Source organism: Sceloporus occidentalis, unplaced genomic scaffold (assembly GCF_023333645.1).
Source record: "Sceloporus occidentalis isolate IW3139 unplaced genomic scaffold, rSceOcc1.0.p SCAF_5, whole genome shotgun sequence".
NCBI lineage: Eukaryota > Metazoa > Chordata > Lepidosauria > Squamata > Phrynosomatidae > Sceloporus > Sceloporus occidentalis.
The window spans coordinates 80,670,565-80,814,743 of record NW_028316985.1 but is presented as its reverse complement, the minus strand read 5'-3'; the positions used below and the strand labels follow the sequence as shown (position 1 = coordinate 80,814,743).

Here is a 144,179-nt window from a genome sequence, read left to right as displayed (position 1 = left end):
CAAAGGGCCACAGGGACAATCCCTACCCAAGGAGTTTAGTAGACAAGATTTACACAGAATGTGATGGGTTAGTAAATAGACAAAGGAGAGACAGACAGATGGGCCAGGATCCTGGGCAAAGTCCATACATAAAGCCACCTACCACGGAAAGGTATTTCTAGGTAAAGGCAGGCTACAAGCCTAGCATTTGAAATGGATATCAAAGCATTATAGTGAAAGTGTGGGCTGTATATACAACACAGCAGAAGCTGGCAGCTGGCAGCTGATGTTATCAACAGGCATAGTATATCTGGCTCCCTGTAAAATTTATTTCTAGGTATAGTAAAGAATAAACTAAAGTTGGCTCCAAATACTCAGTGAGGTTGCAACCCTGCACATATTTTGATGGGAGTAAAAATACCATTCACTACATTAGCACTTATATCTCTTTTATTTCTGTTGCTGCTGTTATGTAAATAATAATAATAATAATGTTAAATCACTAATGCAACTATAGGTCTAAATCCAATGTTTAATCTAAAAACAGATTGTTGAATCAATGAAATTTACATAAGTAATGACTTATCAAATCTAACAATTGGAATGCCATCCCCTTACAAAAACACACACAACCTCATTTGTTCTAACTGTTATTGTTGTTGTTGTATAGTTTCAAGTCATTTTCGACTTATGGCAATCCTAAGGCAAACCTATTATGGGGTTTTCTTGGCAAGATTTGTTCAGAGGAAGTTTGCCACTGCCTTCCCTTGAGGCTGAGAGCATGTGACTTGCCAAAGGTCACTGAGAGGGTTTCAGGGCCGAGCTGAAAATCGAACCCTGGTCTCCAGAATCTGTAGCTACTGGATTGTATACTACATCCCCACAATGCAAGCATCATACTGTCTATTGATGTGGATTTTGAAAATAATTGAGATATTTCGAGCCATATTTCATACAGATACTTCATCTTTGAATTACTCTTTAACTATGAGACTCCTTAAATATAAGAACATTTGTCCCTTTCCAATGCCAAAGCAGAAGAATGCAATCAGAGGATGCCACAAATTAGCACTGTAGAGGGAAATATCTTCTCATGTAGGCAAACATTCAAAATGTGCTTAGCTTACTGAAAATGTCCAGAATTCCCCAACCATTTTAAAAATCAAACTGTGCAGAGGGTGGGGATGAAGAATGATGATGTGTTGATGTTTATGTATAAGAAGGGGTATTGTGAAAACCTCCACGTGTTGAGTAATATAACCCTCAAGGCAACTTTTAGGTTATGTGACTGCCAGGACATGCTGAATGGTATGGCTTGGTAGCACAGTTAGCTTTCTTGTGGAGAAAAGCTGAAATGAGGGGAACTCTTGTGGCCAGCAATTAAAACTGTAAAGAGAGTGATCATCTGGTAGTCACTGTTATTGGCATGGCATGGGACTTGTAGGTGAAACTGGAATGGAGGATATGACTTAGTTTTAGTCCATTTGTTCCCCATCATTTGTCTAAGCCATACAAACTCTGTGGGATTCTTTCCTCAGTTTGTCTTCAGAACACCTTGGCCTCATTCCCACTACCTTTTAAATTGGATCGTGAATCGATTTGAACTGGTTCAAACAACCCTGGTTCCCACTTAATCTGAACTGCTGAAGCGATTCCGAGAGGGAGGCCATGCGCTAGACCCATTTAACCTGTGTCTTTTTGATACTGATTTTTTTCCACTTCTTCTTTGATAAATCAATTCTGTGCAAGTGTGAACCAGATATGGATCGGAAATGATTTAAATTTGCCCCTCGTCTGGTTGGAGCAGGTCCATTTTGAATCAATTCATGCCTGAATGTGAACCACAAGTGGATTATTTTGGAAGGAAAAATGCGATCGGGACAAATGTAGTGGGAAAAAATGCGATCGGGGCAAACGTAGTGAGAATCACACTCCACTGTCAAATCGATCCATCGATTCGGATTGCACACCAGTTTATCTGCAAGTGGGAATAGGGCCATAATTTGTAAAACTGGAAAATAGTGGGAGCAGTTTAGTCATGAAGACAGGTGGTATCTGCAAAAAGAATAAAAATGTCATGAAGACAGGTGAACCAATACAATACAGGGCAAGACTTAAATCCTAGGTTTTAAATGGGGGCAGGAAACAACAGGAAGACAATGGAGCTGTTTCAGGATTGATACATTGTCTTTGGCTCACCACTTGCCAATACTCTGACAGAAAAAGAGCAACATTTTGAAACCAGAATGGATGACTAAGGGACTTTCAACTGAGCTAACTTTTAAATGGAACATGTATCAGAAATGGAAAAATGGGGAAATCACCAAAGGTGAATTCAAACAAATAGCTAGCTTGTGTAAGGGTAAAGTCAGAAAAGCTAAAGTGCAGAATGAACCCTGGCATGCTAGAGAGGTTAAGAACAACAAAAAGGGCTTTTATGGATATGTCCGCAGCAAAAGGATGAAGAAGGAAATGGTAGGGCCACTGTGTGGAGAAGATGGCAAAATGCTAACAGGCAGAGAAAAGGCAGAATGACTCAACACCTTCTTTGCCTCAGTCTTCTCAGAAAAAGCAAAGGGTGTTCAATATGAGCGTAAAGGAGCAGAGGACAGAATAGGGGAATTTCAGCCTAGAATAAGCAAAGAGATAGTACAGGAATATCTGGTTAATCTAAATGAATATAAGTCTCAAGGACCAGATGAACTACATCCAAGGGTATTAAAAGAACTGACAAATGTAATATTGGAGTCATTGGCAATAATCTTTGAGAACTCGTGGAGAACAGGAGAAGTCCCACCAGACTGGAGGAGGACAAATGTCTCCATCTTCAAAAAGGGAAAAAAAGAGGATCCCACAAGTATAGTGTCTAGATCAAGGGAAGTAATAGTGCCACTCTATTCTGCTTTGGTCAGGCCTCACCTGGAATACTGTGTCTAGTTCTGGACACCATATTCAAAAAGGATGATGAAAAACTGGAGTGTATCCAAAGGAGGGCGACTAAAATGGTGAAGGGCCTGGAAACCATGCCCTATGAGGAATGACTTAGGGAGCTGGGGGTGTTTAGCCTGGAGAAGAGAAGGCTAAGAGGTGATATGATAGCCTTGTTTAGTCTTCAGTTCTGGACCATGTGGCAATGCCCTATGGAAGCCTGGGATTGGCAGTTCAGGGAGGGACATTCAGGATTCTCAGCCAGAGAGCTCCTCTAGTGCCTCACCAGAGTACAAATCCCAGGATTCCATGCCACACTGCCATGGCAGTCATAGTGAAATCATAGGGCTACAACTGTGTAGTGTGAAAGGGCCCTTAGTCTAGAACTTTAAAGGAGCTACCCAAGGTTCTGGATCTAGTTGGGGGTAGTGTTTGACATCTCATATAGCTCCTTTAAAGTTCAAACAAAAATCCACAGTAGATGCATCACTTTATTGATAAGTCAGTGGATTCTCTACTGTATTGAAATGGAAGCCGCCAGTCACAACTTTTGGGAAACCCCATGTAAATTATATGATGGTGATACTGACTACTTGTTCCACCTGCATCCAGAGCAGCACTGAGTCCAAGAGCCTATCAGAGATGAAAAGTGGATACTTCAGGGGCGATGCGACCTAGTAGGAACAATATTTTCCAACAAAATTATTTTCGCTGGGTTAAGATGTGCATGCGTCAGAGCACATTATGTGCATTGATGTATGCATGCAAGCTCACAGAGGGTGTGAGTCATCTTATGCTGCATGGAGAGGGCAAAGCACCATGCTAATTTTGGCACCCTTTTAAATTATGGATGAAGTTGTGGCCTCTGGCCACTTCCTGCGAAAAATAAGAGAACTGCAGTGCGGCATTTTAAAATGATATTTAACAATATTACAGAAATATCCAAGGGTTTAATCTGAAGTGTGGTGCTGCTAAAAATAATGATAAATACATTACAATTCAAAGGTAACAGCCATTTTGTAATCCTTATTTCAGAAGCTATTTTGAACATATTTTTGTTTACCTCTTATTTCAAAAAATTATCTAGAAATTAATGGAAACAACCAAGTCTTTGTTGGATCACTGTTAATTTTCTCCAGCCTTTAACGATAGGTTTGCATTTTCTAACACCACCGACATTTTTCTAACACCACTGACATGTACAAGCAGCATCACACACCTTTTCCCTTTTAAAGCATGTAGTTAATATTTGGCTGCCATCTACAACTTTACAACCAGGTGTGATGTAACTCCCCATAAAAGTGAACCCTGAGGTGATAACTGCATGGCATGCTACTTTAGAGGGGTGTTCTGACTTCTCTTGTCCATTGATAAAATTGTTTCTCAAGAGCTTAAATAATGTGTTCCATTTTTGCTCTTATGTCACTTTGGAGTCTCCCCCCCCCCCCCACAACTAAGGACAGAGGTTTAATCGGCAATGCAGAAAAAATGCATTTTGACACCTCTTTTACTGCCGTGACTCAATGCTAGGGAATTCTGGGGTTTGTAATGCATTGTGGCATCAGAGCTCTCTGACAGTGAAGGCTAAATATCTCACAAAACTGCAAATCCCAGTTTTCTGCAGCATTCAGCCTTGGCAGTTAAAGTGCTGTCCAACTGCATTATTTCCGCAGTGCAGATTAGACCAGAGGCATTTTAAACATTAGCTTCTTTCCCCTGAGTGCCCTTTTAAGTTGTCTTCTTTGCAACAACCACATAACAAGAAGAATCAGTGAACTATATCACGGGCATCTTCTTGCAGTGCATCATTTTAAAAAGCATGCAAGGGATAAATAATGAAGAAAACTTGGGCATCCCTGTGGAAGAAATAAAGAAGCAGGAGCTGCACTGAGAATCAAAAATACAAAAATAAAACAACAAAGCAAAAACAAACAATGCTCCCATGAATAAGTGACAACTTCAGTACTAAACAATTCCTCACTTTTAGCAATCACTGTTAAGACTCTGCTCCTTTTTATTAATGCTTGTAGCTTTGCACTGTTTATCTGCAAAAAATGTGTGTTGTGTGAAATGGCAGAGTGGTTGATATAAAAGAGAGAGATGTAACAGAGACATATGTGAAAGACATGTCCTAAGGTATGTGGATCCCTCAGGGTAGTCCTGTTACCTCAACCAGATGTCTGCTCTACCAGAAATAGCAATGACCAGCAAGATTACTATAGCCACATCAGTCCCCAGCAATTTCCAAACAAACACAATCCAACAGGGCAATTTAAGTTGTCACTTTTGCACAGCTAGACAAGAAAAGGAGGTTGACAAATTGGAGCGTGTCCAGCAGAAGGCAACCAAAATGGTGAAGGGTTTGAAAACCATTCCTTATGAGGAGAGACTTAGAGACCTGGGTATATTTAGCTTGGAGAAGAGACAGTTAAGAGGTGATATGATATCCCTGTATAAGTATTTGAAGGAGTGTTGTATTGAGGATGGAGCAAACTTTTTTTTTTTTTTTGCATCTCCAGAGAATAGAACCCAGAGCAATGGGTGCAAGCTATAGGAAAAGAGATTCCACCTCAACATTAGGAGGAACTTCCTGACAGTAAGAACTCTTTGACAGTGGAACATACTGTCTCCTTCCTTGAAGGTCTTTAAACAGAGGCTGGATCTGTCAGGAGTGCTTTGACTGTGCAATTCTGCATGGCAGAACAGGGCTGGACTGGATGACCCTTGTGGTCTCTTCCTACACTATGCTTCTATGATTTTATAACCCATGTCAAAAAGGGTTCAGACATATGCTCCTAATTTCTCTGCTACCAAGGCTGCTCCACCAATTAGGCAGAGGAAGGTATTTGCCTCAGGGGAATGACAGCAAAGATGTTGGTAGGAGAGAGCTATGTGCCATATTGTTTCCCCCCCTTTCTCCCCTAACCTAGTTTGATGCCTTTGAGTATGGTGGCCAATACTGTATCCTCACCAGGTGGATGGATTTCCTGATGATTCAAACTGTGAGACAAAGGCCCCATTCTCACTTACAGATAAATCGTTGAGCGATCCGAATCGATGGATCAATTTGACAGTGGGGCATGATTCCCACTACATTTGCCCCGATCGCATTTTCCCCCACATTTGCCCTGATCACATTTCCAAAATAATCCACTTGTGGTTCCCATTGACAAATGAATCGAATCAAAATGGACCTGCTCCAGGCAGACGAAGGGGAAATTGGAATAGATTTCGATTCACACATGGTTCACACTTGCACAAAATTGATTTATCGAAAAATCAGCGGGAAAAAATCAGTATCAAAAAGACACAAGTTAAATGGGTCTAGTGCATAGCCCCCCTCTTGGAATTGCTTCAGTGATTTGGATTAAGTGGGAACCAGGGTCATTTGAACCAGTTCAAACTGATTCACGATGCAATTTAAAACGTAGTGGGAATGAGGCCAAAATAAGTTTATGACAAAGTTATGTTGTGGAACACACTGATTTTCAGGTTTGAGCAAACACAGAGATTTGTCTATAATGGTCTGAATGGAAAGAACCAAATTGCACTTAAATGCAACAGGAAAACAGATGCATCTTTTAATTTTAATTGGTTGTTACTGATCAGCAACTTTTTACATCACATGAATCAGTCATACTAGTCATCATGGGATGATTCACCACAACTCTTTTAGAGGTGAACACCATAAAACCAGTATTTATAGTTCACAATGGAAGACAATTTTTTTCAAGTTGTCAGAGTTTAAATAGTTAACCCTTTTCTTTTATCAGGCACACTTGGGCAGCTAATTACATTAGAATTTGTTTATCTGGGAAGATTCTTGTGCAATTCCTGGGATTAAATTTATTACTGGTATGTTTGGCAGCTCATTTAGGTTTGATGACTGATGTTAGAAGATCACCAGCATGTCCATGCATGGTTTGCATTTGTTTTCTTTCTGTTACAGATTTAAGGCAGAGAGGAGGAACTTGTGGCCAAAAATTGGGGGATCAAAAATTTCCTGCAAATCTAGAAGTGGGACATCTCCCCAAACTTCTGATGGTTCGACTGACTATTTGGCTGTGTTTGTGGGCTTTTTGCACCCCTCATATATTTAGGACCAGAAATGTGGATTTTTTTTCCAAAACAGAAGTTACTGATAAAAATCTGATTATACTACACTATAAATATTTTAAAATTTTGCCACTTGCATATTGCACATAGAGGTTCTCCTTTTACAGCTGCACACTGCTTCGTACAGCTACTTGCATTTTATAGGCTTCTGATAAAAGCATCTGAGGATTTGATCTACATTTATTTACCAGTAAAACTCATATATAGAGATACAATTATGGATACCATCCTTGGTATGTAAACAGTGTGAGTGAAACTGATTAATCTGATCTATTTTGTGTTGATTGATTGGGCAGTTTTTTAAAGACATAGGAGGAAGAACTGTGCTTGGTTCATTTCAGCTGATGAAATCCACGATACTTTGTGTATCTGCTTATGATAATGGAGCTATAGCATGTGAATCTAAGCAGTTTTATTTTAAAAAAGGTACAGTATAAAGGTGGAGGCCTAAGGAATAAATATTTGTAAAGTGCCGTGAGATCTTTGAACAGTAAGTGTTATGTAAGCTGTACAGAGTGAAAACATTAACTCTGGCTACAATCCTAAAGGCACTTGTTCCAGCGAACCCTTAATAAATGCATTTAGGAGCTTAAAGTGTTTCCTTAAGAACATTATAATACATTGTGTTTGGAAAGAATGTATACCATTATATAACAGCATTTCTGCATAAACAGCTGGCATATGAAAGAGAAATTATTGAAGTTTAAGGACTCTTTTACAGAAACTCTTGGTAGCCTTGCCTAATGAGCTTAATGACTGCCTCTTACTTCTTAATCTTCACCCCACCTCCAGTTAGCAATCTCAAAATACTGAATGAGTTAAAAGCTGGGTTGAAACAATGCTTCTTTTGACCAACAGCTACTGCAATAGGGAATGGAAATGGGAATATGACACTGGGGCAGGGGGAGTCCTAACTCTTTCTTCCACCATTGGTTTCCCCAAAGTCCCCTCCCAAAGTTGCTGCAGTGGGAAAAACGAACAGCTATCTATCTATCTATCTATCTATCTATCTATCTATCTATCTATCTATCTATCTGAACTGTACGTTTTACTCTGGGGGCAAAGAGCAGATTTGAATCAGGAAAATGGCACTGTGGAAAGATATTAAACATAACAGTCTTAATCAGATGTTGATCCTCATAGGACTGCTATTTTTTTTTAACGACAGACAATTACAATTAATCTAACACCAAAACTTCTAACAGTTTGCCCTGATTTATTGCATTTAGCTGTTTTATACTATGTCATTATATTGGACAGAATGCCAATTTCTTGGCTTTTCTTTTTTGTAGCAGGTAACTAGCCTTACATGAACAAATCTTTTAATTTGCACCATACTTTCCCCAATGCAGATATTTTAAACCAATGCATTTTTGGCTGCTTGGGCTTCTTTGCCCTGAGCAGTCTGTATATTAAAAAAAAGACCAGGGGGATGGGGGTGAAAGCAGGCTAGTTTATTCCTGTGAAGGAAGATGAGAACCTTTTTCTATGGAGATTACAACTGTGTCCTCATCCCTCACCTTCAGTCCATATCAGGACTCTTATCTGTGATAAGAAAAATACTGTACTGCCATAGCTCCTGGTGTTTATTAAAAGGAGTGTGTATTTTGGCTCTAAAATCTCACTGCAATGCAGTTTTGAATGTAACAAATGTGACTAACAGCCTCTGGCTCCAAGACACTAATGCAGATGATGGACATTACATCCAGGCCTATTGTAAGCTATCATCTCTCCATAATTTAATTTATTATGCATTTTTATTAGAGCTGGTTTCAACTATGACTCAAGACCAGGGCTTGAATCCCCACTTGGCCATGGAAATCCATTGGATGATCCTGGGCAAGTCATACTCTCTCAGCCTCAGAGGATGGCAAAAGCAAATCCCCTCTGAACAAATCTTGCCAAGAAAACCTGTTCATAGGTTCATATTAGGGTCGCTGTAAGTTGGAAATGACTTGAAAGTATACAACAGTTAGAGCTGGCCTTTTAAAATGGGTGATGCTTTAACAGGGAAGGGAATATAATTATAACTGAAAGCCAGATTTCAGCCTTTGTACATGTTGTGCATTACCTATTAGTTATTATGCTTATCTTAAAGCACCTTATGGTAATCTTCTGTCCAGCATTATCCATTACACAGAGTTGTTTAACTGTGGAATAGGTGAGTGGCCAGGGCCTCATGCACCATCTGGTGTGGAGGATGGTGAATTTTATAACAGGAGGAATTGGTGATGACCACAGATAATGCTAACTACATGAAGAGATAAAGAGGTCATTGACGATTCTCTGGTATTAGTGCTAGGGATTTCTGGAGACACCTGTGAAAATATCCAAGACTGGCAGTCCTATGGCAACCAGTGTAAGTGTGTCACAACATGCAGTGGGACTTACATTTGAATATATCTGTGCAGAATAAAGCTAAAGTTACTGCATCTGATGGAAGTAGGTTCTTGCCTATTAATACTCATGCCACATTACATTTGTTACACTGTAAAATGCCCTAAGGTTCTTTATGTTCTTGCTGCAGGTGTAGATTCTTTGGCACTTTTTCATTGTTACTATAGATAAAAATGAGGTTCCACCAAAGAAGAGGCAGTGGATTAAACATACTGCTTAGTGCCAATATGAAAATAGAAAATTCTCTTTGGCTCTTATTGCCTTTTATATTTTTAACTCCTTCCCTCTCTTGAACACCTGACAGGGTGAACTGCATCCCTATATTCCTTCAAATCCATTAAAAAAATTCCACATTTCTTGGCAGCCATCAGCCTAACCCCATCCAGACCTGAAATTTTGGACTGGATGGCCCTTGTGGTCTCTTCCAACTCTATGGTCTGTTACAGACTGCCAAAATAAAGCTGCTTCGGGTCTCTTTGGAGGTATGCTGTTTAAATGATGCGTGCATCCTAAGAATCCGGAAGCTGCACCAAAGCTGCCCTCCAGTGCTTAGGAATGGAGTGTGGCTTTGGCGCGACCTCCGGACTCTTAGGACCCATGCATCATTTCAATAGCATACCTCCAAAGAGACCCGAAGCAGCTTTATTTTGGCAGTCTGTAACAGGCCCAAGATTCTATGAATACAGGGTCATGTCTACTCACATTCACCCTTTTAAACCTTTGCTTTTATCTGTGAAGCAACCAAGGAAGTGATGCAGGCAGGACACTCCATTCCTCCAAATATGACTGCATTTGACAGATAGCATCAGCCTTACCCTTTTTCAGGACAAAGTAGACTGACTCAGGAAATAGTGTTGATAACAAAATGTCCCTTTTTTAGTCCACAATAATGCTTTCAAGGACATCAGATTTTCTGTATTAAGTATCCAAGTGTTTTATTTATTTCATCTAGTATCTCGTTTATTATTTATTTATTTAACATTTAATTTGTTTATTTATTATTTGTATAACATTTAATGATGGTCTCCAAACCTACCTGGGCCTCCAAAGTAATTTTAAGCAGGGCTGTGATGCCAGGTAACTAGGGATGTAAAATCTTTACTTATTTCATTTTCACATGCAAACATTAATAATTTCAAAGGTTTTCTCCTTACTGGGGAAGACTGTGATAGTATTTGTGCATTTTTAAAATGGTGTCTTACATCTTGGGACCTTTTGTGGAAAAACTGTTTTTGCAAAAATAAAGTTTTTTAAAAAAACAAAACAAAAAGGTTACGTGTAGAATATAGTATATTTTGCACAGAATGACTGGTTTTTTTGTGCAAAAATATTGTTTTCTGTATAAAACCAGTGTGGGGGTTTCTGCGAATTATTATTTGCAAAGCATCCTAATATGTGACATATCTTGCAATGGCTGACCATTTTCTTGATGGGGATATCCTGATGTTTTGCTATGTTGTGCTGAGGCACTCTTTTAAATCAAGGATAAGAACATTTCTGGCTATTCTTTACACCACTTCTTCTTCTTCTTCTTCTTCTTCTTCTTCTTCTTCTTCTTCTTCTTCTTCTTCTTCTTCTTCTTAGCGGCCCTCAAGTCAACCTGAGCTCATGGCAACCCTCTGGATGAGATATTTCCAAGCCTCACTATCCTCCAGTGCTCTGCTCAGGTCTTACAGACTTAGGCCAGTGACCTCCCTGCTTGAGCCTAGCCATCTGGCTTGCAGTCTTCCTTTCTTTTTATTGCCTTATAACTTTCCTAGCATTATTGTTTTTTCTAATAAGACATGCCTTCTCATGATGTGTTCAAAGTACAACAACCTCAGTTTGATTATCTTGACTTCCAGGGAGAATTCAGGCTTGATCTGTTCCAGAACTCATTTATTTGTCTTTTTGGCTGTCTATAGTATCCTCAGCACTCTTCTCCAGCACATCTCAAATAAGCTGATTTTTCTTCCTATCTGCTTTCTTCACTGTCCAGCTCTCACATTCATACATGGTGATGGGAAATACTATGGCTTGGACTATTCGAACTTTAATGTTTAGTGGTATTTCTTTGCACTTTAGAATCTTGTCTAGTTCCTTCATGGCTCCCTTTCCATTCCTAGTCTTCTTCTGATTTCTTGACTGCAGTCTCCATTCTGATCAATGTTTGATCCAAGATATAACTATTTAAATTTATAGATTGTTATCTAGGGTGAATGTGTGTAGATCCTTGATGGTCATTATTTTGTTTTCTTTACGTTCAGCAGCAAGCCTGCCTCAGCACTTTCTTCTTTGACCGTCCTTAGTAAATGTTCCAAGTCTGTTATGTTTTCCACTAATAGGGTGGTTTCATCATCTTATCTTAGATTATGAGATTGTTACATCTCTACAGTCAGCAAAAGCTAGAGGGTAGGAATTTTGTGACCCTTCACATTTTTCACACTGTGACTTCCAAAATTCCCCACTACTGACTACGCTGGTTAGGGATTCTGGGGATTACAGTCTAACATTTGGAAGGAGCTCTAGTGGTGCAGTGGTTAAATGCCAGTACTGTAGCCACAACATTGTGAGTTCGATTCCACAGGACTCCAGGTTGACTCAGCCTTCTATCCTTTTGTAGGTTGGTAAAATGAGTACCCAGTATGTTGGGGGCAACAGGTTTACAGACTGTAAACTGCTGAGTGATGAGTTCATTATAAAGTGGTATAGAATGTAAAGTGCTATCTGGAAGGCTAGACAATTTCCACTCTTTTGCAGAGGTCTTAGGGTTGCAGGAGAAGAGAGCTGTGAGTCCTAAGCATGCCTTCAGGTGTGCTGGAGGTCACTGTCCCATCACCATAGTCAAAGTAAGATTATTTTTGATATGAGTTGCATGTATAAGAGAGTGAGTGAGAGCGAAGGATGCATCTTGTCCTGCAGTTCAGGCAATGAAATGTTTTGGGCCAGTCTCTAAACCAGTTCTCATTGAAGGGGGAGGGTAGTAAGCCCTCCCAACCTATGCTGGAAGGGTCCTTGGAGCACCCAGCAACAAAGAAAGTCCAGAGTCCAACTGTAGCTCAAAATAAGCACACCTTTATTCTCCGTACGGGGTGACAGCTGCCTACATGGCAATTCCAAGACTGTCACACCCCATTGTCTTTCTTCAAACCTTTTATACATTTTAAAATGCAAGCATAGCTTAACCAGCATCTTCTTTTGGGTTAACTTTCAACATCTCCCAAAACCAGTTTATTGACTAATTCCTGTCTTCCTGCCTTCCTGGCAAGTTTCCACAGTTCTGGTTAATCCTTCACAATCCCATTGTTCCTCTTTATCAGATTGCTTGGCCATATTATGCTGTAATCATTAAACTGCCCAACTGTCTTTTAGACTTTAGGTGTTTGTTCCTCTCATTCCCCCATTTTTTTCTTGTGACTTGTGTCAACGAGTAACACTATCAGTCTTGCTTCTACCAGAACTCCTTCTCTTCTGGCGAATTTCTTCCTGAATTACTGGGGGTCCTCTGATAAGAACTTAAAATCACCATTTCTTTGGTCACAGCCACATTAAGCATCCTATTTACCATATTTTGCATATATTGCATTAGACAGGGAATACACATACATAAAACCAGTCCTATTACCAAAATTAGGACTCCTGTTATGACTATGCCTTTTACCCATCCTAGATTTGGTAGCCAAGATGTTATCCATGACCACCAGTCACTAGTTGGTTGGTATGTTTTTCTCACACTTTCTGCTATCTTGTGCAGTTTTTCTACATCCGTCTCAATTATTCCACTCTCATTAATAAAATGACAACAAGTAATATTTAGCCACATACATAATCCTCCTTCTCGACTCAACAGATAGTCCAGTGCGATTTTATGCTGGACCAAAACCTCTGCCAATGAGTTTACCTCTCTCTGTAGAGTCTCCAATCCTTCTGCAGATCGATTGGCTAAACTTTCCATTTGGTATGACAGGATCCTGAGCTGTTTTATATTCCATGCCACACCTAACATAGGCATACCTATAGCTGAAAATCTTTCCCCTTCGGTCAGGTATGTGTTATCAGGGTCATATCTGTATTTTTCATCATACACCCTTTTTCTCAACATATGTCTATGTCAACCAAACTGTCGGTCCCAGGCTACTGGGGGTTGATCTTGTGGGTGAAACTTCAACTCACTAGCCATAAGGGTTCCAATAGTGCAGGTACCGTTCCATGCAGGTGGTAATATTTTTCCTGCCCATTGTCCACAAACCCAATATACACCCGGGGGCAACCCTCCTATCCAATTACCTGGGCCAGCAAGTAGTCCCATTTGTCTATTCAGGGCCCCCAAAAGTGTATGGCTTCCTACTTGTCCAAATAGAGTGGGTTTACCTTGGATAGAGCAACTTAAGGGATAGGGCAATCCTGTGCAAACCTCGCTATTATTCAAATGTACAGTGAGATTGCATTTATCATAATCTCCCAAGTTTGCACGTCTTACCAGCACGTTAGTGCCATATCCCATGCTTACATTTCCCATCCATATTGTTTTTTCTACCATTTCTGACTGCTGAAAATGGCAAACACATAAAGCTGCCTGGGGCCTGTCATTCTGCTCTAATGAAAATTGTGCCTTATCAAATGTTGAGGGATCTCCTACTCCAAAATATATCTTGGTTACATTCCACCCTGTCAAGTTTAGAGTTGCTGAAACAGTGATTGGCCAACCTTGACCATGATGTGAGGGGCCATGTGAACATATCCAACAGCTGCTCCTGTTGAATTCCTTAGAAATATTATTCACCATTTGGTGAAATCTGTTTTGTCCCCACTCTCCATCACATCCTACAGGAAATACAAACATCATAACAATACACCAAATAATCATGTGTTGAACTTGTGAAACAAGTGAATCGTGATGATGGGGGACAAATTGGTAGGTCTGGCCAAAATAAATTTGTGGTTTGTGTTCCTAAATGTTTATAATGTCCCTTCTTTCTTTCAGAACTATCCCGGTGATAGCTCCTCCTCTGTTCTTCGAGGCTGATCTTAGAATCATGACCTCGGAAGGGGGGCTCACGTTGCGATGCTGTCCCTTCCTCTATCTGGAACCTGCAAACCTTTTAAGTTTTACCTTCAATGGATTGTCTTTGTCCAAAGTAACTTGCAACTCAGGATCTTTGGTGGTGTCGTCTCCTTTGATTCTCGTATAATGGACCCAAGGCTTGACTCCCTCTAGTTTGACTGCGGTTGGAGTCATCAGCAAAATCACAAATGGTCCTTCCACCTGGGTCCCAAAGGTGTGGTCTCCCAATCTTTTAGCCACACAGATTCTCCTGGAGAGAAAGAATGTAGCGCAGTAAAAGGGAAAGGGTACTTTGCCTCCCCCCCACACACATATTGATTCAGTTTGTGTAACACAATTCCCAATGCTTGAACCTCATTAATCAAAACTTGTTTTCCCAAAATAGTTACATCTCCTCTTAACTGTTTTATTTTTCAAGGGGGGTCTTCCATAAACCATTTCATAGGATGACAATCCTAACATTCTAGTTGGTGTACATCTGATTTCTAACAAACACATTGGTAACACCCGTGTCCACCCCAATCCTATTTCCTGACAGTTTTTCTTCAAGTACCACTTCAGACTGTGGCATAGGTCTCTTGCAGGGGTTTGACTTAGCTCTAATCACACAACCTCTGTGGCATTTCTGCACATATTCAAGAGCCAGTCAATGTATAAAGTTTATTCATTCAATTATCTCAGTGTCTCTTCTGACAACTTCTGGGCCAAGTTGGGATGGCATTCATACTAATAAATCTGGGAGGATGTATCCTTTTACTCTTCCAATAACTTCAAATGGAAGCTCCTTCCTTGTGGTTAATTCAAAACAAACTTCTGACTTTTCTTTTTCCCACTAATCCTCTTCTTCCGCATCTCTCATTGCCATAGCAGGAACATCCTAGGAAGCGGGGTAGAAGGGGGGCACTAACATTAAGTTCATGGCTTCCCTTCCTTCTTTGTCTAAGTCCACGTCTTCCTCCTCGTCCTCATATATCATCATTCCACATACTCTCATCTGGCCTCTTCAGTCCAGTGGGACATGTCGTCCTCCTTTCTTCTCTTGGTTCAGTGCTGCTAGGCCAGTCAACTTGCTTTTTCTTGCATCTGCTCCTTCGCTTCTCTCTTTTTCCTTTATAAACTTTCTGTGTGCTAAGGCTGGGACATTCCTTAATCCTTCTACGACTTCTCCTAGATCATTTCTCTGTCCTTTCTTACAATCTTTATTTCAATGGTTTTACCAAATCTTCTCAGGTCTGGTTACAAAACATTTAAAACTCAGTCAGGATCACAACCTCCAAAAACTCAAAAATGCTAAAATGATGAAACAGTGTCCTTTTCCCCCAAAATTCAAAATTCTAACAGTCCCAAACACTCTTATTCTTCAATGGTAACTTCATTTCCTTTTTCATTAAAATAGCACTCTTGTTATGCTCTGGAGAGTTAATCTTTGTTAACTCCTCAGTGTTTACTTTCAGGGTATTGCAAGAACTCTGTCTCTTCCTCATGTTTTCTTTGTTTCCTGTGTACCACACACATCTGTGGTTTTGAGGAACTGAAAGTACCTTTCTGGTCTCCACTAGCAAGGGAAAGGGGCGCCGAGAAAGGCTTCATTCTCTAGAAGAAAACGTCTCCTTTTCAATTGCTCAGTAAGGTTTTGCAAAAGCTGTTAGCAGTCCTATTCCACTGGTTTTATTTTGTTGTCCTCTGCATAATGGATTTATTATATCTCAGGATTCCTCTCTCAGGATTCTTATGCATACACTCATCTTCAAGTTGGATTCCCACAATCCAAAGGCTTCTTGTGAGTAATAACTTTTTCCCTTTAAATGTGGTTGTTTTGCTGCTTTCACAACCAAATCTCAAGCTTGTCTTTGTTACTTTAGGTTGTTTCCTAACTCAATCTGTGGAAGTTTGTTGTTTGTACATTGTATGTGTAACTTTACAGTGCTTTATAAATAAGGGTTAATAATAATAATATTTCCTTTAAACTCACACAGATTGGGATTATATTTTTCTTTAACAGGAGTGTTTTTCACACAAACTGGTATTTCATTAATGTGATTTTTCTTCTTATATGATACACAGTCCATTTGGGTGTTTTTAAATTATTCTAACACCCATCTTTCATTTTTCATTTTAAACACTCCAGGCTTTTAATCTTCTTTTTTTTCTTCTGCCCATGCTCCTGGGTTTATCTTCTGTTTGCTCCTTTTAAAATTTTTAAACACAGTCCTCAGAGCAAACGGACATAGGCTTTTTCAAATTTCATCGCAAATTTCTAGTTTCAGGCAAAGTCTATTTCAAAGGTACTGGGCATCTAGGAGCATTTTAGAACTTATGGGCTATTCAATGGCTTGTATAAACTTTAGTCTCTTCCAATAGGTTGACAAAAGGGGTCTTATTTTCTTCCGGTCTGGTATAGTCTTTTCCTACTTTTTCTCTGGCTTGAGTTGATGCCATGGTTTTCTCTTCCAGACTTTATAAAACATTTAACAATTGTTGGATATCAAGCCAGGTGGGCATATGGGTGCCCATGATGCCTTCAATTAAAGTGGTCATTCCAGTAGGATCTTCTGACCATGGGGATCTGGTTACTTTCCAGTTTAATAATTCACTACTGGTGAACAGTACATGTTGATAAGTACTTTGAATAGTATAACTTGGAATGCCTTTCTCTGTTATTCCAACTGGAACCATTTGAGTGACTACTCTAAGGGGGAAAAAAACTCCTGCTTGTTTTCCTCCTTCTTTTTGTTTGGTTTGGGAGTTATTCTATCAGGATAATCCTCTTTCCTTCAATGAGAGTGGACATGCCAGTCGGGTCCTCAGACCATGGTGGCCTGCTTGTTTTCCAATTAAAAAGGTCACTCTACTGGTAAAGGGGACATGTATGTGACTCGGCTGTTTATGTGGAAATGTCCTTTTCATCAACAGCAACTGGATCTGGTAACAATTTTATTCTTTGGCCTTTCTTCTTCTTCCCCTTCCAATGGGGGCATTTCCTCATCAAAATGGATTAGTGGTGTTTCTTCATTAAATGGTAATTGTCTTATAGCCTCCTCCTTAGGTAAGGTTGGGTAGACCGGGACATAAAGTGGAGGCCTTGGTTTCTGTCTCTTTACTTTTAGGTTTTTCTGTTTTAACTACCACGCAACATTGTCCATGGCAGATTTTCTTTTACAACATTGTACCATTGTAGTAGCATTGTAGTAGCATTGATCTGGATTGGTACTTTGCTGTAAAGACTAACACTTTCCTTATAAGTTCTAGGTCCAAGGACACAATAACTGGCCAGGGGGAATCTAAAGGGAAAAGTGGCCACTCTAACATACAAAAGGTTTTTTGTTTTTTTTTTCCCCAACTTCCCTGCTTTTCGGTGCCTGCCGAAAAGTGTTTTTCTCCAAAGTTTGCTAGCATACAATCCAAAGACGTCTTGCCTTTTTGAACCCTTTTTTTTTCTTTTTCTTTTTTTTCCTTGCAGACTACATTTAGTCTGTCTTATTGCAGACTAGGTCTTGGGTGGAGGCACCCACCCTCACTAGCCTGTCTTAACAACTGTTTTCTACTGTTTTCTCTGGGGGAGTCTTTCCTCTTGACTGTCCTCCCCCCCATTGCGGAAACTAGGGTCTTGGGGCACCCTCACCTAGTCCGACTTCCTATGCAATTGCTCCTGAGGTTTATGTCCCTCCAAATCTATAGTCTAGACTTTTCTTTTACTATAACCCAACCGCGGTACAAAATCAACAGACACACAGGGAAAACAGGGATTCACAGCTACTGAAGGAAATGGGGGAGTAGCTGCTTGACTCACAACCCACCAGCCTGGGCCCCCGGTTGCGCAGACGGCAGGCTCACAGGAATCGTGATTAGGCTTATAAAATCACTCACTCAACACACAAAAACCTCCCAACAATATTTCCCTTTTCAATGTGCACTAATACTTGCCTCCTCCAGCGCGCTGGTCTTCCCTTTTTATGCGGTTATTTTGGCCACTTGAAAAGTCGGCACCTCTGGCTGAGACGTCCTCGTAGGACAGCGGGAAAGCTGCCAACGGTCAAGTAGAAGTGGGGCCCCTCTCGTCGTACAGCAGTCACCGTCATCCGCCGGGGTCGTGCCAGCTGGGTGAGGCTAACACCTTCCTCTGAAACTCTCAGGCAAGGGTGCTCCACTTGCCGGCCAACCGCACCAGAAAATGAAGGGGGAGGGTAGTAAGCCCTCCCAACCTATGCCGGAAGGGTCCTTGGAGCACCCAGCAACAAAGAAAGTCCAGAGTCCAACTGTAGCTCAAAATAAGCACACCTTTATTCTCCGTACGGGGTGACAGCTGCCTACATGGCAATTCCAAGACTGTCACACCCCATTGTCTTTCTTCAAACCTTTTATACATTTTAAAATGCAAGCATAGCTTAACCAGCATCTTCTTTTGGGTTAACTTTCAACATCTCCCAAAACCAGTTTATTGACTAATTCCTGTCTTCCTGCCTTCCTGGCAAGTTTCCACAGTTCTGGTTAATCCTTCACAATCCCATTGTTCCTCTTTATCAGATTGCTTGGCCATATTATGCTGTAATCATTAAACTGCCCAACTGTCTTTTAGACTTTAGGTGTTTGTTCCTCTCATCATCATGCTGTCTTACTTTAATGACCATGAAAGACACCCAATCCTGCATCTAGGGGCACAGAATCCTGCGTCTAGGGGCACAGAGCAGATTAACTTTCATTCAGTGTTGGAGCAGCAAATGGTAGCCATGCCCACCCTGTTACACTGCATAGCACCAAAAGCCAGCCCAGTTATCTTGGCACAAACAACAGAAGAGCCTGGCAATAAAAACCAAAATATTTCCATCCCTTTCATGACACCTCAGATCTGAGCCTAACCAGTTTACTCTGCTTAATCACAAATGCCTGCAAAATAAATTATAGAGCCTTCTTTTTCTGCTATGTAGGAATATTTGCTGCCTGAGGTGGATGAGAGAGAAACCTGATTCCATCTCATATCAGTAGCAGACTTGATTGGTGGCTGAATCTTACTTCAAATACAAGCCACAAGATAGGAGAGTGTTGTCTATATGTGCCCTTTTACTCTGAAACCAGTACACAATTCATGCTGCACAGTTACAGTACTATAATTCCACTTTAACTGCCCTGGCAACATCCTATGGAAGCCTAGGACCTGCAGTTTAGGGAGGGGGGTTTAGAATTCTCAGTCAAAGAGATCTTGGTTGCATCTGCATTGCAGAAATAGTCCAGTTGTACAACACTTTAACTGTCATGGCTCAGTGTTATGGAATTCTGGGAATTGTAGCTTGTTGTGGCACCAGAGCTCTTTGACAGAGAAGTCTCATAAAACTACAATTCCCAAAATTACATAGCATTGAGCCATGATAGAGGTGTCAGCTTGGATTATTTCTGCAGTGCAGATGCAGACCCAGTGCCTCACCAAACTAAAGATCCCATAGGCAATTGTCACCCTGGCAATTAGAGTGTCATACAGTGCATTAATTGCATAGTGTGAATTGTGTACTGCTCCCAGGCCAGCAGCCAGTTTAGGAATCTCAGGACAAACAGGATATATATGCTGTACACACCTCTTTCTTTCCTTCAGCACCTCACTGCTGCTCCCTGCCCTCCAGAATGTGCAGCCTGAGGTGAGCATATGCTCTGGCTGTCATTCTCTCCTATGGGGAAAATGGACAATCTTAACTCTACCACTGATATTATAGCAATAGCAATAGCAAGTACATTTTTATACTGCTTATCAGTGAGCTAGCACTCCCTAAGCAGCTTACAATGTGTAAGCCAATTGCTTCCAACAAGCTGGGTACTCATTTTACTGACCTATGAAAGGATGGAACCAGCAGTAATGAATTGGTTTTTTTTAATTAATTTTTAAAAATTCTTTTAATTTTTTTTGTAAATCATTTTTTGCCAAATCACATGAACCTATTTAGGATTTAAAGGTAATTTAAATTTTTTTTTACTAGTCAGGTCACAACTATTGTCCTTACGTTCAGTGAGGGGATATAATTGAATTCTGATTTACGAGTAACATCAATACCAAAAATAAAAACACACATCAATAAGGATTCTGTATGGTGTGGCAATGGGAGAGGGTCAATGGGGTTGACACTATGAGTTACCACACCAGGTGACACCAACTCTAGTGATGCCGATGAGGATGATGATGATGATGATGATAAAGAAATAGCCACTGCTGGAAAGGTAAAGCATCTGGAAAACCCTCTTCCTTTCCAGGAGACATGGCGGCATGGCAGTGGCATCCCTAGGGTTGGTGTCACCCGATGTGGGAACTCATGGTGTCACCCCCCCCATTGACCTCCTCCCATTGCCACACCTATGTGTGGGGAGCCCTTTGCAAACTACGTTTCATGTAGAGCTCATGGGTTCTACTCATGCTGACTGGGCCTGCAGTAGGCAACATGCTTTTTCAGTTTTCTTCAGTTAAACTCCTGCCTTCCTGTCTGTCCTTGGCTTCCCCTCCACCATAAACATCTGAAGAAGTAAATTAAAGTCTATGAAAGCTCATGCTACAGACTTCTTTCTTTCTTTTCAGCTAGTCTCAAAAGTGCTACACAATCTCTATACATACAGAATCCTTAGTAATGCTTCTCCCCCCCGCACTGACGTTACTTGTAAACCCTAATCCCCATACGCAACTGAACATAACGCTAACAGTGGTGACATAAACAAGCAGCAATATTAAAATTATATACCTTCAAATTACAATATCATACGCACAAACCTAAATGTATTCACAGAGACATAGAATTCAAAAATATAGCCATGTTAGTTTGTAGAATTAGTATGCAGAGAGATTTTGTAGCACCTTTGAGACTCGCTGAAACAAAGAAGTTGGCAGCATGAGCTTTCCTAGACTTCAGTCTGTTTCCTCAGATGAAGTAGACTGAAGTCTAGGAAAGCTCATGCCACCCATTTCTTTCTTTCAGTGAGTCTCAAAGGTGCTACAAGAGCTCTCTATGTAGGTAGACGTAGTCAAGATTGGCTTGAAAGGTGATGCTTTTAAAGTTTCTAAAGTTAGTTTTATAACTGTGTATTTCATGACATATTATTTGTATTGATTTACACATTGTTTTTAACTTTGTTATAGTCATATTTTATTAATTTTAATCTTATTTATACCCCTCTTTCCAATTTTTAGCACCTTTCCCATGGGGTGCATTAGCACTGTAGAGATAGTGGCGTTTAAAACCAGTTTAAGTGCTCTGGCTCCAGCCTGTGGAATCCTGGGATTTGTAGTTTTACAAGGTTTTTATCCTTGCCTGCCAGAGTCCTGTCACTTCACAGAACAACAAATCCCAGGGTTCTGTAGGATGGCAGCATAGCAGTTAAAGCAGTGTCAAACCGCATTATTTCTACAGTGTAGATACACCCTTTATCATCTTGTTTGTGGTTTCAGATTGTGTGCCTTAGGCAGGCTTTTGTTTCTATTTGGGATTGTTGTTGTTCTCTCCTTTGTAATGCGCTATGTAATGCCTGTGGCGCTATACAAATAAACATAATAATAACAACAATAATAGAATAATTAATATATATTTTTTCAAAGTTTCAAATTTTAATTGAAAAAGAAAATCCTGAGGGGGGCTTCTCCTTTCTCCTCCCACTGAGCTTGACCCCACTCCCACCATCTCTTAAAGCAGTGGTTCTCAACTTTGGCGGTCAAACGACCCTTTCACAGGAGACCATTGGAAAACACATACACTTGTCCCTCCATATTTGCTAGGGTTAGGGGCCCAAGACCCCCGTGAATATGGAAAAACCGCAAATCACGAAAACACCATGTTTTTACCTGAGAGGACACTTTTCTACGAATCACTGGGTCCTCCGGTGCAACTCTGTGGTCAGCGTCCGACAGACGCTGACCATACAACTGCACTGGAGGAGCTACAAATGCCTAGTGCAGGGACGTAGCCAAGATTTTAGGAAGGGGGGTCAAGACTAAGTGCCACCATTATAATGGTGCTTGGGTGCGGCGGCACAGCAGCACACACTATTCATTTTTCTAATGGAAGGGAGGGGGTCTGGACCCCAAGAAACCCCCCCTTGGCTACGTCCCTGCCTAGTGGAGTGTTCTCTCTATGAATCTCTAGCTCTTTCAGTGCAACTTTTCAAAGTTGACCACAGAGTTTCAATCTAGGAGGACCTCGATATTCCTAGAGAACATATTCATCCAATCCATGAATAATTGAATCTGTAAATATCAAAGCCACAAATATGGAGGGATGAGTGCATTTCCGATGGTCTTAGGAATTGAGACACCACAATTGGGGGAGGGGGGGGGTCACCACAGCATGAGGAAGTGTATTAAAGTGTGGTGGAGAACCACTGTGACTTAAAGCACTGTGAAGGGAAGCAGGTGAATGCCACCTCAGCTCCCCTTTTTCTGCCAAAGGGTCAGTGTCTGAGGAGAAGTGGGGTGGAACCCCTTCCCTTCTGAGGGGGGTCACCTGGTGAGGTGTGCACCCCTAACACTCCCCAAATTGTTGGAGATGTTTGTTTTCCCTCCTTTCACGTGTGGGCTTTGGCGCGCGCGCGCTCCCACTCTTTTCCCCTCCTCCTTTGCGCGCTCCTGCTTTCCCTCCTCCTCCTCCTCCTTTTTTTGGGCCACTGAGTGCCAAGGGCGAGCTGGCCTTGCTGGCTCCGCCTCGCCCCCATTAAGCAGCCGCCTTAATCGCCTGGGAACCCAGCAGCAGCAGCAGCAGAAGCAACTAGAGCAAGAGAGCAGGAGGGGCTTGGGCTGGTTACGCATTGCGGCTGCTGCTGCTGCTGGCGCTTGGAGAGCCAGAGCTGGATGCTGCCTGCTTTGGGGGTCTGCTGGGGGGCAGCAGCAGGAGGAGGAGAGGGCAGGGCCTGGTCGGTGGGGCTGCGAGGGAGCCCCTGACCCAGCTTCTGGCTGGGGGAGGAGGAGTGGAGAGCTCTGCCTCAGTCTGCTGCCTCTCTGCTACCTATCCATTCAGGCACCTAAAATGGCTGGAGAGAGCAGGAGGGGGAGGAGGCGACGGAGGTGAGCCCTGGGCCTCCAAAATCCCTGGGAAGAAGAAGGAGAAGGAGGAGGAGGAGAAGGAGAAGCCTTTCCACCCAAAGACACCACTGTGCTCCAGGGCTCTCTGGGGAGAAAGAAGGAGAAGCAGAAGCAGAAGGAGAAGAGACACCTCTCCAAACCAGGGGGCTGTCTGGCACTCCCCTTGTGCCTCCTCCTCTTAATAATAATAATAATTAATAATTAATAATCACCCCACCTTGGAAGCATGTCGGCCAGCCAAGAGGAGAGCTCTGTCAGGGTGGCTGTCAGGTAAGGCACTTGAGGATTGGGGACTTTAACATTGTGACACATGGGTCCACACTGCAGAAATAATCCACTTTGAGACTGTTTTAACTGCCCTGGTTCAGTGGGATCCAGGGAATGGTAGTTCCTTGTGGCACCACAGCTCTCTGATAGAGAAGACTAAATGTCTCACAAAACTACAGTTCCCAGGATTCCCTGGCATTCATCCAGGGCAGTTAAAGTGGTCTCAAACTGGATTATTTCTGCAGTGTGGTTTAAGCCACGTGATATGTTGTGATAGCAACAAGTCTATCTGTTGGGCATTTCGGTTGGCCCCTAAAGGTATCTCTAATGGATTTTTTTGGTTTGGATTTGTTAAATGGCCAACACAGCTCTCCCTGCATGTTTTCTGATATGATAATTGTGCTTCTTGAGAATCAGGCCTGAGAAGCTGCAAGGAGATGGAAACAAGCACACCACAGAAATAATCCATCTTGATACCACTTTTGTAATGGTGACTCCATGCTGTGGAATTCTGGGAATGGATTCTTTTTTTTTGGGGGGGGGTACTTCTTGGGAGTCTGGCCTGAGAAGGTACAAGGAAAAGGGAAGGGGATGGAGACAAGCTGTGTCCATGCTATAGCAATAATCCGGTTTGGATCCTTGCTTTAACTGTCATGGCTGTGGAATTCTGGGAATGGTAATTCGTTGTGGCACCAAAGTGGACAAACTACCATTCTCAGAACTCCATAACACGGGGCCATGCAGCAGTTGAAGTGGTGTCAAACTGGATTCTTTCTGCAGTGTGGGTGCAGCCCTTCTCTTCGGCCCTTCACTGTGCCTTGTCCTCCAGCAGCCCAGTCAGGCCATGTTGACAGGTTGGTTGTGGTTCAGAAATAACACTTCCTTGCTAACTCACCGCCTTTCTTCCAGAACTGGGAACAGCCTCGGTGGTTGACAGAAGGATCTCCATGGGCAGACCAAGGGGGAAAATAATGTGTGGCTAGAGGAGGGCCTCCAAAACAAGGACGGAAAACAGCTTTTTTGGAGAGCTGAGATATTGGAAGGGTTTGGCTAGAGGTGGACCTCCGAAACTCTGAAACAAGTATAGAAAATGGCTTTTCTGGAGAGCTGAGATGTTGAAGGCAGAGCAGCCTTCAGCATCAGAGATGCTGGTAGTGAACATTGAAGTTTTTCTAGAGGTGGAGCTCCAAAAAAGGGATAGAAATCAGGTTTACTGGTGAGCTGAGATGTTGGAAGGGTGCTGAATACAGCTAGAGGTTTGGCTAGAGGTGGACCTCTGAAACAAGGATGGAAAATGGAGAGCTGAGATATTGTAAGCAGAGCAGAACACAGCTCTGCTTGCAGCTGTTGGAGGGAGGAATTTGCTTTTCTCCAGATACTTCATGGTTTAATATCTGGTGTTTAAGGGTGTCCCAGCTGTGTCTGAGAAATGGCTGCTATTTTATAGGGCTGATGTACCAATGGTAAAGGAATGGGGGAAACCTACATTTGAGGCCTATTCTCTTATGGTATTCAAGATGGTCACTGAATGTATTCCTGTCCTGGATTTAAACATCTAAATGATTCGAGCCAACAGTCCATAAAATGTGATGCTTTTAAGTCATTCCCTTGAGTGGTAAACTGTTATTCTGGTCAGTATGGCTGTTGTTGCAGTCTTGGGTTGTTAAATTGGGCTATAACTGGATTGTAGAGCTGCAGTTCAAAAAGTCTCAGGGAGCAAGTGCCTTGGTTTTACATGGGAAATTGCAACATTGTTCTACTGGACTAAAAAAATAATAAAGCATTTATGGGAGAACCTGCATCTCAGCTAGGCTTGTGCCAACAATTTCCTGCCTCTCTCCAAAGTTACCCAAGAGGTTTCTCTGTGCTAATAATTTTTTTCATTGGCAATCTTCAAACAGATGAAGCACTTAATGAAGTGCTAATTCTCCAGTTACACATCTACATGGTGTTCATTTTGCTCTAGCGGTGCTTTGGACATGAATAAATGGGTTACAGAGCTACCTGCCAAAGTTACTTGAGAAGGTAATCCTTCAGGTTCTTGCATGTATGGAGACAAGACTCTCTCACACCTTTGCTTTCTGTGAGGCACTTTGGTCTGATATAGTAAGCAAACTTTTAACTTCACATATGCAAGATTTGATAGAAAACTAGATAAACCATGCATAATAATATGGCATCCAAATAAACTTTCCCTTCTGTTTGAGTCACCAAAATATATGAAACTGTCAGTGTGGGAGAAGAAAAAATCAAGCTACAGGTGAATTGCAACAGACATTTCCAATTGGAACCATAATGCATATCTAGTTTTCACCTAAAACCTGCATGTGTGAAGTTAAAGTTTGCTTATTATATCAGAGCAAAGGTTTGCGATACCTTAAAAATGCTGATGTCACATCAGCTTGTAGGCCCATCAAGTTATCCCCCAAATATTGTTGTGAAATTGGAGTATAAGTAAGAAGCTTATTCTGGTACTACATTTACATCCTATGGACTCCCTGTTTGCCTGGAGTCGCACTAGACTGTGCATCAGTGGTGGGAATCTTGTGCTCCTCCAGCTGTCATTTTACTGTATGTCTGATCAACCCTAGGCAGCATAGCCAGTGAGGTTCTCAAGGCTGACAGTAAAAGTTTAGAAACATCTTGTAGCACCTTCGAGACTAACTAAAGAAAGAAGTTGGCAGCTCATGCTTTTTTCAGTTAGGGGCTGTGCAGACCAGCATCTTTGGCCGGCCTAGGGGCTGAGTTGGGGTGTGGCATCTACACGACGCATGCTCTGACTCTGCCCCCGGTGCAGCGTGACAGTGTGTGACACACCACATGGCGCAAGGTGTCACTGCACTTCTCTGGTACTGCGTCTAGATGAAAGCAGTGGGGCCAGTGACTATGTCTCCTTGTCCAGGGTGCAAAAAGGAGCTGCTTTTTGTGGCTCCTTTTTGCCCTGCGGAAAGGCAGGATTGGGGCCACAGCGTGTGGTTGCCACAGCCCCAATCTGGCGAAGACAGACATCCCTTTAGGGGCCTTCTGCACAGCCCCTGAGTCTCAATGGTGCTGCAAGATCTTTCTACATACTGATCCTACAGACTAATACAGCTTTGAATTCAGCAACATGTGGAGGGCTGTGTTTTACCCTCTCTTGCTGTATGTTTGTCAGTCTCAGACAATGAACTGTATTAAATAAAGATCCTGGGAACAAATAATATGTATTCTTTGTGGTGAGGCATTATGATGCAGCTGGGATATTTACCATGAGAGAGGGATTTAGTTTTCACTGTGGCTTTGTAGAATGGTATTGCATACATTGCATTGACAAGGCTGCAGAAAAAGCCAAATGTGAGGGGTGCAGAGGGATGGATGTAATTGGATTACTGGCATTTGATAATGCTTGCATTGCATGAGAGTCTGGCAGTGCTTCTAGTCTGGTGCATGAAAAGGCAACGCCCAGTGAAGAGTGAGATGAAACTTGATGAATACTGCAGGCCTTTCTTTTCAAAATGATGCGATGATCTCACATGCAACCTGTCGTGGAATTCACATGCGTTATCTTAAAAATCCGCAAAGGGTGTTACTGACTTTGCAACTGGGCAGTAGTTGAATAAAGGAAATGCATCATGCTGGTATAGGATGATCACCTCTGTTAAACATAATATAATATATTGCACGTGTATTGTCCATTCTTATTATGGACCAAAGAATATGCTAGCAGAAAATCATATGTGATTGGTCACAGTTGGGAAGGAGTAGCCTACTCCTGAATATTGATGTATATCCCACCCCACCCCCAAAGGGCTGCTCAGTGGATTTTAGCACATGACTAGGTACATACTGGAAGAAGAGCTACTTCTGATAATCTGGTTATAAGACAGTGAGTTTGCATTGGAGCATTATACTGTATGTAAGGAGATTGCAGTATATATGAACAAGGGAATTAGACACAGTATAACCAATTATCGAGATAGGCCAGTGTGGTGTAATGGTTTGAGTGTTGGACAACGACTCTGGAGATCAGGGTTCGATTCCTTGCTTGGCCATGGAAACCCACTGGCTGATCTTGGGCCAGACAGGCTCTCAGCCTCAGAGGAAGGCAATGGCAAACCTCTGAAAAAATCTTGTCAAAAAACCCCCATGATAGGTTCACCTTAGGACTGCCATTAGTCAGAAGTGACTTGAAGGCACACAACAGCAGCATAACCAATTACGGCTGTGGTCCAGAGAAATATGCAAACAGTTTGGTCATGTCAGAGGACTTGAATCTGTGTTTCTAACAGTAGTTCCTCCTGCTGCATGGCAAGCTGTTTTTAAATAGCAGAGGAATTCAACCCCAAGTTGTGATATGGGATGGGGAGAGGGCTGTCATTCAAATCAAACATCCTAGTAGAGCCATGCAGAATATCTGGATTTTTGTAGTAATGGTTAGAATCTTCCAGTGAAAATTCATGAAAAGGATATGATCTTGTTTGCTCAGCGGTTGCAATAAATAATCTAGAGTTCTTAATATACACTAGCAAGGTGGCTTTAATGTGGGAACTGTCCTAGATCCATGCCATAGGATACTTTTGTGATCTCTGTGCTGTTACTGCTGCTACTTAAACAGTTACCTGGACTACAATCTAAATAACTCCTTGTTCATGTTTGTTGTTAGTCAGGAAGTTGGATTATTTTTCTCTTATAATCAGCCCCATCCTCATGTTGTATCTCTATTTAGCCAGACTAGTCTGGCAAGCATCCATGCTTTGATTATATTACAGTAAGGTTGCCTTTGAAGAGCATGGGGAAAAATCAGTTGGTGCAAAAATAGGATAGCTAGGCGATAAACTAATGCACGCCTCTATCACCTCTTCCACACTGCAAAAATAAAGCAGTTTGGCACTACATTAACTGCCATGGTCCCATCCTATGGAATCCTGGGATTTGTAGTTTGGTGAGGCATTGAGAGAAGTCTGGGACTGATAGAAGTCACCCAACTACAAATCCGAAGACTCTGTAGTCATGATAGTTAACATAATAGGTGTGATTATGGTAAGGTAAGAGAGTGTCATCCAAGTTGGTATTACTAAAGTAGTTCCAACATTCATATCTGTCTCAAAGGTATGAGACTTTATCACTTAGAGGGCATTGACATTAGCACTGTGTACGTATAAAGGAGACCTTGGTCGCTTAGTTCATGGGATTCTCAGAGGCCGTAAAATGAAATAGAACTGGATACTTGGACAACTCACTTTTGAACTAGAAAATCCAATGTCCTTGTAAGTTTACAAATTATATCATGCACAGTAGGGGAGGGGGAAATTTAGTTATGTTTAACAGTCTGGCAATGGCTTTACCTGGTGCGGTAACTCATGGTGTAACACCCCCACTGTTGACCTCCTGCCATAGCACACCATACAGAATTCTTAGTAATGTTTTTGTAGTAATATTGCTCATAAATCATAATTCCTAGTATATCACTGGATGTAATGGCAATAGTTGTGACATTAAAAAACTAGCAAATTTAGAATTATACCTTTAAGTTACAATATCATACACATAGCCTACATGTATTTACATGTACATATTTTCACGTGGTTAAAGTGAAAATTTGGTAAGATGCGATTTTTTAAAATGATTTTTAAAAAGAAATTCTAAATTTTTAAAATTTAAAACTTATTTAAAAACCTGGGGCCTCTCCTTTTTCCTCCCACTAAGCCTCACCCCACTCACACCATATTTTTAGTGTTTTGAAGGGATGCAGGCGAACATCACAGCCCATTTCTGCCAAAAGGAAGATCTTTGGGGAGCAGCGGTGTCACCACTCTTTAGGGTGTCATACTTTGTAACCCACACCCTGGCCTATAGTGACATGCCTGGATACCGGTAACTACAATCAAGTCTATCTTTTCTTTCTTTTTTTCTCTATTTATGCCCCACAAAATATTATCCTCTAATTTAGACTTTAAACATGAGAATAACACTACAAGAACTTTATAATAATAACAAGAAAACATAATACCTGAGAATTTGTGCCTGATCAAAGGCACAGAGGAAGTAGCAAACTCTTTGAATGTTGTCATGGCTCATCACCAACTCATAATTTAAAGCTATGCTCCTACAGTGGAGAATGACAACAGTGAATGACTATTGTGACAAGTTGGACATTAGTTGCTAGGATGATTTGCCAAAAGCCTTTCAGGGCTCTCATGCTTCACTCAACAGGAATATCTGGTACACTGTTCACTACCCCATAATTATACACAATATTCTGAAATAATTAGTGTGCAAGATGATAGCTTAAGGGTTGCAATAATTGGAAAAGCTGAAACATTTTCTTTGTCACTACTTCAGGATAGCACAGTAAGTGTTGCATGTGGTGTTTTGGAAAAAATAATTTACTGGTCTTTAAATTATACATCAGTACATAGAAATATAAATAATACGGTGATCTTGGCCAGAGTCACTGTAGACTTGGCAGTGTTCATACTAGTTTTGCTACTGTTTTACCAGTGCAGCAGAGGAACAAAAACTTGTGAATGGCCATAAATAAAAACAAATCCCGCTACTTTCTGAAGTGTCTAAAAAGAAAAATAACCGAACCTTAATTGCAATATCTTTTATTGGTCTCAGACAACTACTTTATTAACGTTGGTCCTCTTCTCTAACAAAGAGTGAGCTCAAGAAGGGCTCACAGACAGAAGTGCATCTGCATGCTGTAACTTGCAGGCCCTGCTTCAGAACTGCGTACTCCTACATATCAAAATATTTCACTCTTATGACCTTCTAATTTTTTTAAAAAAGATCCATAGAAAGCTCTCTTTGTGATTTTCAAAGTGGGAAAGATACTTTTCTACATTTTCCAGGCATCCATTAGTTCTTTAACAAAGAGCATCTTTTAAAAAATGTAATTATTTGAAAATTGAGGGCCTTTAAGAGGATAGCCAAATCATTTGATAACAAGTGCTGGAAAATAAAAAATGTTTTGTCTATGAATTCAAATGGATTTATCTTCCATTCTAACATTTGGTTTTACACTAACATGCTGTTCACAATCAATTCTTTAGGCTATATTTTACAAAAGTAATCAAATTTTTATCTCTTTCATGGAGAAAGAGCACTTCCTTTCTCAGTGCAGTAAATATATTTATATTTATATTTAGTTAAACTGCATTTCCTTTAATAGTTTACCCCCCCCCCCCCTGTTCTTGCCTTGTAGGTTGGATACATCTAGTCCCAAGATGCTTGGGATAAGGAATACTTAACCTGTACCTCAAGCTCTTACTTATCTTGCCTCACCCTTCATGTGAGTTCAAGGTGGCAGGCATAGCTCTCCTCCACTACAATTTCCTCCTTGCAACAGTTATGTGAGGTAGGTCAGGCTGAGAGAGAATGACTAGTGACCTGATAAAAGTGAGTTACCAGTTGGGAGTAGAACTTGCATCTCCCAAGCCTTAATTCAGTATTCTGAATTACTACACCATATTGCATTTACTTGGCTGTTTTCTTTATTTCTTGACATTTACATGTACAGGCATTTGGATGTAAAATGACAAGGAACATATCTGGCTTATGTAGTTGCTGCAATTCTGCAGTCACACTGTACAAATACATAATTTGTAAACAAGTACAGACTTTAGCACCCTGAAACCTCCTGCTTTCCATGTCTCTTTTTCTAAGGCAGATATCTAGCATGCAGGGAGGCAGGTTTGAATCTATGTGAATGATGTTGGATGAAATCTTAGAATGATGGTCAGTTATTTGCTTGAGGCAGGGCTTCAGCAGTTTATTTCCTTTCTAATAAATTATGGGAAATCTTTGTTTTTTGGGAAAATGATCTTCCCCCAGTGTGGAAAGACATAACAAGCCGCAGTGTTTGAAGTCACAATAGACCACAAATATTGGTTTTAAATATATAAATAGCTCCATTTAAAAAGAAATGCCCACAGTCATAAAAACAGTTGAAGGCAGCCATGAGGATTAACCGTATAATCCAGTGCAGGTTTGCTAAGAAAAAGTTGTTGCTATGCTTGCTTGCATAGTAACTCCACCTGAACTCAAGTGAGATGTATTCCTTAGTAACTGCATTGAATTGCAGCATCAATATTGCAAGGGAAGAAAGCAGAGAACCTGATGGCCACTAATGATGGAAACATGGCTTGAAAAGATGAGGACTAACTTGGATTTGAGGGCCTAAATACCCTAAACTAGGCACCAGATCCCATCTGATCTTGAAAGCTAAGCAGGGTGGGTTCTGGGTTGTACTTAGTGGAACTTGAATGGGAGACTGCCAAAGAATACCAGGTGCTGTAGGCTATATTTCAGAGGAAGGAACTGGCAAAACCACCTCTTAGTATTTCTTGCCAAAGAAAACCGCCGCGCGCACACACACACAGAGAAAGAGAGAGAGAGTCTGGATTCATCATCAAGCAGTTCAGTTAAAAGCAGAAGTTAGTACCTTGTGTCCCTGTAGATGTTTTTGGACTGCAGCACCCATCAACTCTAACCAGCCTAGCCAGTAGTACAAGCTATAGTTCAGTGATATTGGGAAGGCCATAAATTGGGACTCTGTGAAAACACGTGGACTGATCACTCTGCAAAATGAAGTAGAGAGGCCTGAACATTTTTACTTAGCATTAAGTTGATGTCAGTTGAACTTAAGGAAACACTGCTAAGGACAGTACCCTTGGTCTTCTAGTGTGTGTGCTATTTCTACAGAGGTATGAAAGCACAACTTTCAATACGTTTTTCAAACTGAAATCATTATTAAGCAAATCTGGCTGTCCTTGTTTTTGTGTGCCTTTAAGTCATTTCTGACTTATGGAGACCCTTAGGCAAACCTATTATGGGGTTTCTTCAGAGGGACTTTGCCATTGGCTTCCTCTAAAGTTGAGAGAGTGTGACTTGCCTTAAATTTACTTCTACTTTTTCTTTTATTTTAGCGTATAGATGCCAACAAAGGAACATCTCTAAAGATGATCTAGCTCTTCCTTGTCCAGTGTCTAATATTATTACAGAGCAGTTGAGTAAATTCCCTAACATTCTGCTCCTTTGTCTTTGCTGTTTTGTGTATGTCTCAAATGTTTGTGTACTTTGGTGATAAGATCCATATAATAATGTGGTTTGTGACAATCACCTAGTCAGTGTATTCATTCTGGTATAGAAATGGGTGTATCGTGTCTTAAACATTTATTTGCTGAGGGATCATATTGTTTGAATTTTTATGCGATGCTTATCTATCAATGGTTAAATGCCTGAGTTGAGTTAATGAAAGTGTAGAAAATAAGAGAAAATAACTGAAAAGACAGATAATGATTGCTGCTCCATTCAGATTAAAAATGTAGAGAATTCAATTACCATTCTGCCCTCTCTGTCTTGTGAAGTATTATTTATGACTGTGTCCTTTGGATCAGACTATTGATCAGTCAATGGAGAAGGGATTGCTGTATATAATCCTTTTGGAGACCTGACTACACATTTGTTCAATAGGGAATTAAATCCCTCTAAGATTTGGAGCTGAAACAGTGGTCTAATTATGTTCCAGACTGTAAGCTGCTTGGTATGGTAACAATTTTTTTTTAAATGACACAAATATACTGTTTCTCTCTTAGTTAACTTGCTCAGAGAATTCTGTACAGTTCCTTCTTGCCCTCCCAAATAGGGACCATGCATAAAGGAACAAGGCGACTCTGCTGATTACTGTCATGAAAGGTCCATTGGCAAGGAGCATACTGGTGAAAGACAAAAGGACAAACAAATGGGTCTTAGAACAGCTAAAAAGACAAACAAATGGGTCCTAGTTATCAAGCCAGAAATCTCTCTGGAAGCCAGGATGATACAACTGAGGCTGCCTCATTGGAAAAAAACAATAATGCTAGGAAAGGTGGAGGGAAGTAGATGGATGGACTGTATTACGGAGGTCATGGACATGAATTTAGAGGACCTAAGCAGAGCAGTGGAGGATAAGGAGCCTTGGATATGTCTCATACACTGGGACGCCATTAGTCAAGATCAACTTGAAAGTGGTTATCAACAACAATACTGGTAAATTAGCAGAAAGGGAAGGGCCCCTGGCCTTGTGGCCAAATGGCTGGGCACAGAATTGGAATTCATTATGCAAATGGGAGGCTTGGTTTGGCTAGTTATTTTCAAAGCCCAGACATTGTTGTTTTCACTGTCTTGGGGTCTTTTTACTAGCAATGGAAAACAACAAGACTTTTTAGAAAATTAAGAGTTATTCATGTATGTCATCTTTGAAATGGATGCCTTTTTCTAGCCTGTCTTCTGAAGACTCATGTACCTGTTTTGTGACTGGATATGTAGCATATGGGTGAGGTTGTATGCTTGAGTTACTGGCTCTGCACACATTCCTAGTTCTTGCTTTGTGCTCTAGGCACACTGTAATAGTTTGAACTGTGGTAGTTTGACAGCAGTGGCCTAATTTCCATCGTGGGAGCATATCTTCTCAAATTAGAAATCCACTCTCGATTGGGCTGAGCATCGATGGGTAATGAGATTGTTGTACTGGTGGCACTTAAGCTTGTGTGTTGGTGTGAAGGACAACTTTCCCCACATTCCTGTTTGAGTAATAAAGATCTGGGGAGAATTGATCTTTAAGCCAATACAAATCCATTTTTTCTTGTGCCAAGACAAATATAGATTCAAATGAGAGTCTGTGAATATTAAAGGAACTGAAACAATGGGAATTTATGTATGGTTCATGATTGTCTTTGGCCATTTTTAGATGGGGCATAGATAGATATCAAATTGGGTTGACTGTAGGAAATCTTGCCCTAGCTTGCAGGCATTGGGGTTCAGTGGCCCTCATTATTTCTATGGTACAGATGTCTCATGGTCACATACTGTTGTAGTGAGTCTGGGTATTTTATTTCTGGTTATGGGTTTGGCTTTCTTGGATCCAGTGGGCAAAGGGAAACTAGTGATATTTCAGGGAAACCAGGAGTGGTGACAAGATTCTGCCATTATAAACCACAAAATTAATTAAAAATTACACCATCGCTGACCATACTCCCATGCCATAATCTTTGAATTCTATCAGTTGGTTTAATAACTTGAAACATGGTATCTACGAAAACTTATTTTGGTTGTTTAATTATGTATCAGTACATTTGTAAGACCGGTGCTCCGTCTGCTTGAAAAGTGTTTACAGGGACTTACATAGAATATTGTTAAGCAGACAACAAACATTGAACTAAGGATTTTCTATTGTGAAATAGTGTTGGGAGAGTACATCCTGAACCAAAGAGGTGTTTTGTCAGAAGAAAATACTAAATCCTTTAGTATATCACATCTTTTCAGTTATAACACCATACCCTCCCTCCCTCAAACCTGTCTTTTGCCTCATTTGGTATCTCAGGTTCTGGTATCTCTATTTCCTACTACTTTGGATCTTGAGTCAACATAAGAGAGCCTTAAATCTGGACTAAAACTAGGAAGTGTTTTATTTAAGTGGATTAATTTATGTTTGGTCCTACAGTATCCTTGGTGTGTGTTTGAGAGAGAGAGAACATTATAATTTTTGATTTGAAAGGACCAATATTTTCATCATTAAAAGACTCTCTTTTGCTCTTCTTCCTTCAAATCTTTCATGTTGACAACATTTTAGAAGTTTTCCTTAAATTGATTTTAAGATGAAACATTAAATGAATCTTAGAGCTCAGTCTTCTTCCAGGCATTGATAAAAATCCATTGAATGAAACTGAGTTACTACCATATGAATGACTGTGAAATTAGATTTCAAAGGTGTCACCATGGCAATGACATTAAACAAGGCAAGCCTGGGTATGTAGGGATTAGCAAAGGGACCCTTAGTCTGTAGATGTTTGCAAAGTATAGCACTTTTAAATGGTTTTTTGATTCTTTAGGCAGGACTAGATTGTAGCTTGGGAATTTTTACTATGCCTCAGCATTTCCCCTCCTTGGATTTCACGTGCTTTTCTCTGACCATACTCCCATGCCATAATCTTAGTAGAAGTTCAAAACTGCTGTGTTCTCTACAGCTGCATTAAGCAGGTTTCAGCAAGATCAGCATGTTTTTGTGCTGGACGTGTTAGTCTTTCTTATCTCTGTTTTCTGCATGTTTAGAAGAGGTTGTTGAATATGAACACAAAAAGGGGATGCGGTTATTTTTGTAAACCAGCCATGATTGTTGAAATGCAAGTTGTGTGTTTGATGTGTGTTTTCAAGTCACGTCAGACTTATAGTGACCCTGAGGTGACCCTACCATGGATTTTCTTGGCAAGATTTGTTCCAAGATGGTTTGCCTTTGCTTTCCAATCAGGTGGAGAGTGTGTGACTTGCCCAAGCTCATCCAATGGGTTTCCATGGTTGAGGGGAGGTTCAAATTGGGTCTCGCAGAGTCCTAGTCCAGCACTCCAGCCACTACACCATGATCAGTTGATTAATGGCAACATTTTTGTTGTTGTTGTTGTGTGCTTTCAAGTTGTTTCCAACTTATGGTGACCCTAAGATGAACCTATCAAAGGGTTTTCTTGGCAAAATTTGAGAGAGTGTGACTTGCCCAAGGTTACCCAGAGGGTTTCATGGCAGAGCAGGAATATGAACTCATCTCCAGAGTTGTAGACCAACACTTAAACCACTACACTACCCAATGATGGCATTATTTATATCTAAAAAAAGTAAGACAACACACTACCTAATAATCTGAAATTAGTATTATTGGATTTGTAATAAAGTTTTCTTGTGCAATTATATGGCAAATCTTGCTGATTTGGATTAAAAAAACAACAATATGAGACTCTATCTGCAATTTTAGTACATGCTCTTACACTGGCATCCAAAAGACATAGTGCTGATATGCACTTTGAGTAATTTTTTGCCTGAAAATGAATATGACTTGAAATTATATTATGTTTCAGGTCACTAATTTGTTTGGCTGTTTTAGGCATAAAAGCTGAATTAATTTAAAAAAAGATACTGTATTGACAAAAGACATGGCCAAGAATGCTATGAGGATCTTAGATCTCAATGTGCTTACTTATTGTCTTGGTAGAATAATGACTCCTCATCTGGTCTTTGTTGAAGATGAGTTTTAGGCTTTCATTGGAGGACAGATGTTCTTACTTGGTAAATGTTGTGGTAAAAATTGTAAGGATATTGTTTTTTGTCAGTTTGGCTTCTTTTTAGTTAATGAAATATTAAAACAAAAGAGAAAGTAGAAGAGAAAAATCAAAAGGATATGCCATGGGTTTTAACCTGTAAAGGACTACAGCCTAGGTTCTCAATTGGTGGGTTCCCCTCTTGCGGAGCCTGACAGTTTCTTTACTAAAGGCAAAATCCCATATACTACATTGAGTGGGAGGATCCCCTGACATGTACATTGTAGTTGTAAAGGGGAGCCCAGAGAGGGAAAGTTTGAGAACCATTGGACTACAGTATATCTCTTTTTCTTTTTGACTGCCAGCTCAGCATCTTTTCCTGGGTTGCCTTCCTAGGAAGGGACAAATTTCTCATGGCAGAAGTGTGAACTACTCGCTTGCAGACGGCCTTTGAAACTAGTCTGAGGTCCTCAGAAATTAGCCTAAGATCTGCAGGTTGCCCATCTGCTTTAGAGGAAATTCTAGAAACTTAGTAAATATTTACTTAGGCTGCACCTTCCCTACTTCAGAGCAAGCGCCACTGAACTCATTGAGGTTTACTTTATGGTAAACTTACATCGATGTTGAGCTCTTCAACTCTTAAGAATTAGGTTGTCAGCTTATTTCTTGGTACATCTCAGAGTGTGGGTTATGACTTTCAACATGGTTTATGCCGTATTCCAGACTATCTGAAAGACCGTATCTCCCCATGTGAATTTGCCTGTGCCTTCAGAACCCCAGGAGAAGCTTTCTCTCAGTCTTACCATTGTCCCAGGGCCTTTTTGGTGAGGATGTGTGACAGGGCCTTCTCAGTGGTTTTTCTCAGGCTGTGGTATCTCTTCCATAGGAGGCTGTCCCATACACTGTCCTTCTCTGGGCAGGTAAAGACCTTTTTATACAGTCAGGCATATGATTATTAATTGGTTGTGCAGAAATGATTTTTAATGGTCTCTGTGTGTTTCCTGTACTTTTAGTCTTACTGCTATTTTCAAATACAGTCAGCTTTCCCCATAGGCGGGCTTGCTTTCCGCAGCTTTGAGCTTACACGGAAGGCAAGCCCCAGCAGAAGTAATGGGGCACATACCTGTGCCATTACGAGGACACGCCGCTGTGAGCACATGCCCCATTATTTTGTATGGGGCTTGAGCATACACTGTTTTCCCAGTATGCGGGGGGTGGGTGGTTCTGGAACGGATCCCCCAGATATGGGGAGGGCAGACTGTACAGCCCTTCCTCCATATTCTAAGGGAGTTAGGGGAATGAGACCCCTATGGATATGAAAAAATTGCAAATAACTCCACCCCTCACTCAGAAGCCAGTTAAAGGGAAGGCTGAATGGGGGAAGAGGAGCAGGGGTTCATCTCAAGGCCTTTTTTCCCATCCTCCTGCCCCTTTAATTGGCTTCGTGCCCCTTCTCCGCCGAGGAGAAGGCAAGAGGTGCCTTGGTCCCTCTGAGACACTTCTCCTCCCCTTCCTCTCTTTGGGCATCCCAGGGAGAGGATTGGAGAGTAGAAGGCAAGAGGTGCCTTGACTCCCTCCGAGACCTTCTCCTCCCTGGTTTCTCCCTGGGCTGCCCAAAGAGAGATCAGCCAGGGAAAGGGAGGAGGAACGTTTACATTAGTGGCTTTGACCTCGCAAAAAATTCGAAACCATGAGTCTCAAGGCTGTGAATATGGTGGGCCAACTGTACTATTTTTAAGTTGTAGGATAACTTTGCTAATTATTTGGCAGAGGGATTTGGTCAAGTTTTAGTTATACTTTGTTTCAATCTATGTTGTAAACTGTATTGATTACAATGTATTTTTTTAATGTAAAAATAAAACAAACAAAGAAATCGGCAAGCTGAGTATGACTTTATAGGGAAAGAATCAGGAATTCTCTGTTTCTCCTACACTTCTTCCACAAATTAGTTACTTTGGCACTTGGCAAGGGAAATGTGAACTGAGAATTCCTGAATTCTAGCTAAGGTTGGTAATGTATTCATAGGACTCACCTTGTTACACTTGAGGATTTAAGATAATTGAAAACTGGCATGATTGAATTCCTACTTTATTTTTATTTCAAATTACACTGTAGTTCTCACAGTAAAAGGTGGGTCCTTCTTCATTACTTGGTGCGGTTTGTGACCGCATCAGTAGGCAGCAGTCTACTTTCATCTTGCTTACACAGCTAAGAATGTTCTTGCAGTTCTTTAAAAACTTATTATAGCACCAGCTGAGTGAGTACACTTGAACTAGAAATAAGCATGTACTATATTCTCAATCCATCTGTCTTTTTATAGTGCAGTAGTTCATATCAAGGCTGGAAATCTAGTATATGGCATTCTAATCTAGCAAGTCTGTGACACTGTAATTTTGTTACATTTGATGTCATGGCTTCTTCTCCAAGATCCTGAGGGCCAAATTATACATGATGCTCAGATGCATGATTCTTGTAATCCAGGGATTTAGTTTATCTTAAACCATTTGCAGATGAAATATTAGTGTGATGATTTGTACTTCTAATTCAAGCAAATGAAGAACAAAATCAGGAATTATTAAGCTTTTATCCTTGCCTTTAAGGAAGTTCCCACATACTATCTTTAGTCATTCCAAATCTTACAAACCAGCTACAATCATCCTGAGGCTTTTACCTACTGTAATAAGTACTGCAACAGTGAAAACTGATAGTACCAGAATCTTAGGATGAAAGAATTGCCATTAATACTTTTGTATGATCTCCACATGCTGTGAGTGAGTGCGCAAATTTCAGTGTACTACTGGAACAAGCATGAGTTGTTAGATTATGGACAGAAGAAGGTGTGCTGTTCTAATTTTCTAAAAGGGTATACACAAATAAGGGTCACTCAACAACATACCCAAATTGGCATTCTGCAAATAACATAAAACAAATTTAAAGAGATCTCTTATCAGATGATCTTTTCATTGTCTGATGGGTGGCTACAGTTGAGGACAGCTTTGGTGTTTCAGATGCTTCTGGCCTATACTTCCCCAAAGTCTTAGCCATAATAATCAATGCTGAGGTGTTGTGGGAGTTGCAGTCCAAAATTATTAGAGGGCCACAGTTGCCCATCCTTGACATAATTGAGAATATTAAAACATGAATGTCTGACTTCTTCCATCTGTTGCCTTGTCACACAGGCAGAAACAAGATTGAGAATAATTTAAATGTTGCTTTGGGCACTTTAATGCTTAATCTATTTTTTCTCTTCAGTGAAAGTGTCAAGGGGGATTTGGGACTGAGATGATTCTGAACCAGTTATATCCAATTCCTGGAGATATTAGAGTATTTATAAGGATTTTTGTGCAGCAAGCTAACATTAGCTTTGACTAAATAAAGCATGCTGTTTTTAATGAGCTAAGTAACCTTTCAGAACATTCCAGCATTGACAATTGATTGATATGCTAGTGTGACAGATTTGAACATCCATGCTTGGTTTATTATGTGATTTGGATAATTAGCAAGCTTTCTAGTTTCTGTCCTGAATTCAGTGGAGCAGAGCAGACAAGGTGGAAGAATTAAACTAAATTCATGAGATTAACAATGATACATTCTTTCTGATGAATATTACTGAGAAATTGTTTTCCCTGTTTCTTTCTTTGGCCTCTATTCAGAATACAGTAGAAACTAGAAGGGTGGTCTCCATTGTGGATTGATGTTGCATAAATCTTCATATGAACCTTGAGGACATTTAGATGAGCCCCACAGTTGGTGTCTCACAGAGGGATAGGAGGAAGTCTCTACACTGGTGGCAGAGATGAGAACCAGGAAAAGCACTCTCTTGAGAATTTAGTGGGTTAAGAAGTCCCTCATTTGGCCACAGTGATGGGATTTTCTGAAAGGAATCTCCACAGTTGCAAAGAGAGGTATTTCTACAGAAGAAGAAACTCTTCTATTTGGTGGAATAAGGGTTGGAAAAACCCACATTTGGTGGAAGCGGTAAGATTGCCTGTGAGGAGGACCCCTCAAGGTGTCAGGGACATGGACTTCTGAGGTCTCCATTATGTATCTCATTCATGTCAGCAGGAACCTATATGCCTTTATTCATTCATTAACAGCAGTTGTTTCAACTGCTGTTTTTCTAGAACTGAGTATAATTTTTCACAGGAGTTTTACTGGGCAGCCAAAGAATATACTTCCATTAGCTATCAAGATGGGTAATAAGTGAGCCTTTCTTACTGTTAACTTCTGGAGATGTCTGCAGCTCCAAGCTAGTGGCAAAAGCTTTGCTGTGGTCCTAGGCATTGATTGCTGCAATGTATGATAGACTTAGGAACCCCTAGTCATGTCCTTGCTTCCAAGTGTAACCATAATGAAAGTAAGCTGCCTCTTCCACAATGACATTTTTAGCTTCATAGAATATTTGCAGTCAGCTAGATAGTATGGCGCATTATTTGCAGTCAGCTAGATAGTATGGCGCACCCGCCCCTTTCCCCGCCGGATCGGGGCCTCAGTGGTCAGAGCGGCAGCCGCTGAGGCCCCAATCCGCCGCTTTCCAGGCCGCGGGGAAGCGGCAAAAGGCCGCTTCCCCGAGGCCTGGAAAGGGGTATCCTTGGGGCTTCAAGCCCCAAGGACACCCCGCGGTGGTGGGGAGGAGGAGAAAGGGGCCACTTGGCCCCTTTCTCTGTGTCGTTGGGCGCAGCCATCTAAAGGCTGTGCCCAGCGACGCAAACCTGGAAGGAGCTCTGAAACAGAGCTCCTTCCGGGCCCGCGGAAAGGGCGCACTAGGCGCCCTCGCGCAGCCCCACTACGTCACAACCGTGCCACCTCATTTGGAGGCGGCGCGGTTGTGACGTAGTCATGGCGGCAGCCGTGTGGAATGGCCGCCGCCATTTTGTACATGCTGAGCACGTACTAGGGTTGGGGGGGGGGTGCGGAAGTGCCGCAGCTTCCTAAGGCCTGTCTGTAATGGGCCTGAGTTGACTTGTATGTCAGCACCAGTTAGGTACTCAGTGCTCAAATTGCATCTTTCACATGAGGCTAATCTGTTTCAAAAGATCTTTGTACTATAAGATTAATCAGTATATTGCAGAATACAGAATTTAAAACATTGTGAGCACTTTTGAGCAGATTTTTAAAAATTGGCATGAAAATAAAAGAAGACAATGAGAATGATATTCATTATTTACCTGCTGTATTTTATACAGGGGGCACATTTCAGGGCTTACTAAAATCATTCCCCATAGAAACTTGCTCTTGCATATCTTGAAGAGGAGGATTGTGGTTGAAAAGCTGTGTATTTAAAGAGTGAGTGTTTCATGTGCTATTACCTGATGACTGTAAAGATGATTCTGTGAAATAATTATACATGGGTTGCATATGGTTTGGGAGAAGCAAGTTACAAATGCACTTTCCCCAATTCCATGATGCCTGTGTTTGGATAAAAAGAAGCATGTACAAATGTCCCCCCCCCCCCTTAGTTTTAAACTTAATGTGGTGAAGCAAAGAGTGTCTGGTCCAAACATAATGCAGCACTTATGTCAGACTCATTTGGGAGGATCACCCATCATGAGTCAATTTCATTCGTCTGATGAATAAGTATGGTCAGAGTGAACTGTCATTCACCAAATTCTTAAAACTGAGATGGTGCAGGTTGAGTCTTCCTTATCCAAAATGCTTGGGACTAAAGGTGTTTTGGATTTCTTTTTGGAATACCAGTATTTCCTTTTGGAATACCAGTATTTGTGTATACATATTGAGATCTAGTAGATGGGACCCAAGCCTAAACACAAAATTCATTCTTGTTTCATATACACCTTATACACATAGCATGAAGGTAATTTTAGAAATAATTTTTGTGCATAAAACAAAATTTGTGTGCACTGAACCATCAGAAAGCAAACATGTCCCTATCGCAGACACCCATGAAAAAAACGTTTTGGTTTTTGGAATATTTTGGATTTTTGAATTCTGACTAAGGGAAGCTCAACCTGTAGTTAGATTTTAAAAGTATTGAAAGGCTAAGTCATCTTTGGCATTGAATATGTGTTTCCATATAAAGTGTAACTTGCTTGAGTAACTCATGACCAGAAATTAAATAGAGGGCTACCTAGTTAAGCAAATTAGGCCTGAACTCTCATTAGAACAATAATGAATAAACTTAGAAGCTTTTCGTGTGAACTTTAAAACTGACTCCAGTCTCCCGGGCTGGAGCCGGGTCTCGGGTTGGAGGCAGGTATTATCACATGCTAAATCATCACCTAATCATCGCCTGCCATTGACCTGGTTCCCAGCCATGCTCCGCCAGCACTTTTTAGAAGCCGGAAAGCTCGCAACTTCAAAAAAGTGCTGGCAGAGCACAGCTGGGACTGCTTGGACCCGGGCTGATGGCGGCTGGCGATTAGGCAGTGAATTTAGCATGCAGTATCCCTGCCTCCATCCTGCGTCCCAGCTCTAGCCCCAGAGGCTGGAGCCGGTTTTAAAGTTCATGCGATAAGCTCCTTAATCTATCATACTTTGGACACTTCATGAGATAACATTACTCATTTGAAAACACGATAATGCTGGGAAAAGTGAAAGGTAGTATGAAAAGAAGAAGAACGCATTACAGTGGATTGATTTAGTGATGGAGCCCCTACTTCTGAGTCTACAAAATTTCAGGATTGTTCATGACTCTTGCAGAGCTCTCATTCATAAGTGGAAGCTAACTTGACAGCAGATAATAACAATATAGTTAACTCTTTTTACATATTTGTGGGACAAAGTGCCTATGAAGAAGAAGTGTATGAGTTGGATGGAATCTTAAGTGTCACAATATGATGTTATCCTTCGGAGTCTTTTGGAATGGAAAAGTAAGGCAAAATTCAAATCAACAAATACATTGTAAGTTGGAGGCTTAGTGGGCAAGCTCTTTCCTCTGTAGAAAACTTGGGTTTTGTGTACAGTGCTCTAAAAATGCCTTCATTTTCTGGTGCAGTTTTGTGAATATGGGAAGTTGTTATTAACTAAAAGTTGAAGCATAAGCTTCCAGGCTCTTTGTGGTTGTGTGGGGGAAGGAAAGGGAATGAACAAACCTATTAATTGATCCATAGTTTTCTAGAGCAAAGAAGTGTTTTATGTAGGGATGAACCACAAAAAATCTGCTATTTTGGACTCCCCTCTCCCAGTTTTATCTGATCTGTGTCAAATGAAAAAAAAAAGCAAATATTTTGCATTTTGAAATTGTTTTGGAATATATCATGTGCTCCTTGGAACAGGGGGATCATCCAGAAAAATGCATCTATATATGCATTTGAAAAACATAGAAAAGTGAATATATTTCAAGAGTGAATAATGTACATTATATTTCGGTGCAGAAGTGAGCAACTGTGGAAATATATGGGGCTTCATTAGCTCCCCAAGACACCTTGGATGGCTGCACCTCCTCCCCCACAAAATCCCCTTTCTCCCTCAAACACCCTCTGAGGTGTTGGGGGCCATTTTCACCATGTTTCTGGGCTTTCCTGGACCATTTTAGTCTCAGGAGAGGTTCCCCTTTTAACAATAGGCAATGGACAGAAGTAATTTTTTGTTTACTTAAAAACAGGCCTCTCCTGGGCCTAAATTGGCTGTGTGTGTTTGTTTCAAAATGTGGTGGAAACGTGCCCCATAAGGACATTTTGGGGCAAAATTATTTTCAATTTTTTTTTGGCAAAAATTGTTTTTGACCTATGTGGCCCCTTCAGGGGGGTTGTCCAAATGCAGTGGAAATGACCCCCACAGTCCCTAGAGTGCATTTAGGGGCATTTTGGAGCAATTTTATTTTACCCACTTTGCTGACCCCTGCTTTAGTGGATATGTGTGAACAATGTGTGCAGTTTCAAAAATGCACATATTTAAATCAACACACACACACGCCCCCAGAAGAAGCTGGATACAGTTTTTACTATTAAACGGTTTCAACAGTCCACACAAAATGAGCATGTGAAGGACATACTCAGCCTTGCATCCTTCCGAGGTCACTAAAATGAGTACCCAGCTTGTTGGGGGCAACTGGCTTACAGTTGTAAACCATTTAGAGTAGTGATGGCGAACCTATGGCGCGCATGCCAGAACTGGCACTCAGAGCCCTCTCTGTGTGCACACATACTGTTGCCCTAGCACAGAGTTTGCCAGAGTTTCTTACTAGAAAGCCAGAGAGACGTGGCACTTTTCAATAAATAAGTGGGGTCTGGGTTGCAGTTTGGGCACTCGGTGTGTAAAAGGTTCACCATCACTGGTTTAGAGACTGCTTAGTGTGGTATGAAGCAGTATATAAATGAAGCTGCTATTGCTAAGGACATGGAGGTTGGCAACGGAAGAACTGTGCAAAAATTCTCCCCCAATATCCTCCTGTTTATAGTTTTATGTCTTTTATGAACTCTTCTTTTGTGAATAATTTTATGATCCTTTTTTCAGTTTGCTTTGTAAAGAGTAGAGGAATACAAATACCCATGTAGATAATTAATAGGTTAGGATGCTTGTACCATCTGCACAAAATTCTGGTGCAAATCCTGAAACCTGCATTTGAAAAATACATTAGGTAGCAGGAGTGGGACGGGTCTTCCACTGAAGCCTAAGAGAGCCACTGCCAACAAGAGGAGATCATAACAGACACTGGTCCAAAGCACACTGCAGAAACTATCCACTTTGAGACCGTTTTAACTGCCCTGTCTCAGTGCTAGGGAGTCCTGGGAATTGGAGTTTATTGGGCACCAGAACTCTCTGACAGAGAAGACTAAATGTCTCACAAAACTACAGTTCCCAGAATTCCCTAGCATTGAGCCAGGGCAGTTAAAACAGTCTCAAACCAGATTATTTGTGCAATTTGTTTTGGCCCTAAATCAGCCTTCCCAACCTGACATCCTCTGATAGTTCAGGCTCTAATTTTCATGGTTGATTATTAGCCAAGGTCTCTTGGGAGTTGGTCCCAAAGATATGAAGGGCACCAAGCTGGACTAGGTCTGGACCCTCCAGATGTTTTTGGACTACAGCTTCTATAATCCCTCATAATTGGCTATGCTGTTTAGGGCTACTGGAATTTGTAGGTCAAAAACATGTGGAGGGCTGAAGTTTGCCTCCTTTGGATTAGATCAGGGGTAGGCAACCTGCGGCCCGCGGGCCGGATGCGGCCCGGCGAGGCCTTGGGACCGGCCCCAGCCCGGTCCTGCCGCCGATTGCCGCCGGGGCCTTTGGCGTCTCGCGCGAGGGGCATGGTGGGGCAATTGTCTATAGAAGCCTCAGAAACATGCATTTATCTTAACATTTTTTAAAAAATCAGCAAATTTTTTCGTGTGTCCTCTATTTTTTAATTAAAAAGTGCCCTCCATTTGAAAATTTTGTCCTACATTTGTCCTGGTTTATTTATTTATTTAATTTTTTTAAAATTATTTAATTATTTATTTTTGGGCTTCGGCCCCCCAGTTGTCTGAGGGACAGCAACCCGGCCCCCAGCTTAAAAGGGTTGCCTACCCCTGGATTAGATGGACAAGTGATTTGACAATGGATGAGCTTCATATAGTCATAAGAATGCTAATGTTTACTTGCTTCCTGGATCCTCAAATGACAGGGAACTCCCTTCCTTACATGAATAAATACTTAAGTGGAGTTTGGTCATCTTTTGGAGACTCTTGACACTGTCTCTTATTTAATTTTTAGTGAAAAGCACTATATTTGCTTGTGACTCTTGTGGCTCATCATGAGTCTCTCATAAATTAATTAAATGAATATTTCAGACTTGTAATTTGTCTTCTTGTCTTTTGCCTTTTCCTCTCAGATGTACAGTCTTGCCCATACAAGCACCAAATTACAGAGTTAGGATTTCATACTTTTAAGTTTGAAGGAGACTGAGTGGAGCATATACTTGACAAATCTATAAATGAGATGAGGCCAGGAAAAAAAGAAGTGGGTTTTGTTGTGGTGTTGGAGGCAGAGTGAGAAATGCTTCAGATGACAGATTAGAATTAAAATGAGACTGATGAATTAGGATCAAAGCACTAAGATCAAATTGTCTTTTAAACACATTTATTATACAGGAAAAGGGAACAAGTGTTTTTGGCTCAGAGTAATGGGAGTTGGAGTCCAACACATCTGGAGGGGAAGGCTGGGCAAAGCTCAGCCTGTGTGAGAGTCTCACTCAGAAGATCTGGCCTATCATGGGAAATGCAACATGATGTGTCAAAAATTACCAGTGGGTTACCAGAAGTCACAAGCTGCTGGCAAACGGTGAATGCCAGTTACCCATGTATTTATATCAGCACCTCCCTCCCACACAACCTTTCCTCTAAGGAGCTCAGTTTTGTGCATGCTTCCCCTCTCCTTCCAAATCCTCTGAGCAACCTGGTTAAATTGATGCCTAAGCATTTGAACCCCGTTACCCTGGTCTAAGACTGTAATCCATGACTTCTCTAACCTGGTGCCTTTCTAGATGTGCTGTGGTGATGTCCACCTTGTCCCAGATGTGTAACCAATGTCCATGGTTCCAGGGAATGATGTGTTTATAATCCAACACAAATGGAGTAAGCCAGTGTGGGCAAAACTCCATCACATGATGTATCTTTTTGACTCTTAAGCAGCTTCACTTCACAGAGTCTTCAAATGCAGTAGGCTAAATTGAATGCTCCTTCATAATGGATTATGCAGTTTTATGCATTGAAGTAGACAAAAGTGGGCAGTTTACAAACCATGGGATTTGCATGTAGCCTAGCACCTCTTTTCATTTCCTACAGCAGTCATAGTGAACTACTTTGGACAGGCGTGAGTCGCCTGTTGTTGCTTATCTTCTTGCCTCAACTTTCCACAAGTCTATTGTAGGAAAGGCCTTTCCCCACCTTTTCACAGTAGGAAACAGGTTTCCAGCCACCCCCCACCTATACTTGTTTGAGTGTCTCCTGTCCTGCCACATTTTCTGCTTAGAGGAAGAAAAGAAGTGAAATGTCAACAGGGTTTCATAATAGTCGCAGTAAATCATGATGATGTAACGTTATCAAGGCAAAAACCAAAACAAAGCTGAGCATCTGAATAAATCTTTTTCAAGAAGGCCTAACTGCTACTGTGATGTTAAATCTACAGGTTTTTAAAAAGGTCAGTGCTGAGAATTGAGGTTTAGTTTTAAAAGGTCAAGGCTTCAACATTTGAGCCCATGTACCATAAATTATTATAAGAACCTTTTTTTAAAGGTGTGTACATAAAAGCTAATATTTGTAAAAATCTATTTTTGAAAGTTAATGCACAGATAAGAACATCACTCTGCATTTAGGATAGAGTTTTCTATTTCCCCTTTTTACTAAAGATGCTTCTGTGGACATTGTTATAAAGACAAGTCAGAAATAATTTACATTTAATGATTTTCCCACAGCAGCTGGGAAATGCAGGATTTGGACACCCCCCCTGCCCAAGTGGGGAGGCTGGGGTTGATTTAATTCCATTCAGACAAAGAGAAAAGTTTTCAACCCTGGAAATTCTAATCTGAGATGAACTTTTCTCTCTGTCCCCAAGGAACTGCAGCAGGGCTTTCAGCTAATAGGCGAGACTCTAAGATCAGGTGTTAACCTCATTGTATGAAGAACTGGAGCAGAGTGAGACTGGCAGAGCTCTGAACTGGCTGCAGCTGTGAGAATAAGGAAAGAATTGTTCCACAAATTACTAAAAAAATCTAAATAAATGACAGCTCTGTAGCATGAAACATGCCATGTTAGATATGCAAGGGTAACCCAACTATCCCTTTCCACTCCCCAACAGCTGTACGAATGTTGTGGTAGAGCACATTTTGAACACAGCCATATACATGTCTGGCTTGTGTTCATGACTGACACAAACCTGTGCCATTTATATCAAGCCTTGAAGGCTAGTTTTTGGCATTAAGCAGACAACGGGGTGGGCAGAAGACAGACTACAGTTTATGAGCAGACCTTTGGATGTTTCACTACAGTCTGCAGTTCTGATTTGCAGTTGCTTAGTTTGGGGTGGGCAACTGTGGCAGGTGTGGCACCAATTTTCTGTGTCCCTAGGGACCCTCTGGAGCCACACAGCATGCCAAGAACTCTGAAAAGCGAAGCAACAACAGAAAACCTCAGAGGTTTCTGCCTGACTTAGAAACTGTTTTTCACGTAGCTCTAATTAGGTGGGCCCTGGGGTTTGAGTGAAAAAGGAGATCCCATAGACTCTGCCTGTTTTTGCATGAAATGGTTCTGTGTGAAAGCTGTGGATGAAACATCCCCCTGGTAATAGTGTAAAGGAAAGGGGCTACTGCTAGTTCTAAATTTCAGTGCTGAGGCCTCCTACCATCTGAACAGTTTTGCCTCATGTTATGTGAATGTAGATACTATGACATCAGCTTTTATTGAGACTTGATTTTGGGATGCAAAATCAAGAAAAAGATGCCTTTCATCTGTCCAGTTTGTATTAACAGCCATATATCCTGAGCTAGAGAAGAAAAGGGGCTAAATGCAAAAATGATTAACCATGTTTGCCAAGTATTTCCTTTGCTTAGGACCAACATAGGACCACTTTATGCAGTTGAATGAAGTGAATCTTTTTCTTGATTTGCTTCTTGTGCAAAGCATAAAAACAACCCTGCAGGGATGAGCTGTATCAGCTGTTTTGCAAGCTAGCTGCAGCTTGCAAAATCCACATTTTACAAGTTTCCCCCCCCGATAGAAGTGTAAAAAACGTATATTGTAAAAGTTATAGAGGGGACTGGACAGGTTTTGTTTTTGAGGGGGATATATATATATATATATATATATATATATATATATTCCAAAACCTATGCCTGTTTTTGGAATTAGTGAAGGCAGATTCAGGGCAGCTTTGTCAAAAATCCACGGAACAGTGATACATTTATTAGATCACCTAAAAAGCACAATATACATTCTGCAAACCTCAGAAGCTTCTCCATCAGGCAAAGATATTAAAAATCATTCAGGAGAAGAAAGTGATGATGTCAGAGTCACAGGCCTATATTTGTCTCAGATGTTACTTCTGTTGACACTTAAGATGTTCTGGAGGGATATCAATGCAGGAAGGCTACTCCCCTTCATAGCCTCGTGGGGACTGGGGACAAAGGGCACTAAAGGGCAATAAAAGATTATACTAGCTCCACATATATATAATAAAGATTTCAATCTAAAATGATCTACAGCTTTAGTGTGTAATGCTGTACTGAGACAGAATTTGTGCCTGACCAAATAAATGTCCTTCCTGTTGTGCGTTCTTTTCAACTTTTTCCCCTCTACTTCTCAGGTGGCAAAACCTAAATCAGTTTGGATGGCATAGAGTGCAAGTCTTTCTCTCTCACTCATATATTTAGATATATTATCACAATGGTGCTGTTACAAAACTATGGCTGCAGGTACCTGGAGTAAGTTCCATTGAACTCTATGGGACTTACGTTTGAATAAAAATGTATAGGAGTGCACTGTAAGACATGTAATTATAGTTGAGAGGCTGCTATCCTGTACGTTCTTTCCTAAAAGAGCTTAGAGTAAAAATATATACCACTGTTTTATGGCAGCTAGGTTTTTACCCTAAAAGGCAACATAAAAATATTTAAATTGCTTCATAAATTATGTTACTATATAAAGTTGTATTGTGTTATAAATTAATGCATTTTGTATTGAAGGAGATTTGATAAGCAACTATTGTACATATTTCAGTTTCCCCATAAATTTTTATCTCCCTCTGAAATAAGATCTCCTGTCCTGTATAGCTTCAACATTTCTTGAAATTTAGTATATCTGGATAAGTGGAAGGGTAGCTTATTTAAGCCGCTTCACTGTAATGTATGAATTTGACTCCAGAGCTCAGAAAAAAGTCTGGAAAACTCAGGTAAAAATGGATGAGATTTTTTAATGTTCCAATGCTGAGTATTTCTTCCATAACATACACCTTTAAATAACTCTGCAGTGGGCTTGAATTTATATTTTTGCTTCAAGAGGGAGAGAAGACAACTGTAGGATAATAGTCTTCAGAAATGAAATTCAGTGTATTTAGTGGTATCACTAGAGGGGTGTTGCCCAGTGCAGTAACTCATGGTGTCACTCCCCCAGTGACCTCCTCCCATACTACACCATACAAAATCCTTAGTAATGTTTTTGTACTCATGTTACTCACAAATTGTAATTCCCATATATCACTGGCAATTTTGACATAAAACAACTAGTAAAATTAAAATTATACCTTAAATTGCAATACGACATGCATAGTTGAAATGTTTTTACATGTACATAGTATCATGTGGTTAAAGTGAAAATTTGATAATATGTGATGTTTTTAAAGAAAAATTTAAAATAATATTTTTTAATTTTATTTTTTAAAAATAAATTAAATTTTAATATATTTTTTAAAAAACTAAGGGCCTCTCCTTTCTCCTTGCACTGAGACTCACCCCACGCACAAAATTTCTTCAGTGCTTTAAAGGAATTCAGGCAAACACCATAGCTCCTGTCTGCCAAAAGGCAGTTGTTTGGGGAGCAGTGCTGTCAGCCCCCAAGTGTATCACCTGGTGCAGTCCGCACCCCCCCACACACCACCTAATGACACCCCCAAATATACTTGAGTTTAATGGTGAGAAGGCAAGGGCAGTATTGGTCAAAATCTACCGTAGTTACACTGAGAACAAATATTCAGCTAGTGGATCACCATTTTTGGGCTTCGGAAGTTTCACAAACGTCACTAAGAATTCCTTGTAGCCCTTGTAAACACTGTGGGTTATAGGATATGAATGATACCTAGTTATTGAGTGTATCAGCCAGTACCCTTGAAATAAACACGTGGAAGATACAATACTGTTTTAAGTGTCCCACTGTGAAAATAGCCTGAAGAGAGATCTTTGTTAAATTCCAGACTCAGACTGCAAACTTTACAGTCATCTGTGTGTTTTTTTTAATTGCCAAAACAGAGGAAGAGTACAGTATGTTTCTAAGTTATTTAAATGTAGATGATACACTATGTGCACTTGGTTGGTAATTGTTTGGCCTGTATTCACATAGTCTTCATGTCTCTTAACATGGTTTACAATGCCACTTTGCATTATAGCCCTAGGTTTTACAGGTGGTATTTCCCTTTAATGTTGTGTAACAGGCATCCTATGGCAAGGGTAGAGAATTCCTCTTGGTCTCACAAAACAAGGAGAAGAATCTCTAGCACTACATCAGCAATAGCTTGGGTGGAGCAGCAAAACTCCTTGTTTGCAACATTGCTAATGGATTTCTGTGTTTGTGGAAACAAGGCTTATATATAGGTTGAGTATCCTTATCTGACAATCCAAAATACTCCAAAATCCAAAATAGGCAGGTGAGAGTTCAGTGTACACAATGTACATTTTCTGATGGTTCAGTGTACACACACTTTGTTTCATGCACAAAATTATGAAAAACATTGTTCAAAATCACCTTAAGGCTTTGTACTCAAGTAAATCTAAAACGCTTCTGGTCCTAAGCATTTTGGATACGAGATATTCAACCTGTATAAAGTTGCTTCTTTTATTAAATCCCACATTTCGTCTGACGTGGGACCCAGATGCCCTGTTGGTATTAGTTCCAGGGTATTGGTAAGCTGTTTTGCTTAGTCTGGAACTGTAGATGGCAGGGACAAGAGAACAGAAGGTCCTTCTACAGGAAAAGTATGTGCTGTGCTACTGAGTTGCACCCATTTGTAGCATTGCTCTTTTGTGACTTGTATATCTGAAGCTTTTCATTTACAGCCATATGAAGTTGGTAAGCTGGGAATTAATTCAGAACCTGTTTAAGGAATCTGCATCCTATTATGCTATTCTAAAAGGCAAATTGCCCTTAAGATCAATCTTACCTGTGTTCTTTTTCAAAGGCTACTCTTTGCCAACATAATTTTCAGGGCTTTGGAAACATGAAAAGCCAATAGGAAAACAATTTGATAGGAAGACAGGGAAGAAGACTGCTGACTCACTAAGTGCATATTGCCTTCAGATTTGAGATTTGTACCCTCATCCTGTAAAAACAACTTCCAGGCTTCTGACCTTCTGGAAGTGTTTTTCTCATTGAGTCAGTAGGTAGCTCTAGTACCTTTGGGCTGGTGAATCTTCCCCGAGTTAACTTCAAGGAACCTATCCTTAAAGGACTGAGTCCTACCTCCGGAATAGGTTGAGCACTTGGAAATTCATGTATTATGTTTTGACACTATGTTTTAGCACAGTGAGATGAATTTCATCCTTCGTGATTCAGTGAAACTGTGGTTTTGCGAAAAGTCTTTAACAAATATAGGGCTTTTGGCAAAGATTAACCTAGAGTTAATAGCAAGGCAGCGTGTTAAGTTCTGCCAGCCAAAATGTTGGTGGATGGCATGTAGTCCCACCCCTTTTCTTCCAGCTGAGTGCACCACACCCAGCCCTTCCAGAGAGTAACATATTTAGAGGATTAGAATCAAGCTTTGCTATTTGGGAATGTTCAAAAATGTAATTCAGATCCAAGTACAGTATGGATAAACCTATAATTTTCTGTCTGGACTATTTTGTGATTCTGAAATGAAGTGGCATTCTGCTCCCCTCTTCCCCACCGCTACATAGTTAAATTTCACCAGCTCATAACAATTTAGGCCTTGCATGAACAGTCTACTTTCTGTTCAAAAACAGAGCAGCTTCTGTTCCCTAGAAAGAGTCAACAGTAAATATGAGGGGAAAATTTTCCTCCTGGAGTTTGGTTTGGCGCTTTTATGAAAAGCATGCAAAAGATATTACACTTTATAAAAGTTGGATGATGGAGCAACCAGTGCCAAGGGATGAAAAAGAATGAAATTTGAGGACCAAGCAGGATGACCAGATGCCAGAACCACAAAGGAGGACACGGCACCTGAAAATGTAGGACATTCAGGAAAGTTCAAGACATGACAAAAGTAAAGCTAAAAACTAATATAAATGTAAAATCATGTGTCTTAGTCATGCTCAAAATGGAGGACATTGTGACACTGGACAGAAGGCTGAAATGTAGGACATGTCCTGGAAAAGGAGGATCTCTGGTTATCCTTTGGGACAAGAAAAATAAAGTTGATCATAAAGCTTGAAAGTGTACATGTGCTCATCTTCCTATGGTTTTATATGTATTTTTAAAGGGTTAGCTATATGAGTGACATATAAAGCTAAGAATGTGAAAATCCCCTATAAATTTCACATGGTTTTTTTGGTGGTAATTTCTAGCTTTGTCCATACATTGAGGCATTCTGTTTCATGTCAGAGCTACCCGACCCACAGCTTTTATGTTTTCCCTTTACTCACACTTGTCTTTGTTGCACTCCTCCCCCACTTCTAGTGAGGAAAATGATCCGTCATCCCAAATACTGCACTGTAAGTCCATTTTCCACATGTAATTCAGTTGAGTCTAGTTAACTAACAAAATCAATTGTGCTGTTTCTAGGAACAAGACCTTAAACTGATTTATAATCTTGGTTCAGACAATCATATTAGAACTATGTTATGTGCCCTCTTCTAAATGTAAAATATATCTGTAAGATGTATGTACAGAATTATACCTCCCTGCACTTTTGGAGGGATGGAAATAAAGTCACTACATGTAGCACTACCATGGCATAGTGTTTCATGCTGGAGGATCAGGAATGGGCTCATATCGGCTATGCTACATCTTGCAAGTAATACAGATTATACTCTCAGCATTGTAGGTGTCTGATTTGAGGCCTGAAACATTCCAAAGATAGATGGATGAAACATATTTCTTAGTCTCATAAGTCATTGATTGTTTTTTTCTTTGTATTTGTTTTCCGGCATGGTCTGATGGCTGCTCACATGGCACATCCACTTTGTTCCAGATAAGAGCATCTAGTTCTTGGATGAAAAACTGATTTTGAACATCTAAACCTGTTTAAGTTGTGTGGAAGAAAGGTTGGATATAATCATAATAAATTCTGTGTCTGCATTCATGTATGTACAAATGTACTCCTACCCATATATCAATATGGAAAGAACATGGATCTTCTTAAAATCCACTCTGCAGACCAGTTCTGATAACAAGAATTTAAATAATATTAAATTGGAAAGTGGCCCAAGCCACATTTGGTAATGTGCTATTGCCATACAGGCACTGTTACATCTTGTATGGTTTCACCTCCTGGCCTTTAACCCCAAATTCTTATCTGCATGTGGTATATTTGTGCAGCACTTCCAAGGGAAAGTTGAATACCTGCTGGGAGAGGGGGATTTGTTTTCCTGAGAGCAAAATTGAGCTTTCTTATTGTCAAGCAAACAAAAGATCTTGTCAGGCTGCAAGAGGATGCCATCTATACTGGGCTGTCTGGCAGACCTTTGCAAAATTGCCAAAAGACTGTTTTGGGTTGATTTGGGGGCAGGAAGGGAAGCACAGCTTGACTTATTTCCAATTAACATTGGTAACAGCCCAGTGATGGAGATGAAGTTCAACAAACCTAAATAAAAATGTAGGAAGGAAGCAATATTGCAGCCTTGAAAATGCTTACGCAGTGAAATAAATACGAATCTTGTGTATGTCCTTTTATATATAGAGAAGCCAGTTGTAATGGAAGATCACTAAAAAGATAATTACTTTAAGAAAATAAATCTCATTAAGGGAAGCAAACCCATGACAGCAGCATAAGTGAACTGTCGCCAGACAAATCCAATTACTCCAGTGCAATATTTTCCTTTAATTAAATTACATTGCCATGATTACAGTATTTCCCTCTCTCTATTTGCCAATTAAAAGTAACAGCTTGTAGTTTTCCAGCTTCTCTGCTTAGGTCTTTTTGATGTATTTCTCTTTCTTAAAAATTGAGAGTATGACAGCATGTCTGTCAGTTGTTTTATTTGCTATTCATAAGTTGCAGAGATCAGTGGATTTGCCAGAAATTAGCCAATGCCACTGTCATCGTCATCATCATCACCAGAATTATGTTTCTACTGTCTTCCTTTCTGTCTATATGACCAGGGATTTTCAATGCCAAAAATCTGTACCAAAGTGTTTTGGGTTTCAAAGATGTTGAGCATGATCAGAAATTTATTTCTGCTGAGACAAGCTGATACTTTAATTCCTAAAGCTTCCTTGTCTCATGTCATTCTAGGGAGTCCCTCATCCTCAAGAGCAGATATTTGGAAGCACAAAGAAGATGACAATGGGGAAAGAGAAAACCAGAATATAATAATAATAATAATAATAATAATAATAATAATAATAACAACAATTATTATTATTATTATTTATGTTTTCCCGCCTCTCCCGGTGGATCAAAGTGTGGTTACAGACTAAATAACAGCACAAAGTGTTTACATCAAAATTCAGTTAAAAGCAGCTAAAAACAATAATGCTTTGTAGACTCAAATCCACTATAAACTAATAAGAAAGTTTCAAAATGTACAACCAGCAGTAGAATCCTGTTTAATTTAAAAACCAATGAAATGGTTCTTTCCCGAGTATCTTCAGAGGGAAAATCCCTAAATCATATACAGTCACCCCTCCTGATTCGCAGAGGATCTGTTCCCTCCCCCACCCCATGTATCTGGAAAAACGCCAATATTGGAGTCTTCATTGGTTTCAGTGGCCCTGGGCACAGACACCATTTTATCCCTCCCTGCTTGCCGTTTACAAACAGATGAGATTGCGGACTCCCAAGTCTGCAAATCGTGAGCGATGACTGTATTACTAATATTATCAGTATTTTTTTCTCTACAGCTTATTAGAATATTTATTTCTTGCTGTTCAGGCTGTTCCTTCCCAGACCAGCTAGTATGGGACTAAATATAAACATAATACAAAGATCAGAACTCATGTAAAGATACAGAAACTACAAAAAAGAAATTATGAAACCAGTTCAGTAGAACATAACAAAATCTACAGTGCCTAGACAAGGGGAAAATAGACTTTTCACCTTTGACTGGTTCCCTGATTCATTCTTCTCACATTCCATGTTCTAGACCATTCCATGTTGCTATGTGTTTTGCAATCCCAGATTGTCTTTTGACCTCTGACCATATCAACAGCAGAACATCCTTTTGGCCTGAGCCCAGTTATGCCACTAGCCACAGCGCTACTCATAATTGTCCACTGCTGTACCCCAGTAGCTTGTTGAGTGCCTTCTGACCTGGGCATCTCATCTTGGCACTTTCTCTTGTTTCATTTTGGATAGTTTCATCATAGGGTTTATGTGGTAAAAGTAATTCAAAGGGAATTTACCATGCCTCCTTCTGTACAGAGTATACTAAGAAGTGATAACCATAGTGCCACTGCTGTTGTCTTTGAGAGATCCTATACCATTGTCACCCCACACTCTTGCTGCTGCTTAGTAGCTGTTTGGCATTTTTAGTCTTTGTGGGATAATAATAATAATAATAATAATAATAATAATAATAATAAATATTTATGTATAGCCCGCCTTTCTGCGAGAATCATGGCGGATAACAACAGATTTTTATACAATTATACAAAACATTTCCTCATTCATCCAATCCTCCATCCCTCCCCTACACATATAGATAAATTAAAATACAATCCTACAATTCAAAATAACATTAATTAAAATCAATTAAAATAACAATAACAATAGTAATAAAGAGGGCTTAATTGGATGGGCAGGTGGTCCTAAATTATTCAGAGGGTAGTCTGGGAAGGCCCGCCAGAAGAGATCCATTTTAATCACCTATTTAAAAGCGTCCAAAGATGTAATATGGCAGATCTCTTCTAGCAGGTCATTCCAAATTTTTGGAGCGGCAATTGAGAAGGTCCTCTGGGAAAGTTGCCACCAGTGTAGATTTCTGTGACTGCAGTAGGTTCTTCCCAGAGGACCTGAGTGTGCAGGAAGGGTTATAAGGGTTATATGGGAGGAGGCATTCCCATAGGTAAACTGGGCTCAAGCCAAATACTAATAATCACCTCATAAAACCTCTTTGTAGTATTCTAGACAAAGCTGTACATTCTAGACTGGATTTTCCTCCAGTATTCTTCAACTTTTTTGTCTTTTTCAGGTTACTGGAGGCATAAAATAATGAGTGATTTTGCAGGGCAAATGTGTGCAGCAGAGACATTTGTAGTCTGTCACTACACAAATGTTAATATTGGCAAAATAGACCTCCATAATGAAAATTTGTTCTTCTAGCTGGCAGATTGTTAGTGTGTGGTTTCAAATTACCAGTACTGTTCGCTTAAGAGTAGGCATTAATAGGTTTTCCCGTTTCATCATATATTTCAGATTATGCTCAGGGCATATAATAATAATTTTTATATATATTTCCCGCCTCTCCCTCCGGATTGAGGCGGGATTACAACAATAGAAACAACATTACAAGATAAAAAACTACAATTTCATATAAAATACACTCAATAAAACATTAAAACCGCTATCAGTACAAAACATTGACTAAATAATCATTTAAAATACATATCGTTACAAATAGAGGTGAGGTATTTCTAACTCTCTTATAGCAGATAGAGTGGATAGGCTCTTGAAATCATCTTGTAAAGAGGTTTACCAGCAGTAAAATTATAAATAAGATTAAACTCTATTGTGTGGGCTGACATTTTTTTTATATGAACAGTTTATCTCTTTGGACGTCCTGCACTGTTCTCAAATAGTGCAGGTGAGAAATACAAGTGAAATGAAGTATGCTATATTTTTCCATTCTCCTATTTAGGATTGTACCTCGATGTTTTCCTGTGTTGCCAGTTAATAAGAAATAAGTTGTAAAATGTTTAAAATGGTTAATGATTTGCTAACAAAAAGAAAGGAGCAGGAATAATGGCCATCAGCTGCACATTTGCAGTCTACAGAAAATGCAAACCCTGCTGCCATAGCAGAAGATTCATTGATGCTCATTGGACAGCACCCACACGCCTTAAATGTGTCTTGTTATTTTAAATAAATTCAGAATGACTAACATTGTGCCTCTAGTGTGTCTGGTATCTGATGTGTTGTACCAGAGTACAAAGAGACAGCTATGTTGAGAAACAGTCTTCTCTTTCAAGGTTTTGAAATGCAAATATTAGTTTAATTATCAAAATCATGTCACATGGAACTAGATTTAATGAAGTTCTGTTTTAGAGGAACCGTGTTCTGAAGGGATATTCTCCCCACCAGCCATTTTTTCCTACTTGTTTGTCCCTCAAGTCACTCTTTTGCTTGGAGATTCTAAATGAATAATTCTGCTCATGAATGTCCATCATTCAGCTCCAGGAGTGATGGGTTAAAGTGAGAAGCACATTTCCTGCTGATCGGCCTTCTACTCAGAAAAGCAGTCTGCCATTGTCAGGGCACCATTGTGCATAGCAGCGCTAGCCCATGGCATTTTGTTGTCTAATTTCATAAACAAGATGGTGCCTCCCATAGTCCCTATGAACAAAAAGCAATTGGATAGACAGTTTAATCTTTCTTCAACACCAGCAAATAGAACACATTCTTTACCATTAAGCAAGCAGAAGATCTGCTTAGGCCAGTGGTCCCCAGACTTTTTGAGGCTACTGCCTCCTTTTCTCTTGCATAACAGCCTATTTCTTGATATTAGGTCTACTCTTCTACTACATATTCAAAAATAACCAATCTTGGTTGATTCTCCCTTTGCACCTTATCACTTTGGGTCAGAAACTGAGCAGTTGGCTGAGCAGCAACTGAGAAGCTTCTCACCCATGCTAACTTTGCAGCAAAGGTGAGTCTGGGCAAGAGGCCTTTCGGTCACAGCTCAGCCTACTGTTTAGTTGCTACACTGAAGATGATCAGGTGCAAGGGTACAAGCTTGACCCTGGCAAGGAACGACTCTTAATTCTTCTTCATCAGAGCAGAGAGGGGTTCAGTCAGTGTGTGTGTAGGGGGCTTACAGAGGCCACATGCTCTGGATGAGACTGGCATGGACAGGAAAGTGAAAGAACCATTCCAAGGCAAAGGACTCCTTCCAAGAGTCAACCCCAGATACTTGTCCCCCTCCTTCCTCAGAGACATGTCATCCCCACACAACTTCAAGGATCCCCTCCCCAATTTCTTCTGCTACCTCTTTTCTTGGTCTGTCAGATGAAAGAAAGCAGGAGCAACAACACAGCTCGAGTCTGCTGGCCAAGTCCCAGCAAAGCTCACAAAGGTTAAGCAGGGTCCCACTCCTTTTTGCTGCTGTTTCTCCCCCACTGCCACATGCTGGAACTCCTCACTCCAGTTAGTCAGTCTGTCACAAAATGATGCCACTCTGAACCATAGAAATGATGCTCTGTGCCCAAGGCTTGCGAGAGTTTCCTGCTACTACTAGCGAAAGACGTGGCTAAAGGAGTGAGCTCATGTGAGCAGGCAAAGAGCAGGAGACATCATACATGAAGTGATCACTGAGGCTTTGTAGTCATTATAAGGGAGCCTGAAAAGAGGTTTTATGCAACCTTCATCACCACCATGGTGCTAAAGGCTGCTGGTTCCCCTTGTCTTTCTTGCATACCATACTTTGATTGAAGGCCCCTCTGCCATCCCCTTTTCCTTCACTGTCCTGCTGCTGCCCCCTTTTCCCTCACCACCTCCCTGGATCTTTCCACTGTCCTCCAGGGTGTGTCTGTGTGTACTGCTCACTGAAAATCCTTGTATTAGATAGTAAAGGCCTGGCTGCCTAACACATGGATCTCTCCTTCAACACTTTACTGCCACCTGAGGTTACTTTGCCTAATAAGTAGAGCTGGCACTGATGCATTTTTGCATGTAGCCTGTTATTCGTCCATCAGTTTATTCTGATTCTGTTTGGGATTGTGACTAAAAGATTTTGTACAGTATTCTTAGATCGTCAAGTTGGAAATGAGGACTGTTAGGTATTGTAATACTCAGAAACATTAGGAAAACTGCAGTACGAAGAAAACAGAGTGCTGTAATTGCTATTTGGGTTACAAAAAGAAGGCTGCAATTGTTAGTCTAGTATTGAACCATATGAGCCACATGTTTTTTCCCTTTGAAATGTGAAAGGGATATTTATCACCTGCAAACTACTGTGGGGGTGGGGAAGACATTATTTGTTCTTTTTTTGTCATCATCTTAGGGTTTTGTAAACTAAACTGGAATGATTTGTTCCCTATCCTTGTTACTACAGGGATAAGTCTATTCAAGCCAAAGTTGTTTGCTTTTGTAGGCTTCTGCAGTTTTAAAAATAGTGTGAATGACCGAGAGCTTTCTGTTCTGCTGTCATTTCATCGTTGGATAACTTCTGTAAGGAGTTACATGTTTGTTCATTCACAGAAAAGTCCCACTGAGTTCCATAAGAGTCTGTCCTGAGTAATTTTAACTAAGGTAGCCACTTCAGAATAGCAAGAGGCCAATTTGAAAGATAGATGGTGTATACTAGAGACTTGGATACACCTTTCCTGGCCACATGCTTGTTCTGGCATTTTTGGATTCAAATGAACTTCAGAAAAGCATATCAAGATTTGGATAGTACTACTTGTCCCTTGGTGGAAGTGAAAGGTAGTGTTTTGATCAGTCTGATGCTTTTAATTTATTGAGATTTTTTTTAAAAAAAGCAGATATGTATTTTGTTTGCTTCCAGGGATGTAATGCTTAGCCTTTTGATTTTTTCCACCTGTCTCCTCACAGAATCAGACCTCAGCTAGCCAAAGAGAAAATTGAAGGATGCCACATCTGCACATCTGTCACACCTGGAGAACCTCAAGTGTTCCTGGGGAAAGACAAAGCCTTCACTTTTGATTATGTGTTTGATATTGAATCTCATCAAGAGGAAATTTACGTCCAGTGCATAGACAAACTGATCGAAGGCTGCTTTGAAGGATATAATGCTACTGTGTTTGCTTATGGTCAGGTAAGCATTGTGTATGTTTCCAAATGAACTGTTTGCTTTTCAGTCATGGCAAACATTTTTTGAAGTGAATAAAAAAGCAGTTGTAAGGAAGGATTGGTTTCATTCAAGCGCGGGTTGAATTTCACATTTTGACAGAGGTGAAAACAAATATGTAGATTGCAATGTGTGAGAAGTTAGTAACATTTAAATAATAATTTCTTGATACATTTGAGATGGAAGTGCAAAGCAGCAGCGTCCTGCAAGTATGGCTGGGCTGTTAATAGTGAAGCAAGAGAGTTTGGGAAAGCACACACTCCTACTTGAACTTGAACCAAAAGCAACTGAGGAAGTAGACTGAAATCTATGAAAGCTCATGCTGCCAACTTCTTTATTTCATTTAGTCTCAAAGGTGCTACAAGTTCTTTCTATATGCTGATCCTACTTGGGCTGTTTGCTGTTTGCCTTTAAGTCATTTCAGACTTATGGTGACCCTAAGTGGGACTTATCATGGGGTTTTCTTGACAGCTTTCTTTGGATGGGCATGGGGGTTGCCTTTGCCACGATCTGGGTGTGTATGATTCTGCCCAAGATTACCCGGTGGATTTCTATGGCTGAGCTGGAATTCAAACCCTGATCTCCAGAGTCATAGTCCAGTGCCCAAACTACTATACCATGCTGGCTCCTCATGTGAATTGTAGTGAATCCAATGGAAAGGATCCATCTCAATCAGAGTAGGGCTTGGAGGTTCCTTTCACAAACCTATTGATGTAGTTACAGCTTTGAGCCCAAAGTAGTTCACTACCATTATGTACTAAAAAGCGATTAGTTGCAGCTACAGTTCAAAGTATCATGAAAATACTTAGCTAATATTATAGTTATGTTCTGGCCTAAATACCCTGAAGGCACTAGAACCTGTCTGATCTTGGAAGCAGAGTAGGGCTGGCCCTGATTAGTATTTGGATGGGAGACCACCAGTGAATACAAGGTGCTGTAGGCTATATTTTAGCGGAAGGAACTAGAAAAAAAGAATACCTCTGAGTATTCCTTGGCTAAGAAAACTCTGTGAAATTCATGGAATCTTCCTAGGTTGAAAGGTGGCTTGAAGGCACTTGCACACACACACACCATTATAGTCATAGTTCTGAAAGGAACTCTACTTTCTTGTTGTCAAAAGTAGGCCACATCTATAAAAATAACTTCAGGTTGAGTCTCCCATATTCAAAATGCTTGGACCAGTAGTGTTTTGGATTTTTTTGGATTTTGGAATGTTTTAATATACGTAATGAGATATCTTGGTGATGAGACCCAAGTCTAAACATAACATTCACTTATACACATAGCCTTAAGCTAATTTTATACACAATATTTTTAATAATTTTGTACATGAAACAAAATTTATATATACTGAATCATTAGAAACAAAAATTGTCTCTATCTCAGTTAATCATATGGAAGATTTTGGAGTATTTTGGATTTTGGAATTCCAGACAATGGATACTCACAATTAGGGCTATATTGCAACTGAAATTGCTTTTTCTCTTAATAAAACACATAGAACTGGGCACCTGATTTCCTCAATTTATGTGTTTGGATCCTTGTTCAGTAATAATAAGTTAGTATTATGTACTCCATTTTTTGACCCTCTAAATAGCCAGATTGGTTAGTGGTATATCCAGGAGTATTCCACCAATATTAATATTATACCAAGATTAAAATCATTCCACTGGCTGCCAATTAGTTTCCAGGGAAAGTAGAAAGCATTGGTTATTACCTTAGAGGCCCTACATGGTTTGGGTCCAAATCACCTACACACCTACACCTTTATAATCTGCTTTGTACACTCAGGTCCTTTGGGAAACACCTATGGCCCAAAACACATGGGCCAAAAGCTCCAGCTTCGGGCCAATCTCCCCAGATTGGGCCAAAGCTGTGCAGCGACCACCTAATGTTGGCCAGTGCCACTAACAAAAGGAGTGCAAAAAAGCACTCATTGCTGGTGACCCATCTGGGCCTGCAGCGTCTGGTTGCCCTGGTTGGCCTGGTCCTATGTCATTGGTGTGACTGGGACTGGAGCAGCCAGAGGTTGCTCCAAGCTGCTGGTCTGCTTGACCTCTATGTTAGTCAGCCAAAATAGGCTCACTGTTACCCAGAGGACATTTTCTTCCTCTGCCTCTGGACTGTGGAATTACTTGCTGGAAGATACTCCTCAGCTCAAGACACTGTTTGAGTTTAAATCAGCAGTAAAGACCAGTCTCTTCCTGCAGGCCTATCCAGCTTATTTTTAAATTATGGGTTTTAAAGTAGTTATAGATGGATTTTAATGTATATGCATGCATTGTGTTATTTGTTTTGTTCTGCTGGAGTCAAAGAGTTTTTTCATCAGCCTTGAGCTTTCAGTATCCATAACTTGTGCTCTTTAATATGAAGTAAGACTATGCATAAGTGCAGTAGATGTTTGTTGCATATTACTGATGGTAGGTCTCTTAAATGCAGACAGGAGCAGGTAAAACATACACAATGGGAACTGGATTTGATGTGAACATAATGGAAGAGGAACAGGGCATTATCCCACGTGCTGTAAAACACTTGTACAGGTGTATTGAAGAAAAAAAGCATGCAGCTATTAAACAAGGACTTCCTCCACCAGAATTTAAAGTGAATGCCCAGTTCTTAGAGGTAAGCCTTCACATTTCAAATATTTTCCTGAGTTAAGTTGTTAGTAGATCTTAATTAGTACATATGCACTTCTGATTGTAATGGTGGTAAAACTAATGTTAGCTTAGTAGACATGCATTCTCTTTTTGCCTTGCTTCTAAATGGATCCTGCTAATCTTTATATTTGTTTTAGGCAGGGAGGATAGGAAACAAATTTAAATTTCCTTATCTTGAGTTAGAAGCTTTTATATTGTGGAACATCATCAGGTGATACTCTTGCAAACACAAGCTATTTAGTGCTTGCTTGAAAGCCAAGGAAAAATCCCTTGTTCATACAAGTCAGTAAGTTGTCTCCTATCTTAACGGGACAACGTACTTGAATAAGGACAGTGAAATGTGTCCTGTTTTCCTGTTTTCCACTTCCACATTTGGACTTCTGAGGGAAGTTAGTTTTTACATGCCTTTCTGCATAATAGTATATTTTAACAACAGCCAAGATACTAAAATTATAGACTGCAAAAACTACCTATCTCCTGGTGCAGATAAATGGACAGGTATTCCATTTGTGCCAAATTAGAAACAAAATAATAAATCTAGTTGGACTGTCACTCTTAAGTACAGTATTAAAGCTTTCTGGCTAATATTTATCTACTGTCGAGGAACAGATGGGTATGCAAACCACACAATATGAAGGTAAACCCTTTGGTTCCCCTTAGGTCGAAGTTCGCTGTATGAATGGTTTTGGTGTTAATCATTTGCTATGGGGGGAGGGAGGATAGAAGGTAGAGAACCAAACACTTGCAAACAAACCAAACTAATTTACAAAAGGTACTTCAGCCTTTAAGTGTTTCAACTAATAATGTTTAAGAACTGGTTTACCTCTAAAACATGTAATCTTCTTTTGAATGAAAACTGCAACCCTAAATATGTTAGGTTCAGTAATTTGTTTGAGGACAGAGAAATAGAGGGATGTACATGCTTGCTATGAAAAAAAAAGATAACCCTCTAAGACATTCTTAAAAAACAAAAACAAAATAAAACAGTTCTGCCAGTCTGTGTGTGTGTGTGTGTGTGTGTGTTTTATAAAGAGATATCAAATATATAGAATGAGCAAATATATAAAATCTGTGTTTGTACTTCCTAGTCACTAACTAAAAGAATAGCTGTGTTCAGTTGTAGTTACTTTGTCTTGCAGGAGTGTTCCTCCCTACTCCTCTGACATTTCCGCATTTTGTTGTGCTATAATCTGGAACTGAAATGAATTTCATTGTCATAGTTATATGTGTGTATGGTGGACTTGCCATCTGTGGATTTGAGCATCTGCTGATGGCAAGCACGTGTTATCCCCAATGGCGGCATCTGCACCCAGCCATGCCGTCATTGGAGCCAACTGCACTGAAGTCCTCCATCCCTTCTCTGGGGCTTCTTCCCTGGGCTTGGCTTTGGAGGTGGAGGTTGGAGCCCTGGAGGGAGCTGGAACTGGGGGCAGGGCTTGGGTCTTAGAGCCTAAAGGTTCTGTCCCTGGTGTTGGGGCTGGGGGATGGGGGGGCTCCGAGACCCAAGCCTTGACCCTGACTCTGGCTCCTTCTGGCCGACAGAGCTCCAACCTCTGCCTTAGAAGTGCCCCCAAAGCCAAGCCCAGAGCAGAAGCCTTTGAGGGGTAGGGACCAGGGGAAGGAAGGAAGAGGGAGGGAGGGAGGGAGGGAAGACTTCAGTCCAGTTGTCCCTTGACCATCTGCAGATTTTGGTGTCCGAGGGGCACTTCCAAAACAGATCCCCTGTAGATACCAAGGGTCAACAATACAAAATACTCAACATTGAATATGCAAAAATTTTTTTTCCATTCACAACAGTTATGAAACATTCTTCTCCTTTCTCAGCATAAAACAGTAAATTTGGCCCGATCTAGATGGGCCTAAAGTGTGCCCTCATCACGTGCTAGGGGTTGGCCAAGGGTGCAATGCCCATATGTGCCTCACCTCTAGCATGTGACAAGGGTGTCAAAATGGCGGCACCCTGTACACACGGGCGCCACCATTTTGACGTGACGGACATTTAGCATCTGCGCATCCCGGCGTCATTGTGACACCGCGAGTACACCATTGGCACACTGTGGCATCACAATGGCGCCACAGAAAGAACCCGCTTATTGCGGGTTGTTTTTGCTGCACGATGGAGCCGTGCGGTTTACTAATAATAAACTGTTTATTTATAGCCCGCTTTTCCTTTGCAGATCAAAGCGGGTTTGTCCGCTACAGCTCCCTGGTGCAGCAAAACAAGGTGCGGATAGACCACCCTTTCTGGGCGGTCTGTATCCCGCCTTTACTTAGTTCTCATTTCTTAGAGACCTTTTCTAGTTGCATTGTATTAACAAAGCATTGTTTCTACTTTTCAGCCCCAAGCTAGTTTTTTTTTATTCTGGTGTTTTGTTTTTGTCACTTTTCATTAGGGTCAAGTGTAAAGCAGCATAGGTTGATAATTCTGCAACAAAGACCCTGCTGCTTAGTTCAGAGATGTTGCCATATTAGCCTCCAAACTGCAGACTGAAGAAGCCTCAAATAGAAAAGGCTTTCATAGTCCCCATGAGGATTTGATTCTTGCATACGTAATAGCTTCCCTGCCTATGAAAAAACTAAATTGCATTGAGTGCCCTTCCAAAGTTAATGGGAAGGAATAAACATTAGCTGGGAACATTGTTCTGTTCTATTGCTTGCAGTTACGTAGTCAAGAGCTGATTAAGGAAATTCTCCTGCTGCTTCAGCATTTCCCTTGAAAACGTCCTGAACAACATTTGCATGACTATATTGTTCTTTGGGGGAAAGGCATGTAGAAAAATTCCAGAACGTGAAGGACCTGAAGGCCTTTACAGAAATTTGTACCTATCTTCTGACCTTCCAGCATTAACAACATCCTTTCATGCCCTCCTTCTGTACATATCTATGACCATTAGGTCCTGTTAGAATGTTGCTATGCCCTTGCCTTGGATTTTTAAAAAGATGGATTTAATCTCCCAAAGTCAAGATCCACCCTGTATTAAGTGTGGGCCTGCCATTTTCAGTTATTTGCTTAAGGATGTATGTGTTTATAGGAGGGAGATGTAAAGCAGTAGCACGTGAACCTCAGTTCCACTTCCCCACCCCCATCCCAAATATTGTCATGGTTGAAATGTAATGTATGAATTGATCTTTGCAGACAAAATACTTTTTACCTCTCTCATACTGCAGAAGAGTATGATGTGATGTCTCTTGCTTCATATTCTATATTCAGCAACTTTAAGTCAGTGTAAATGAGCAGAATTTTAAAAATATATGAAGAGCAAAACTGATGATTTCCCAGATGATGATTGTGGATTGGGAGTATGATGTTGATCTCATTGTTTTGTATAACTTTATTAGCAAGTTATTATTGTAACTTAATTGTATTTTGTATTAAAGATGGTGAAAACCTGACAGGGGGCTAGAAAAATTCTGGAGTGGGGAAGTTTTTTTCATTCCCCCCCAAAGCCCCTTTTCCCTCTGGAAAAACTGGGGGAAAATGGATTCTAGAATATTCTTTTTGAAGGTTATAGACAATGTTTAAGACAAGGTTGTCATATATTTACTTCCCCCAAATTGTTTCTAAAAATGATCGACAGTAATACTTTTATATGAGACAATGCACAAGGTCTGATCGTTGCAGCTGCTAGTCTTGGTTTTTTGTTGTATTTTAGTTCTTTTTATGGGAATGAATGTTTTATGTCAGTGTGACACTATAGAGACCTAGAGGAGACAAAATAATTTTGTCGCTTTTACTAATGGTAATGGCTACTTCGGTTTTTGTTTTTATTTTTGCCTGTTTTTCATAAACTGGCAAAACTGAGAAGGTTCCTTGAATTCCAGGACCTTGTAACTCCATTTGTAGCAAAAAGTAAAACAATTCAGTTTGTAGTTATTGTCCAAATAAATGGTACATTTCATTTACTAAACATGATTATTTTATGCCAGTCTAAATTATATATCATACTTTTTGATTTAAAGTAAGAAAGTGACTTTCAGACTGGAAAGGATACCAGTCTCATCCTCCCCATTTTTCTGAAAATGTATGTTTTTCCCATTCTCCTCCAAAAACACCCACCCCTGGCTTAAAATTTTCTGGAAATTTTATGTCTCTGTTTTGAATTAGTCTTTTAACCAAGAGCTGTCATAAGAAAACTGCATCATTTTGTTCATCTTAAGTTGTGCTGAGCTTAATTGTGCATCCTAATTATACTGTCTTTTTTTCTTTTAAATTAGCTTTACAATGAAGAAATACTTGATCTCTTTGATACAACACGTGACATTGATTCAAAGAACAAAAAATCAAATATCAAAATTCATGAAGATTCAGCAGGAGGAATATATACAGTGGGAGTCACAACACGGAATGTGAATGCAGAATCGGAGGTACCACTACCCACAAATCCCCCATACAAATAACTAAAAGTAGATACATTTTAAAATATGTGATGAAGGGTTTATATGCTACTCTGCTTTTCAGTTTTTCTAGATCCTCCATGATTCCTCTTCTTCTCTAGCTTTTCATCTCCCAAAAGTATGTCTACTGGATAGGTTCAGTCCTTCATTAGATAGAATTAGGGTTTGTTTCCCTTATTACCCACTTTTCCATGAGCCTGCTGATACTTTTCTGTTGTGCATAAATGAGCCACCATGGTGTAGTGGTTTGAGTACTGGGTTATGATTCTGGAGACCAGGGTTCAACTACAAAACTCATTGGGTGACCTTGGAGTTTATCACACGGGAGGAATTTCTCTTAATTTCGAATGAAAAGAAAGTAGGGTAAGTTCAGCGAATTTATGTGAATTCGAATTGCATCCGAACTGCCCGAAAATAGCTTGCCATTGCCCAAAATTGCATATGGTACTCTATCACACAATAACGTGAAACCCCATGATTGCGTTCAGACTGGCTTCCCATTGCCTGAAATTGCGTGTGGTAGTCTATCACGCAATAACGTGAAACCCCATGATTGTGTTCAGATTGCCATTGGATTATACTTCCAATTTCCTTTGTCTGATAAACTCCCTTGAGCAAGGCAAAGTCTCTCAGCCTCAGAGGATGGCAATAGCAACCCTGCTCTGAAGAAACTTGCCAAGAAAACCCCATGATAGGTTCACCTTAGGGTAACTAGAAGTTGGAAACAGCTTGAAGTGCACAACAAGAAAAGGATAGGAGATGAGGCTGCTTGCTCCTAGGTTTTTTTTCCCTGAACCTTTGAGACCAGCAAAACTCACTCTCCAGTGTTTTGGCTCACCTCTCATTATACTGTTTCTCTGGCTGTTACTGCTGTGGCATTAAATATTCAGAGCACTTTTACAGGGAACAGAAGGAGAAACAATACAAAGGCACACTCTGCCAGCATGCCTTTGGTCACTATAACAACATAAAGCGGTATTCTGTTCAGTGAAAGCAGGTCAGTTTCTGCAGTCCACGGACTTAGCCCAGTTTGATAGGTTTTGAGATTCATCATCATTTACTTCTCCCAATTTTGGGCATGTGCATTTCTCTGAGTATCTTCTGCAAGATTAAAATACCAGGCACGTCTTAATTATTAATTCTCTACTAAGTTGACATATAGTTTCTGTAACTTGATAGCATGGAGATGCATTGATCACAATAGTTTCTTTAGAAGCTTTTTCAAAAATGCACCGAATAGCCTTTTTTGAAGCAGGTGTATTTTCAGCTGTTTAGAGGCGTATGCTTTGAAGGCCTCATGAAATTTTGTATGTGTTTCAGAGAATTGAAAAAGAAATGTGAAAATAATATGTTTCTTTATTATTCTAATCTTCAGAGTAGTTAGGCTTGTGATTCACATGCCCATTTGAAAAAATAAAAACAATCTTTAGCACTTCCCCTCTATTGTTATACAGATGATGCAATGTTTAAAGCTGGGTGCTTTATCTCGAACCACTGCCAGCACTCAAATGAATGTCCAGAGCTCCCGCTCACATGCAATCTTCACCGTCCACTTATGTCAAACTAGAATTTGTTCTCAAATTGATGCAGTAAGTATCTTAAGGTTTGATGGGTTTTTTTATGTTGAAAAAAACGTGTTGGGTGTGGGTGGGAGCAGGAGACACACTTGGAAATAACTTTGGAGTTTGTGAAGGCTAGGTGAGTGTTATTGGAATTGTAGCCAGAACAATTTTTGTTGCTTGAGTGAGTGATTGATTTAATAAATCCCACCTTTATCCCAGTATGGAACCCAAGCATTTTTTCACATGCTGTTGTCCCACATTACATTGGTTCTGTGGAATCTGCAGGAATGCTACACCTTCCTGTGATGCCAAGGTGTGATATGAGATTATCTGTGTCTCTCTACTCTTGTGGCCATCATTGTTGTACCTCTGGATCAATGTTGGAAGAGAGAGAGTTGTTCCATTAACTCTACCCACATAGTCAAAATCTTCTTGGGTTATCGTAGTAGCCCAAACCTCTGTACCATATTAACAGCATAACACCAGAGCCCAGAGTGCCTATGCTGCCTGGAGAATCTGGGAGTACTAGAGGCTGTGCAGACTGCTCCTAAGGTGTAGCGTGCAGCTGCCTGCAGCTGTGTGGATCAGGGCCGCAGCAACAGCATGCTGCAGCCCCAATCTGGCCTTTCCAGGGTACAAAAAGGAGCTGCAAAAAGTGGCTCCTTTTGTTTCCTGAAAGGGTATGATAGGTGTGGCGCTGTGGCTTTAAGGCACTCCTTTGGTGCTGCATTGTGTAAATACAGCACCAGAGGAGCACTGTAATGCTGTGCGCCGTGTAGAGCAGTGCGCGGCATCACACCTCCATGGGGCAGAGTTGGGGTGTTTGTCATATGGATGCTACACCCCGACTTTACCCCCAAGCTGGTCTTAATGGCTGGTCTGCACAGTCCCCTAGCCACATTAGTACTAGGGGTGTGCATGTATCCCCAGTATTGGTTTATGTCTGGTCTCATGACCACACCAGCTGTGGGTGAGGGTTGGTTCACGCCATGCATGTGCATATATGCATAATCAAATAGCCTTTATCTTTTTTCAATCACCAACTTTATTCCCATTGGATTGGGTTCATATCTGAGCAGTTACCTCAGCCCTCACATGTGTTGCCTCTGCCCCATCTAATTTGCTATATCATTGAAAAAAATTAATTTCCATGAAATTGGATGTACGATTGGCATATGATGCAGTCTTATACAGGTCTACTCAGATGTGATTCCTACTTAATTCAATAGTTCTTACTCCCAGAAAAGTGTTTTATAGCACTTGCCCCATGAAACACCCTCCAACACCCTACTCAAAAGGACATTTTAAGACAAGCAAATAGTCAAAGACCAAAGCTTCAAAGCTTCACATATCTGGAGTGCAATGAAAAAAATAAACAATGGTACTGATCCTTCCAGCTCTTCGAAGGCAAATAGGAGCCCAGGGGACACATCTCCAGCAACTCAGTTTCACCCACCCACCAACCAACCAGTCACCAACTCTATAGTTCTATGTAGTGTAGTCAACAGAAAGCATTTTTCCTGATAGGTGATGAGTAAGCATTACACCATTTAGGAGTAAATTCTGCTAATATCTGTAACACCTATCAGGAGGTTTTGCAAGGTTTTGGAGATCAGTGATCAGGGTAATTGAGGCTGAGGCCACGTTTCAGTAGATTCTGAATTTCAGTAGATTCTGAATTTGCTGAGTAGAAGGGATTCCTTAATATACTTAACTGCATGAAGTTTTGGTCAGCCTTTTTTGAAATGTAGATTGACAAGTATTCCACATTCTTTTTCTTTAACGACAGCTGAAAGTAGTACAGGTTCTCTTCATCTCAGGGCAGGAGGTTTTTAAGAAAGCTGAAAGTTGTTTAAGACAGGGATGAAAATCTTGCAGCCCACTAGATGTTGTTGGACAGTAAGTCCCTCATCGTTGGCTATGCTGGCCAAAACTGGTGGAAACTGCAGCTCAACAACATCTCGGGAGCTGTGTGTCCCCCTCACAATGAGGTCTGAGGAGTGTGATGTCCCCTAAAACATGGTTGTTAAACATGTATAACACATAATTCCAGATTCTAACATGCTTAAAAACTGTTCTTTTTGTTATTTTTCAGTGCACTGTCTTCCAATCTGTATTGCTGGCTTGCCTCAAATGTTCAGGACAAATCTCTTTGTCACCATGAGTGCAGGGGAATGCCATGGACTATTATGTTCAACTTAAAATAAATCAGTATTATTGGGCTAAACACTTTCTTGTACTTTTAGTGTGATGCTGAGACATCTAACAGTTGAGAGATTTCTCAATCATAGGTACTACCAGGCCACCAGTGTAAAATGTTTCTTTAACTTGTAATCATCTGGGTCACAACAGAAAACAAAACTGGTAGTTCCTGGTGGATCAACACCTCACTGTTTAAGGATGAAGGTGACATAATTGGATCTGTGGAGAAAATAGTGCTGAAGTAATGCATAGTCAATGTCTTTCTGGATGTGATTTTACTTTTTCCCTAATTTTCCTTTCTACTCCTCTTTTTGCTTGGAAGGGAACAAAAGTGATATTCTTAAGAGCTAAATATACATAATGTTAAGACATTTCTAACAGCTCAGGTTCCTTGGAAAGTCCTTTTTTTGTAAAGGAGAAAAAAGAGCTGTCCAAGATGTTGAAGAAGGTAATAAGATGTAATGGGAAAACAGAAAGTTATGGTATTACTTTTTATAAAACTAATGATTGAATGCTGTCCATATGTTACAGAGTTCATTTTCTGGATTTCTAAATATATTGTGGCTTTAAATGGAGCTTTTGTTTAAAGTTCTAACTGTAATTTTATAGATTTTACTTTTTCACCATAGGACAACATGACAGATAATAGAATAATATCAGAGTCATCAGAGCTGAATGAGTTTGAAACTCTTACGGCCAAGTTTCATTTTGTGGACCTGGCAGGGTCTGAACGATTAAAACGTACAGGAGCCACTGGAGAGAGAGCGAAAGAAGGCATTTCTATCAACTGTGGACTAGTAAGTTTAAGTTTTTGTTCTGCCTTGCCAGTAAACACTGTTAATTGGAAGATTCCTTGAACCTGAGATACTTAATGCACAGCATTAAGTATCTCAGGTTAATTATATTGCATTTCTTCTGCTCCCTTTGTCATCAGTCCCTCTATGGCCAAGAAGGGGGGCCTTTACCTACATCAGCCTTCAATTGAGACCACTTTTAAACATGACCTTAACAAATATTTCAAACAAAATGTGGGCCTCTGACCCCACATCCATCACATATTTTCTCCTGTATGATTTTTTTTTTTTTTTGGCATCTTTGATGAAGAAGCCAGTTACCTTTGAATGCTGGTGTGTTGCATTTTGTGCCCTTTGTTTGGCCAAATACAACTGCTACTATAATTATATAGTAAGGAGGAGTATTGGTTGCAGCAGGACCAGCAAGCGATGGCAACTAGAATATATTTTATCAATTATTTCATTTTAGAGCTTTCTTGGAAATGTGGTATTACTAAATATTCAGTTTTAAAAACCCAGTATATCTGTAATTCTAATTGTAGCAATTGTTGCTAGCTTAATGCAGATAGCATAACTGCTTGTTCTCTAATTAAAATTAGCAAAGTACCTTCAAATTCCTGTGTTAAATCCTTGATCTGGACTAACTTAGCAAGTTCTGAAGAACATGCAGTGGTTGCATATTAAATGACAAACCATGTTTATTGGGAATTCATTCACTAGAAGGGTGGGGTTGGAAATGTGGAGTGCACACAGTCTTGCAGTCACCAACTAATTCCTTAAGCCTAGTTAATCATTGTTCATGTTGCACCTGAAGATGTAAGTAAACACAGCAAAGCAAAGATGATTATAGCAAAGCTAGGATTATTACCATTCCTATGAATAGGCACTGTGCCTTCATCTTGTGTAATATTTATGTTTTCCCTAAAATTGTCACATACAATTGTATTTTTCAGCTATTTGCTCCATTGTACCTCCCATACTTGTGGGTATATCTTCCTATACATATATAATCTAGTAAATAAATATGCTGATATTTTGCTGGCCACGAGGTTTATTTATTTTGCATGTGAGGCCAGTCATCATTTTTCTGTAACTGAATTGGTCTGTTAAAACACCATCTCTCCTTCCCCACAATTCTAAAGGATAATTCCTATGTATCTTGGATGGGGAACCTGTGATCCTGTAAAGGTAGCAGAACTACATTTCCCACAATGCCTTGTCATTGGCTATACTAGATAGGACTAATTGGAACTGAAATACACAAATATATGGAGTGCCACAGGTACTTCACCTCTGCTTTATATGAAGCATCATCATATTTTAATGTAATATAATTTTGAGTTGTTAAAACTTACTGGGCTGCCTTACAGTATATCAAATTAAGACAATTATGATTTAAAACTGTTTTTGTAGGTCAATTTTTACAAAGCAAACCCAAATACTGAAAATGACAAGTGTCAGGAATCAGGATCTATAAAACAATCATACATTTGTAGGCAGGAACAGTGTGTATAGTGAAGCTTTTCTGTTTCCCCTGCCTCAGTAGGCAAGCCACTTCTAAAACTGAACAGTGGCATGATTTGTTAGCAGTGAGAATTATTGTAGCTAAAAAAATGATGTACATTTCTTCTATGTGCATTGACTCACACACCCTTTCTGGTGCATCCAACTCTTGACAATAACATTTGTAATTGTGTCAATGTCTGCTTTTACTTGTTTGATTTTTAATTGATTTTTTTTAATATTCTTTAGTTGGCATTGGGCAATGTAATAAGTGCACTGGGAGATAAGAGTAAGAAGGTTACTCATGTCCCATACAGAGATTCAAAGTTAACACGACTATTGCAAGACTCTCTCGGAGGAAACAGGTATGGGCAAGAACGTATTCAAGATTGTATTGAACCCTATTTTAAAAAGGAATGATTTTAAAAGAATAATTAACTTGCTATTGCTAAGGCTAAAGTATATCAATACAATAAAATGTAAAACCTAGGTTAGATTTATATAGATCTTTGTGTATCTTGATTAAAACAGTAATTTTCCTCCTCACTGGAGGAAAAAAGAATTGTGACACAATTCATCCTTGTATTATGGATAATCTGAGAAATTTCTGTCAAAATAAATGAGGAAATTGGCACCTACCCTTTTTAAGATCCATTGAACAGAAAATCTGATGTTGAAACCAGAATACAGGACAAGTAAATGATCTACTAAATGGAATACTCACTTTGATATGCATTTATTCTCTGATTTGGATACATTATTAAAACAGAGGGTTTTTATAATAAGTTTTTTAAAAACATAGCCTTTGAAAAGACATTAGTTTGGGCACAGAGATCTAGTGTTCTTAAAATTTAACATGAAGGGAAGCATCCTTCTCGACTCACCATCCGGTGAATTTGCAACCTTGGGCAGCTTGATGGATCAGGCAGTGCCATTTCCTTGAACTGCTGGTGTGTTGGTCTATGACTGTAATAAAGTTGAACTGAACTGAACTTGCACTGCTGGGATCCATCTTCTTCCAAGAAGGCTGAGCACCTTTGTTCAGGGTCTGGAGAAATGGTGGGAACCTCAAACCAGTGGGAATTGATGTTTTTTGGCTGGTGGGCAGGACTTGGGGGAAAAGACAGGAAGTTTTCTCTCAGGTCCAGTATGAGGGCATATAAGCCAACTTCCTAATGTTATGGGCAGCTGTAATCAATAACATTGTGGCCTTGTTTTCTCCAGTTTGTTGTGGCCTGGTACAATTCTGTTGTGGTTTTGGTTTTAGAAGCAAGGGTCCCTTGGATCTGCCAATAGATAATGTGCAGGTGTCTTTTTTTTCCACTCCACTGCTTTAGAAATTCATAAGTTCATCACAGGAATGGCTCCCGGGGCTCCTTTTGTTGCAGTTGTTTCAGGAGTCCTGTTGAAGCCTGATGGCACATGGGGCTACCAGGTTTCCTTGGTTCTCCCTAGTTCCCAGGGAGTGCAGGAGATAATAGGAAAGAAGTGTTGCTTTACAAAAATGGCTTTCTAGTTTGGCAGTGCTAGTGGAAAGTGCAAATCTGCAGATACCAGATAGAAACTATAGGATAGGGGCTATGTTCTGTTGGCTTATACTTCTATGAGCCCGAATTTAAAAGAGCACTCAGATGTACTATGCAGAATACAATTTTTTTATATTGTACAAGTTTTTTTATTATTATTTTAGGGGGAAAATGTGGTAAAAATATTAAGCTAAACTAAATACATGCTCTAAATTTCAGATATTTTTATTCCAGCTATTACAAATTTTAGTGTTATTGAGGTAATGTATATACAGATGTATGCAGTTTAATAGTATGGTTGTGTAAACTGTCTTCATTGAGCCATAATGTAATTTTGTTTAAAAGAAGGATGGAGAATTTAAGGAAAGGTCACAAAATGTATTGTGCAGTGTTGTGCACAAAATGCAGTGCAGTGTAAGCAAAACAACAACAACAAAAAACAAGATAATCTTGGAAAACCTGAAAGCCATAGCAGCAGGGAAAAATGGGAAGACGTGCACTGGGACATTGGATGACTAATTCCACAAAGTAGCTTTTTCCATATTTAATTATGGATTGTCATTGGAAGGTTTATAATCTGTTATTAAATTTGGGTAGTATTCCAGCGATCAACATTTCTGATTTACAACATAAGTGCACATTTCTGTTATTCTTTCTCTCCATCCTAATAACTGTCTACATTTGCATTGTTGCTACTCAAATGCCTTTTTGCTAAATTTGTTGTTGTTGTTGTTGTTAACTGCCCTCAAGTTGATCCTTACTCATGGCGACCCTGTGGATGAGACATCTCCAAGACCCCATGCAGTTCTGCAGATTCAGGCCCATGGCCTCCCTAGATGAGTCTAGTCATCTGATGTGCAATTTTCCTCTTTTTCTATGACCTTCTACCTTTCCTAGCATTATCATCTTTTCTAGTGAGTCATGCTTTTTCATGATGGAGTCAAAGTGTGATAGCCTCAGTTTCATCATCGTGGCTTCCAGGGAAAGTTCAGGCTTGATTTGTTCTAGGACCTGTGTGTTTGTCCTTTTGGCCCTCCATGGTATCCTTAGCTCTAGCAAATGAGTTGATTTTCTTTCTATTTACTGTCCCGCTCTCACATCCATAAATGGTGATGAGGAATACAGTAGCTTGCAGGAATCTGACTTTAGTGCTCAGTTGTATATCTTTACTCTTTATGATTTTGTCTAGTTCTTCCATAGTTGTCCTTTCCATTCCTAGTCTTCTTATTATTTCTTGACTGCAGTCTCCATTCTGATCAATATTTGATCCAAGGTACAGAAAGTCTTTATTTCATTTTTCTTATTGTTTGGGTTGAATTTATGGAGATACTTTGTGGTCATTATTTTTATTTGCATTGTGTTCAAAAGTAAGCCAATCTTAACAGTAAACTTGCCTTACCACTTCTTCTTTAAGTTTCCTTTGTAATTATTTCAAGTCTATGGTGTTTTCCATTAATAATATGGTATCATATGCATCTCGTAGATTTTTGATATTTCTTTCTCCTCTCTTCACCCCTCTTTCTTCTGAGTCTAAACCTGCTGTTCATATGATATTTTTTTGTGTACAAGTTAAACAAATAGAATGATGGAATGCATCCTTGCCTGACTCCTTTGCCAATTGGGAACGATTCTGTTTCTCCTTATTCTGTTCTAACAGGAGCCTATTGTCTTAAGTACAGATTTCTCATCAGGAGTATCAAATGTAGTGGCACTTCCATTTTTTAAAGAGCTTTCCATAGCTTTTTGTGATCGGTTCAGTCAAAGGCTTTATTATAGTCTATAAGGCTCATGGTGATTTTATGCTGGAATTATTGGTACACTCCATTAACATTTGTATGTTTGTAGTGTAGTTCCTAATGCCTTTTCCTTTCCTGAACAGTACTTGTACCTCTGGGATTTCTCTCTCCATGTATGATTGGGGTTTATCCTGAAGAATTTTGAGCATAATTTTGCTTGCATGGGAAATGAATGCTATGGTCCTATAGTTGCTGCAATCTTTTGTGTCTCCTTTTTTGTGGTTGGGGATGTATATAGATTGTTTCCAAACTCTTAGCCACTGTTTTGTTTTCCATATTTGTTGATGTATTTTGGTTAACACTGGAGTCGATTCTGTTTGTGCGAATTTAAATACATTCCCTTTATTGCTTGGATGGCCTTCTTAAGGATATGGCTAAATTTTAAATAGTTTAATATGATAAATTTGTACATGTCTTCATAGTTGTACTGCCAGCTACAGCTGCCCTTCAATAGCTTTTATAAGGGCATAAATGTAGGAGGTTGGTTCTCATTTTCAGTATTGAGTATTCAGTATTCATCAGCCAGTACACCTGTAGTTTCTGATGTGTTCAACATTTTTTTTACTTTTAAGACAGAATTTTCTGGCAGTAGCAGTAGGGGGTGTGTAATACATTCTGGAGACTTTTTTTTGTGTCCATAATATGTCAATACACTTTTGTACTCTCTCTTTCTTTCTCTTTCTGTACCAGTACCAGCATATTATTCTTGCATAATTGGAGAGTTTTCCTTGAGTAATAAAATTGAATTGTGTTCATTTTGCAGCCAGACAGTCATGATAGCATGTGTAAGTCCTTCAGACAGAGATTTCATGGAAACATTGAACACTCTGAAGTATGCAAATCGAGCACGAAATATCAAGAACAAAGTGGTGGTCAATCAAGACAGAGCTAGCCAACAAATTAATGCATTGAGGAGTGAGATTACTCGGCTTCAGATGGAACTCATGGAGTATAAAACGGTAAAATTTGTCAAAGTTTACATATTTTTTCATCAATTGTATTTGTCTATTTTTGGAATCACTGCTTTGAGGGGGTTGTCCTCTTTCAGTAGCTTCATTGCCCCCCCTTGTGGCAGAGAATGAAAGAATTAACTGAAGCTCTCATAATTTCCAAGACAGTCTCCATGGCCATGTTAGCTGGGGGGGGGGGGGTTCTGCGAGATTATCTCTTCCAAACTCTGATTCCACCCCCACTGTTGCCAGTCATGCCTAGAGGTTGTATTTGTTCCCCATACCATGGTTTAACACCCCTCCCCTGCTCAGCATACTTCGGATTGAGTGAATAGCTGCTTTGTTCTGGATTGGATTCACAGTTAGCTAATTCTGGAACCTAATCCAGAGTTGTCTGAGGCTTGAAAGCCCCCAGAGAAACTTCATCTGCAAAAGATTATTTTGTTGACTTAGGTTTCAGGGGCAGTTCTATGCATTTGGTAGACAATGACTTAGCTATTTATTTCTGCAAAATTATAATCAAAGTGATACAATAACTATTGTATAGTATACAGGTGGCATTTAATCCTTTTCTATGCAGTTTAAATTACATAAATGATATAGCATCTAAATGATTGTACAAGTGGTTTTATTAAATGTATTGCTAAAGACAAGACTGATGTTTGTTACACACTTTCCCATCAAATATTAAATGTCTGCAGACGTTCTGGACTTAAATGTATTTACAAAATTGTAAATTTATTTAAGATTACTGTCAGAACTCAAAGATATAGCCGTGTTAGTCTGTAGAATCAGTACATAGAGAGATCTTGTAGCACCTTTGACTAACTGAAAGAATGAAGTTGGCAGCATGAGCTTTCATAGACTTTGGTAGTAGACTGAAGTTTATGAAAGCTCATGCTGCCAATTTCTTTCTTTCAGTTAGTCTCAAAGGTGCTACAAGATCTCTCTACATATTGTCAGAACTCAGTCAGTTTGAAAACTTTGCAGGCCTCCTATGAAATATATGTTGGAAGAACATGAAGGAAGGGATAGCACTGTGGAATTATATCATGTATTAGAAACTTGGTATTCTTGTGACATAGTTAATTTTGGTTCCAAATGTTTGATGAAGCTTTATTTTATTTTTAAGAATACAAAATCATTGTGCACAGAATCCCTATGCTTGGGATCTTCTATATAGTTCCCTAACTGAAATTAATTGCATTGCATCACCATTGTTTGAGACAATTCTTAGATATTTATAAGCAGTTTCTTAAGTGCATACCTGACAAATGTTGTATCTCTGATCCCCCCCCCCCCACCCTGATGTCATATACTAAGAACATTTCACAGTCGGATTAAGCTGTGCATTCCAAAGAAATTATAGTCTTCCTGTTGGGAGTCAGCTGAAATACTAAATTGACAGGGCGCCTAGATTTCAATTTTAAAAAATTGTTAGGACTGGGCCTTGGCAAGTGAGAAAATAATAATTATATTTACCTTCTCTTAGGGTAAAAGGATTATAGATGAGGAAGGTGTTGAAAGTATTAATGACATGTTTCATGAAAACGCCATGCTACAAACAGAAAATAACAACCTGCGAGTCAGGATAAAGGCCATGCAAGAGACTATTGATGCACTCAGAGCCCGAATCACACAGCTTGTGAGCGATCAGGCCAATCAGGTTCTTGCCAGAGCAGGTAATGTGTACTGTTATAGCAAAGAACTGTTGTGTCGATGGAACAAATTAATTGCAACATGCTTTGTACAATTATGTATTAAGTGAATGGCACACTTTGAATCAATAGCAGTCAACTGAAGGAGAGTCAGTGGTACATTTCTGTACCCATTGGTGCCAGCAGAACTGGAGATTTCTTTACATCTCCATTTATTATAGCCCTCAGTTGTGCCAGAAAATGGATGCAGACAGTTTCCCAGCCCACACAACAGGCTTTTAGGTTGTATTATGGGACTACAAGAGAGTGTACAGTCCTAATCCCAGACTTGGACCTAAGTGTGTTTGTTTGCAGGTTTATGTGTGTTTTAAATACACCTTTGCCCCTTCAGGGTCTGTTTGCTTTAGAAGGAAAGCAACTGTATGTGTGCTTGTAGAAGCTTTGGTCATTAGGGCCAAAGTCTCAAAACTTTCTGCCATTCTGCCGGTTTAGAGTTCAGGATTGGGTTCCCCACCTCTATTTGCACCTTTAGAAAAATCCTCATTCACTTTGTTTCTAATTTTTTCAATATTGATACAGCCGGCCCTTCTTATACACGGATTTTTAATACACTGATCCAAGCATCCACGGTTTGAAAATGTTTTAAAAAAGTATAAATTTCAAATATCAAACCTTGATTTTCCATTTTTTATAAGGGACACCATTTTACTATGTCATTATATTTAATGGGACTTGAGCATACACGGATTTTGTTATCCATGGGGGATCTTGGAACCAAACCCCAGCGTATAACAAGGGCCCACTGTACATCTAGTTTGGCGTGAGTACTGTCCAAAGATAAGCACACTGATTGTCATCTATGTAGTATTTCCTAACTGAAGTTAATGCAGTACTGTGACAGTTATGTAGCATTTCCACTCCCTCCTAATACAGGAAACAGCAGTTAGTAATCTGGTCCTACCACAATCACAATTTGTATATGTTTTTAACCTAATCTGGTTTCCAGTACAGTAAAAAACCAACAACAGCCTTGCTACATTGTTCCTGGAATAGACAATGTCTTAAGAGATAGATTGGAAAGCAAGTCATAGAAATATTTTACTAATAGGGTTTCACTTATCCATGATAATGTTGGGTATTTGAACTGACTACTCTTGAGTAGTAATTAGATAGACCCAAGAAATATACAGAATAGGCCCAGTAATATAGAAATACCCCACAATCTGTGATACCTGGATATTTCTAGGCAAGGCTGGTAGGCAGAAGCAAACTGTACACCTATAAGAAGTGAGAAGAAGAGCTTAAGTTGCTGTTATGGTGATAAACAAGAGAAATGCACAAGCCTTGCCTGACTTAAAGATAAATATTTGGGCACTTCTTAAAATTAAGAACTTGTAATATTAAGTTTTTCTCAATTGAGGTTAATATAGATCACATTCATTGCAATAGCATCCTATCATAAATAGAGAGCAGTTAGTTAGGGTATAAAATCCCAACATGGCACTGTCCATGTTTGCTTTCCTAAGGTGGCAAGTTATGTGAATCATGTAATGGCTGAAAATTCTAACTAAGCTATGTAAAGATACCTCGAGGATTCTTCACTGTTTGATCTTTATGGATTGATTTCACAAATGGGAGGATGCTCCACATGTTAGAACTTAGTAGGCTATATGAAATACTTGGGTATGCTGAATATACAAACTTGTATGTATAGTCAGTCCATTTGTATCCTTGGTTTCTTTATCCATGGATTCAGTCATCCATGGCTTGAGAAAATATAAATTCCAAAAACCAAATTGTGATCTTGCCATTTTATATAAGGGATATTATTTTATTATGCCATTATATTTAATAACACTTGAGCATCCATGGATTTTGATATCCACAGGGGTCCTGGAACCAACCCAGAGCAGATACAAAGGGCCCACTGTATTAAGTAAACCAGTAGAACTCTTTATGAGTCAAACCCCAGACATTCCTTCTTGTGCTATTAGTGGTATAAGTAGTGGCTTAGTGGTTAGGACACCAATTCTGACAATCGGAAGATTGGAAGTTGGCAATTCGAGGCCCAAGGGCCGCATTATGGGATGAGCTCCTGTCACTAGTCCCAGCTTCTGCCAATCTAGCAGTTCGAAAGCATGGAAATGCAAGTAGATAAACAGGTACCACTTTGGTGGGAAGGTAACAGGTTCAGTGCAGTCATTCTGTCCACATGACCACTAGAGTAGTCCTCGGACAACGCTGGCCCTTCAGCTTAGTAATGGAGATGAGCGCTATGCCCTACAGTTGATTACAACTAGACGTTCATGTCAAGGGACCACTTTCACCTTTACCTTGTGGTATTAAATGTGTATAACCTTTGCTGGAGTGCCAGTGTGTCGGCCTCCTACATTTTGTTAAATTACTGCTATATCAACCACTTTGGCTGCTGCCACACTGAAGAATTAATGCAGTTTGACACTGCTTTAACTGCCATGGTTTCATTCTATGGAATCCTGGGATTTGTAGTTTGTTGTGGCACCAGAGCTCTCTGACAGAGAAGGCTAAATATTTCACAAAACTACGATCCCAGAATTCCAAAGCACTGAACCGTGGCAGTTAAAGCAGTGTCAAGCTACATTAATTCTACAGTATAGATGCAGCCCTTGGCTTAGTCCTTCTACCATCTTTCAGTCAGAACTGGATGATGCGACAGGAACATGCATACACATGTGTGTGTACTTATGCTCTCTCTCTCTCTCTCTCTCTCTCTCTCTCTCTCACACACACACACACACACACACACACACTTCCTCAAATTTCAGTTATTTAAATCAATTTACAGTGGACCCTTGTTATACACTGGGGTTTGGTTCCAAGATCTCCCATGTATAACAAAATCCGTGTATGCTCAAGTCCCATTACATATAATGACATAGCAAAATGGTGTCCCTTATAAAAAATGGAAAATCAAGGTAAATTTATACTTTTTTGGAACATTTTCAAATCGTGTATGCTTAAATCCGTGTATAAAAAATCCGTGTATAAGAAGGGCCGACTGTATTTAAATAATTTTAATCTGTTTGGCAATCCTGGTAAACATTTTTAAATGTTTAATCCCTTCTTTTTAAAGGTGAAGGTAATGAAGAAATCAGCAACATGATTCATAACTACATCAAGGAAATTGAAGATCTTAGGTAATATTTCTCATCTGTAAAACTTTTGGCTCACTTATATATTTTTTTCATGATGTAAATGACCCTATAGTTACACCAGCCTTTGTAATTTAAAGATAGTGTCTTTGTATAGTTAACCATAGGAAGCACTTGCCCCTCTCTTTCTCTCTGTATCTCTCTCTCTCTCTCTCTCTCTGTGTATACGTGTGTGTATGTATATAAACATACATGCGTGCGCACACATACACACCAAAATATATGGGATTGTATATGCACATGTCTACAGCCAGCATGGTGTAGTGGTTTGAACATTGGGCTCTGGCTCTGGAGAGCAGGATTGAAATCCCTGCTCAGCCATGAGAACCCACTGAGTGATATTGGGCAAGTCACACCCTCCCAGCCTCAGGGGAAGGCAAGTGCAAACCCCTCTGAACAAATCTTGCTAAGAAAACCCCATGATAGGATCACCTTAGGGTCTCCATAGGCTGCACATTATGTACATGTGAACACACTCCTGGGACTTTAACTGCCTTTTAACAGTTAACCTCAACCAAGACAAACTACAGAATCATAGAATCATAGAGTTGGAAGAAACCACACGAGCCATCCAGTCCAACCCGCTGCCATGCAGGAACTCTCATCAAAGCATCCCCGACAGATGGCCATCCAGTCCAACCCACTGCCGTGCAGGAACTCTCATCAAAGCATCCCCGACAGATGGCCATCCAGCCTCTGTTTAAAGACCTCCAAGACAGGAGACTCCACTACACTCCGAGAGAGTGTGTTCTACTGTTGAACAGCCCTTACTGTCAGGAAGTTCCTCCTAATGTTGAGGCGGAATCTCTTTTCCTGCAGCTGGCATCCATTGTTTCAGGTCCTAGTCTCTGGAGCAGCAGAAAACAAGCTTGTTCCCTCCTCAGGATGACATCTCTTCAAATATTTAAACAGGGCTATCATATCACCTCTTAACCTTCTCTTCTCCAGGCTAAACATCCCCAGCTCCCTAAGTCGTTCCTCATAGGGCATGGTTTCCATGCCCTTCACCATTTTAGTCGCCCTTCTTTTGCACACACTCCACTTTCTTAATGTCCTTTTTGAATTGTGGAGCCCAGAACTGGATGCAATATTCCATGTAGGGCCTGACCAAAGCAGAATACAGTGGCACTATTACTTCTCTTGATCTAGACACTATACTTTTATTGCTGCAACCTAAAATTGCATTGGCCTTTTTAGCTGCCGCATCACACTGTTGACTCATGTTCAACTTGTGGTCTACTTGGACTCCCAGATCGCTTTCACATATAGTCTCATTCAGCCAGGTGTCCCCCATCCTATATCTGTACATTTCATTTTTCCGCCCTAAGTGCAGTACCTTACATTTCTCTGTGTTGAAATTCATTTTGTTAGCTTTGGCCCAGCTTTGTAGTCTATTCAGATCGTTTTGAATTTTGATCCTGTCCTCTGGGGTATTAGCTACTACTCCTAATTTGGTGTCATCTGCAAATTTGATAAGTGTGCCCCCAATTCTGTCATCCAAGTCATTGACAAAGATGTTGAATAGCACTGGGCCCAGGACAGACCCCTGTGGGACCCCACTGGTCACTTCTCTCCTGGATGAAGAGGAGCCATTGCTGAGCACCCTTTGGGTTTGGCCGGTCAACCAATTACAAATCCATGTAACAGTTACCTTCTCTAGCCCACATTTTACAAGCTTGTTTGCAAGAATGTAATGGGAAACTTTGTCAAGGGCCTTACTGAAATCAAGATATACCCTATCCACAGCATTCCCTTCATCTACCAAGCTGGTAATTTTATCAAAGAAAGATATAAGATTTGTCTGGCATGACTTGTTTCTCTGAAACCCATGTTTTATGGGTTTATTATTATGGAATTGCCTTCTAAATGTAGATAGACGTAATAATGATTTATGGATGCAAGCTAACTTTGGGAATTGGGCAGTTTCAGGAAAACTGTAGCTGAGATTAATTGATTTATTTGGGTTTTGACATAATGGTACAGTTTGTTTAAGAAAAAGTCAATAAAATCTTTCAGCCTCCTCATTAGTGTGTCACAGGAGGAGACAAGAGTGGGAACAAATGCATCTAATAAATGTGTCTGCCTCTGCTTTCTCCTCTACATATTTTTTGTATGTTTAGGGCAAAACTACTGGAAAGTGAAGCTGTAAATGAAAACCTTCGGCGCAACTTGTCGAGAGCTTCCACCAGGCCAGCATACTTTGGTGGCCATTCAGCATTTTCTGCTGCAATGCTTCCTTCTGATAAAGAAACAATTGAAATTCTTGATCTAGCTAAAAAAGACTTAGAAAAACTGAAGAAAAAAGAAAAGAAGAAGAAAAAGAGGTACACTTTAAAATTCTTATGTTTAGCTAGAAATGTGTCTTTCTTTTTTTTAAAAAAAAGATTGTTGTTAACTTATAAGGTGAAAAAGACCCTTTTGATGCTTTCCTTGTATGTATTGTCACGTGTATCACACTTAAGCAAGTGGTCCATCTCATGGCCCACTTTGCAGCCATCAATGTGATGATTCATGTACACATTCTTATTTGAAAGATAATAACTGTTAATAGTTCTTAGAATGGCTTCTTTTGCTTTCTTCATATTCTGCTTACGCTTGCCACCTTTCTGTATCACTGCATACACCCTTCCTTTTCTTTCTTTAGTTTTTAACTCCTGCAATCTGCAACAAGTTCAACATACATTATTTTAGTTCGTAAAGTTAATAATAAAACAAGGACAATAAATTGCATGCAGTATTCCTACTTGTAGATGGTAGTCCTTGCTTTCCTATTAAATATCATTGTAAAATTAATATATCACATTTATCTCTTATAAATACGAACACATTCATAGTTGGCCAAAAGAAGGACATATTTTATCTGACATTTGTTGCTGCTTTTTTGTAGTTGCTGTTGTCCTGAGTATTTTAGTGCCTAGATTTCCTACTGGTCTCTATCTGTGCTTACATAAAGTCAGGTGCATACAAATAGCAGTATAGGGTGAGAGCCACCTTAGCAGTGTTGGGAGTGAAAGAAAAAGTGAACTGAACAAATATTGGGCCTTGACTGTTACTTTAAACACTGTTTTTGAAGCAGTAAGTTGTATAAAGTAATAACTTAAGTACTGGCCTGCTGCTCTTCTGGACTGATTCATTTTCACACATAACAATTTGTATAGCCCTTCAGTCAGTTAAACTTCTATCAAATGTAATAGCTCTGTTTATAAGGACTTGAAGTGTAAGGTGAGCATGGACAATATTCCTTCCTCCCATTCTTGTGGGAAATGTAGTGTGTGTCTGTTGTGGGGGCAAGAGAAAGAGAGAGAAAGAGAGAGTCTCTGCAGTTGAGTTGATGATGTTCAACATGACTAAAACTATTAAGCAACAAATTAAAAAGGAGCTGAGAAGTTAATCTTATATAAATTTGGTGAGTTTATTTGGCTTTCTAAGATACTTCCAAAATAGATACCCGTAAGCTATGTTTAATTATTCCACATTAATATTGCCTTTGACTACTACATATTTCATTAAATTCTCCATCTCTTTTGGTTCACAGTTTCAGTGTCATTCAGTGTCACAGTTTCAGCAATCACAAACCTCACTGAAAGTAATTCATATACCCCTCTCTGTGCATCTCATTAAAAAAATTAGGCATGGATGCTACATTCTTTTCATTGCTCTAACAATAGAGGTTTATTTTTCTTTCTAACAAGCTATAATTGACACATATTGAATTCTAAAGTTTTTGTTTATTATGACAAAAATATAAAGACTTGAAGTTTTCATATGAAATGTGGAGTAATATTTTTTTAAAAAAATATTTGTTGAAATCTTAACGCACAAAGGTTTTTGCACCTTTTTCTAAATAAGGCAATTTTTGGCAAAAGGGATCACAAGAGATTTATTTCTATCCTTCAGGCTTCTACCTGTATCATTATAAGTGTGTTGGTTATTACCTTTAAAGCCCTAAATGGCTTGGGCCCGGGTTACTTGAGGGAACGCCTCTCCCTGCATAATCCACCCCGCACTCTCAGAACAACAGGTACATTATTACTCAATCATCCTAAGATGAGATTGGCGACTACCCATCAAAGGGCTTTTACAGCAGTAGCGCCTTCTCTTTGGAATGCTCTACCAGAAGAGATCCGCCTCAGTGGAACGTTGGAGGCCTTTAAAAAGGCATTAAAAACGTACCTCTTCCTACAAGCTTATCCTCCCAATTCCTTGTAATAAAAGTCTTCCCCTATTGACTACGATGTATATATACCTGGGATTTTAATATTTTGAATTGTATGTTTTTAAATAATTGACATTGGATTGTAACTTATATTAATGTGTGTTACATTGTCTTAATGTCCCATTTTATTTTTATTGTACCTATTTTATATGCTGTACACCGCTTTGATCTTAGGAAAAGCAGTCTATAAATAAACAATTTATTTATTATTATTATAATATTACTTAAAATTATTGAATATGAAAAATGATGTAAACTATCATGTAACTAAGAGTACTGCTAGGAGAAAGATGTCACATCTAGTAAAGTAAATAATTAAAACACCCCCAAATTACACTATAGGAGTTCTTGAAAATAACCACTATTCTTCTGTACACCAATTTACCACATTTTATCAAAGAGTTTGGAACAGCCTGGAGGTGACCCAGCCAGACCTCCATTAGCAAAACCATATTGTATGACTTCAGATCATTCTCAGGAGAGGATATAGGATTTATTTATTTGGATTAAAGCAAACCTAATCTTCCATGGGGCTTACACCTTCCCCTCTTCGGTCTCTGATGCAGTTGTAGGAGGATATTTACTTAGTGTACTATAAGAATCTTAACCTCTGGTTAGTCTTAGGTGAGGCTAAGAAAAATGGACTAGCCTCATCAACTATAATTGATTTATTTATTAATTTTTATTTGTGGAGTTCAATTTGAAATTGGCTTGTTTTCACTAACTGTAGTTACAATTAACTGTAGTTTATCTGGGTTTGGATAATATGGCCAGTTGTGGTTAATAAAAAAAATGGAGGTGAATGCTTCCATACTATTTGTTGCTGGGCCAGGAGAAGTGATTGGAGTCTACAAGAATGGGCAGATGTTGGGCTCATTCTTGTATTCCGAACCAAATACCCCTAGAATCAGTCCAGCTCAGTTATTATCCAGTAAAACCATGTAGTCACCATGTGGCTCCCTCCCTTTAAAAGCACATGGCTAGAGATACTAGGCGTGTGGGAGAAACTGTCTTCAAAATTTGTGGAGATGATGATGGTGGTGGTGATGATGGTGATGATGATTATGTTTATTTATACCCCACCTTCCTCCCAGTACAGGGACTCAAGGTGGCTTACAAATATAATTGACGATTCTCTGATTTGAAATTGCATACAAAAATGCATATGCAAGGGGGAAAGAGTGCATACATTAGTAGAAGCAATATACCAAAAAATGCCTTATATTATGAAAAATGGCTTGCAAAAATGCATATGGGAAGAAATTCATACAAAAATGAATGTGAATTTTTGTGCAGATGCTAACCAAGTTCACAAACTTCTTCAGCAATGGAATTAAACTAACTTAAGACTGGGAAACCAGCACTGGCAGATTTGTTCATCTATAGGAGAGACAAAAGCATTGGGAAGGGTTTCTTCATAGTTACCACTTACTTCAGTGGGAGCTCCCTAGAACATTGTCCCAGTATGTAGCATCCCTTTATTTTCTAATGACTTTAAAGCTGTGAAGAATGCATTGCTTTTTTTTTTTACACTATTGGTGGTCTTTTGACAGTGTCTCTTTTTTTAAAAAAATTGAAATCCACAAGCTCATATGTCATTTTTTTGTTTTTGCCTTCTTGTTACTCTTGCTTTTCACTGTCTGGTTTGTTCTTCATTGGCTTGGCCTTCCAATACTGTACCTCGTGCTTTTGAAGGCTGCAGAAACTTGAGGAAAGCAGTCAAGAAGAAAGAAGGTTGGAATGTTTCCCAGGTTTTTAATTAAACTGTCATTGTAACAACATCAAAAAAGCTATCCACAACCTATTCTACATATATATAGCAAAAGAGTTTTGTCAGATGATTTCCTCCCCTAAAACTAATTCCTGTCAGTTGTTATACAATGGCCCTCAGATTGAAGCAGCTACCAACAAATAATATATATGAATAATATATATGAATAATACATATATGAAAATCTGGGGTTGAAAATGACCAGAGCAGTTTAAAGGGGGCTGGGTGTAAACTAGAACCCATTTCAAAATGATTATTAAGAAATTATGGCATGAACTCTATTTAGTCAGATAATTTTGATTATGTTTTTCAGTTTTCCTGCTGAGTTTTTATAGCAAGCCGATCCCTGATATTTAAAAAAACCAGTCTACAGAAAACTACTTGAGCAATAGATCTGGAACATCAATATTTCATTTTCTTGTTCATTTACTGTTTCACCTTAGAGGTGTCTTCAAAGTTTCCTGCATGATGTAACATAAAGGGTTGGCTTGGATCTAGAGTAGCACAGGCAGATGGATGTCTGCTCATGCATCAGGACTTTCTCCTATCCCACCTAATCTGATCCTGTCAGGCAGGAAATCTTCAAGAATACTTATAGGATATGGTATACTGGGGGAACATTTGGGGATGAGCACTTTTTATTTATGTCCTCTTGTTTATGTCCATCCTATGTGTTTGTGTGCATTAGTTCTAGAATAACCTGGAATTGCAAGAAGAAACACATGCAAAAGACAGGTGCCATGTTGTGTTTTCATGCCATTATTCAGTGGGGAATGATATAATTCACCATAAGACAGGAGGGATCAGCTCTGCGTCACTGTCTTTCCTGTAGCCGGGAATTCATGTTTTTATGGTTTTGTCACAGGCAGGAATTCAATAGAGGCAATAGTCTGCTTTGACATTCTTTTTATATTGAATTCTTTGCTTTTCATTTCACTTTTAAAGACATAGGAACTCTGCAAACATAGACAAAAAAGTGGCAACACTAGACAGCTTTTAATTTTTTGCATGTGGCGAGTATACAAGCAGAATTACCAAACTGAAGTCCTGACAAAATCCATGTATTGAAGCCTAATCCCACAGCTTCAGGGTGATTAAGTGTTCTGTTGATGGTGGTATGTTTCTGAATAGAACTCATTTAGGATAGTGGTGTCTGTGTTAAATCAGCTAGTGATATCAGGAAGTAAGCATCTGTTATTTAAGGTACATTGAATTATTCTATTGTGGTTACATGATAAAAGTTTAGTTGATTACACAGAAAGAAGTCCAAAAGCTATATTATAATCATTTTGACTACTGAGCACACAGAGCAATCAGGATTTTGACTTAAATTCGGTTCAGAGTATATATATGTGTGTGTATATGTGTGTCTGTGAGAGAGAGAGGGGATATATGTCCCACCTTTCTCCTAAAATGGGACTCATAGCTAATAATTATACATGCCTGTAATTAAGAACAAACATGAATAGAATTTAAGGTTCAATCCTGAAACTATTTTTTTAAAATATATATATTTTTTGGAAAAACAGTTTATGTACAGGACAAATCTATGCAAACATCCTAAACTATTTTTAATGGTTTTTTGAACAGCAAAGTCTACAGTCATGTGGAAGTACCACAGTAGAAAACAATTCTCCTGGATAGGAATTTGTATGGCATTCCTAACTTCTACAAAATACTTTAGTTCTTCATCAAATAAATTGACTTGTTTTATCACAGAGAAGCTAAACTTTGTTGTACTACTCCCTCATGCTTGGAAGTATTAAGACTTCGAATATTTAACATATGCCAACCTTGAAGCCACAACTATATAAACCGAAAGAATTTAATCAGATGCTTCACCCTTCAGGGAGGTTAGGAGACAAAGCTTGGGGTTTAGTGATAATCAGGTGCTCTGACATTTAAATACATGCATTGAGCAGGCCTTGCTGCATGTTCACCAACACTGGCTTTCAGTTAGCCTTTCCTCTGTTCCTAAAATCATTTTTTCAATTTACATTTTTTGTTTGACATTCTGATCATATTAGGGTTCAACAAACACCAGTTTTGGTAGCCAGAGATGTCAGGCTGAAGCTCTCTTTCTCATACAAACATATGGAAGACATTGGCTGGATTTAGTTGTGTTATGCACATGGGGTGAATTATTTGTCATAGCACAACAGACGTATTCTGCTGATGGTGGTAAAAATGGAATTGTACATACAGCAGCATTGCACATTGCTTATTGAAGTTGCACATAGCATATTGTACAATGGCACCCCGTCATTGGTATGTGTTGCTCAATGTTGCTGTTCTGCATCGGGGTTCTGTGGTACTGGTTCAGTGCATCTCTGCTTGCAGACATTTATGCTATGCTCAGTGGATTGCAGACATTGTGTGAATGTTAAGGATGTGTTAGGTGACTTTATTGGGTAGAATAACTGTTCTCACTACAGAAAGAATTCGTAATGAAAAGTATATGATCATATACATTCTGATTAATTGGCTTTGCAATCAGAAGGAGACTCTTTGACTGTAGATGAGAAGGTTTTCATGATATAATGGATCCGTAAAGAGCCCTGTGCTATATTAGGCGTAGAGTTATGTCTCATTTCTCCGACTATAAATGCAAGGTTAATTGTGAACTCTGCTCTTTTATTACTCATGTTTCATAGTGTAGTAATTAAAGTTCTCAAAGAATTACAGGAAAGATCTTAATTGTGAACCTGCATTATAAGGTCATTGGTTTTGACCAAGAAACAGACCAAGATCATTGAGTGAATTAGTACAGTAAATGGAAGAGAGTTGAAGAAAACCAAAGGCACAAAATAGTAGAATATTGGAATACAAGCTATCCTGTCATCTCTTTAGATTTGGTATCAAAGAAGAAGTTGCCCCAAAGTAGTTTCTGCTGGTCTTATTACTGGATAGTTACGTGCCTTCAACTCTGACTTGTGTCAACCTTATTATAGTTTTTTCTTGGTAAGATCTATTCAGAGTCGGTTTGCCATTGAATTTTTCTTAGGCTGAAAGAGTGTTTCTTGCCAAGGTCACCCAGTGAGTTTCCATGGTTGAATAAGAATATAATAATAATATTGGTCTGTGCTAATCCAACAGTCAAACCACTACACCACACCAGCTCAATAACATCACATGCTTGAATTCATAAGAAGGGAGAGAGGGTGCTGGCATCTGCTGTGTCTGCCCTGCTGTGGGGATCTGCTTCTGGATATGTTGGTTGTCCAGAGTTCCTCTCCCTTTTACTCATGAGTTGCACTCTGCCTTGTTCTATACACACAACTTTGGGGTAACTTGCTTGTAGAAACTCTGAGACTAACTTACATATTTTCAGGTCTTGTACACTAGTGATCTGTGGCCCATTACAGTGGGTATTTTATTACGATTTCATAAAATCTAGAATATCCCCATTGCACAGTCTGTATGTTTCCTCTTCTCTCCTCTGTGTTATTGGAAATAGTCACACTGAGAAAGGCAGTATCAGAGAGGCCTCATTTAAGCTGGGGAAGTAGGTCAGCATCCTTTTTCTTAATTTTTGAATTTACATTTCTGCTTGTGCAGTCCATTCTGAAAGGTCAGCATATGCAAAAATAAACATAGGAATTATTAGTTAAATCTGTTTTTAAAACAACAATCCCCATATAACAATCATAAAACTAGTTCTCTGTGTTTTCCCCAGCCAGTGCATAGGCAATCCATGTATTGTTCCTATCCATGAAGGCAGTCTCAGGCCTAATTGTGAAGGTTGATGAATTAACTGTAATTCAGAACACTTTAAAGGAACTGTGCCCCATTCAACACAATTGGATTTTTATATGGTTTAATATGCTTAGACTTTTATTGCATGTGTTGCATTAACTGCCACACCTGCATATGTTATTTTGCTGTTTCTCTGCAGAAGGCACTATGTTTTCTTCCATAAGATGGAGGTGGGTGCAAGTAGGGAAGAGGTACCATCTAAAAGTTCAGGTCTCTCTCTCTCCCCCCTTCTTCTTCTTCTTCTCGCTTCTTGCTTCTTACCTCTGTGTATGGTACATAACTATTTTATGTACCAGACTATGTCTTAGGGATTTCCCCCCCAAAAGTGGATTTGTGGTTCCAGCTCATCTTTACACCCAGCTTAACTTCAAGCTGCTCTGGCATGATGCAGACAGAATCACTTAACTGTTTTCTAGAGCCTTTTTGGTGGTGGATTTGTGTCTTTGGAAAAGCTGTGCAGCATAATCCCTTTTCCTATTTGTTGCTCATCCACCTACTTCGTTACCCCATTTGTCTCTGTAATGCAGGTTTATGCTTTGGGTCTGGGGAAAGTCCTTGGGATCTTTGTGTTTTCCCTTGCATTTCAAAACTAGCTGAAACTTTAAGAATTATGATGCCGTCAATTGCTTTTTGTTTTTAACAAAGTACCAGTTTGTGACCAATACTGTAAGTTAGCTGTTAGTTTGTGCTGAGTAGCAATGACCCCTTTTCCAACAGTTTATGCCTTCTATTGCATTTGTTCTCATAGTACTGTCAAAGAGGAGAACACAGACAATGAACAGGAGAAAAGGGATGAAAAGGGCATTTCCGAAAGAGAGAATCATGAATTAGAAGCAGTGAGTATAATGGTTTAATACAGAAATTGAATTTTTTTTGTGTGAAGTAAATTAAAATTTTTACCTAGGCATTTATTATCACTTGGTACTGCATCTGAAGAAGTAGGCTTATATTCATGAAAGCTCATGTGAAATGAAAACTGGTTAGTCTTAAAAGTGTTGCTACGTATCTTTTTCCTTTTTTTTTTTGCCTTTCCCTCCCTCCCTTCTTTTAAAATTAGACTATGCAGTTAAATCTGTTTTGGATCTTATATTCTTCATTTTTTCCTTTTATTTTTCTAGGAAGAAGGTCAGGAGGCTAGTGATCATGAAGAAGATGATGATGATGAAGATGAAGATGAAGATGACATGGAAGTGGTTGAAAGTTCAGATGAATCAGATTCTGATTCTGATGAAAAAGGTGACAAAATCCTTTTTAAAAAACTTGCAGTTTTTAAGCAGTCATGTTTTTTTAAAAGGGGAATTAGTTTGGAGGTACTAGCATCCATTTCATGAACTGGATCAGGGCACTGATGCTTAACTATCTGTTTTATGTATAAATGCCTTTCAGCAAGATACTGATGATTCTGCTCATGTAGCATTTTTCTTTTTCTTTGATGTGCTTTCTCATAGGCTGTTCTCAAGCTGGTGTTTAACTTAATGTTGCTGTTTAGAGTACCAGTGCATGAAATATTACATTTGCAGTTTACCAACCATTCTGTTTTGGATACAACCTAACATCTATAAGTGCATTTAAAAATATTGCACTCAGAATTGAAAAGTGTTCTTTGTAATCACCCCTCAACCTGTTCTAGATTATGGTCTAGAGGTCCCAAAGGAGATCAGGTTCTGCTAGGGATGCTATCAGTTTTTCATGCTAAAGAATAGAAATTTGAATGAACTGATTCTGGAAATAAGTGTGAGTGTAATAGCCTTTGGAATGACTGTTTTAAACATATACAGAGTTGTTTGGGCTTCTGAGCTCTAATGCTTTAATATGTATGCTAAACTTCTGTATTGGGGATATATAGTTAGTTTTTGAAATTTTTTATTCTGCTTTTTTTTAGCTTTTTGAAATTATGTGGGACACTTTCTTAGTTTTATGTCTTTTTGAGATAACAGAAATTTGTGTTAACTGATCTCAGAAGTGTGAATGTAATGGCCTTTGGAATGACTATTTTAATAATATATGAAGTTGTTTGGGCTTCAGAGTGCTAATATTTTAATATTTTCACTAAACTACTGTATTGAGGATATATACTTAATTTTTGGAATTATTTACTCTATGATTTTAAAACATTCTGAAATTATATGGAACACTTTCCTAGTTTTATATGTTTTTTGAGACACTAGAGGCTGTATATCACAACCCATCATCTTTTTTTAAAAAAAATCTTAAATTACAGCACATTATCAGGCTGATTTAGCAAACATCACATGTGAAATTGCCATTAAGCAGAAGCTGATAGATGAACTGGAGAATAGCCAGCGAAGGCTTCAGACCTTGAAACGACAATATGAAGAGAAGCTCATGATGCTACAGCATAAAATTCGAGACACTCAGCTTGAAAGAGACCAAGTGCTTCAAAACCTGGGTAAGAAGAAGAATATTCTGAACTTCTCATGTAAATGGCCTGGAGAGCTTTTTAAAAGCAATGTGCCGAGGTAAAAGTTCTAATAAAAATAAGACAGTATAACATGAAGGACTGGGAAAACCTGGTTGAAACTTCAGCCTGGTTATGAAGCACACAGATTTCTGCCCATCATTTTTTTTTCTCAGTCTGTTTTTAATTAAATTATGCTAAGTGCCATGTAACAAACGCATCCACCTCCCCTCCATAGTGGCGAATGAGATTGTCTAGCAGAATCACAAAAGGTGATGCGCAAATAAAATTGTTGACATTGCAAGTAAAGCTTTGAGCATAGTGTTTATTATTGATGGAAAAAACCCATTATGATTATTTAGGTTCAGTAGAATCTTGCTCAGAAGAAAAGGCAAAAAAGATTAAAACAGAATATGAAAAGAAGCTCCAGTCCATGAATAAAGAACTTCAAAGGCTACAGGCTGCTCAGAAGGAACATGCAAGATTATTGAAAAACCAATCTCAGTATGAAAAACAACTGAAAAAATTGCAGCAGGATGTTGCAGAAATGAAGAAAACAAAGGTATTTATGTATTTAGAAAAAAGGCATGCTCCAATATGTTGGAGGCTATGCTGGCCTGAAAAATTGACTGTATTCCATCGTATTCTGTAACTTTTTTTCTGCTTCAAAAGCACGATTAAATGTATTAGCCAGTTGAAAAGTGAAATTATTCTCCATTGCAGACCTTGTTCATATGAATATAGTTGACCATTTAGCAAGTGGTAAGTATTTGCTTGAAGGAACCAATCAACTGTAACAGTTCCCCCACATTGTGAGAAAAGTGTTTCACAGCTGTCTTCCTTTTTTGTAAATCTGGTTGGATACAATTTTTTTTTTATTTTAACCATGAAGACAGACAATAAAGACAAATTTGGCTTTCCACGCACTGCAATAAACCACTACCTAGTAAACAGCTATGTGAGGGGATGCTGATACTGTTTGTGTCTGAGATGCTAAACTTGTCCATAACGGCTTTATTGGCTTCAAGGTAGTAAAGAAACAGAAGAATGATTATTATGGCAAGTTAATATGGGTGTTAGCAGGGTTTCAGCCTTTTAGGAAAATTAATGAAGAGTTATGTATGTGTATGTTTTTTTCTGGAGAAAAGAAGAAAACTTAATTTTAAAGGAGGCTGAATGACGTTTTATATAGGTTCGCTTGATGAAGCAAATGAAAGAAGAGCAGGAGAAAGCCAGGATGAATGAATCAAGAAGAAACAGAGAGATTGCACAACTTAAAAAGGAGCAGCGAAAACGAGAGGTAATTAGATCTTTGCATGGACAAAGAAAATCTGTTATGTTTGCTTGGGCCTTTTCTTCCTGATAACAATTGTTTCCTGTGCTCCAGTGGTCAATTGGATATTAATGTTTCTTCTTTTGTTAGACTGAAACCAGAATGGAACCAGAATATCTAAAAGATGGCAGTGTAGCTTTTAAATTGGTTCCTGAGGGAAAACTGGCAAGAGCTGACTGCCTGTTTGGTACTGAGCATACTCAGTAAGCTATTCAACATTGTCTTGTTGACACATAAAACTCTCAGCACCTTCATACCTATAAAGGTAAAAGTAAAGGTTTCCCCTTGACATGAGTATCTAGTCATAACCAACTGTAGAGGGCGGTGCTCATCTCCTTAACCACTAATTGGCATCTTAACTGCATCCCTCATACCTACAGCCATACCGCATTCCTCTGCATACTCATAGACAACAGCAAATGTAGAAGTAATAAGGCTGATATTCGTTAGTGATCATGGAGGCCATTTTTTCTTTCCAAGATCAGAGGCTGCTGCCACACTGCAGAATTAATGCAGTTTGACACCTCTTTAACTGCCATGACTCCATTGTGTGGAATCCTGGGATTTGTAGTTTGTTGTAATACCAGAGCTATCAAACAGAGAAGGCTTAATATTTCTCAAAACTGCAAATCCCAGAATTCTATAGCATTGACCCATGGCAGTTAAAGCAGTGTGAAACTGCATTAATTCTGCAGAGTAGATGCAGAATTAATGTCATCTATGTCACCAGGAGAGGCTGTCACCCTTGTTTCTTGCTAGTGCTTTCCTATGATCATTTAGATAAGTATATGAAAAACGGGATGCTGTTTTTGCTGCTCCTCCCTGGTCCCAAAAAGCACTGGATTGGGGCCTATGGGCTGCCGCTGTGGCTGCCCTGGCCCCAATACGTGGTGCAAAGGGGCGGCTACAGGCCGACACAAATGGGTGGTCTGTATCCTGCCTATGTCTCCTTTTATGAGCCCATTTAAGATCTTGTGGAGAGGCTCCACTCTCTCCCATCACCTTCTCAGGCCTGTTTGTTGGGAATAAGAGAGAGAACCTTCTCAGTGTCTACTGTAAATCCCATCATATAGAGGCCAGGATGACTCCTTCCTTGTTCTCTTTTCCTCAGCAGCCAAAATAAAATAAAATAAAATAAAACTTTTATTTGTATCCCACCTCTCTATCAGAGATAATCTAGGTGGCTTACATATTAAAACTCCATACAAAATCTCAATATCCCTTTCCTGCCTTCCCTTAAAATAGAATTAAACAATGAAATATTAAAATAATCTAAAACATTCTTGTCACTAAACATTTAGAAACGAATGGGATGGGGTTTTAACAATGTGCTGTATGCTTTAGTGTTTGTATAATCTTTTTAATTAATTTTTTTAAAATGGTAATGTTTAATGTTTTAACTTTATAAATGGTTTCATTACTTTTTAAATAACCTCCTAATTTATAATTTTATCTAAGCTTTTTATCGTTTTTGTATTCTTTTCTCTTTTTTTGTAGCCACGTATATGTTTTTAATGGAAAATGCTGTTTTCTATGCAAGAAAAAACAATATTGCACAATTTGTAAATGTACTTTGTATTCTTAAATATGTTGCTAGCTACCTTGAGTCCCATTAATGGGAGAAAGTTGGGATATAAATGAATAATCATAATAACAACAACCCATTGTCATTCCTGGACCAAAACACCTTGTAATTCTTCATTGGCAAAATAATACCAGATTTAACATATGGAAGCTAAGAATTCGTTCAAGATAGATTGTAAAAACATATAAGAGCCCTGCCTTAAATAGATTGTATTTGTAAGCTGTATAGAGCTTTATATAATATATAAATAGGCTCTATAGAGCTTTATAGGTGATCACCAGCGCTTTAAATTTGCCTGGAAATGGTCCGGTGCAAGAGGAGCTGTTGTATCAAAGGAGTTTTATGCTCACTGCAGCAAACCCTAGTTAGCAATCTGGCTGCAGGGTTGCCTTGGGGCATCCACTCCTAAGGACTGCAGCGTAGCTTTGGCACAGCTTCTGACCTCCTAGGATGCATGCATCATTTAAAAAGCATACCTCCAAAGTGCCCTGAAGCAGCTTTATTTTGGCCTCTCTGTATGGGCCCCATGGTTACTATATCGAGACAGTTGTACTTTGGACATATTATGAAAAGACAAGCTTCACTAGAAAGGACAGTAATGTTTGATAAGGTAGAAGGCAGTAGGAAGAATACTGCATTCCAGATGGAAAGACACAACCAAGGAAGCCGTGTCAGAGTATTCAAGACCTGAGCAGGGCTGTTGATAATTGGGTGACTTGGAGGTCTCTCATTCACAAGGTCACTATAAGTTGAAGTCAACTTGATGGCAGTTAACAACAACAAATCATCAGCGTACTGGTGATATCTGACCCCAAAAGGCCAGACAATCCCTCCCAGCAGTTTCATGTAGATATTAAATAGTACAGTGGACAAGACAGATGCCTGAGGAGCTCCCTCAACCCAGTGGCCATGAAGTCAAATGGGACACACACACATACCCCCAGCATCACCCACTGAGAGTGCCTTTCCAGGAAAGAATGGAATCTTAATGGTTCTCTCACACTTGGAGAGGCTCTTAAGTCTCAGCAAGACTAAACCTGAACAAGACCTAATCTGAGTAGTTTTCTTTTCAAAGTTGGTAATAGGCAGTTCATGAGCTTAGGTACCTAACCTACTAAACTGTGACTGCAGTCTTATGCTTGCATGCTTGGGGAAACAAGTCATATTGGAGGTAGTAGAATATGCATAGGACTGTGCTTGTCAGTGTTCTTATACACACACTACAACTACTACCTAGTGCTTACTCTTATAGAAGTAAGGTCAGCATAGTATTTTGTTTCCCTTTCTGGTTTATTAATTGGATAATTAGGCATATGGTGGCATTAAGATAATGGTATCTCTGATCTATTGTTGTGCTCCCTTTACAGCATCAGCTAAAACTTCTGGAGGCTCAGAAAAGAAATCAAGAAGTTATTCTGCGCCGCAGAACAGAAGAGGTACCAGACCATTTCAATGTTGAACTATACATGTACATCATGATGTGAGACTGCTTCTATTTGCTACCTAAATATGGCACTGTTTGGTCACTATTTCAGGTTACAGCTCTTCGTCGACAAGCAAGACCTGTGTCTGACAAGGTGGCTGGGAGAAGTAGTCGGAAGCTGAGTCTACCTGAGCACTCCAATCAAGAACCAAGTGCTACTGCGTCATCAGTAGATAATGATGGATCAAGAGGAGCATCACAGCAAAAGATGAAAATACCTGTAGCCAGAGTCCAAGCATTGCCAGCAGCCACAACCAATGGAACCAGGTAATATTATTTTTTTTTAAAAAAAATATTCCAGTAAGTTTTGAATTTGTTTTGATTTTCATCAGATCTACAGTTTGCTATAAGTGTTTTAACTGTCTGACCCCACACAGTGCCCTGATAATATATTGCTACATGTTTTATGGTGAAACAGGACTCTGACCACAAACCGTTAAGGATAAGAGACCCATAGCGTACTGCACCTCTTGCCTGGTTTGCAAGCTTGGGGAATGAAACAAATCTGGAAATGAATTAGAGCCAGCAACTAAATCTTTTAGAGGAAGTTATTCTGATTTTATACAGTGGAATCTAGATCGATTATTGAGTTCTTGCTATATTTAACTGCAGTTTATATATGAGTAAAGATGTATGTGTGTGTGTCTGATGAAAACTATCTACTTTATAAGTTTATATAAATAAAGGTATACTTTATACCTATACTTGGTAAGTTATAATATGAATAAAGGTATTATTACAAAAAATGAAATAATTCTTAATTTTGGAACCCATACAGCCAAGTTCAGCAGACTTTTCCTGCTGTGATAGAATTTCCCACTGTAAAGGTTTTCAGCTGTAGCACAAATGAATCCTATTGTAGTTATGTAAATGTTGATCAGATTTAGAGGATTTTTGGCTTTTAATGCATTGTTTATAGAAACCACTGGGTGGTGTCTGTGATAATACTTTACAAAGATCTGAAAGATTATTTCCAATTTTCTAAATGTAATTAGTATTTCTTCCCCACCCCTTGAAATTTTCATGTTAAAAGTATTCTTCTCTTTTTAAAAAATTACTGGTACAAAACATAAAGCAAAATTTGTACTATATTATTTGAACAATGCAAATCTCTGTATTGTTTACAGGAGTAAGTATCAAAGAAAAACAATGACAAGAGTTTATACTTCCAAGGGAGCCAGAATGAAGTGGCAATTGCTTGAACGCAGAGTAACTGAGATCATTATGCAGAAAATGACCATATCCAATATGGAGACTGATATGAACAGACTACTTAAGGTAGGGTTGGTGTTTTGTTGTTGTTGTTGTTGTTGTTATGTTATGTTGTTTGTTTGATTTTGGGAGACATCATTTCAACTATTTGCAGCATTAGTATGAATGCCATTTTTGCAGTAGAAAATGATGCTGTCTTGGGCCTGTACCACTTACTCAGTAGGTAAGATCAGTGGTTCTTTCACATTACACAAGCATAGCACTATGATTCCTCTTTAACTGCCATGTGTTGTTTCTGTGGAATCCTGGGGTTTGCAGTTTGGTTAGATTCACTAAAGGTGCTCTGATTAGCAATTCAAAATGTCCCTAACTAAACTGCAGATTTCCAGGACACCATAGGATGTTGCCATGGCATTTAAAGTAGAATTACAGTGCTATAATTGCATAGTGTGAAAGGGACCCAAGGGTAGACTGGAATGTGCATATAAAGCCTAACAGGTATAACAGCATTGTTGGAATATTCACAGTATCTCTATTAAAAAGCATTTTAGTGTAATCAATTCATATATTTCAGTTTGTAGTCACGAAGCATAGAGTGATTAAATAATGTATATGCATATATGAATGAGCCTTAATATTATAAAGATTAGCTGTTTTGTCAGACATGTTCCTTTTTATTTCTCTTCAAAGAATTCAAAAAATTAAATAAATTACTGCTTCATTTATTTGATTTTCTTCCCCAGAATAAAGTACTGGCGTGGCTTTGTTTCTCAGTTTGTGTTTTACATGCACTTTTGAATTATAGCAACGTGAGGAACTTACCAAAAGGAAAGAGAAACTTTCCAAAAGGAGGGAGAGAATGATTAAAGAGGGTGGTCCAGATGCTGACAAAAACATCCACAATATCAATGAAGAGATGGAATCTCTGACAGCAAATATAGATTATATCAATGATAGTATTTCTGACTGCCAAGCAAATATCATGCAGATGGAGGAAGCAAAGGTATGTTGACCCCAAGATTTTGTAAGTGTATTAGGTTCATGTAGTGAAGCGAATTACAGTATCTTTAAGGGCATTTTCTTTACCTATTGATTTAACTTGGCTATTTTATGAAGTATCCGTTATACAACTTGTGTTCAGATTGGCACATCAGAGCCCAGTTCTGTTGTGTGTTAGTCACTTGTGTCTGATAATTAAAGGTTATAAAATAAAATAAAATCCTTATGATTTTATTATAAACCAAAGCTACAAGTAAAACAACCCTCTTCTGAAACTATTGTACTGTCACCTGTGCTGTCTTTCTCTACAAATTATGCACACAAAATAGCTGTGCACTTGCATAACTGAATGTGATTTTAAAAATTGTCACTTGAATGTTCAAAATGAGTTTTGTTTTCACATTGATGAAGCTTGAGAGGGAGGACCTTGTTAGCCTTTGCCCCATCTGTCATAATCTGTCATCATTAAATTTTGTGGAGAGCCTCCATGGATAGAATTTGTGAACTCTATTAAATTGAACAAGCTGACCTCCATATTTGAGAGAGAGTGAAATGTCATCAAATGGGCATGCGACTAGCACGCTTTCCTCCTTGCATGCTTAAGCAACAACAACAAAAAACACTTGACATTTGGTGTATACAAGGTTGCATATCACTATGTGTTAAGAGAAGTTTTGTTCTATGGCAATTTTTCTAAATACTTCAGACTTAATAAGGTTCATTTTCAGTTTTAAAAGTTTCTGATTCCTATCTATTAGAATAATTCTTCTGTAGTCCATGGAGCATTCAGGTGATTTCCCCCCCCCCCTTTTAAACTAATCACTTTTGTTTATGTTTATGCAGGAGGAAGGAGAGACTCTAGATGTTACAGCAGTTATCAATGCATGTACTCTAACGGAAGCACGATATTTACTTGACCATTTCCTTACAATGGGCATTAATAAGGTAAAACACATAGGAAAGCCTGTAAAACTCATTCTGAACTACTGTTGCATGTTTCTTTATTAATGATCGAGTGGCATAGGTAAATTGCATCGTGCAGGCTAGAGCATATCAGTTTTCCTGAACCTGGTACCTTCAATTGTATTATACTTCTACTCCTATGGTGACTGGGGATGATGGGAACTATCTGGAAGACCCCAGGTTGGAGAACGTTAGAAAATATGCTGTCACAAAGTAATAATAGATCTAATGATAAAAAGAGCTGGCTTAATGATAAGACTAAAATGATACTCAGCAAGATCAGAGTTATTTTATGTAGAATTAACTATAAAACTTTTTAAACATCATTAAGGGGTAAGTTGAATTTTTAAACATTAAAATACTGGTATATTTTGAACTAATTCATACTAATATATCCAAAAGTGGAACTTCCTGTTGTTGTCATTACCACCATCATCTTTATTTATTCCTTGCCTTTCCTCCAAAACTCGGATTCAAGGCAGGTAACAAATTAAAAGAAATACAACATATTTTAAATATAACAAAATATTAAAATGGAATCAAACTATTAACTAAACTAAAACAATTTTAAAGTACAATTGAAATGTTAAAAAGCAGATTAAAAAACAGGACAGTTAAAACGGTAAAGCATACTCTTAAAAATGTCTGTCAGTATGCTTCCTTCAAAAACATTCAGTTGATATGATGCAATGTAATTTTTTAAGGAGACAGAAGAAAAGTAGTGAAATAGTTAAGTACCTGATTATATTAGGAGTTACTTTAGTAATGCTTTTATCAATGTTGTTTATTTCCTTTGCTCCTTGTAAAATTTAAAATTTGTGTCTGGCTTATGTGATGCGAGAAAAATTTCCATACAGCTGATAGAATTGCAAGATTTTTAGGGTGACACCCATAGATATGCTGTGTGCATTCATCTACATGTCTGAATGTATATGTCCAAGTGTGTGTGTGTTAGTACATTAAAGTTAAAGGCTTTAAATCCATGTTAATTGGAAGTTAGTCAAGTTTTCAACAGAATCTATACAAAAATGTCAGCCTAGAATTCCCTAAAGACACTGGAAACATACTAAATCACTGCTAACATAATTGTCATTTCTTTATTTTTGCCTTTTGATCCTTTTGGACACATGCGCATTTTTTTAGCCCTGCCATTGCCTGGTCACGTCCTCCCACCACATTGCACGGCCAACATTTCGGTAGTAACCTCCTCATACATCTAGCCTTTAGGGTGAGCACAAACAGTTTTGCTAGCAAGAATTTTGAAAGTTTTTTGGCACTTTGTTCCATTTCCTTTATTCCATTTCCTTTGTTCCATTTTTTATACCTTTGTTACATGCCACTAAGTTGTATGCTTGACTTATCAAAATCCATAATTTTGTCCCCCAAACCTGCCCTCAATTTATACATCAAATTATATTTGAGACTGTACACTATATATATATAAGCATATGTATATGTATAAGTATGTGAATGCTTGTTTATGGGAATAGTTTAATATAGTTTGTTTGGCATCTTTAATAGGGCCTCCAAGCAGCTCAGAAGGAAGCTCAGATTAAAGTGCTTGAAGGACGCCTTAAACAAACAGAAATTACCAGTGCTACTCAAAACCAGCTGCTCTTTCACATGCTGAAAGAGAAGGCAGAATTAAATCCTGAGCTTGATGCTCTGCTGGGCCATGCATTGCAAGGTAATTTGAATATTTCACAAAATGTAATCATGCCGCATGCTAGGTTTGCTTATGATGGATGCATGATGTATTCAGTGTGTTTCAAATAAGGCGGTGTATGAATAGATGCTGTATTTATATGATAAAACTTTACTCAAAAGTTTATGCATGCAACGTTTAGTTTTTGCAAATTCCTTGCGTCATACTAATGGATTATATAAAACCACACATTTAATGACAATTGCACCTTGAATTCAGGTAGTACTAGTGTACAGAATTAGCAGTTTACCAATTGGAATTATGCAATTCTCAGTATTTAAATTCTCATGCTCAGTTGAAATATAGAAAAATTGTAATGTGTGCACTACGGCATCTATTCTAATGTAGTTCTGATAGATTAAATCAGTTTATCATGTTATGTAGGACTCTTTATTGACCACTCTGCAAATGGATTGGTTTTGATTGGAGTGTTGCTTTTTGTTTCCTCTTTGCTGTTGTTTTACACAGACCTAGATAGCATACCATCGGGTAAGTATATGTAGCTTTCTGTGTACTGCACAGCTGCATGACATACTAATGATATATGTGTACACTAACTGGCGCATCACACAATGTCAGCGCGTATCAAGTTTGCATGTAGTATTTGGGGAAATGTACTGATTATATGTCTAAAGGGTCTTTTTTCCTTTAGGATTAACACTTTTTTTGTAAGATTACCAGTAAGATGTTAGCAGTTGAGACAGACATGAATGCAACTAGTTGACCAAGATGCTGCCACTGATACAATTGTGCATTAATATAGCTATAACACATATAACAGTTTTCCACGCAAAATATAACTCATAATCTAAAATTCATTTTAGAAGCAAATGTACTGTAACAGTTTCTTTTTCAGCGTTTATAGAAATGTAGTTTTTAAAGTAACCATGGTCATTGTATAGTGTGTTTGAATATTAGTCAGTGGTCCTGCCTATAGGATGGTTAGTGGACAGAGAAAACTGTCCATTTGTGTTGACTAGTGAACATTTTATATGTGCCATGTTTTTTTGTCTTTATTTAAAAAAAAACAACAACAACAACAACACCAGTATGTAGTAACACACAGGAAGTGGAGAGCTAGAAAGCTGTTGGTTAAATTGAAGGAATTTCCTGCAGTTACATTTGGATAGAACTAGTTATTTTAGTTGCTTTCCTCTTGCTCATACTTCCTATCTATTTTAAATCAGCTGCTCTGAATGAACCAGTTGCATGGAAATGTTTGAAGTGATCTGCATAATGGAGAATGGCCTTATATTCTCTCACCACCATGCTGTTGTAGCATCATGCCATGCTATGTTGGTTGTATGTTTGATGCAGTATGTGCTCCATGGATGCTCAGCTGAATGCTCAGTTACTGTGGAACTATGCTCTAAAAGTTATATATTTCTAGGTTCAGGAAAAGATTTGGCAGTAGGTCAGCATGGGCTGACATGCTCCTTTCCCTGGTCCTCTCTTGCTTCTCACATAGTGCAAAGCCATGCTTCTCAGGCTATCTGATGTGGGGGACCAGCAGTTATTTTTTCCCCACTGTGGCAGGGGATACAATTCATTCCAGGGATCGGTAGCCAGTGGCTCAGGGACTGGCACTGGTTCAGGCATCACTACTTTGAATAGCGCTGGTGTAGAGGGCATAACTAGTAACAGAAAATCCTGCATTCAGCTGACATAGACTTTGTATAGTTTAATCCTTCCTTTGTCCTTCTGTACACACTGAAGAAAGGGCCTGATCTGAGGATTGTTCTCCTTTGTAAGGTACAGTCCACTGCCTCTTAGGAGACTGGTGAATGAGTGAGAAGAGCACAACATCAGTTATATGGACTAGGCGTAGCTCTGTTTAATGTAGCAAGGGATGAAGAGGAATGCAGCGAGGATTTTGAGTAGTATGTGAGGAACTTGTGACTGGCCATGGGGAAAAGAGGATGATTGAGTATGGAGGCATAATTTAAAAAGGTAAAGGTATTCCCTCATGTTGTGTCCGACCATAGGGGCGGTCCTCATCTCCACTACTAAGCCTAAGAGCCAGCATTGCCAGAGACTACTCTGTGATCATGTGGCCAGCATGGTTGCACAGAAGGCTGTTTACATTACTACCAGAGTGGTACCTATTTATCTACTTTCATTTGCATACTTTCAAACTGCTAGGTTGACAGAAGCTGGGACTAGTGATGGGAGCTCACCCCATCATGTGGCACCTGGGCCTCAAACTGCCAGCTTGCAATCAACAGAGCCACTGCATCCCACAGGCATAATTAACTGCCCCTTTAATTTTTATTTTTAATTAAATTTAATTAAACCATAATGCAGGTCTGTGGTAAAACAGTACACATCAAAATAATGAATATAATCATACTAGATCCAGGAAGAAACCATTTTTATTTTTTTAACTAAGAACTTTTGAAACAAGAAGAAAACATTGAGCTCCCCTCTCCCAATTCTATTGTAGTATGAGTGAACTACTGTCTTCTGCTATGTATGATTTATGCCCACATAAGGTATAAGTGCCTTGTGGCTTCAATTAAGTTAAGCATATGAAGCTAGAATCATTTTTTACTTTTTAATTCTTTGTTTGCAGTGCCTTGGTTTTCATTTGTCAATAAACTTGCTTCATCATTAGGTAGATCTTTGTTTTCTTATTTGGGAGTGGGAGAGTGTAACTAAATCGTATCTCACCCCATGTTATCTCAGCAAAATTACTGATGGTATGGAGATCCTTATGGCCAGCTGGATGGTCAGAGATTGGAAGTCATACAATTTCACTTGGTACTCTAGTTACATCTCTCAGCCAAAGTGGTTGCCTCACACCTATGTCTCTGTTCTCCAGTCAAGTAGGTTGTACCATGAGGGTTAGTATTCCCATGAAACAGAGTGATGTGATCTGATTTGGGTGCCACTATAAGAAGAGAAAATAAATGAAACAAGAGAGTGTTGTGAAAATTGTGCAGTAAGACTTTTTAAAATATTGACCCTCACACAAGGTCAGGGTACTACTTAAGTACGAGTCCCAGCTGTTGATTTTGCCTTATGTTGGGTCTAGTCCCAATAGGAAAGCTGGTAGTAACAGCATTCCTTTTATCTGGTTTACAAAGTGACCACCTGAAGTGCCAGTGTAAAGGCTGCAGAGGGCACAAGGAATGCCACAATTACTTTTATATTTCTTTTACCCTGAGTTTTTATGTATGTATTTCTGAATTAGATTTAGGATATTTTCAATCACAGGTTGTGTAAATATTTGTTAAAGGCTTATTCATTTGGCATTTCCCTGCATGCAGACATGTTTATGATGTACTGTGGCAATGACTGACAAGCATGCAAGTGTTTTTCTTGTGTGAGCAGATGCATACAGTTATCATTGTTTGTTGCAGGTTCCATTTCATCTCTGTAGCTCCTCTCCCTTCTTCTTACATCTATAGATGCTGTAACTATTTATGAAACTGTTGTGTTGAAGTAACATAGTGAAATTGTTGTGCTTTGTAAGGCTTAAGTGGTTGCTTGCTAATAAAGTAGTAATCACATGCTAAATTAACTTGTAGGCTAAATGAATACAGAATACATGCCCTGCCTCCCTGCTTTCATTTAATATTAATTTTAAGTAGTTTTTTTAATGATGGGCAGATATATCTCTCCTTCTTGTTTTTCTAGTGATAGTATTTATAATTTATGACTATCCATGGACAGTAAATACATTAAAATGTTACTTCTCTTGAAACATAAGAGTAACAGGGAGACAGGAGAATTAAATATGTGGGTATTTTGGCAAACTAGGTATCTCACATTTAGCTGAATTTCATTTACAGAGAGAAAGCAATGCAGATTGGTCTCACTTTGGGTAGGAGGAGGAGCCTATAAAATAGATATATGTTGCATATGACTAACAAAATAATGACTTTGGGAATTTTCCAGACAATGTGGAAGATAGTACTGATGAAGATGCTCCTTTGAACAGTCCTGGGGCTGAAGGAAGGTGAGAAGTCTGTGTAAACTGTAGGGAGTGGATACTTTTTAAAAGGCTATTATTAAATTTCATTTAAACGATTTAATTATTAAATGAGTGTGAGTTCACTCAGCATCTTCCTTAACAAGAAGGTAACAAGAATGAGTTCAAGGGCTAAAACTGTGTCAGATAAAGATCTAACAAGGATAAACTCGTTGAATTTTCTCTTTTAACTAGTAAGAGCAGTAACTAGTTTCCTCCAGCCCTTGACTGTTTGTTCCTGTGTTAGTAAACGATCAATCCTGGCTTTAACTACTTCTCCCAGAAGTCTTGTTGAAGTAACCTACATCCTTCCCATGCAGAGGCTGCTTCTGCTGAGTTCCTAAGGGTCAATCAAGCTATTTGTCTGATCCCCACTGAAGAAAATGTCTGTGAGGGCCAGATCACACATGCATACCCATTACTTGTTGACAGTTCAAGTGAACTCTGCATGTGAGAATTTGGGTATCATCTGATGATAGCTCAAAGGTAACTTGGAAGAAAGCTACAGGTTGAATTTCCCTTATCCAAAATGTTTGAGACCAGAAGTGTTTTAGATTTTGGGTTTTTTTAGTTTTTGGAATATTTGCTTATACATAATGAGATAGCTTAGAGATGGGACCTTATAGATATAGCCTGAAGGTAATTTTATACACTATTTTTAATATTTTTATGCACGAAACAAAGCGTATGTCTATTGAACATTAGAAAGCAAAAGTGTCACCATCTCAGCCACACATGTAAGACAATTTACGATTTTGGAATATTTTGGATTTTGGAATTCTGAATCAAGGATACACAACTTGTACGTGCCTGGTTTTGAGCAATCATATGCTGTACATGGATATGTGAACCCTAATGCCATTAGCAGAGGTACAGCTATGTGACTGTAGCTACTGTTAAAACTAGATGTCTGAGGGGGAAAGTTTCTGGGAGAGCTTCTCACTGATTTGTCAATTTTATTTTCAGTTCCTTGTCTTCTGACCTCATGAAACTCTGTGGTGAAGTCAAGCCTAAAAATAAGGTAAGTTTTATGGATGTCAATATGGCAGGCTGCTGTGTGTGTGTGTGTGTGTGTGTGTGTGTGTGTGTGTGTGTTTGCATAGTTAAGTAATCTGCAGCTGAAGCTGAAACACAGCACAGGGCACAAAGAAAAGAGTACTATACTAATCTTTGAAAAACAGCACCTCCTAGCCACACACACCCCATATGGTGCATTGATGGGTTGCTCCATAAGAAGATAGTTTCTGCTAATGCCAGTCTAGATTTCCTTTTTTTTTTTTTTTAATATATTTTTTATTGAAAATTAAAACACACAACAACAATGACAAGTATATCTCAGTACAAACTTACTAATCCTTATATCGCATTGTACATCTAAAAGAGATTGGGTAGAGCATAGATCTGGAAAGAGTTGCGTAGCCCCAAGTTCATTGCCAGTCTAGATTTCCTTAAGGAGAGTCTGGGACAGGACTGCTGATAAAGCATCTTTTTATGTTCCACCCTCTATTTCCTTCTGCTGTGTAACTGAATCTTATCAGTTGGACTTTTGTTAAAGTAAAGCAAAAGTATCTTCTCCTCAAGTTAGCTGTCATTTAATTATAATTGTTATATCTCATCTTAGTTAAATTTCACCATACTTAGCTGACAGTGCTAGTTGACAGCCCTAACTGTCAAAGACTTTTAAAATTGTTTTTGTTCTTTGATGAAAAAACAGCAACCTTTACATAATTCTTTTGTTTTTCATCTTGACAAGGGAACTGCGTTGTAGCTGTGTACATACAGATGGGCAGCATGCAGCCACCCCTTTACTGGTTGGATCAGGGCCATGGCAATCTCACGCCATGGCCCCAATGCCTCTGGAGAGCGCAAAAAGGAGCCACAAAAAGCAGCTCTTTTTTGCGCTCTTCAAGGGGTGCCATAGTCACGGCAGCAAAGCTTTATTATGCCTTTTTGGTGCTGCATCATGTAGATGCAGCGCTGGAGTCGCTCCATGATGGCGTGCACCATGTAGAACTGCAGGACCTGAGCCTTCTTGAATCCCATTCTGGGAGAAAGGCAAGATATAAATCCAATAAAATAAATACATAAATGGAAGAAGTGTGAGCATGTCAGGATCCACTCACTTGTTCTGTGTTGTAGCTCATGTATTATGAGGTATCAGAACTTTCTTGAATGAACCAATTCAGTCCAGATAGTATCTGTATTATTTATTTTCTGCCAAATTTATTGGGAAACAAGAAAAACAAAAAAATCTTCAGTTTCAGAATGAATGATGGGCTGTACTGAAAGCTAAGATGTGTTAAGTAGCTAAGGCTGGCTGTTGTATTATGCATTCTTGTGAGTATACTATTTTTATTTAAGTACTCTATTTTAACATTTCTTTTGCCTCCCTGTTTCCAATTTCTTCCAGGCACGTCGTAGGACCACAACCCAGATGGAATTGCTTTATGCTGATAGCAGTGATTTAACCTCAGATACCAATACAGGAGATGCAGTTTTGGCTGGCCCTCTCGCATCTCTCACAGAAGCTCAGGAAGGTGGAATAAACATTGATATGAAAGAGTCTCCTGCTAGGGATAGAGAGGTCATTCCTTCACAGTCAGGCTTGCCTTCTAAGACTGGCAGCATGTAAGTTTTGCACAGTGCACTAACTTCTTTTCAGCTTTTTAAAATGCATGTTACTAAATTCTTGAAGTCTTTTAAAAGCTTTGCTCCAGAGGTCAGTGGACTTCAGGCTGATAAGGAATTATCTTTCTTCACCATTGTCCTCTGACTGCTACTGTGCACTCATCACAGAATGACCTAACCTTTTCCCCCTGTTCTTCATATTTTTGTGTAGATAGTTTTATTAGACATATTGGTGTATGGGAAGCCCCAATTTTATGTAAATGCATAAACAAGAAGAATGAATACTATGTAAAAAATGTTTAAAGTTGTGTAAAATTGAGTAATAATGAACAGGAGTTTTATGGCATCTCTGAAATGCTTGCATTAAGTAGATTCAGTGAATTGTTTCTCTGTAAAATGATTCTTTAAAGTATTTTCAGTGTATTGTCGCCTCCACAGATTTTCCATTCTGTTTCAGCTGCTGCAGATGATCATGCAGCAGAAAAGTGAAGCTGAAGCTGAGGAAAACAGCATGTTTACATTTTGAGCCATGTCACCCACTTTCCAAACATGGAACACATTTTTAATGCTTAACGGCATTAGGTGACACGAGACATAGCATTAGTATTGTAGCAAATAGCATACTTATTTCACCAGAAATCTTATTCTGATGCCCCACTGATGTTCAGTGTCAAACGGCACTGAACATGTTAGATACTGATCCTACTATGTATGCAGAATGTAATTAGGAAATTTACTTCAATTTGGTGTCTCTCTGTATTAATTGCTTGTAAATATAAGCACTAATATATCTTACCTACTGGAATAAAAATAATTTTCACAGTAGCTCAATATATTCTAATTTCACATTTTTCGTGCATGTTGCTTGTGGCAGTAAAGAGAAATACAGTTAGTTCTGGCAGGTAGTGTTTATTAATAGGCTTGGCTTGACTGCTTTTGCAAAAAATCTCTGAAAACCTATTTTTAATAAAGAAGTAAAATAGTAGTGAGCAGTAGGCTGAAATCCTACATATTTGTCCAGCAATGTTTGGAGAGCCTCACAACTTAAACACAGTCAAGTGTTTTGAGATGGAGTCCAGAATTCAGGTAATTTTTTTTTCTTGCGGTTTCCTAAAATATTTATTCATAATGGCTCTTTTCAAATGAATGAAAACAGTTCGTAAAATTTGGAAATGGATGGATTTGTTCACATTGCTCCAACACTCCATTTACCTGCTTTCAATTTCTAAATAATATAAAAGTGCCTAGAATAGTAGAGTATACTGACTTCCTAATAACAATTTCATATATAGGCTTGGATCAAGACCTACTTTAATTTAGAGCAGACATTGCAATCCATAAGATTAGTCAATCATTACTGATTTTAACCTCATTGAGTCCAATATAAATATAATCTGGTCTTCCTCCAGCCCATTATGCTTTCAGATGTACTCCTAAGATGTCAAGTGTGTGTGTTTACAAGACAAACAGATTTATGCATTTTATATTATGCATCAGGTAACTATGACTAGTTACAGCTCCGTGTCATGCATATGCTTGAAGGAGATGTCACATTTGCCTTTGTGTAATGTGTGAAGAGGCTCTAGTCCTGTGTCTTTTTGGACCAAATTGGCCATTACTTGGTACATGTTATGTAATCTCTTGACAGTTTTTTAAAAGTGAATAGCAAATGTAACAGGCTGTGGATGGTATTTAAAATGGAAGAATTCAGTTGTCTCGTGTATGGTGTGCTCTTAAGACTGATCTTGCCTTATCTGAAGGATTGTAATCTCCCTTACTAGTCTGCCCAGGTTCATAAGTCTTTAAGGAGTCTTTCACTTGATCTTGACACTAACACAGGCATTTGTTGTGGGGATATGAGAGAGGGCCTTTCAGTGTGTTCTCCCAGACTCTAGAACTCCATTCATGGGGAAGCTAGAATAGCCCTCTCTTTGCTCTTCTGTCATCAGATAAAGATATCATCATTGTCATCATTGTCATCGTCATCATCACTACTACTACAGGTTTTCAGGAAATAAATGTTTTTACGGAAAGTACTTCTAGTAGTTCAGTTGGCCCTCCACATTTGCAGTTTTGCCTTTTTGGGAATTATTTGCTAATATGTTTTCTCTAGGAATTTCTAGGCTTTCCAGCGCAACTCTGCTAGATGTTGACCATAGAGTTGTGGTGGAGAACCTTGACGTTCCTAGAGAAAACACTTCTCTCGGCATTTTTAGATCGTCCGGCATGATTCTGTGATCAGCTTCTGGCAGATGTTGACCATAGAGTTGCACTGGACGACCTGGAGATTCCTTGAGAGGTGTTCTCTTAGGTAGAAAGAATAGCATTTTTTTATTTGTTGTTTTTCCACATTTATGGCGGTCCTTCACCCCTAATCCCATTGAATGTGGGGGGGAACCACTGTATAGGTACATGTTTTTTTTTATCATGGATGAGTTTAAAATAGTTAATTTTGTAGACAGTTAAACAAGTTTAATAATAACTTTTTTTTTGCATTTTAATCTACATTTGGCTGCCAATTTTGGGAGAGGGAAGCAAGCTGCACTGCTTAGGAAAATTTAATTGGTGCTTTCTGCCCACAGTGCTGCATCCATAATATTGGTGTAATAATAACATTTTATATTATAGGTATAGCTTTCAGGTGGCAGACCTCTTGGCTTAATATTTACAGGCAGGTTTCAGTGTGCTTACTGAGGAAGGATTTTTAAAAAAAAAATATTATCAAACTGTATTCAGAGAAAACGGAGGTACTAGTGATAGGTAACCCTGGCCCAGAGAAGGAAATTTGTCATCCAGTCCTTGACGGGGTCACACTTCCCCTGAAGGACGAGGTTCGCAGTTTAGGCGTACTCCTGGAGTTGTCTCTACAGTTGTCATCCCAGGTGGAGGTGATATCCAGGAGTGCTTGGTATCAGCTACAATTGATACGCCAGCTGCACCCCTACCTGAACCAGGGAGACCTTGAAACAGTGGTACATGAGCTGGTAACTTCTCGTTTAGATTTCTGTAATGCGCTCTACATGGGGCTACCTTTATACCAAGTCTGGAAGCTTCAGCTGATTCAAAATGCTGCAGCCAGATTTCTCACTAGAACATCTAGATCAGAGCATATTACACCGATATTAAAATCTCTGCACTGGCTACCTATTAGCTTCCGGGCCCAATATAAAGTGTTGTTTATTACCTTTAAAGCCCTAAATGGCTCGGGTCCGAGTTACTTGAGGGAACGCCTCTCCCTACACAATCCTCCCCGCACTCTCAGACTGTCTGAAAAGAAATTATTGGAACACCCAAAAGTCAGATTAAGATCAACTTTTGACAAAGCATTTACTTCTGTTGCCCCCAGACTCTGGAATGGCCTACCGGAAGAGATCCGTCTTATTAACACTCTAGATGCTTTTAAGAAAGCACTTAAGACGGATCTCTTCCGGCAGGCTTACCCACATGATCTAATATGATTGAACCCTGAAACCCCTACGGATGATGTGCACATAGATTGTAATGATAATTTTTATACTGTTTTTATAATTGACCGGGAATTAATATATTGTAGTAATTTGTGAGTTTCCAAAAATCTATGTATTGTAATTCTTGGAAGTGCAGTTCAAAAAAGATCTTGCCTGAGCCCTGGTTTATCTTTATGAAGCATCTCCCTTTGGTCTTTAGAACAGGTGAACATACTAGTAAGCCTCTTCAGGTATTCTGGCTCCTCCCAATCAACCTAATGGCCACAGGGAGCTTTTGGAGTGTCTTCTGAGGTTGTTAATTTAAGAATTCATTGATTTTCTAAATTAAATTGGCAGGAAGGTGAATTAAATTCCAATCACAAATTTATGAGAGTAATAATCCTTAATAAATCCATATGTAGGAAGAAAAAATATTTCTAAAAATGTGGGGGATTATCTCTTTCCACCAGATTTTAGATAAATTTAGGCAGGTTTGAACTACTGTTCGTGAGGACTCCTCTTCCAGTACAGAATATTGGCTGCTCAGGAAACAGGGCACTACTTGGAAATGTTTGGTTCAAAAAAGCAGTGATTATGTGAAATAATTTAATAAATTTTACAGCCTCACCCCATACCTTCTATGAGACAGGTGTGTTCACTTTCCTGTCTGTTTGGTAGACACCATAGTTTTTGAAAGGGAAATGTGGGTCTATAAAGAAGATTGACCAATTCATACATTGACTTTATTAGAATAAGGGGACACGAGCCTTGGTAGTGTATATTTTGCATTCTCCTTTGTGGGTGATGGTGGAAATGAGAAGCTTTCATTCATGGTTTATATCAAACTAGTTTCCAGTTTTACCTGATTTGGTGAAAAGGGGTGTTGTTGTTTTTGAAGAGATCTGAACTTATCTCTGTCTCAAGTGTGCCCCAACACATATGGCACATGTGATGTGTGAATAGAAAGTCCACAGGTTGGGTATAACACAGAAATGAGTGGATGGAATCTGTGGGCCAAACTAGACATTACAGTGCAGCTTTCAATATAAACATTGTTTTCATAAAAGCAGTGATGTAGGGGCATGGTTTAGATTTGAGGGTCTTGAAGCTGTTGGATGCATTTCCTGTGCACTGTTGTTATAATTTGATTTACTGTGTCAGCTGTGTGCCCCAGAAGGGAAAACCAATGACTGCAAGTCCCCTCATCCCTATCCTAATTGGGATGATAGGATGCAGCAAAGAATTAAAATCCCCCTCTCTTCGTATTGCTGCCCTGTTCTAAACTGGAGGAAATTATGCCTGCTTTTACTAAAGGAATTTACAAACATTGAATTTCAACATATTTGTCATTGGCTTTTATTATGCCCTTGTTTGTTTTATGTTTTGCCCTGTCTTTTATCCTATTTAGAACATGGGGCTGCTTATGTTCCTTGTTACTCCATCTGCACATTTGCTAGATGAACTTCAGTAACCTCCCATCATAATGAAAAATAAAATAGAATGAAAAACATGCATACTTTAAGCAGGCAGTGTTGGTGCCGGCAAATATGCAATTGCAGAGTTTCCCCAGAGATTTTAAACCAAAACAGAACAGGAAATGGATAGCTAGGAAGGGGAGATAACAGGATAATCATGGAAAACAGCCCTTCTCCATGAATCCCTAATTGTTTCATGGTGTGTAGGACACACCTGGCTATCTATCGAATGTAATATTTGTTGTTCGTGTTAGTTACCCTCACATCAACTCAGCTTATGGAAAACTTATGCATGAGAGATCCCCAAGTTGCTCTATCATCAACAGCCCTGTTCAGGTCTAGCAGACTCAGGGCCATGGCTTCCTTGATTGAGTCTCTCCATTTGTAATCCAGTCTTCCTATTTTCCTACTACATTCTCCCTTACCAAGCATTATCATCTTTTCTAGTGAGTCATGTTTTCTCATGATATGGCCTAGGTATGAAAGTCTCAATTTAGTCATCTTGATTTATAGGGAGAATTCAGGCTTCAATTGCCCATTTATTTGTCTTTTTATCCTATATCCACAGAACTTTTCTTAAGCATCATATTCTTCTTATCAGCTTTCTTCACCATCCAGTTTTTATAACCATGCATAGATTGGAAATATGATAGCATGGACAAATCTAACTTTAGTATTCAATGATATATCTTGACACCTCAGAATCTTATCTAGTTCCTTCATAGCTGCCCTTCCAAGTCCTAGTCTTCTGATTTGACTGCAGTTTCCATTCTGATTAATGACTAAGCCAAAGTATGGAAAATCTAACTATTTCAATTTCTTCATCATCTACTTTAGAACTATGTAAATAATCAGTGCTTGTTATTTTTGCTTTCTTAAAGTTTAAGAGTAAACTTGCCTATGAATTTCCTTGTGTGACTTTCTTCAGTAATTCTTCAGAGTTTTTCTATTACTAGTATGGTGTCATCTGCATATCTTAAATTCTCTGTCATCTGTTGATCTCTTTTACATAGTTCTTCAGTATATTGTTTCCATCAGCCTTTTGATTTCTAATTGATCACATAATGTGTTCTGCTGCTGGTCATATAGCATCCCCACTCTTGGTTTTAATTTCCTTTTGATTTCTTGGCTCTTGTAAAAGAGATCTCTTGTTCTTCCTTTTTTGTTGTTATCTTTATTTCTCTGCATTGATTATTATGGCCCCATACAGACTGCCAAAATAAAGCTGCTTCTGGTCACTTTGGAGGTATGCTGTTTAAATGATACAAGCATCCTAAGCGTCCAGAAGCTGTACCAAAGCTGCGTACCAGTCCTTAGGACTGGATTGTGGCTTTGGCACAGCTTCCAGACTCTTAAGACTCATGCATCATTTAAACAGCATACCTCCAAAGTGATCCGAAGCAGTTTTATTTTGGCCTGTCTGTATGGGGCCTATGTTTATTATATTTCTCTTTGTTCCTGGACTCCTTGGCTTGAATTGAGTTGTTCCATTTGCTGCAGCTCTACTGTGTTTCATTTTGGATTGTCTCCATGTATGGTTCTCAAGGCAGAAGGCTTCAGGAGTGGCTTACTATTGCCTTCTTTTGTGCAGTACTAATAAATCTTAGCTATCGTGCCACTGCTGTTTTTCTGACAGATCCTCCACCAGTGTCATCTCCCCCCCCCCCCCCCCACACACACACTCCTTCTGCCCAGTAGCTGTTTGGCACATTTAGCCTGGCTCCCCAGCAAAAGCCTATGACGTGGGAGACCCTACTAGCAGCACTGCTAATGTCATTTTAGCCTCTTGCCTCACAGGAACATGCAATCCCACCACCATGGAAAGGCAGACTAACAACTTGAAATTCTAGTATCTGGCAATAGGCATCTATGCTCCTACTAGATTTAATCTGCAATCTCTACAGTACCTAGTTGGGAGCTTTGATGGGTTTTGCAAACAACAATTTATTATTTTCAGTTGCTGTTGCAATGCATAATGTCTTGACTTGGTACTGCAGCTTGTCCTGACTGAATGGTCATGTCAGACCCTGTTAGCTTTACCAAAGATCTAGTTTTGGTAGAGGTGAATGCTGTCAAAGCTAGTTTATTGTTATGGAATAACACAGCTGCCTATATTTTCAGACTTTTTTGGGGAGTGTCTGGTTATGGGAACTGTCATGAATGCACATCAAAATGTGTTTTTCCCAGTAGGAGGGCAAAATTACCTGTATTATTTTTCCAAAAGGTCAAAAGTAGTTGAGAAGGAGCAGTATTTAGAGGCAGAAAACTAGCAAACAGGATGTTCCCTCTGTAATTATCCAAGGACAATATATTCCAAGCAACATGCTTAAGTTAAAAATTGCAAAAGGAATAAAGAGAAACAAATTGAGTGCACTGTGGGTGGGGGACATTTGAAAGGTGTCATTTTTCACTTGAGGTGTTGAGAGTAGACATGATTCTGATGCATGAACATTTGGAGTGTTCCTGGAAAAGACTTTCATATTAGCTGGTGTTTCCTCAAGCGACAGGCAGTTTGCACATTAAGTTATCAGGTGACATAAAATCCATACAAGGAACCTGTTGAATGTACACAGTGCTTTCACTGAAATACAATGACGATTCATAGGATCTGCTCTTGCAATCAGGTGAATGTACTTTTATGAACTTACCCTGATATATATTTATTTGCCCCAGTTTTCACTATGTCAGCCCTCATTAGAGAATTTTTAAAAATGCATATATAGCTAAAAGATATGAACCAATCTTTTAAGACAAACAATGATTTTTGTTGTCTCAGGTCTAGACAGTCATCTCTAACAGAAAAGAAAATTCCAGAACCCTCACCTTTATCAAAGAGAAAAGCCTATGAGAAATCACCAGATAAACCAAAGTCAAAAGAACAAAAACAGTAAGAAATTTTATTTTTTAAAAAATAATTTTGGCTTTTTGTGCCATAAATATTGAAAGTTAATTTTGCTTCATCCCAGAAGGCTCTTTTGCTTGTAAAGATGTGCTTCTGTACCTGGCTTAATGCCACACTGAAAATCCTTACAAAAACTTTGTTAATATTTGATCGTTATTTCTAATTGATCTTCAGAGTCTTTCAGCAACCTATGGTTATTGCTTTCCTTGATTTTAGGCTACATTTTTAAAGTGTTGGTTAATTTTCTGGAAAGGAGTTTGAATATACTGCCATCTTATGGCCAGCATCATTTTGTTATATTTAAGTTCTGCTGGTTAGTTTACAAAACTGCTTCCCTTGATTAAACAAGTTGGCATCAATGAATTGTTCCAAAGCATGTTTCATTCATTTTAACCTCTCTAACAATTTCATTTGCCTTTATTTTTTATGATTTTTTTTAATAGAAGAGGCTTTTAATGTTTAATTTTTTTCTTGTAGCTCAGATTCTGGAACCTCAGAGGCTAGTCTGTCACCTCCTTCCTCCCCACCAAGTCGACCCCGTAATGAACTGAATGTTTTTAGCCGTCTTTCTGTTTCCCAGGGAAACACATCAGTTCAGCAGGATAAGTAAGTCACAAAGGAAAGACCCAGAATCCCATGGTTTGTGGTTGTGCCCGGAGCACACATAAGCCTGAAATATAGCTTTAGAACAAATTCTCTGGCCCTCTTGATGCCAGAGGTGAAACTAAAATGGCTGTTTCTCTTGCTATTCCCCATTCCCAACCCGAAAGTAGATGACCTGGTCATTCCACAGGTCCGCAAACTCTTTATTTCCTGCTGAAACTTACTTCTTGTGCTTATGTAACCTGTTCCCTCTCCACATGTTCCCTCAGTGATCTGTTTTCCTATGTTATGTTTCTGAGGTCACAGTAGTACTTCTTTGAGTTTCTGTTGAGTGATGCAATGTCAGTTATCAGACAATTATGACATTTCCTGCATAAACAGATTTACAAGCAGTCAGTTCTCTGATTCACTAAGCACATAGTTGGGATTTATGACACGAATAAGGGGAAAATACTGCTTTTGTTGAGCCTTTTTTTGTTTTAAAACAGTGACAACCCATTAGAGGTGATCCAGAATCTTTATTGCAAGATTTCTGAATCTGAAGTGCTGCCAAATTGCTCTTACCTCTTTGCTTTTAACTGTGGCACTGTATGTAGAAGGCTGATTATGCTTTTCTCCTGTTGGTATTCTTCCTCTTCTGTTTCGCTCCCCTGTTTTCCTCTTGCAATCTGCAATTACTGTGCAAGTCCCCAAGAGTTGCTTAAAAGCTTTCCATTAGTTTTATCCCATGCCTGTAGCTATCTTATATCAGTTAAATTGAATAGTAATTCAATTGTTGCAGTATGTTGATGGGAGATAGTGACTTTTAAGGCTGTGTATGCTTTGAGCTTTGGTTTGTCATACCTGAAATTAAACTCAAATCGCTAAGCATGTTTGATTTGCTATGAAAATGAAGAATGCAGTGTCCTCAATTATTAATGGTGTAATTGTATGGATTTTTAAAAAGTTTTTTAAAATGATTTTAAAACGATTGCAAATGAAAATTACATGATTGGATCTTCATTCAGTTGAAAATGAGATCAATTTCTTTTAAATTTGATAAATATTATTTTGAACACTGTTCCAAAGCAGATATCAGAACTCCTTCTTTTTTTCATAATGCATGTAAAAATTAACATGAAAGGAACAAGGTCACACTGCAGCCATTTAATCTTGTCTTTTTAAATTCTCTCCTTCCCATGGACCTTTGCAAAAATTACTGAGGAAGGTGGAAATGTTTTACATAAGAGTCTGTAACTATGACATAAAGAATCTGGAGAAACATATATATATGTGTGTGTATATATATATATGTATATGTATATGTATATGTATATGTATATGTATATGTATATGTATATATATTACATTTCCCAATATTATTACACCTAATAAGGCTGGTTTGGATGTACTCTTCAAACCGGCTTTACATTCTGACCCAGCAATGCTGTTGCTCATCTTTAAAAAAACAATTAAGTGGACTCTTTACTCTGCTGATACCTGTATTCTTTCTCCGTAATCTCACCACTGTTCATTGTAGGTCTGATGAAAGTGATTCCTCTCTGTCGGAGGTACACAGGTACACTCTCTTCCTAATTTCCATCTTCTGGACTCCTAGTGATCCTTTTAATAGCTTTACTGCAGTTCTTAAGCTAACTAACATATTTTTGCATGGCTTTTGAAATAATGATTCAGTGTTTCCCAAAACATCCATGGATCTTCTGTATCGTTTTACTTTTGGGGATTTTTTTTTTTAAATGAAAGCATTGACATATTTCATTTGTGTGGCTTTCCTCCTCATTAGTCCAGCATGCGCACAAGAATGTTTTGGAGTGATGTTTTAATTTTATCTTATTTTTTGTTTGTTTGGTTAATGTACATCTTTTTGGTGTTTGTTAAATAAATCTACGACAAACATTATATTAGAGATGATTGGTTGATATACAATTTGTTGTCCTCAGTATGCTTTGCTGATAGCAAAATAACTATAATGAACTGTGTGGTGAAATCAGTTTTAGTTTATAAACATCTGTGGTTTTACTGTAGAGATGCTCATAGGAAAAAGTATGGGAGAGGAATTCACTGGAGGAAAGCAAAAAGCATTGAGTAAAGATAACTAGTTTTTCTCCCATACAGATTATTAAGCATGTATCAAAGAAAGAAAGGGAAGGGAAAGATGTACCTGGAGCTCTTGCCTAGAGCAGTTTTTAAATTCATTTTAACTAAGGAAGAAGCATCCATGTGTGCATCCCTTCACAGATACATCAGTGCTCCTTCTTTTGGAAGTAATGGGGGCAGCCCATATGTACATAATGTCTGTACATGTCCATCTGACCTTATACAGTTTTCTCTATATTTCAGTGAATGCCACCTTAGTGCACCTGTTAATGCTTGATAGTATGTTAGGCTTGTAAATCTATCTCTAGCACAGTCATTTGCATTTGTTTTTAAACTAATTAAACTGCAGATTAGTCACCTAGCTTGTCAAATACCCCTTTCAAGGATTTCTTTCATGTCTCTTCTGCTATGCCTCCTGAGACTTTTACTGAACTGCTTTACTCTTATCTTTATTTCTGATAACTTTCTTTTCACTGTACACAGTGATTCTACTGTCGTCTTTTGAAAAACAAAACTAGGCATTCTGTTGGTCTGCCAGTCTTTATTTGTATTTGAAAAAGCATGAGTTTGCAAGAGATGCCGCTTACAAATAAAAATCCCTGCCATTCTTTTCATAATAAAGATAAGCTGGGAGCCAAAATCTGACTATTTCATATTCTGCCCTCCTCAGAGTCTGGGCTTCTGGGTGTCATAGATGAAAAAGTAAACTTTGCAAGCACTGATCCACCCACTGTGCAACTGTTAAGCCCTCTGAGTGTGAGCTGTGGAAAACACTCTTTAAGCCGCTTACAAATAAAAATCCCTGCCATTCTTTTCATAATAAAGATAAGCTGTTTTTAATCTTCAGTCTATGGAAGAATTTAAGGTAATGTTTTTCTCAAGTGGGATAATATATTTTAACTGTGGCTTACATACTATCTAGCTTACTGTTAACTAGTCAAACTACTAATTAGTTAAGTTGTAATATCATCTCTTATAGTTCCTTTTATTCTTAGAGGAAACCAGAGTTGCATGTGGTTCACAAGTTAATTTTGTTCTTCTAACTTCAGTCAATCTAGACATCCACACCCATTTATACTTCCATTTCTGTGAATGCAAAGGCTTTACACAGTAATTTTATTACACCAGTTTTCTGCATAAGAACAACTTGAAACTTGACCTTTCAATAACCAAAGGTATTCTGTTAGACAGAGAACCAGCTTTTAGTCCTTCGTTTTAATATGACAAAGCTATTCCTGTGTTTATTTGCAACATTTGCCTACATATTTCTATCCTGTGAGGTAGTTAGGACAGTGTACACCAGAAACATAGAACCCTCACTTGGGAGATTATCGCACTGCGTTCTGAGAACGTTCCTATCATCACGTGATGAGAACGTTCCTGGAACAGATATTACCTCATTAGTAAACTAGAACGTGATCAGAACGTGATCAGAACTGCATTTTACCGCACAGCGATTCCTGAAACCGTTCCGAGAACATATTCCACCAAGGCCGCCTCCGTCTCCTGATTGGCTGAAAGAATGACAGGCAGGGAGGCAGGAAAGCAAGCAGGCGAGCGACTGCAGTGAGGGAAGGGGTGTGTGTGAGAGAGAGGGGGGGGGAAAGGAGGAGGGAGGGAAGGGAGGGAAGAAGGAGGGATCGGGAGGAAGGCAGGGAGAAAGAGAAATGGGGAGAGATGAGCCTTGCAAGTTACATCCCAAACCTCCTTTGCAAGGCTGGGAAGAAGGAGGAGCTCCATGCAGGTCTCTTCAAGCCGAAGGAAAGCAAGTTGCCAGGAAGGGGACTGGGCCAAGGGCAGAGCCCCGGCAGCCATAGCAGCTCTTTAAACCGGTTAGAAAAGAAGAGTCCTCTGCTGTCATCCCAATTCCCCATTTTGGCTGCTTGTCAGCCTTTTGCCTCCTGTGTGTGCGCGCATGTAATGTGTGCCTTCATAGAATCATAGAATCATAGAGTTGGAAGAGACCACAAGGGCCATCCAGTCCAACCCCATTCTGCCATGCAGGAAATCACAATCAAAGCATCCCCAACAGATGGCCATCCAGCCTCTGCTTAAAGACCTCCAAGGAAGGAGACTCCACTACACTCTGAGGAAAGAGTGTGTTCCACTGTCGAACAGCCCTTACTCTCAGGAAGTTCCTCCTAATATTGAAGTGGGATCTCTTTTCCTGGAGCTTGCATCCATTGCTCTGGGTCCTAGTCTCTGGAGCAGCAGAAAACAAGCTTGCTCCCTCATCAATGTGACATCCCTTCAAATATTTAAACAGGGCTATCATATCACCTCTTAATCTTCTCTTCTCCAGGCTAAACATCCCCAGCTCCCTAAGTCGTTCCTTGTAGGGCATGGTTTCCAGACCTTTCACCATTTTAGTCGCCCTCCTTTGGACACGCTCCTTTTTGAATTGTGGTGCCCAGAACTGGACACAATATTCCAGGTGGGGCCTGTGAGCTTCCCTCCCCGCTTTAATTCTTGTCTGGCTCTTTGCTATGGAATTCTGGGAGTTGTTTGCTTGCTTTTGTGTGTTGCTCCAAACAGAGGAGCTTTTGTGGGTTCCTTCCTGGAGGGAAGGAGGAGAAGGTCCTGGGCATCCCTGCCATCCTTGCCTCCTGCAGGCTGCCAGCACAGGAGCCCTGCTGGACATGACACTAGAGGCCCCCGCAGAAGCAGCCAGACCCTCTCCCTCTTGCTCTCTGCTCTGGCCCCCCTGTTTCCCTCTCTCTTTCTCTCTCTTTCCCTTCTTTCCTCTTCTCTCACTTGTCCCAACTTTCCTCCCTTCCCTCCCTCCTTCTTTCCCCCCTCACACACACACACCTTCCCTCACTGCAGTCGCTCGCCTGCCTGCCTCCCTCCCTGCCTGTCATTCTTTCAGCCAATCAGGAGACGGAGGAATGAGAGAACGGATTTGAGAACAGATAAGAATACCGCACACACCTCTGTTGGAACGTTCTCATCACGTTTCAGCTCTCTGGGAACACATTCATATCTGTACCCTCCTGGAACACATTTGGAATACATTTAAACGTTCTGAGTACCCGATTGGAACACATACGTGCGGTATACTCAAATGCGTTCCGTTCTCATCACGTGATGAGAACGTTCTCAGAACGCAGTGCAATAATCTCCTTGGTTAGCAAACAGAACATCAAGATCCATATCAAAAGCCAGAACTGTTTCCAGCCATTAATATTATCACAAAATCAACAGAAATAGTGACGTAAAGTGTCAGACACAAATAGAAATGATTTCCTTCCTTCATTCCCCACACTTGCTCCTGCACAGCTATAAATAGAAATATTGCAATGGTATTCTTTGTTCCAATGTAACACCACCTCCAGGTGTTGAAATCCAGGAGAATGCACCTTAACAGAAAGACCTTGCCTAGGTTGTAGAAGCCGTTGAGACTTGTAGTAGATCTCTCCTCCTTGTCAGTGAATTCGAAAGAAGGGGGTATGTAAGAGAAAAGGTCCTACTTGTAACTGTAGGAAATGTCTATTAGGCAAAGAATGGATAGAGCAGAGCCTCAAAGCAAATCTTGAAGGATAGGATGACTTCTCATACAAATGACTCCACAGAAAACTGAACTAAGGGAGCCAACATGTGGTTACATTGTCACCAGCTTAGAAATTAATGTGCAAATCATCCATGAATAGTTTAAAATGAAGGTGTCATTTCAATTGATTTTTAGACAATTGCTTCTGGCCAAGATTCTGCTGAATGCCAGCAGAACAGAAAGTCCCATCAATATAGTAACAGGGAATTGCTTCTGCTTGGTGTTTTACTGTTCCCATGTGGTTTCCACTTTCACAACAAGGTCCTAGATGCTGCATTGCAAAAGTGGCAAAAATGTCAAAGTACTCATGCTGTGATCCATTGCGTGATCAGTTTAACGTACTAGACTCCTGGCAAAAAATTCCTGTATCTTGTAACATTCTGCTTTGGCCAGACCAGTTTTTTGTTTCTAATACTGTATGATTAATGCTTTCCTCAAATGTGTGAAGTGTATGGATGTATAGATGGTGTGTGTGTGCGTGTGTGCACGCGCCTTCAAGTTGCCTGTCAATATATGGTGATCCCATGAATTGAATAGGTTTTTTTTAGGCAAGGAATACAGTGGGCCCTTGGTATCTGCTGGGGTTTGGTTCAAGGATCCCCACCCCCCATGGATACCAAAATTTATAGATGCTCAAATGCTATTAAATATAATGGCATAGTAAAATAATGTCTCTGATCTAAAATGGCAAAATCAAAGTTTCCTTTATATATTTTTTGAATATTTTCAAGCAATGGATGGTTGAATGTGTGGATGAAGAATCCATGGTTATGGAAGGCCATCTGTACTTAGAGGTGGTTTTGCCAGTTTCTTCTTCTGAAATATAGCCTACTGCACCTCATATACATTAGCAGTCTCTAGAGCTGACCCTGCTTAGCATCTAAGATAAGACAGGATCGGGTCCCTTTAGGAAATTTAAGCCTGCATAGATGTTACAGATATTTATTTATCTAGTTTACAATTCATTTTTCTAATTTGTAGTAATTGCCTTCAATTCTAATATTTTTGAAAAGTTTACCATTGCTCCTATATTTTTTCTTCCCATCGTCATCATCATCATCATCATTATCATAATAATCTAATAAAACATCTCATCACTTTACTACAGGGATGGGAATTGTATGCCCTGTGAGATACTTTTGAAGTCTAAATCCCATCATTCCTCATAATGGGCAGGCGATGGATATTGCAGCTAAAGAACACCTTGATGGCTACACAATTCCCAGTGATGGCAGTTGAAAGACAGAATGCTCCAGATCATTGATAGATGTATTTTTCCAAGGGTTTTCCCAATATATTTTCCAGATCATTGATATAATTCAAAATAGTTTATCTTTAGATCTTTGTAGTTCAAGTGGCAAGTCTCACATAAATCATCATGAAGCTTTGGGATTCTTCTGGCATTAACAGTTCCAGAATATGAGCTCCATCTAAGCAAATGTTATATTCACAAAGGATGCTACAGGTGTCTTTTGACCTGAATATTGAATAATACAGAAAATGATTAATTCAGAATCCCACATATATTGCAATCTCTCCATCTCTCTCTCCTCTCTCTCTCTCTCTATACACACACACACACACACACACACACACACACACACACCACACAGACAGAATAATTAAAAAAGAATGGTGCAAAAACCAAATAAGGAGAACTTTACTTTTGCACCATTATTTGTTAATCATCCTGTATATATGCTTAGTAGATTGTATCCTGTGGTCTTCCTTTGCTGGTGGAAGGCTTTTCCATTCGAAACTCACCCATCAGAGACTTCAGTCTCAGCAGAAGTGAAAGGGAGACATTTTTTACTTTCCTGTTCCAGCCTGTTGTGCCAATGCTACTCTGAAGGGTCTCTGGAGCAAATGGTGGGGGAGGCATAGATGAGAAGAATCTGCAACATTCATGTCATGTCAACCATTTCCACTGAAGTGAGGTTCTACTGGGTCAAAGATCCTTCCAACAGTGGGAGGGACACTGCCATATGGAAGCTGAAGAATCTAAAGTTTGCTTGTAATAACATCTAAATATAATTTTGTTGTTTTGTCTCAAATACCATTTTGTAGTATCATAAACGGCTTAAAATGTTAGTGTTGTGTCAAATTTCTCTTGCTGTAGGATTGCCAGGTTCTTTATTCTATGTATAAGAGCAGAGCAGTTTGTTATAGAACTCCGAATGAAATTGGTGAAGTATATGTAAAACAGCTAGTAGATGTGTGCCATGAAAATCTTTGTGCTCCACTATGTTGCTTATTTTAAAAAATCCACCTACGAAGCCTCCTAGCACCAGTATACTTCCTTTATCAATGGAGAAGAGTAACATAAATTATGCTGTGATGTAGCTAGAAAGTAGAACATATTGTTAACATGCAAAAAAGCTAGTGCTTAATAGCATATATGTAGGTATACAGAAAAGATATCCAGGGGTAGCTGTGTTGGCTATACAGCAAAGTATAATAATATCCAAAATCCACAAAACTTTGATAAGTTTGTTGGGCCAATCAAAATGCAAAAATACATGATGCAAGCTTTCGAAGCTCCATGGGCTTCTTTATCAGGCAAATGTGTTAAAAATCTGTAGATTTACAGGAAATAAAATTGGTGGGTTGGGAGGAGGAAGAATGGCATATTATGGTGAAATGTCTTGGCATATGTCCTAATTCAAAGTATTTTTTGTTTCCTTCTGTAGAGGCATAATCAACCCATTCTCTTCTTCAAAATCTGTCCGCACTTCTCCAATTCAATGCATCCATATTGCTGAGGGCCATACAAAGGCTGTGCTTTGTGTTGATTGTACTGATGATCTCCTCTTCACTGGATCAAAAGGTTTGACATGTTTCTTGTTGATGTATGCATATATGATTATATGTGTGCATATTCCCTCCACATGCACATTTGTCATTCACCTTTGTGGTATTAGTTGGAGACTTGCATGCATTCATGACCTGTTACAGATATTCCCTCTCATCTGGTCATATTGCCTGTCATCTGCCCATTCAAGGTGATTAGAAAGCTCATGTTTGGAGTAAGAAGTGACAGCAGGAAAATTAGCCACCATAGATGCTGTTTAAATGTCAGTGGCAATGCAAGATACATACACGACATAAAAACATCAATGATCTTCATAAAATTTAAATTGAAATGTTAGTGTCCCTAAGAGCTAAATAATTGCAGTGTTAACTTGGGCATGTTTCAGACCACTCTTTACAACCACTAACATCAGAGTAGGAACAATGTGGCTCATCAGTATTTTCTCAGCCCTGAATTGACCTATTTCAGATGGGAGGGAGGCAGATTAAGGACCAAAAACACTCCAGTTTGAGGCCACTTTAACCGTCCTGGATGAGTGCTAGGGAATCCTGGGAATTGTAGTTTATTGTGTGGTATCAGAGCGCTCTGGCAGAGAAGGCTAAATGTTTCACAAACTACAGTTTCAGAATTCTATAACATTCAGCCATGGCAGTTAAAATGGTGCCAAACTGGATTATTTCTGCAATGTAGATGTAGCTGTAGTGATTCCACCCCATCCTCCCAAAACCTTTTACGTGCTTTAGTATGAATACAAGTTCTGTGGAGCCTAGTGATAAGAACAGATTTATAGTTTGGGGTTACTTACAGGTCCACTGTTATCCTAGTGACCCAAGGCTCTTTATAACTTTACACCTTTTACAGCTTAGGCTGACCCATCACCTGTGTCCCACCAGGACAGAGAGAACCTGGCTTCTGGGATCCACAATCTGGTTCTCTCCCATTTAGATTGGTGGAATAGGTTTTATATAGAGCTGCTTTTGAAGACATTCCAGAAAGCTCAGTTAGTATTAAATATGGCTGTAAAAATATTCACTGGAATTGGGAATTGTGATAGTGTGATACCAGTGTTGTACTATTCAGAGGCTCTCAGTTTGATTCAGTAACCAATTAAAAATGCCTTTTTTAAAAAAATCTCAGGAAGCCATTTCTTGACATGGGGAAATAGTATCTGGAGGAGTAATCATATTTCCCCATACTCTGAAATTATAATCAGAGAGTTGCATACTGAGATGTACTGAATGTCTATTACTGGTGGGCCTTCCCTCTGGTTGCTCCCAAGCTATCAAATACCTTTTGTAGAGGAATCTTCCTGGCATGTATTCTAGAATGTTTTTGGCTGTATCTGCACTGCAGAAATAATTCAGTTTGACACCACTGTAAGTGTCATGGCTTTATCCTGTGCAATCCTGAGATCTGTAGTTTTTCATGGACCAGAGCTCCCTGGCAGAGAGGGCTAAATTTCTCACAAAACTACAAATCTCAGACTTTATATGTTGAGCCATGGCAGTTAAAAGAGTATCAAACTGCATTAGTTCTGTGGTGCAGATGCAGCCTGAGTCCCTCAGCAAAAGAAAGTGTGCGTATATATAAAAAATCATTGTATGTGTATTCTTTTTGCTTCTTGTTGCATTTTAGCTATTAGTTGCTATCTGTTATGTTTTAATCTTTCTGCTATTTTTTCAGTGGCTTTTGGTATGACTTTGGAAGTTGTTCATATGTATGTGGATTTTATTGGATATTGGTGTTTCATGTGTCTTTATGCATGCTCTTTGGAAGAATTTGTTAAAGAGAAACTAACAATATGCAGATGAATGAATGAGTTTTGTATTGCTTACATTTTAAGCTTATTATTCTTGTCCTTTCCTTCTTTTTAGATCGCACTTGTAAAGTATGGAATTTGGTAACTGGACAAGAAATAATGTCTCTGGGTGGTCACCCCAACAATGTTGTATCTGTAAAATACTGTAATTATACTAGCTTGGTCTTCACAGTCTCAACATCTTATATTAAGGTGTGGGACATCCGTGATTCTGCTAAGTGTATTCGGACACTCACGTAAGTTGGCACTCTAAATGGCAAATCTTAAATGTGATTAAAATTAAAATGTTGTAGTCCTAGAAAACTGCAAAAGGAGAGCTTTAATTTGAATGGTTTTATTGTTTGCATTTGGTGATTTATTAACAACCACAGTTTCTAGAGGGTTTTTTTTTTTTTTGGGGGGGGGGTAGAAGTAAAGTAGCATAAAAATGCAGTGAGGCAATGCTTTTCACCATTTCAGTGACCAGATGTTTTGGGCCAGCTCCCAGAAGCCCTAGCCAGCATGGCCAATAATCAAGAGTTCTAGAAGTTGAAATACAAATCAAATGTAGGACCATAGGTTAAGAACCATTGCAGAAAATCAATCAATCTGTGTTTTTTTAAAAACCAAAACCAAAACAAAACCTAGCGGCACATAAATAATATTACTCTTGTTGTTTCAGCCGTTGCCACCCACTGATAAAACCAAACAAAAACAGAGCATATTCTGTACCATTGAGTTATGGTTCTAGTGGTGGCTGTAGGCTGTGATGTAGGGTGGGTGGTGCATCTCTGTTGTGCTTCAGTCTGAAGTTTAAAGGAACTATAAATGCCGTGACCCTATTTTAAATATAGGGCCCAGTGCTCTGGGTAGCTCCTTCGACGTTTGGGCTGAAACCTGGAATGCCTTTATTGCACCATCTCTGGGTTCTCCATCTCAAATGGCAGAGAGAGTAGACTCAGTATTACTGAGTTTTATTCCACATATTGCTATCTTTCAGTCTATATACATCCTGCATTGCTTCAATCCACATATAGATATCAGGCTTCTCCATTTTTCTCCATTTTTAGAAGTATTTTTATTTTGAGACCTCTGAAAATTAATTGGTAATACATATGTGAATTTTGCTGCAAATTGGAAACGTCAATAGATGGTAAAGAAATATTGGTCAGAACTATTTTAAATCTCTCATTTATCCTTTAACATGCAGTGGTGCTCATTAGCAGTTTACTTTTCCCCAGTTACCTGATTAGAATTTAATTGAGCAACACACACAAGCACACAAACCTAGATGGCATTCAAATTCAAATGTGTTTATGAGAGGGCATTGCAAAGCTTCTTCCTTTTATAGAATTTTAATTTCTTTCTTGGTTTTTCTCTTCTGTAAACTAAAGGTCTTCAGGCCAGGTGATGCCTGGTGATGCTTGCTCTGGGAGTACCAATAGGACAGTGACAATACCAGCTGGAGAGAACCAGATAAATCAGATAGCCCTAAATCCAACAGGCACTTTTCTGTATGCAGCTGCAGGAAATGCAGTGAGAATGTGGGACCTTAAGAGGTAAAGCTTTGCAAGTTATGTACTGAGTGTGCAGTTACTGATGGATAATTTTGTATGCCTAGTTTAGGAGCTTCTGTGGATGCAGCCTACACTCTAGGATTCCCCCAGCTGAGAGCCTCACAATAATTCATGCTGGGGTTGCGATTTCAAGGGTGTGGGCCATATGGATATCTTTCTCATGTTTTTGCCATGGAAACTAATGGTTGACAGTTTCTTGCCATGGCCCTTTGAGCCATGTGGGACAGCTGTAGGTCTCTTCTATCTTGGTGGTACTTCGTTTGGGAATTGTTTTGGTGTTGAGAATGAGGAGATGCTCAACTACAAACTATAAGCTGAGATGCTGTGACTCTAGGTGTTGCTCTTAACATTGGCACACAATGCTGTCTATTCTATGGAGCTGCAGGCTGCATCTACTAAACTGCTTATTTTTAAGAGCAATTTTGGTGTGTGAATTACTGCCTTTCCTAATTGGGGATACTGGTGTCTGTAGACCTCTGAATTAAGACCTACAGAAGGCCCCCCATTCATGGAAAACATACCATTTCTAGTCTTATATTTACAGCTGATAGCTTCACAATACTGGATGATTTCTGTGACTGGCTTGGTCAAACCAGGCTTGCCCAGCTCCTCCCTTCACAGCCTGCTCACCCAAACTGTTATCTGCAGGGATCAAATTTTGACATTGATTCTGAAAAATGGGTTGAGGAGATATTCTGTTCAGAATAATTAAAACTAATATTCTTGTATCTCTGTGTGACCCCACCTGTATCTGCTCTTCTTCTAGATTTCAGTCCACTGGAAAACTAACTGGTCACCTGGGCCCTGTTATGTGCCTTACAGTAGACCGCATTTCTAATGGACAAGATCTGATCATTACTGGCTCAAAGGACCATTATATAAAGGTATTTTCTCCGCTGTGTTTTGTTATTTTGTTATATAAAGCAGGCTTTAAGAATGAACTGTGGTTTGGTCTTTCACTTGTGGAGAGAGACAGAGCAGTCAGATACATATTTACTTAGAAAGTAAGTCCCATTCATTTGATTAATTTATTTTTAAATGTTTATTTAACAAATTCATTGACAACAGTCAAAGCAGAAGATCAAATACATGACATATAATAAGAATGGAAAATACATTAGAGACTTATGCTTAAGATGAGACATAAGAGGTATCAGCACACCAAAAAACATCCTTCCAGAAGTGAGTTTGATAGATAGTTAAAAACAAAAAACTGGCATTATTATGGATTATGGAGACCAAGATGTGATAAAAGCCTCACTACCAACAAGTCTTTTTATCGCTCAAGACCAGTCTCTATCTTGAGATTTGTATTGTTAAGACTGTTTCCCATACATGTTTCACATCCAGTCTATCACCATAAGTTGAGCTTATTAACCATTTATAAATTTTGGCCTCAGTTCCTTTTGAAAGTTTATCAGTTTCAATATACAGTGGTGCCTCGGGTTACGAAATTAATTCGTTCCGCTGTCAATTTCGTAACCCGAAAGGCTTTCGCAAGCCGAATTCCCATAGGCGCTAATGGGGAAAAGCCGCGATTTGGTGTGAAATCGCGCCGAAAAGCACCAAAAGTTTTTCGTAACCCGAAAAAAACTTTCTTAACCCGGAACAATGTTTTCCAATGGGATTTTTTCATATCCCGAAAATTTCGTAACCTGGGTATTTCGTATCCCGAGGTACCACTGTATAGTGATTCAAAAGTAGTCATGTAGTCCCTCCTATAATCTCCATGCAATGTAAACTGGATTTTTACCAGCCTCCCAGATTAGCTCCTGAAAAATTGCAGGTAGGAGCGAAAGTAATTCTCTCTCAGTTCCTTTAATGCATCTGCTTCCATCAGAAGAAATGTTCTGGTTTTAGAAATATTCAGAATGTTACTTCTAGCTGATTTTTGAAACATGTATATAGACTTTATAATGTCACATAATTAGTACCACATGGATAAGTGGTGGTAAATTACCTTGTGATCTTTCACTGGAGTACTTTGGCATAATTGCCTCGGTGTCCTTTTAAATCTGCTCATCAGCTGATTGTTGGTTACCCTTGTAAAATAAGAAACTTTTTAAAAATGTGGAAAATGTCAGCACCGTCTTTCTACCAGTGGCAGCTGGTGATTACCGTGCCTGTGAGTTGGTGAAATCTTCTCCAGTCCGAAAGTTTAAGAGGCCCTGTTTTGAGAATAGGCTCAGCACCTTGGATAGCTCTTTTAAATTTTAGATTTGAAACAGTTTCACTTCCCTATTCCCAGGATGGAAACTACCAGTGGCCACCCTTTTTGCCATATGATGTTCATTCTTCCTGAGACTATGGTAATGAGTTCTGTCAAAAAATGTTGTTTTTCTGACAAATATAAAATCGATCATTTAAGATGCAGAGGCATTCATAAATAAATAATTGCTGGATTCTTTATTTCAAATTAGATTCTGTGATGTATTAAAATCGTGAGGTATTAAAATCAGGGAGACAAGTGCTTTGAGTGTTTGACTATGACTCTGGAGACCAGGGTTTGAATCCTGGCTCTGCCGTATAACCATCCTGATTTCATCCTGTTATGTGACCTTGGGCAAGTCACACTCTCTCAGCCTCAGAGGACAGAGGCAAACCACTCTGAAGAAGCCTGCCAAAGAAAGATCTGCCCTTGGGTTGCCGTAAGTCAGAAACAATTTGAAAACACACAAAAACAAATATTAAAATCAACTAGTGATTGGTACTGGTACACTATCCCAAGTATTTTGTAGGTGTTAGTGCAAGGCCACCTTGTTATCTGACAATATTGGATAAAGATTCACACTTCATGTTTTATTCACTGCTACTTAAGATCATTCCACTGATATATAAAAATGCATTTCTGCTATTCTAGATGTTTGATGTAACTGAAGGAGCTCTTGGAACTGTAGGCCCCACACACAACTTTGAACCTCCTCATTATGATGGCATTGAAGCTCTTACTATTATGGGAGACAACCTTTTCAGTGGATCCAGAGATAATGGAATCAAAAAGTGGGATTTGGCTCAAAAAGACCTCATTCAGGTAAGGAAAATTCAAGGGGATGTTCAGACACATAAACTCGGTGAAAGTGGGGTTCCCAGGAATCTCATTTTGTATGGGATACCCTATCTTTGGGAGCTAAACACCCCACCCCAATACAGGATTGTCCCAAATCCCCATATTTTTTTATCCAGTACAAGGAGGAGGAGGAGGAGGAGGTGCTTACCATGCTCAGTACAGGACAGATTGATGTTTAGGGGTTTTGGTAAAGAGAAAAAATTTCCCCAAATTGCATATCAAAATTTCACTTTTTCAACTCTTCAGGAGTGAGTGGCATGTAAGTCAGGCCTATGTAAGATCCATTTTGTGAGTAGAGGGCCTCTTAAAGGAATTCTGGGCTCCAGAGATAGCTTCACTATTTCAGAAACCAAGAAGCCTGAGGAGAAGTCCTCTTCTTGCAAGATCTAAGATTATATAGGCCTGCCTCATATGTTCTGGCTGGTCTTGAGGTGGCCTAGTAACCAAGTGGATTCTCCTATATTATTTTCTGGAAAATCTGGCAACACTATGTGAATCAGACCTATATTACAATACAAATGGTGTATTTTTTGTGATTATATGTGCTGTGTTCATGCAGTAGAACTTTTCGTCAAATATTAGAGATAGGCACCAGCTCTTTAAACGCATATTCAGATATACACACTGCTCAGTATATCTCTTAATAATTCTCTAATTTGCATTGTTCATATCTGATGATTATATTTATAACTGAAAGACTGTTGAAGAAATATGAATAGTAACTCATCCACCACATTCGTAGAAATTATGGGGAAATTACTTGAAGCCATACAGCTAAATGTATGAATTTCCCTGTGGTTCATATTTTTTCACATACTTTCCCACCATACAGCATTGTGTCTCATAGTAGAGAAAAGCAAGATATAAATTCTATACATGTTTTTTTGAAACAAACTATTGTAAATGCTCCCGCACTAGGACTGCACTGGGTGACACCATCAAATGGGATGATACTGGACAGCACCAAGATGTCCAAAAGGTCCTCCCCCAGAAAGATAGGAGGGACTCTTCTTGATGTGCCACTCCCCTTTGGGGAGGTGAGGATGGTGGTGAAGCTGTGGACCTCTCTCTACTCCCTGCTCTGACATCCTCCCTGTCCCAATTTGTTTGGTTCCTTTCTGCCGTTATCTGGGGTGGTGGGCGAGGGTGAGCTGTTTGCTGTGACTTCCTCTTTTCTTGAGGGTGGAGATCTTTTGTAATTAAAAAACTGTTATTGCTCAGGGTTGCATCCTGTCCTGGCTGTTTTGGCTGAGGAGGAATGGTGGCAATAGGATGCTGGGTTTCCTGGTGTTACACCTACCTTCCCATCTACATCCTAGTCCCAGGAGGTCTATGGGGGTGACACCATGAGTTAGTGCAGTGGGTGACACGAATCCTAGCGATGCCATTGACTGTCCCTGCTTATAGATGTTAGTTTTTCATTTTTAATTCTTCATTTCACTTTTCAGCAAGTTCCCAATGCCCACAAAGACTGGGTTTGTGCTCTTGGACTTGTGCCTGGTTCTCCTGTACTTCTCAGTGGCTGCCGTGGAGGCATTCTGAAGCTCTGGAATGTAGACACTTTTGCACCAATAAGTGAGCTGAAAGGGCATGACAGTCCTATTAATGCCATCTGTACCAACTCCAGCCAGATTTTTACTGCATCAGAGTGAGTTGTTTTAATGTTCTTTCCTTAAGTTTAATTTTTGAAATTCATTTTGAGATTCTAGATCACTTAGGTCACTGGTAAGTTTTCTAATGAATTGAGGTTTTCTCATAAACATTATAATAATAAAATATACAAATATGACGAAAAGGTTATTCAAGTTCTATTATTATGCAAAGGGATCCCACAGCACCTTTGACACTGCAAAAGAACTTGTAGCACAAGCTTTCATAGACTTTGTTTACATCATCAGATCCATGGAGTGAACTGGGCCTCAGTTCATACCATGCATCTAAGGAAGTAGATCAAGTCTATGAAAGATTATGCTACAATTTCGTAGTTACTCTCAAAAGGGCTGCAAGATCCCTTTGCCTCCTGTCTAGCACCACTATTTCTTGAATTCTAAGCTGTATTGTGTGTGTGTGTGTGTGTGTGTGTTTAAAAAATAGAGATTTTAATTACTTTCTAGCAAGTGCCAAAATTCAGAGCTCACAGTCTATGGCTGAAGCAGATAGTTAATGACCAATGATGTAGACCAGGAGTAGAAATCAGGCAGCCCTCTAGATGTTGGACTTCAACTCTCTGCAGCTCTAGTCAGCATAACCAATGGTGAAGCATGATGGGAGTTGTAATCCAACATCATCTGGAGGGTCACACAATTCCCACTCCTAATGTAGACTTTACATGGTGGGACATTAACTCTCACAGTTGACTCCCAAGGCTGCAAAATATATGTTCAGTTTCCCTCCCCCACCTTGTGAGAGCTTCTGCATTGGCATAAAGTAGAGATTTCATCCTGCATTCATCTTATTTTTTGTTTACACTTCCAGAATTCTTTAAGTTGAATGAATACATGAGAAATATATAGGCTGACCATGTACCATTTTATATGGGACGGCATAGCCCCCCCATATTTCCAGACAGTCCTGTCATTTTAATATAAATGTTGATTTTGTCCCGTTTTCAAGAGAAATGCCCTATTGTGTTATAAAAATGGTTTGAAGATCCCTGTTTGAAATTATGGTTGTCAAAAAAAATTGTGTCATGGAGTGTGAGAAGTTTTCTGATAACGTGTCGAAAGACCAAAATTTGGTGCGTAAGATTATTTCATTGGCAAATATTCATGGTGACATACAGTCCCCCTCTGCCTCTACCTAATTTTTGGTATGAGTTCTGTCACTGAAGAATAATTGTTAGCTCAAAATGTTCATGTAATAAAACTTTTGTTTTCATCTTGTTTTTTCATGAATACAGAATATGACATAAACCCATCCCATTGTTGTCTCAAGGAAATATGGCCAGCCTCGTATATACTTATTTGTTTCCAATTTTTCATTAGTGAAGTGTTGTTTTAGGTCCATTGGGAAGATGAGGTTTTTTATTGATGTTTTCTTGTTGCAATTGCCTTCTATGGGAAATGAAGTATAAAAATGAGTAAGAGTGATATGTGCAACAGATAACAGCTGATATGGGGCCTGATTGTCAAGTAGCCATTTATTTGTAGTTAGTGAACATTCATTTCTCAAGTAGAAGGAGCCAGTTTATGTAATATATTAGAAGATGATGACACATCTGTGTATACTAAAGCAACAGGAACATTGTACCTTTCTTAGTTATAAGTAAGCTTCTGAGTGCACAAAACCCTTCTGAAGAATAAACTTAAATGCTTGCTGTGTGAGCCTTTTATTTGGTTCTAATAAAGACATTGTTAGTATTACATTTGTTTTTCTCCCTTAATGGACCATCAAAGCTAATTGCAGTTTTTATCAGTAAATTGAAACTGGTGCTATTATAGTGTTCCCTACACTGAATGTAATGCTTACAAACTTCAACAAAATTAAGGGCTAAATCCAGTGTTATTCTTACTTGAAGTACACCCATTGACATCAAGAGGACTTAACCTATTTGTAAGAAATGCATTTTATTCATTTTAGTAGATTTAGTCTAGATAGGATTGCACTTGGATTTAGCTCTAGGTTTCAATAAATACTTGCAGGCCATGGAAGCTGGGATATTTTCTATATAAAGAGTTGACTGGTCTGATCCTCCACAGTTTTCCAATGTACAGTAAATAATGACACTGATGGAGGCAATGATACCTGATGTAAGGTAGAACTTTATAAAATAGTTTTAACATAAAGTAAAAATATTTTAACACAAAGCCAAGAAAACCAACTGTTCTTTATATGATGGACAAACGCATAGGAGATATTCCCATAACAAGAGCTGAAAATAATGAGTCCATGTGATGTGTGCCTCACTTCCAAGAAAAGTGAAGTCAGTAGAATTTCAGTTCTTAACTGTGTTGTTTGTTAAAATTAAATCCTGCTGTACTGCCCCCAAATGGGGTTCAAGGTGCCTAAAAATAAATGAAAACAAGTAATTTAAAATGTAAAGGTTAATCTTTCTTGGAGGAAGGACAGCAGGAAGAGGGTCAGCCCAGCGTTTCCTAGCAGAGAATACCAGAGCCTGGGAGACGCACCAAAAAGGTCCTCCCTTTTATCCCCACTAGCAGTTCCTCAAAAAGTGGTAGGATTGAGAGGAGACCTTCCCCTGAAGATCCTATCTGGCAAAATGGTTTGGTCAGCTTTTCTTGCTTCTTAGTTGTGGGTTTCATATTTAAAATAATTTTCTACTGCTTTATCATTTTAGCATATGATTAATGTTTAGAAATAATTGACAAAGTAATTTAGGAATTATGCAGATAAGAATATGATCTTTCAAAGAGCTTGGATCCAAGTCATAAAAGGCTTGGATCTAGCACTTTGAAATGTGGCTGGAAACAGAATGGTAACAACAGAGCTTCCTTAGATTTGAATGGAAAGGAAATAGTCAGAAAGCAAGATAGACACATGGGTAGTTTTTGTGCGCTATTGATTCAACAAGATAAGGGATGTAGACAATTCTATCCTAGCTTTCTTTGGATTGTGTTCAGAGTCTGTAAAATACAGGCTGATCTCTTGCTGTTATATTTTATGGAAAATATAGACTCATATAGGCTACAGTCTACTATATTATTATTTTTAATGTAATAATTAATGAAATTTCCAATGGATAGAATACATGGTTGATGCTGTGGAACATATTTGAGAATTTTATTGTGCTTGCAATGTATGTCCCCACACTTCCCATTGATGCTAGTGAGTGTTTGTTTCTAAAGCCTACAGGCTTGTTTGAGATTTCTAGCAAAGGAGAACTCTTAATATTTAATATATGGGCAGATAAACTGGTGTGTGTGTGGACATTTCCTTGGACGCTTCTCTCTCCATCTCTATTAATGGATGTCATTGTTTTAAAATGTTTTGCAGTGATCGAACTGTGAGGATCTGGAAAGCTCCCAGCAACCTAGATGGACAGATCTCAGATCCCAGTGATACAAGTGAAGATGTTGCCAGTAACTAAACAGGAGCTGCAGTGCTGAACATCTCGAGCTGTGGTGACAAACTAAGCTCTCGCTGCAAATTACTTTGCATTTAGTAGGCAAATGCTAGCAGCTGGAAAAATCTTGGAAGATGCAGCTCAGCTCTGCTATTAAGTGTGTTGTATTCTGCTAACACTGCTGCCCTTAAGAACCTCCCCTGTGTACTGTATTTAAAACACTAGTCTGTTGGTTACATGTATATTCTTGTCTCACATATAATGGCTGGATTTGTGTGCATATATAAGCCTCGTAAGTTAAACAAACTGGAACTCTGTTGGCTTGAATTGACAGTCTGTCTCCCTTGAATATGAAAGTGCCCTGTGTAATCCACTCTCTGACCCTTCTGTTCAGCCAAACCTCACATCACAATTGTATTGAATGTGCTGGTGTAGCTATAGTCTCACTCCTCAAGCCTCTAACAGAAGAGAAACAGCAGGAGTGGAGGTCCTAAAAAGTTTACTTATGTTTTGCTGCTGTAAGAAACATTAAGACTGGACAAAGTACTGTCCTGACTGTCATGCTAACAACCTTATGCCACATGACCTGTGTTAATTGTTAGCAAGCATATATACTCTTGTTGACCAAAGTTGTTCAGCTATGTCTACTCTGTGCTCAGGACTAGAACTAAAATGCTGTTGAACTGTAAACATTTTATTAGTGCTTTGCCTACCACAGTATTCTTACAGAAATATCTTAATCTATTTTTCTGATGGACCCGTTTCTATCATCCTCACACGTTTTGTTTTTTTAAAGGAAACAATGTGTACTTTCTTTTAAACTGATCTGATAGGCTGCTAAATATGTTTTAAATATATTTGTGAAACCTTGCAGTTACCTAAAAGAACTGTACCAACTGTGTCAACAAAGGCTGTGTAAATACCTGGGTTGTAAAGAGAGACTATTCTAATAATGTGCCTGTGTGAATTAAAAAAAAAAATTCTGTAGAGTGGATATGGAGTGAGAGAGATGTATAATTTATCCAGCTTTTTCAGGACAATAATTTGTAAATTGAGCAAGTTTTAAAAGTTTATAATAGTCAGGAACCAGTGTTTTATTGCTTTGTTGGATTTGCTGGCAGAGAAAAGGAGCGTGTAAATGTAAAGCTTGTGGTAGTTGATACATAAATTAAAAAAGGAAATCACACACAATTCAGCCTGATCATTGCTGCTTTTGTATAAGTCACCACAAAAATGACCTTCCCAGGAGGAAACTCTGTAGCCCACAAAATAAAGTTATTATAATTTGTCATGCTAAGATCTTGCCTTTCCTCCAATGATAAGGTTTGCACACACTGTTCTCCTCTCCAAACAAGGATGTGTGTTTATTCTTTCTTGATGCAATCCAGTGGTGTCTGAACTAAAAACAGTACACACTATTGGTTGGTTAATTTCTCTTGACAGCCTCTGTTAATACAAAGAATCCCACTATTTAACTTTTAAAACTTTTAAAACTATTTAAAAAATGGGTTCTAATGGTATATTCAGAGGCATAGTGCTCATCTAGAATTGGATTATGTGGGGCAGGAAAATATATATTTTGCTTCTCTTTTTCTAAACCATTTTATTGTGAAATAAAGTTGAAAATATACACAACAGAAAGGAAGAACACACACATTGCAGCAGGATTGCTAATTAAAGGGACAACTGTGAGGTAATGGTTTGAGTGTAGGACTAGGGGTCCACGAGACAAGGGTTCAAATCTCAGCTCAGCTATGAAAACCAGTGGGGCAAGTCACTCTCTCTCAGCTTCAGAAGAAGACAATGGCTGCATCCTCACAGCAGAAATAATCCAGGTTGACACCACCAATAGCTATGGCTGAATACAATGGTGGTCTGGGAATTGTATTTTATGAAACATTTAGCCTTCTCTGCAAGAGAACTTTTGTGCTACAAGAAACTACAGTTCCCAGAATTCCATAGCATGGAGTAACGGCAGTTAAAGTGGTGTCAAACTGCATTATCTACAGTGTGGATGCAGCCCTTGGCAAATCCCCTTTGAATAAATCTTGCTATGAAAACCATGCAATAGGGTTGTCTTAAGGTCACCATAAGTTAGAAATGACTTTGAAGGCACACCACCACCACAACAGCAAACCTTGATTTTCCATTTTTTATAAGGGACATTTTGCTATGTCATTATATTTAATAGGACTTGAGAATTCACTGATTTTGTTATCCATGTGGGGGATCTTGGAACCAAACCCTAGCGTATAACAAGGGACCACTGTATACAACAGTAAGACATCAGCTAAACTATTCTAGCATAACTAATACAAACCTGTCAAAAATATTTCAGCTGTTCATGGAAACTATAAAATGAAGGACCATTTTGAGGGAAGGGACCAAGCTTGATGAGCGGTGCACAGTTATAACATGCCTGGTCTTTCTTTGATACCCACCAGCATCTGGGCCCACAGCAGAGAAGCAAGGACTGAGAGTCTTATTTCAATGAAATGCCTCTCTAGAAACTGATGTGCTAGAATTTATCCACCAGCATCCTCTGCCCAGTCAAGTGTGCCTCCTAAAATTGAAGTTTAGCTGACCATCAAACTGGTAAGAGTACAAACTGATAAAGTAAAGGGGCTACTCAAATGACAATTACCATTTCTCAAAGTGGAAAAGAGACCAGAAAAAACTGCCTTGCAAATTAGATGTGCAGTACAGGAGAATTGTGAACCCATATCGTGATCTTTATATTTTTGCTGGATAGCAAGCTTGCTGCAGTGGGAGGCGGCACTCAACGCTGTATACCACAGCATCCACCCTGTGAGGAGCTGCTTAATCATTTCCCCTGTGCCATTCCCACCCCACAAGGGAAGCCAACTTCCCCCAAAGATCCTGAATTGTGCCATGAAACAGAAGAGGAGCCCAGTGTATCTGTTTCAGAACAGTTGTAACACGTGCAATTCATATTTAATAACATACAAATAGGAACCAGGCAGGTTGGCCCAGTGAGAGTGAACCATGGTCAGCCCCCACAACTCTAAACCCCTTTTAGCTTTCATGTGGGAGCATGTGGTGAAAGGCTAACAACACTATTCAGAAGACATGTATTGGGAAAGGCTATTTTCTAACACAATTCGGAAATCAACTAGGGACTTCCACAGTGGTGTAATACAAAGTAATTGGCAACACGATCTTTACCCAGCTTGGGGGAGAAGAACAGAGTAGCAGGTAGTGAAGGTCTTAAATGAGGGTGGGAGACAACCGTCAGGATGCCATCTTCTGCTACCTGAGAAGTGATAGACAACAGCAGCATCTTTTACCAAGAGAATACATGAAGTTAAGCCCTACGATTCTTGGCAGAAAAAGTTATGGTTCGTTCTTGATCATTGACCGTGTAGATGTTTAGTAGTAAAACAGTCTTGGCTGCCTTTGAAATATACAGTAGGGAGCAAAAAACACAGGAATGTCAAATTAGGAGTAGCCACTTTCAAATCGTGAACCTCAGGTCTGTGTCCTTAGATGTATCTGCATCCCTTTGGTCTGTTACAGACTGCCAAAATAAAGCTGCTTCGGGTCTCTTTGGAGGTATGCTATTTAAATGATGCATGGGTCCTAAGAGTCCGGAGGTCGCGCCAAAGCAACATGCCATTCCTAAGCACTGGAGGGCAGCTTTGGTGCAGCTTCCGGATTCTTAGGATGCATGCGTCATTTAAACAGCATACCTCCAAAGAGACCCAAAGCAGCTTTATTTTGGCAGTCTGTAACAGTTATACAAGATCCATGCCACTTTAAAAGCCCTAGCTGCACCTGAGGAATGCTGAGATTAGTAGATTCTGAAGTGCTTAGAAGATGCCAAAGGACCTTAGAAAAGAGGAAATGAGGATTAATCTGTTTGCAGGCATTTAAGGTGCCCAGGGAGTTGTTGGGGGAGACCAAAGCTATCTAGCAGAGAAACTGTTAACG

The 144,179-nt window shown here is 39.2% G+C and overlaps 1 protein-coding gene across 8 annotated transcripts; it reads left to right on the top strand.

The window, feature by feature from the left end:
* Window positions 1–23,140: 23,140 nt before the first annotated feature.
* KIF21A (kinesin family member 21A) lies at window positions 23,141–141,488 on the top strand. 8 transcript variants are annotated; one of them, XM_089524487.1, is made up of 36 exons: window positions 23,141–23,774; window positions 61,346–61,568; window positions 64,041–64,223; window positions 68,474–68,623; window positions 70,108–70,242; window positions 73,047–73,214; window positions 74,964–75,079; window positions 78,800–78,995; window positions 80,479–80,668; window positions 83,757–83,820; window positions 85,956–86,159; window positions 94,327–94,414; window positions 94,697–94,814; window positions 95,800–95,988; window positions 96,360–96,559; window positions 97,190–97,297; window positions 100,283–100,351; window positions 100,451–100,665; window positions 101,526–101,676; window positions 102,416–102,613; window positions 103,453–103,554; window positions 105,094–105,259; window positions 105,746–105,766; window positions 109,178–109,238; window positions 110,217–110,271; window positions 111,661–111,878; window positions 119,576–119,686; window positions 120,179–120,307; window positions 121,824–121,862; window positions 128,642–128,778; window positions 130,638–130,818; window positions 131,956–132,120; window positions 132,905–133,022; window positions 134,999–135,169; window positions 136,654–136,853; window positions 140,159–141,488. In XM_089524487.1, exons 1-36 carry the CDS (start codon window positions 23,731–23,733, stop codon window positions 140,250–140,252), a joined length of 4,977 nt encoding a protein of 1,658 aa, XP_089380613.1. In that variant the 5' UTR covers window positions 23,141–23,730; the 3' UTR covers window positions 140,253–141,488. The 8 variants fall into 8 exon arrangements, with proteins under 8 accessions (XP_089380613.1, XP_089380614.1, XP_089380616.1 ...); XM_089524488.1 differs by lacking the exon at window positions 105,746–105,766; XM_089524489.1 differs by lacking the exon at window positions 121,824–121,862 and having other exon boundaries at window positions 23,142–23,774.
* Window positions 141,489–144,179: the final 2,691 nt, after the last annotated feature.

Excerpts from the sequence above, each read along its gene's own strand:
- KIF21A (XM_089524487.1), top strand. The coding sequence starts at position 23,731 with ATGTCGGCCAGCCAAGAGGAGAGCTCTGTCAGGGTGGCTGTCAG. Across the intron at positions 61,569-64,040 it reads CTGTGTTTGCTTATGGTCAG|ACAGGAGCAGGTAAAACATA; the intron begins GTAAGCATTGTG and ends TCTTAAATGCAG. Across the intron at positions 70,243-73,046 it reads TTTGTTCTCAAATTGATGCA|GACAACATGACAGATAATAG; the intron begins GTAAGTATCTTA and ends TTTTCACCATAG.